This window comes from Stegodyphus dumicola, chromosome 10, assembly GCF_044657685.1.
Source record: "Stegodyphus dumicola isolate Sdum_Otavi_A_Nest chromosome 10, ASM4465768v1".
Classification (NCBI taxonomy): domain Eukaryota; kingdom Metazoa; phylum Arthropoda; class Arachnida; order Araneae; family Eresidae; genus Stegodyphus; species Stegodyphus dumicola.
In genome coordinates, this window is record NC_140777.1 from 42,874,279 (window position 1) to 43,018,457 (window position 144,179).

General features: G+C 33.4%; 1 protein-coding gene across 1 annotated transcript; it reads left to right on the forward strand.

The window, feature by feature from the left end:
• Positions 1-19,806: 19,806 nt before the first annotated feature.
• Positions 19,807-98,655, forward strand: LOC118189277 (uncharacterized). The gene is made up of 5 exons (XM_035359855.2): positions 19,807-19,999; positions 74,226-74,352; positions 82,283-82,431; positions 91,885-92,041; positions 95,846-98,655. The coding sequence occupies exons 1-5, from the start codon at positions 19,954-19,956 to the stop codon at positions 96,051-96,053; spliced, it is 687 nt and encodes a 228-aa protein (XP_035215746.1). The 5' UTR covers positions 19,807-19,953; the 3' UTR covers positions 96,054-98,655.
• The last annotated feature ends 45,524 nt before the right edge of the window (positions 98,656-144,179 follow it).

Genomic DNA, 144,179 nt, shown 5'->3' on the forward strand with positions numbered 1-144,179 from the left:
TAAGATAAGGTGATAAGTTGTATGTGTGTCTGAAAAGTTATAGACTTTGAAATTTAACTAAATTGGAACCATACAAATAATTCTTAAATTAAATTTTTAAATATTTTTGAAGTTATCGATGGGCATCAACATACTTAATGTTCATAAGCATGCTTTGTCGCGAATTAATAATCCAGTTACCTCCAACCTTAGAAGAGCCCACCAGCGGCCGAGCGGTAAAGACGCTGAACACTGGTAGTTCGGTCTGAGGTTCGAATCCCGCGAACGGGCTGGCTGCATGGGCGTTTTCGTGGTTTTCCCCATGTGTAACGTGTATACGAGCCAGTTTCCCTTAGAAAGTCCTCCACGAAAGGCATCCCTCCCTTTAGGCAGATAGCCCTCGTGTGCTTTGCCATAATTAAATACACCAACACCAACCTTAGAAAATCCCAAAACTCATTTTCTTAAGATCTATCTAAATTTTTATTTCGTTTTCGAAATGTGAATACAGTTTTCGTCTCTAAGTCTTCCATATTCTTTCTTCGATTTGCATAACACTTAATATCATTAAGATAATGCAGATTTTTTAGGTTTGCTGAGAATTAAAGAGCAATAATAATTTATTACATCAAAGTTTTTATGAATCGTATAAATCATATAAAAATTATACTAGTTTCAAAATCTGGAAAATCCCCACAGTTTCATGCGATCTGGTGAGTCAGTTAAGGTATAATCTCTAAATCCTTATCATGCTTCCGCATAATACAGATCAGGCATGTAAAACTCGGGGCTCAAGGGTCGCTTTACAAAAGTATTTCCTCAGAACGACGTCTAAAACCTACAAGCTTGTTAAAAGAAATTCAGTGCGATTCAGCTGTCAAGCAAAGATTCACTGAAATGTGTTACTTAACTGCATTTAAAAATATTACCTACATGATTCTCCAAAAGCTGCAAATTTGCAGCATACGTTATTTCCAAGATAAGTAGAACGTGTCAGTGTGAACAACTTTTCTGACGAACGGAAAGAAACAAGTGTCCAGAGAGATACGGGCAAAAGACAGTCAGCCTGTGTTTTGAAAATCACTAGTGCGATCAACATGTCTCAAGATATCCAAAAGCTTATTAAAAGAAATAATTCTCAGGTTTTGGGAAAGAAAGAATAGTTATACATCTTTTAGCAAGATTTTCTTACGTTCCTTCTATTTGTCAAAATACTATAGCATTAGGTAAGATTTTATCATTCACTCATTGAAATACATCATTAAATGTTTAAAAAAAATCTAAAACCTTTCAGATTTTATACTACGCCGAAGGGCAGTTTTTTTTTAACGTTTTGTGTGTTACCTTTATTTATTAAATATCGTGATCTCCACACTTAACCACATAAAATTCAATTCAACAGCAATATCACAAAGTATTTAAAAATTCCAAGAATCCTGTTCTTAAACACCCGTTTCTCATTTATATCTCGGTGAGAGCTGGTAAAAAGAAGAAGGGACTCTACAAATAGAAGGATAATATGTTAATTAGCATAAGATACTTTATAGCTTGAGCCAAAATTTTTAACACAATGTGATAGATAAATTAATAATATGAGAAAAATAAGAGTTACTTAAAAAATCAAGTTTAATATATTGTAATTGATTCAGGAACACTCTAAGTCTATCAAAAATTACATAATCAATTTTGAATATCGTAAGGCATGAACTAAATGAAAGGAAATAAGAAAACTGTCGTGGTAAGATATGCAGAAAAGAGTTGATGGGGATATTAATGATATATTGTCATTGATTAGGGCTTATGGGCTTCATGAATATTGAAGGCCTTCAAGAAGCATCACTATTCATTTTTTGTTGTGAATTTCATGAAGTCCCAAGAGCTCTGGAATAAGCTTTTGCACTTTAAACATACATTTTACAATTTTGCTTTTTATTCAACTTCAAATATCTACGAATAAATTTGTTCGGTAATATATACTATAAAGTCTGAATGAAGACAGAAACTAACTGGTGGTGGCATTGTTGTGACCAATCTCTGTTGTCTGATCTAATCAGAACAAGTCCACGACGTACCAAGGAATACAACACGGAGTCTGACGTTGGCATGGGCCTTGAATACTATATAGGGGACAGAACGACTTTACTCAGTTCTACTCCAGTTTTGAAGGAGAGCATCCACCTTTCTTACCCATCATCAAACCACTTGAGGAGATTTTTCGGCTCGCCGTATATTTTGAATACCCCTTCTCGTACAAACACTGTACATTTATAGACATCCATAGCTTCCAGGATTTGAACTCGAGCGTTTCAGTTCTGTAGTCAGTGTCAGTAAGCACTAGCCTATCTGGGAGAAAGAAAATAACTGGTCATAATTGTCAAGAGAGATGAGAAACACGCCAAGGTAAAACATAAAATTATAAAGTAAAAGTTCCTTTCTCCTGATGATGAAGGACTTGCACCTGTTAACCTTAAAAATTGATAGAATCTTAGTCAAAATATATGCTACATAGAATTCTTTTGCTTTGCCTGATTTTATGTTTCATTCGATATTTGAATACTGGTCTGTTAATAATAAGGTAACGTGTTGATAATTTCTATGAAATGAAAAAGAAGAAAATTTATGATTAGGCATTTCTATAATATTTATAATCACAATAATAATAATAACAATTAGTCAAAATCGAAATTATTGTTGCAAGTAATTTAATATATATATATTAGCTAATTAGATCGTTATTTATGACAAGGTATACATGCGACGTCTGCCTTAGGTGGAATGTTTTGTGAAAGGTTTTCAACTAGGATTTATAATAAAGATAATACCACAAAACAATAACAAGGACTAATAAATTAAAATCCAAATATGTGCGTGGCAAGCAATATAAAACTTTTAGAATAACAACAATTACTGTGAAAAATCTAAATCATTGTAAGGTTTATGTCATCATTAAAAATTTTTTATAACAACTACTCAGTGGATGAAATAATTTTAATTAATTTCTGTAGCATGACTGAATAATAGCAGATTGTAGAAAGCGTAATCTTTCTCTATGTTCCCGCAATTTGCTAATAGGACTTTAGATTGTCTGCTGGCAAACTTGATCCTAGTTTTGCATAGAAATTTGACTAGAGTTACAAATCTACGTAAAATCTGAATATTTTGAGCTGAATTTATTTCCGCGACTGAAAGCGTTTACACGAACAGAGTCCTGCATTTACAGCAGGGCAACGAAAGCAGCTGGAATGATTAGCATACACCGGAAAATGTCCCGCGGAAAAATAAGTTGTTGGCCGGAAAGTCCTGACAGGTATGCATTACTTTGCCAAGAACAGAAATTGAATTTTGAATAGTGATATGCGAAGGCCCTTTTTGTTTCCCTTTGCTGTTTTAAATAGCAACTCGAAAACGTGAACGTCTTACAATAAGGCTACAAATTTTATTAATATGTAGAATTATTGATGGTGGTTATAAAAAGAAAACTATTTGACGTCACGATGCCCAAAACAGAAAATCCTTCTGATTTTTTGGCTACATTTTATTTGATCCTTTAACAAGGCTCATTGAACCAGAATTAAAATTAGCCCGCGTTATGAATATAATGTATTATTCATTTAATTTCATCACGCATTAAATTCTGAGCTTTTAGGACTGCCAGCTTTCGAAAAGGAACAATTATTTGTCTATGTTCGTGTACACAAGGTGCAAAAGGCAACGTTAGTGCCAGAATCATTAAAGAGACGAGCATCATGAAAGCGCGAATAGGAATATTATTTCAATTGTTGCTTTTATAAGCATTTATTTAGAATTCTACAAGCTAATTTATTTTCTAATTCTCGATGACATATTTATTGATCACATTGTTATTTACGTTGTCTCAGAAACTCAATACGAATAATAAGTGTTCCATTAAAACTTTTATAAAAGCTGCATATTTCTAATGCTTTTTAATTAAAATATTATGTAAAAGAAATTTTGTTTTCTCTAAATTAAGATTTTTTTGAGAAACTAAGTATTTACTACTATTTGGTTTGAGAAACTAAGTATTTACTACTATTTGGTTTGAGAAACTAAGTATTTACTACTATTTGGTTTGAGAAACTAAGTATTTTTGAGCACTACGTATAAGAAATTTTCTCTTCCGTTTTCTGTAACAGGAAGATTATCTTCCTTTCATTCGAAAATACAAACCAGAAATTTGAATATTAATTACCCAAAAGTTTTGCTGGACACCTAAAATGCTATAAAAGGTAACTTTCCAAAGTTACACAAAATAAGCTTCTGTATTTTTTTAAACTGACAAAATTTTTATCACAGACTAAGTTTTTTTCTGGATTTAAAATAGAATAGTTTGCTTAATGAAGGAAATCTGTGCATGCACACAGAGATTTAATTATTAACTATTATGCTTTGTATAAATATACATAAATACATATGTAAATGTCCAGTCGGCGTCTACGCTAATAGAAATCTCGAACTCAAATCACATTCTTGACTACTACCAGAAATTTAATAATTAATAAATGATTTATGTGACATTTATTTAATTATGTATTAGTTATTTCTGTTACTGAAATGACAATTATGGAACTATGTATAAGTTATTTCTGCTATTGCAATATCGCTAGAAACACTTTTTCCCCGGAAATGATATAGAAAATGCTAGCTGACATGAAATTATTAATATAAATCCCAGAGCGCTAAATATTTTCGAAATCTGATGATTTAACACGCAATCGCTGTGTGAATATTATACTTTCAGCCGGAATAAATTAACTGTCCTGTCTATAACCTCTAGATCTTCTAATAAATTCACAGCTCTCCATTTTCTACGCGCATCTAAGAAAAGGCTTTTGCCCTGGTACATAAAATCAAACATCCTGTTTAGAATTCTAAATGAACAATCATTAAAAATTTGATTGAAAATAACTTACTTATTAAATATACGCGCGCCTTTGATAAGTTTTAGGACTCACTTCTTACAAGATCGAGAGTTGAAGGAAGCAACGTTCTTAGCTTTCAAGACCCACCCCTTTTAAGTATATACAATGCTTGTCATATTTGTATATCTATTTGATTCCTTGGCAAAAGTCATCTTTTGGAACACAGATCTCTTACGCTTTAAGTCTCTTACCCTTTCCTTACGCTTAAGTCTCTTACATTTTCCTTAATCTCTTCAATTCTATTAAAATAATTATTTTTGAGATAAGACTTGACAAGAATGGAACTCTGTGATGACATATTGTTATGCAATAAAAATAATTATTTAACTGAGGCCTAAGTCTCTAAATTCTGTTCATTATGCCTTTGTAAAACTTAAGTTCGCCTTTGTCTCCTTGTGAATTATTCTTATTGAATCATCGATAAAAACAATCAAATAGTCTTTTATTCTTTGCAAACAAATTATTAATTTAATTTGGACTGTTTATTATTAGTTTAACTGTATTAATTTAACTGTAAAAAATTAAAAATGTAAAAAAAGACACTTAGGGGATTGGCCATGATTAATTTATTAATTATTTATTTTATTACGTTTTAACTGTTTAAGATAATCATTACCATTTCTAGGTGATTGGGAGCCAGTTTCCCTTAGAAAGTCCTCCACAAGGCATCACCCCCCTTAGGCAGATATCCCCGAGGCTTTGCCGTAATCACGTAAACAAACTATGTGATGGGTTTCGTTAGGTAAGGTTATCTGAATATGATAAAGCCACGAGGGCAATCAGATTGAAAGGAGGGATGTCTTCCTGGAAGAGAGGGAAGTTTTTTTATATCCACGTTATACATGGGCAAAATTGAAAACTCTAAACACGCAGCCAGCCCGTTGAGCTGAGATCGAACCCAAACTAGGTCGAACTATCAGTATTAAGGGGTCTGTGTCCGATGGAAGGTCAGAAAAATAGCTGATAAGGTTTTTTTTCTGTTAAGCCTGTCCTCTTGATAAAGAACTTTTAAATCAATCTTTATTTATTATTTTCAACAAAAATTTTTATTGGATTTATTTTGATATTTGAAAACTTTTAGAATTTTATTATAAATGGCTGATTGCTCGTTAACAAGGTATTTATAAAATCTAATTACATTAATTTAAAAAAAACATGTTTTATTTTGTCTTACATATACTGCTGTGGAAAATTATTTCCCCTTGAAAGTCAATTCTTCTTTGGTAGATAAAGGAAAAGCTAATTTTAATTTTTACATTTTGTTCAACTGTAAATATTTTTTACATTTCTGTTTCATTTATATAATTTTGTAATGTATCATGCAGAAAGTTGAACGGAACTTTAATAGCAATTTTCAATGGTTTCTATTCATTAGACCAATTTGATATTTACATTTCAGACTTCTAAATTGGTTGAGTTGCATATTAATTTAATTTAATTTACAATAATATTGAGATAATATTTAATGTTCCTAGGAGCTAATAATTAAATTCTAATATTAAATCTATTGTATATATGTATACATGTAAAGTATTTTTACAAATATTGATGTGAAGAAAAATCGCATTTTATTAGAAAAGATTTTAATACACTTACGAACTAATTGCTTAAGAAGAGCCAAAATATCTTGCATCAACAGATGTATCACATCTGAGTATTATTGCTAATGCGCTTACTTGATCGCGGCTCATTTTGTTTCTCAAATAGGACTTTATTAATCGAAGAGAAGAAAAGTTCTTTCATTCAGAGCAATAGATGTAGGAAAGTTTACTGAGATTTTTAGAAAGTTTCTTACTGTTATAAATTTTCAGCACTACACATGTTTTCCCCACACTCGGCTACTCGTCTTTACTACAGTTCAAAAGCCCTCCGTGATACAAGTTTACTGCAACATACATCCTCCTGGTATTTTTGTTCTAAATGTTGCGTCTGTGTCCTGATGCTTAGAGTTAATTTGAGAGTAGGTACCATCTGGAAAAAGGTACGTGAAACTTTCTAGAAATGTTTTGTTTTTCAGCAACGGTTCATTAATTTCATATATAATATAGTCAAGGAATGTCAAGAAAGACAAAAACTCAAAAGTATTCTCCTGTATCGGTGGGCTTTATTTTGCTTCGCTGAATCTGTCTTTTGGATATTCTAGATGTGGTGATATCAACATACAGATCACTACAAAGCTTTTGCGCTGACACATGTCTGATTGTCTTCACATAATTATTTCTCATTTCACTTGAACAACCCTAATATGTTCAGTATATTTCATTGCTGAGGCTAAATCTATGTCTTCTTTCTGCAAAAGGTTTCTCAAAGTGAGGCTAGCTGAAAAATTGCCCTGACCAGAGCATATAAGACTGCAATATACTCGGATCTTCTAACAGCAAATTCCAGATGGCTATCCATAACAACGGTTTCTCTTCCTTTCCACTGAGCTACACTTTCCAAAGTTTTTACCATTGGTATAATCAGATCCCAAAACAAAATGAATGCATCATGCCTTTCAACCCAACGAGTTGGATTTTCAGACATTTTTTATTTGAATCAGGTAACGTTTTATTGATTGCTGCTGTGAGAGCGCCTTGTGTTTTGGGTGTATTAAGAAAGTTATATACTGCAATTACTGTGCCAACGCAAATTGGAATTACTACTTCATCGCCATCGGAGACAGAGCGATTTAAACTGTGGGCCTTACAGAGTACAAGTATTACAAGTTTAGAAATACAAGGCCAATCGTACATCTTTATAGCAGCCTCACATATTTCTTGCCCCATTATAACATCATCTCCTTATGTAATGCAAATTTATTTTGCATTACATATTTTACAGGCTATAGAATAGGAGCAGCTGCATTTTATTCTGTGCAGTTACGGATGGGAAAAGAACTAAGAAAATCTTACGTACGATGAAAAAGGTACGACGTTCAGTTTCCTCAAAATCCCTGGTACATATAGAAATCTGCTCTACGCCTGAAATATCTGCTGTTTCATCCGCTAAAACTGAGCATTGCCTAGGATAACCACTGACCTGATTTTATTGTAAAAGTCTTACAGTGTAATCTCATCCAAGAATCACCGAGAGATGTTAATCTTCGTTACTACTTGATCTCCTGTATGGTTGCCACAAAACTCCGTAACTTCATTTTGAGCTTCCGGACTAGTATACGTATAATTTTGTTCCCAAATTTCTAAATATTCAATCAGATGAGCCAGTTGAGCAGTCAGATGAACATCAATAAGATAATCCAGATGAACGTCTGTATATCAAAGCAGCCCTAAAGTTGCCTTCATTAGCTTTAGATTCTGATTCTATTGTTACCCATTGGTTCCGAATCTCCATAGCCTTGTATGCCACATAAAATCGCAGTCTCAATTATAGACTTTATTTTCTGACGATTTTCTTCGATTCGTGTTTCGTAGAACAGTCCAACTGAAAATATATTGCTCCAACTTTTCCACTGGCAACATCTAACAAATAATCTGCCTTTAACCTAGCATTTTTGTGGAACAATGTAGCCTCATATTCACTGAATGTTTTAACATCATCTTTATAATTATTAAAAAAATGTTAAGTTTTTTTTTAATCTATGACTCCCAGTACCAGCTACATCAGTTGCGAATGAAACGCAAACTTTACAAAATGCTCTGTCTTGTGAGGAGTTGTAAGCCAGCCGCTTTCAACGGTATAGCCATTTATGCTGACATCTTAAATTATGTTTTCATTGAGGTGCAAATTCGTCATCTGTACTTCGCACCCAAACATTTCTCTGCTTTCATTTCCCCAAAACCACCAGTAACGTATAACCCAATGTCATTAGGCTCTGAAAAAGGAATGGTAGTTTTTTGCAAATATATCATTCTCGAGAAACTTCATGTTGAGAAAACAAGTTGATTTTGGAAAGAGGAAAATGTCTGATTGTGGGTATATCTTTCGGTATCCTCCTTCCATGAAGCTTCATTCTGGAATTCTTTCTTGCTTGGAGCTTAAATAAGAAATCGTTGGTTTCTTTTGTCTTTTTTTATCCTTCATTGGCCTTAGAAAACACGTACGTATTTGTCTCAAATAAATCCAGCAAAATCAATAAATTGATATTATTGAACAGGTCACAAGAAAACACTGTATACTTTATTCCATTAACAAGTAATTAAACATCTGATCGGCTTGAAAGCCGGTTTTCCGGATTAGTTTGAAGCAAATATGCCAAACCTTTCTTTACCAGACGTGCAACAAAAGATGGTTTGAAGACGGAAATTTTAGTATTCTAGTACTGTGTTTGGACGATATCCATACATTTTTTCATATTTTTTTTGTGGCTAGGTTTTTCAATTCCATATAGTTTTTAAATCAGATATTTATACAAAAGTAAATCAATATATTGTAAAAGTGAAAATATATCTCATTTAAATAAAAATAAAATTTTGTTTTATTAATAATGTAATCTGTTTAAAATTTCGGTACACAAGAATCATTATGTGGGATTTCAACTCCCATATCCCTCCTATCGCTACACAACTGATATATCTACATGAGAGACGAAAGATGTAGATTTTTGACTCTTACACAGTTATATGAAGGCGTACACTGAAAAAAAAAGGGGGGGGACAGTTTTATATCTCTCGGTTTTACTGGGCCGATTGACAAAATTCAAATTGCCTTTTTCATGTCTCGAAAGCGCTACTTTAGGATATATATTGGATTTATATATAGCATTGTTCTAACATAGGTATTTTGACACAAAATCGGACTTCTTCTGAAATAAACATACAAAATGTTTTCCATATTTCAATTCTACGACTCAAATTATGCCTAGATATTACATTTCGTAAAATGTGGCGTGAAATTTAGGGAGAAATTCAAAAATTTATCTTGGCACAATTTGTTTAGTTTGCGCCAAGAATAATTCACTTGGTGAACCTCTCAATATGTGGCAAACAATTTTCCTTTCCCTTCCAATATGCTGGATCGAAAAAAAAAGGTACCCGTTCCTATCTTTTTACATTGTGCATGAGCGGAAAAACGTTAGTGCGTTTCTACTGCCAGATAATTTTAGGCAAAGCGTCTAAACCACATTTGATGTTTTATCGCTTTCAACAAATACATGCCAAATTTCAAAACGCGCCAATATATAAATTCACGTATATCTTCGGAAATTTTGGATAAAAAACTGTAATTTTTTGCTGGTATACTTAGAAATATGTCTACTTTAAGATGATGATAAAAATTTTATAGATTATGATTCAAAAAGGTTTTTGAAAAAATTATAAAAATTATTTAAAATACAAATTAAAAGAATAAATCATAAAAAATGGGGGAATTTTATTTGGAATTAACTTAAATGTCGAAATATGAAAGGAAGAATCAAATAAGTTTAATAAAACAAGAGAGATTAATACCAAACTCAATTAACATTGAGGAGATAAAATTTTGAGAGCTAATTTTTTAAAAAGTACTCGTTTTTATAAAACTTGGTAGTTTGGTGTAATTTGAGTCGTAGAATCAAAATAAGGAAAAAACAAATGGTGTGTTATTTCAAAAAAGTTCCATTTTGTACCTAAATACCTGTATTAGAAAAATTCTGTATATAAATCTAATACATATACTAAGTCGCACTTTCGAGACATGAAAAACGAAAGTTGAATTTCGTCAATTGGCCCAGTAGAACGGAATATATAGAACTGTCCCTTCTTTCTTTCTTTTTTTTTTTTTTGTTTTTCGCAGTGTACATATGCGCCTTTCATAGCCAAACGATTAAGTAAGCCATCAAAGAAAGTAAAATTTGAACGTTTATTGATCAGTTGTTAAACGTTAACAATAAAATTTCTGGTTTTAAAATTCTGAATGTAATTAATTAAAACTGTGGGTAAAGTAACACTTTATAATTTATGAAGCTAGGAAATTATTTAAAGCAGATAAGCCAAAAAGAAAACTTTTTAACAAACTGATTTTTTGTAAGAAAACTACATTGAATACCAACAGGTAGAAATACAATCACCATTTTTCACAAAAGTACCACAAGTGCCATTTTTCATTTCAAGAAAGACGTTGTTGAATTACATTTATTGATTTCATTCTTTTCAATGAACATTTCGTTTACATTTTCAACAGGTTACAATGGTTCTCAGAAATCTCTGCTATAATTTTATGTCATTTCTGATAATTGTCATTTCTGATAATCATCATTTCATTTTATGTCATTTCTGCTCCTGACAGTTAGGATTCATAAAAGGATTTGTTTATATATATATATATATATATCTTTGCTCCTGACAGTTTGGATTCATAAAAGGATTTGTTTATATATATATATATATGTAATAATAAAATTCCATAGTCCAGAATACACTTAAAATTCTAACTGTATGTTCTTTTCATTTTTTTAATGGCGACGTTCTCTTATTTGAAAGTACGTGGAATTAAATCCACAGCCCCGTAGTCAAGTTGTTTTTCCCGCCTTTTCTTCACGTACAGTTATAGAATGTTCTGGAAATATTTAACGCGAAATGGATTGGCTGACGAGGCTGACGTCATTTCTAGGAAGCTCCGCCTTTCCAGAGGCTATAAAAAGACTCGCAAAAGGAATATCGGGGCTTTTTCTTTAATGTCACGATGCAGTAAACATCATGCAAAAAGTTATTAGTAATTCTTTTTTATTTACTCTGGATATATGATTTTGTAACTGCTATTTCTCCTGACCAATAATAAATGGATCCTGTTTTTTAAACTTATCGTCTGATAATTTAATCTACGACTACATTTATGATTCTTCAGCAATCTATTTATTCCTGACAAAAGCTGGTACATCACATATATATATTCGCATTATGCAAAATGCATAAGTTTTTTAGTTTGAAGAGATATTTATGGGAAGAGTAAGGATCTAAAGTTTATAATAAATTACAGAAATCCTTATTCTATTTAAACCATTTACAGAAATTACTTCAAGTTAAAAATAAAGAAACACTTTTTCTGTAATAATGTTGCATTCCGAAATTACTACTCGCTTGTTATTTCAAAACTAAGCAGCTCAAAAACTCATTCGCAGAATCCAAGATTACTCATCTTGATTTAGACACTTGAGTTTCAACATAGCCAAGATGATTTCTTTTCAAGTTTTTCATATAGGGGTTATTTTCTCTCGTCTCGAGAATTTTTAAGACTTCAAATATTTTGACGTCATTTTTGTTCTCATTTTATGCAGGCAGTCGCTGAACAAATAATTTTTACTACGAATAATTCCTTTAGTGTTGTCACGTGAAGTTGACAGCATTCAAAACTCGGAATAACAACAAACTAAATGATAAGCAAAATACTTCTTTTTTTCCCCATCTGCGCATAAAAACGTAGCATTTATTTCTCCGGAGTTATATTTCAAATATTTATTCTAAGAAAAAAAATTAAAATGAGCTCGACTTTAATTTCCAGTTTTTCTTGAAAATAAAAGTACCTGCCATGCCAGATAAGACAAGATATTAAATCCCAGTCGTTTCATCGCAGTTCCTTTATTAAATAATTTAAGCGCAGAGAAACCATGAAAGTGAATTGTAGTTGTATTATATCTGAACGAAAATACACATTTTCAAATACAGTTTTTCTGCCGGATATTCCTTAGGGCTTTATTAAGAGCGAAATGTTAGCAGAATGAATCCAGGATATGTGGATCCTGATTAATGAAATATAGGGAAAAAATTGAATTCTTCAGAACAAAAATAAAAATCTCTCATGTTTTGTATTTTTTGCTGTTAAGTTTGAAAGTCAATAACGTTTCATCTTATAACCCTCAAGAATCATTAAAATGTGAACTTGGATTATTTTTCTTTCGAAATTTTGTATTCCCTGCCCGAAGATCAGATTGCAGCAGGAAATTGAATGCTCTATTGTAACCTTAATTTATTACCTTAAATAATAATTTTATGACTTTCAATTTTTATTTCTCTTTCTGTTCTATAGCAAAATACTATACAGGAATACCTCCATGCATGATTAAAAGTTTGGTTTGAGCTAGGGATTTAGCTCTAATCCACTGCAAAAATTTCACAACAAAATGTGAACATAAAGTTTTAGAATATTTTCCAAGTACATGTTGGAATATATTTAGAACAGCAAGAATGTTGCTGCAATACTAACCACTGTTCGAAATAAATATGTTGAAATATATTTGAAACATTGTTTAGCTGCGTTGATTGCCATATGGTAGAGCTGTGTTCGAATCTCACCGACCTCAGCCCTGAGAGAAGACGTTTGTAGTTGTTTATGTCCGTTCTTGCAGGCATGACATCAATTAACCCCATCATGCATCCTGGGCAATGTTCGTAGGGAGAAGGCTAAATGACCGAAGGAATTGTACATTTCCAATTAATGCATTACACGCCTGCTTGTATAACATTATTAATATTTGGAATAATGCATATAAAAGTTATGCTTATATCACACACGCAGCATACTGTAACTTATAATAACTGGATGGAGTTTCTTTTGCTTTACCCCTTATGTGTCCACTGAAGAAGTATTTTAAATCATTGAAGTAATGTTCCCTTGTTTTCACAAATGGCCTATCCATTTTGGTGCAATAGACTCAATTTCGGTTTGATTCGATGTTTGATATGTTAATGAATAATCTCTCTTATTAAGGCTCTGGCAACCACTATTTCATGAAATATATGGACAAGACAACAATAACACTTAATTTTATATAATCATCAATACATGCGAAGAGAAGATGAAGAGTACTTATATAAGCAGGCTTCGGTACTTCGGCAATCAAAATCGTTTTCTTCTGCACGCTAGATAAACAGTCCTAAACAATCTCCATCTCCTATAGAATGAGCAAACGCAAAATGTCGAACAACAAACGTATAATTGTCTAAAAAGTAGTCACAAATTGTAACAGAACCGGATTTCCAATGGAATTTCTCGAATCAGGGAGAAGAAGAGCCCACGGAAGGACTTTCGGAAGAAGACGTTGTGGATAGGAAGCAACTCATTGGACAACGCTCATCATATCCTAATCATAAGTCGAATATAATATCATGAAGACTTTCTAGAAACTGTCCCTTTCAAAAGTCAGTGATTTGGATCACTTCAACACTGTCGGACTAGAACCGTTATCGCTCAATCATTTCGCAAATTTCTATAAAACTGGAACACTTCATCTATGCACGGTAGGGCATTTTCATTCAGTCATTTCATACCGTTCCGTTAGTTACCGAGCTCATTCTTTGGTTTCTCGTGGCTAATATTAATAATTATGCTCGGAGATCACGGCCGGGCCGCTGGTCGCCGTCGTTTGTGAATGGATGGAGGAAGATCCTATAACCATACGGCAGCAATGTCAGGCGGGTGGACTTCTCTCCCTTTTTCTTACCGTTCCGTTACATATTTTCTCCCTCCTCATCCAAATAAAAGATAAAACAAAAACCATTTTTCAACAATCTCCATCCCATTTGATTCCTGCTCTATTGTTAATTAATTAAAAGCCATCTTCTGGCTCAACCACGCCTCACTTGAACATAATTTGTGAAGCTTCATCAATCCAAACTATTTTAACCAATTATAGCTACACAGCAATTAAAATTAGGCGCTACGCATATGCTTCGACATCGCCCAAGTAAAGGCGAGCAGGATATTGTTTTCTCATCTCAGTCTCTAGGGGGTCTCCGAGCATTTTTACACCTAGATAAAACGTCTGTAAAGAAAGTAATAGGTGCATTACAAGTTTGTCTACCTCTTTGTTTCCTTTACAGTTAAAGGACTATTTAAACAGCAAGTGGCACCATGCTCCAAGCCAAACCTTTACTTTTAAAGCTGTCTCATCCCTTTACCCCCTATAAAGAAAGGAGGAGACAACAACAACTATAGCTATCCGATTCCCTAATAACTATCCGACACTTCACACGCAAAGAGACATCTTTAAAAGCGCAGTCCGTACCTCTGGTCTACCCACTACTCCTCAGAAAATATTCTCTCTTTTTGTAACATAAACAGAAAGCGAAAGGATGAAAAAATACACTCATGTCCATAAATTAAGGATAATGCAAAATCAGGCAAAGGAAGAGTTAGAAGCAAAACAAATTTGACTTATTTGTAAAGCTTATTTATTAAACAAAAGGTAAAGAGCAAAAAAAAGATGCTATATGTTTGATATTATTAAAAAAGTTAGCGATTATTTCTCCCTGGAGCAAATTACAAAAAACACCTATTTACAAAAAAACCAATATTACATGGTTGGTATGATTGTTAATACATTGTATGTCTCCCAGACGATGCAATACAGTCCGTAAAACGCCTAGGCATGCTGAGTATCAAATTATCGATCTGATCTTGGGGGATATTACAAAACTCACAAAGCAATGCTCTCCGAAGTTCCGAGGAGGAGGTCGACGGGCTGAAACTCGTCGGCCAAGCATGTCCCACACGTGCTGTACTAGATTCAAGTCCGGTGAGAATGCTGGCCAGTCCATACGGGTGATATCCTCCGACTGAAGGCATTCGCTTACGATGTTTGCAAGGTGAGGACGGGCGTTGTCATCCATAAACACAAACTGTGCGCCCATAGCGCCCCGAAACAAACGTACATGTTGTTCCAGAATGACGTCCCGATAGATTTGGCTTGGCATGGTTCCAATTTGAACATGCAGGTCAGTTCTGGAACCCAGAATAATTCCACCCCAAACGAGCACTCCTGCACCACCGTAACGGTGTCGTTCAGTGACGTTCTCTTGGTGGTAACGGGTTCCTGGAGCTCTCCATATGAAAGTCCGGCGAGAATCAGACTGCAAGCTAAACCTGAACTCGTCGGAAAACATCACACAAGCCCACTGTTGCGGTGTACGCAATGCATGCTCTCTACTCCAGGCTAACCGCAGGCGACCGTGAGTTGCAGTAAGTCGAACGCATCTGACAGTCTACGAGCATATAGACCAATCTGTCCTAAGCGTCTGTACACGGTCTGCCTTGAAATTGTCGTACCAGTGGCTGAAGAGAGCTGACGAGACAGGTCTGAAGCTGTTCTCCGCCCGTTTCTTTTGGCAGTAACTGCCAAATACCGGTCCTCATTCAGCGTTGTAACTCTGGGGCGACCTGTGCTTTAACGTCTACTCACATTACCATCATCTTGGAATCGTTGCCAAAGCCTGTAGATGGCACTCTGGGCAATTCCAAGTTTGTCTGATACTTCCAGTTGGGTACGCCCACATTCCAGACGGCCGATAATTCTACCACGTAAAAAATCATCCAAATGCGTCCTTTGTGTCAGAACTATTCGGTTATTGCACTGAAATGCTTATAAAGCGCCTGCGAACAATTTTACTTCTTTGCCTGTATTCCTTATATATCACTCTCTTACACTCTCGTCATTGTGACGTACCATCGATGTCATCTGGTTACTTCCTGAAATTTGCATATGATTCTTGAAGATGTGTGTAGTGATTTTACAGGTGATATATTTATTTTAGAGTTCGGTTTCCGCGTGACTCCGAATTATCCTTAATTTATGGACATGAGTGTAATATTATATTACACTAAAGAAATAATAGAGGTTCTCGCATAAAGACCAAGTTGTCCAAGGTTTTCTAATTTTTATTTACAACACATCTCATACATAAACATATATTAGACTGAATTATAAACTAAGTATTATTAATCAGGTAACCCGAGTAAAAAAGAATAAAATAAGCATAACAAGCAAAAAAATGTACGTTACATTGAGAATTCTAAAGATTTTAACAAGAAAAAGTTTCGCAAGGCCTAACCGGGAAAATGACATCAGATGATTGAAAATGCACGGTTGCCAGAGATCTCATGATCATTTTTATTTTCAACATCTTGCCTCCCATGAACCCTAGAGGGTACATCAAACTTCTATATAAACAGTATAGATTCATACTACAAAAATGCTTGAGTTCCAGACAAAATAAAAGAAATGTATCTCATCTATAAACAACTGTGAATTTAAATGGAACTTCAAGCTATTTAAATATAACATTATCTAAATTTAAAAAGTATTCATATTTTTTTAGGAGATTGTTCAATGGTCCCTAAGGGCATATCAATACTCTATGAACTTAAACACACTTTAAATTACTAAATTTAGTCAGGGAAGCTACTACGAGTAGAAATGCAAATTTTTAACAATAAAAAACCATAAGAAGATTAACTCATAATACATATTTGATAATTAAGACTGAAGATAAAACTTAAGTTCTGAAGTTCTAAATTGTACAGAAGTTGTATAGAACGTCTAATAACCGATAACTCGGTTTTTGCCTTAAAACTCTAGCTGTATTGTCACTTGCAGATAACAGAAAATTGCATTCACGAGTGTTAATGTATTCAAATTAATTAATATATTCGAATTTTGAATTCGAAATTACTGCTTGGAGCAATACTAGAATTTATCCCCATCAGGAATACTCTTATCTTCTGGAATACTGACTCCAAAAAGTCAAATATTCTTTCGCATTCGAATTTTTTTAGTTCAATCTTCGGTAACTTCCGTTTTTCGGCAATAATTTCTCCAGATGATTTAACAGTTGACATAGTTTTCTTGCTTGATAATAGTCCAATTTTAACACAATTCCGAAAATTTATCACGATAAATTTTAGCAGATTAAAAAATCTCCTTTAATGTTTTTTCATTAATCTTATCTTTTAAACCAGTTGTAAACAGTTCTTTTTGGTATTCTTCTAAATGAGTAAATTTATACTGTAACTGAGACTCCAGAACCGGAATTGATTTCACACCGGGAACTTTTTTAAGTAGCTCAACTTGTATTTTGCTCACACATGTTGTAAATGTTCTTCCCAGCGGTTATCGCTTGGTTTTAAGACGTGTCACATCCATTATCTCCTAATAATTACTACCACTAGTTATCGACTTCGCCCCCCGTTGGACGCCAAAATATTTTATGTTGCGCATCTCGCAGTGCAGGCTACCTTTGAAAAGGTAACACAATAAATAACGTATACCCGACGTTATTTCAGTAACTTCTAAAATGAAGAGATATTATGACACGTAAAAAACTCAATTTAATTACCTTAAAACATGTATTAAACATACAAACATTTTTCTGTCTACATCGGATTATTAAGAAAATTACATCTATTTACTACATGTAAATATTTTAGACGTAAAACTACATATAAATATATCAGACGTAACAGTTCATCATGCGACGTCAGTCTTTCGACTTGTGCAGGTTGTCGAGTGAAATGATGCCATTCGCAGTAGCATTAATAACTGTGATGTTAGCAAGTAAAACCAGCACAGTGGACTATCTTGAAAGAGGAACTATCAGTTATGCTATTTTTAGGACTTGAAAAGATCAACAGGTATTTATTGGAGAGAGACAAATGAAACTAAAAGGATGCCTGTGTGTTGCTTCAGCAAGTTCAAGATTGCACCTACGTGCTAAGAGATACTTGCTGCTATAAATTCATTGCTGGAAGAGAGATAAAATAGAAAGTACATCAAAGGAGATTCTCCAGTAGAGACCAAGCGTTCGTAAAATATTAGCAATAGCATAAAAGAGGTTCTGCAGTAGGGGCTGCGAGATTAGAATTTTCTTGTGAAATCTAGGCGTTGCTAAATTATTAATACCCTGTATTTAACATAGTGGGGATATGGTAACAAAAAAGTGGCATGAAAAAAGTAATGTTAAGAAAGTAAAAAATTACATAATATTACGTAAATACATCAAAAATCTAATTCTTTATTTATATATAAAAATAAAACGTTAGAAATTTTTCAACTCTGCAATTTTTGTATATACCGTATTAGTAGTTCGTGGGAGAATCATTGCTCATCTAAAAAACGTATGAAACGTGTGGTGATAGCGGAATCCAGAGCTATCATCACATGCTCTAGATTTCGAGTACAAGAATGTAAGCAATTTGATTATCACCATATTCATGTTTTATACTTATTTCAAGCTATTCGATCAAAGCATGTGTATTAGTTCTTAGTTACCGTTATGCCCTACGGTTCCAAGTTCCTCTGACTGTTCATGCCTGGAACCGTGAAGACATCATCTGGTCTCAATTTCTAAGTAGAATAACACAAACTGAGAAAAATCTAGTCATTTACACAATCTGTCCATTGATCAAGTCTCCGTAGTTTGCGGAAATTCAGAAACAAAAGCACAAGTAAAACAGAAACATTAAATTAGAAAAGTAAATCACAAACACAAGGCCCTCAAATATTCAGGAACAATCACGACTCGCAAAGCTGAAGTCGAATTTAAGTAATTCTGTCGTAAAGAGAACGAATAGCATTACAGTCAGCGAGAGTTGCCAAAAGATCGAGCTCAAGAACTCTACGCTTAAATACATTAATCACTTTACATCCTGGTTCGAGCCGACGAAAAGAGAAGTGAAACTATAAGCAAAATGAATAACTTAAGTGATTTAATAATATAAAATCCCACAGTACAACCTATAAGACGAAACGTTAGGCTATTTATTACATACATCTAATGTTATTCAAAGTAATAATAAAGAAAAGGTTTTAGAAAGTAAACTTTGGAGAAAGATGATGAATATATAAATACAGGAAAAAATGAAGAAAAGCAAAACTTATTATTCAATTATATGTATTTTCTCCACTACGGTAAGTAGAAATTTCGCAGAGAGAAAGTTCAGTTAATTTATAATACCTCGTTGCAATATGTTAAAGATAATACGTAAGTTGCGGCAGGAGAAACTATTATCTTTAAAAAAATCGGTAAAACATTTATTGCTTTCTTGAACTCTGTTGGTCCTCCTGTATGAATGAATATCTGAGTGTCAAAACTTCATTCTCGTATCAAAACAATTTCCTTCCTGAGTAACCGGAATTTTCTTTTCTGTATCGGTTTAGTAATTAGGTAGTTTCCTCTTACATCCGCTTGGCATTCTGCGGGCAACAACGGACAGCTTAATTCGAGTCACGTGTCCATCGCCATCCAACCAATCAAAGCAATCTGCTGTGTTTATGTCACTACTATATTGTTCTGCAACGCCCTAATTCCAATTTCTACGAGATTCCAATATTTAGCAATATCCAATAATGTGGATTTTTGGTGTGTTATTATGGTGTCACTTCTTCGTATGTGGTAAGTTTAAGACTTAGCAACAAGCGATCATTGTAGTAACATTGTAATGGAAATCTGCATTAGCTATATCCTTTTGCAATCGGAATCTTACCTTGTGTGGCATTTCGTGAAGATTATGATTTTTAAAATGTTATGTAAATATTTACAAACTGATTTTTTAAAACATTATATGAATAATTAAAAATTGATATTTTGTGTGTTTTACGAGAACACATATTACTTAAAATTACTTTTTTTGTATTACACAACGTAAGTGAAAGGCCATGAGAATTCGTAAGATTTCACCATCTGGAATGTGTGTAGGGAATCATGAGTTTTGTTCTTGTAATTTTGTGTAAAAGGAATATTTGAAACTATGTTTCATCTTAAAGGAGAAATGAAGTTCATCTTAAAAGAGAAATGAAGTAGATAGCTAAAGTCTACTTGATGCTTTTAACTTAACTTAGTGATTCATTAATGTATCGAAAAAGCAAAGCATATGTAATGAAACATATACTGCATTTACTGTCGAGCTAATTTGAACTCCTGTTCTTGACAATTATGTACATACATGTACTAAATTGATATAATATGATTTACTTAAAAAAACATTTATTTTATTAAAAGCTTTGTTTTTATGTGATTACCTTTCAAATGATCTTTTTATTTAAATTTTCTATTTCAATTTTATTTTTAAAAATTATTTCTAGTCAAGTAAAAAAGAGTTCTAGCCACTAAAAAAGTCGAGTATTATACAGTTTAAGCACTAAAATTCCTAAATTGTAAGCTATGAACATATAACAGATTTTCTCATTTTTATTTCACAAAAGAGAAATTTATGTATTTTTCCATCATAAATCTTATTTTAATTTTTCTTAGCTATGCGGATTCAGAAAATCAAAATTAAATTGACGAGGAATATGAAAATGTGAAATGATTAGAGTGTAATTGCGTAGTAAATATATATATAAAACTGAAGATAAAGCATTATAGAGGGAAAAAAAAAATGTATTTATCTCCTTTGTTTAGTACTTCAAACAGAACTTGTCCAGGGAAAAGGCTATCCTTTGTTTTATTTTCAGTTATTTTATACGTATTTGAAGTTTTTAATTTTACTACTCCTTTTAGGTTGCGACTTTTATTGAGAAGGAATTGGTTATGACCTTCATAGGGAAGAAATTATAATCTTTCATATAGTCCTAACTTTTTTTAATGCTAATTTTATTAATTATTTATATATATATATATAAGCAAATAACCAAATTTAAGCAAGGTCTATTAAAAATCCTGCGCCTAGGATGCAATGATTTAAAGAAACATGATTATAATTAAAGGAGAATATTCCTATTAAAATTCTTATATTTCAAATTAAATTAAGAATGTTAATAAAGTAAAAGAATAACAATTTGAAGTCTAAGTTCCAGTTTACAAATTCATAAAACGTTTTAGAAAAATATTTACAAGTATTAAATAGCAAATGTTAAATCGGCATGGAAAAATTGTTTTACTAGCAATGGCCAGTAGTAGTCGATATGCATGAAATTGTGACAAAAATTTATAATGGTAAATAAAGCTATACAAAGAAAATTACTTTAAATTTGAAAAGATAATGAAATAATACCGACTCTTCAGAGGGAATTAGCTTATTTCACACTCCTTCCAACCGTTTAGACGTTGTTTCGTCCTTGCTGTGCATATTCAAACAGAAAGAAGAAATGGAATTAAATGCATATATTTGATTCCCCAAATTTAGTATCCTCATATGCATATCAAAAATTCCCTTACACAACGTAAATTAAATTAAAATAATTTGGAATGCAAAAAAATTTATGCAAGTGCAAAAATAGTTTTAGAACAAAACGTAAGTATTGAATCAAACTTAAATGTGAAAATAAAACATTAGAATATGTATATATTGCACAATTAATATTTAATTTTTCTAGAATGAAAGCATAAAAATAAAGAATTAAAAAGAAGTATATAAATAAATTAGAATTCTATTAATTTTTAAATTGACTTTTATTTAGAAGGTCAAACTTTCAGTTGGAGATTAAATTTTTCGAGTTACGACACTTTGAACACAGATTCGAATTTTCTAATAAAAAGAACTTGCAAATTTAATGTTGAAAATGTCGATAAATTTTTTTTGAGAAAAGAAAATGATGATTTAAAAAATATGATGAGAACAAAATTATAATAATTTTTTTGAAAAAATGAATGACGTTAAAAATATGAATAAATTTTTAACAAAAAATTTAAATCTTAAAATATAAAAATATTTTGCAAAACTGCCAATTCAATATTTGTTATTTTTAGCATTGCTTCCTAATCTAACGCTGGCACAGTTAAGTACCATGCGGGATCTAAAAGTGTGGTTTTTGGCATAAATTTCTGAATTTTCAGAGATTTTTGCTACTATGAATACATTCAATTTTACATAGAAATCTGTACTTTCATCAAGCTTTTAATCTCAAACTCATTCCATATTTTCCCGCTATTTCGTATGCTTCATCCAAACATTTGCTTTCACTTAATATATTATTGAATGTATCTTGAGCTGCTAATTTTTTTACACCTCCTTCTTCAAAATCCATATTTTTAACAATAAATAGCTTTTTGGATAGTAAGACTTTATTTTTAACCAGAATAAAATCTTGAACTTTCTTTAAACATTTCCAGTATAAGATTTTGCTATAAATTGTCAGTGATAGATGACATAAATTTAATTAAACCTCGGTTTCTTTCTTCCGATATTTTTACTAAAAGATATATATATATTTTTTTCAGTGTTTGGAATAAGTTCAATAGTGATTTTATCTCATCCAATGCCTTTTATGAATAAATGTACATCGTATCCTGCTAAAGTATGTATTATTACAAGACTGAAATTAGGAATTTGATAATGTAAATTAAAAGCATTATATACTGATTCTTCTATGTTTTCCAGGTAAATGGCATCGATCTATAACTTTCTTTTTATCATCTGAAGCTTCAAGTATGATTTCCTTTTTACATGTATAGCAAACATTTGTACTTTTGTAATGTCTTATATCAAAGTCTGCTATTTTAGTTTAAAGTCTTTATATTTTTTCTTTTCTCATCAATAAAGTCTTCAGTTACTCAGCAAAAACTAAAACTATAGCTTCAGATTTTGATATTTTCTGATATAGGAGTTTGTTAGATCTGATTAACAAGCATTCGCCTTTTTCATTACGGATTCAAAACCGGCGTAGATATGAAATGGTACGTCCAACTGACATTTTATAATTTCAAATTTTACATATGTACCTTTTCAGGCATTTCTATCTTTACAGAACTAATGCATGTACAATCAATTTCCTGTTATTTTCAAGTCTTCGTTTGAATAAAAATATCTTAAACACCTATCACATAGAAACTTTTGATGATTAGGTTTTTGACTTCTTATTAACAAATTAACCGCCAAAACTACAAGTAATGTTTCTTTTCTCATTAAAATAATAACAAATATTAAATTAAGCATTTATAACATAAATTTACATTGAAAATAAAAAAGAATGCTCTTACCTGTGGAAAAAGCGAGAGTTCCGTTCGCGCAACGTCAGCGGAAAAAGACTACGGATGTTTAGTGAGTAGGATTGTACTCGTGTGATGTTTCCTTCGAGTGGAGCGCAGGATTAATTTTTAGCTGTATAACGTTTTATAAATCTACAAATCACTTTACTTGTAATTAATTTAATATTAAAAAAGACATTGTATTTCTTTTACAAATATAGATTATTTCAATTGAAAGATTCAAGCATGAAAAGCTTGATTACAATTATGATGTAAAGCTACATTACATACTTTGCATCTATAAACAGTCTGAGGTATCCGGACATAATCCCGACAGCCGAAATCCCGACAAGCCAGAATCCCGACAGACGGAATCCCGACAAGCCAAAATCCCGACAGGGTCGAAATCCCGACAAACCAAAATCCCGACAGGGTCGAAATCCCGACAAGCCAAAATCCCGACAGGGTCGAAATCCCGATTGTCCAATATCCCGACAGGGTCAAAATACCGACACGGGCGAAATCCCAATAAGGCCTAATGACCCCTTAACATACTTCCACAGCTGCAACTAGTATATGCTTTGATGACTAGCAAATCTGAAGAAAATTACAAAAGATTATTCCAAGATTTAATTGATTTCGCTGAAGAAATTAATATTGAATTGAGGCCATCTAGAATCATTAATGATCTAGAAAAGGCAGCTATAAATGCTCCGCGCACTCAAAATGCTGTCGAGGATTGGCACAGAAGATGGGAGACCTTAATTGGAAGGCCCATGTTGGCGTTTATAACATCATAGAAGGACTTCAAAAAGAACAGGAGCATGTGGAATACCAAGTTGAATGCATTCTTCGAGGAAAACAACAACCAAAACGTAGGAAGGTAGATGATGACAGAGAAAGGAGAATTATGACTGTTGTAGACGATCGTGGTAATCGACCTGTGATGGAATATCTTCGTGCTATCGCTCACAATGTGTCACTGTAAATATGTCGTTTGCATGTGTAAGTGATGTTTTCTTTTTCTTAATAAAAAGAATTTTATAAATCTTCATTTCAAATTTTAGCGGTCATTTCAATTTGTTAAAAATTATTTTAAGTAATGACATAATTTTTATGATTTTTTGATTTAAACTTTTAATTAGTAATATGTAATAGTTAGTTAAAAATTGTATTTTATTAAGCTAAATTGAGTGTTTGTATTTAGATATTAACTTGTCGGGATTTTGGACGGTCGGGATTTCGACCCTGTCGGGATTCTGCACACTCGGGATTCTGACCCTGTCGGGATTCTGGCTTGTCGGGACTTTGACCCTGTCGGGATTTCGACCGTGTCGGGACTTTTGGGTTGTCGGGATTTCGGCCCTGTCGGGGTCCCGACTGTCGGGATTCTGGATTGTCGGGATTTCGGCTGTCGGGATTATGACCCAGACCCACAGTCTGGCTATGGTATTCTTTACAACAAAGTCTTTTGTTATCAACGGACTTTACGATAAAATGTCTACCATCTCCATGCAATGGTTTTTGAATGCTGAATTTACTAGGTCTTCCTGTTGCTGATCTATTTCTGGCTAATTCTACACTCTCAATAGGAGTTTATAAAACGAATAATGCATTCTCTCGTCTGAAATCTAAAAGAGACTTTATATTTTCAGTAGTAGAAATTGTGGTGATATTTAGTAAGTTTAGATGCGGTCTCACCTCATATAATTTATCAGTATTGTCAAATGCAAATTCTGCTTTATATTCCTGTACTGCAAACGTGATATCGATTCTCGTACAACAGCAACAGAAATGTCCTTATCAAAAGGACAATGCATTTTTTCTTGAGGTAAAGAATGATATCCTGTAAGCAATAATATTCCAATAAATCTTCTCATATAGGCTTCAGATGCAATATTTTTTTTTCCACTGAACGTATATATTTATCTGTTCAACGAGAAGAGAGTAAATGTCTAAACCAAACCGAAAATCGAAAATCTCTGCACTAGTTTTACCTTGTATTTTATCTTTCATAATTTCTCTTTTACCTTGTATTTTATCTTTTATAATTTCTCTTCTATCTCTTTCTTCATGTTCTTCCTGAGACATAACTAACGGTTCCTTTTATATCCACTTCAAGATTTCAGTCTTCTGCTCTTTAAACTTTTTAGTATGACTATAACTGTTTTCAGAAGGCTGAAAATTACTTCTTACGTGAATTTCAACTTCCCCAGCAGTATCATTTGGTAAAATCTCATTATCATTATATTATTATATTAATATCATTGCCATTCTTCTTCGTCACTAGCTTCTGCAATTTCTGGGGGAACAACAACAATATCAGTTTCATTCTGGTCATTATTAACATTATCATCATCTGTTTCTTCATCAAAAAAATTTTGAAGGGCTTTTTCTAATGTAAGATACCTCGTTATAGGCATTTTTAAACAACCAGAACATGAACCAGAACATCGAAAGGAATGAGTGAAAAAGGAGATTGACTACCCGTTTCCTGCTGACGTTGCGTCAGCGCAACACCTGTTTTCCCTTCCTCCCCAGCACAAATATAAACATCTGACTCATGTAATGTTCTGATAAACGGTGACCTTGACTAAAAATAGATCACTCATAAAGATGGCGATTCTTTCGTTAAATATTTTCAGCAAAAATACCCGGGCGAAAATTTTGCTTAAATTTTGCTTAAAGTATGAGATTAATTATTATAAACAAAATGATTGTTGAAGGCAAATATTTTTTACAGAAATAATCTTCATAATATTCCCTACACAAAATCATCTGCTGTAAAAAATATCTTAGGTAGTTATATTTATATACGCATTTCTTTTGACCGTTGCGTCAACGCAACACCAGCGGCTAATGGGTTAAACTATTGATATTTTTAATGCAAGAGTATGAGCAATTTGATCATCTTTCATATGAAACAAATTTACATGATTTCTAATGTATTATCAGTTTGAACTGTAAATAAAAGATTTGAAAAATTATTAAAATTCTAATTTATGTATTCCTTTTAATTCTTTATTTGTTTCATATTAGAAAATTAAATTTTGTTTTGTTATCCTCAAGTTGTCTTAGCTTAGAAATTTATTGCGTAATGAAATATATTTACAAGTTTTACCCGATTAAAGAAGCAGCAAGTATTTCAAAATTAATGAATTAGTAACAAATAGCAAATGAATTAAAATCAAATTAATTGCATACATGCAAGTCATATCATTTATAAAACATTTGGTTCGCATTAGTTTCAACAGGAATAATAAAATACTTCACGTGCTATATAACTTTCTAAAATAAAAAGAATAATCTGAAGTTTTCAACTAAACTAATAAAGTACTTTGATATGTTTTGTTAAAATTTTGTTTTATGTTCTGGGTTAGAAGTTACTGAAGTTTTACGCGTTTCTTTTCCTAGATTATGTAAAACAATAATCAATAATCAATACTCTACAAAGTATATATTCGAAAAAACATTATTTTATATGCCTTAATACATAGTATTATATGTATCAATGCCCGAAGAAATTTATTTAGTGAAAATACATGCACCTGTATGTTAGAGAATATTTTTCAGGACAAGATAACAAGTAATACTATCAAGGAATGCTTGCGTATTATCACCACATGTATTATCATACATTTTATACCAAGTGGTCTCAACTTTTATGCAATAGTGCATATTTGACAAAGCTCTATAACAAAACATTCTACACTATCCCCAATTATTTTATAGCGCAAAGGAGCGTCAGCCCAGAAGGGCTCTTAGACTCAGAACGGGCTTTTGAGTTGAATCACTATAAAAGTCTGATTTAGTTTCCAGATTGTTGCCACCAAATATTATCGCCTGTATTTTATTTAAAGAAATTAAATAATGAAGAATTTGCATGCACGTATGCATATTTTTCGTGAAAAAACAATGGTACCTAACCCAGATAAGCACATGACGTAGCAAAGACGTTGCAAACTGGTCCGAGAGGTTGCAAAGTGGTCGTGGTAACTTTAGACGACGTCTTTACAACACAGCAAAAACGCAAAATATTTGCCGTTACATTTTGGCAATTTGTCGACGTAGCTGAAACGTCTTGATTTGACCGCTTTTAGTCGTGGTCGTTTTAGCATTTTTTTCGTAGTTCATCAACGTTACTTTTAGAATGAAAACAGACTAAATCTGCCTATCAAGAATCTGAAGTCCGCATAAGATTTATTTTGCAATGTTTCATTACTTTATTTCATCAAAATATATTAATCTAAAGTAGATTCATCTAATGAAATATAAATTTAATATAAATACTTTTGAATTATTAAATTTAATTAGTATTAAAAATACGTACTAAATTATTGTTTAGATTTTTTTAAAATACTTCAAATAATTTTTTATAAATATTATAGCAAAATATTTAAAATTGAAAATAATCTATATAGTAAGTTATTAAGTTATGCATTTTATATATTTAAAAAAAAACATATTTCCCAAATCAATGCAAATCACATGTTAGCAATTAGTTCACTTTTGAAATATGACTTTATTTATTATTTTTGAAGTAAGGGCGAATTTATTGGAATTAATATGCTGACATAATATGAAACATTTTACCGCATACAGTGCAAAAAGTACAATTTTCGCGAAGATATGACTGTGAGTGAAGATGTATTCACAGATAAAATCACATTACAAATTAATATTGTGTAAGACATGACGAAACAAATCCGTCAATAACAAACGGTAACTAACTATTCATATTTCATATTCTACTCGCAATATCTATTATTTGAGAAAGAGAAAATAGAAAATGTACAAAGTTTACTATACTATACATAAGCTAAGCCTTACTTTTAAAATAAAATTGAAGATATTTTGTATTAAAATTTCAGGTTTCTTAAAACTAAATATGCCAGCGAATCGCTTCGGAAATTCCTCAGGCTGTTATTTCGGTTTACACGAGAATTTGTTTCTTTGTAAAAACAACCATTCAAAGCACCCATGCCACTAATGTCTGCGGCATATTTATGCTGCGAAACGCTGAATTTTCAGGGTATCTAATTTTATACAATTGTATAAAATCAACCTCCTTATTAAATGGAAAAATAGTTCAATGATATCAGAAAAAACCTTGTAAGCATTGATATCTGGAGGAAATATTTTTAATTATAGCTAAAATTTAATATATAGTTCACATTCATTTTTTAGGTTGACAAAGGACAAGAGTATTAGTCTAAATAATATCCAAGACATGTTGTTTGTACTTCCACGTCACAATAACATTTGTTATTGATTTGTAATGCTCTTGATTCGAGCCTACATCTAGATCAAGTTCACGAATTTTATTGTAGCCCCCCAACGGAAAAGTGTTGCGCCTGTCACTGGCTTAGGCTTTGGGCACCTTGCTGGACAGTATGAGTTTTCCCGCTACTTCCGTATTCTGAAACAGAACGTCCTGGGGGACAGATCCCAGGGTCTTCTACCTATTTTCTCACTTTCGACATAATTCTACAATATTTTAATTCTCATAATCGTCATACTGCAAAGACACTGCACATTTTCAAATTTTCATGCTTTCCCGGGGTTATCACAGCTGGCTTCCATATCACCATGCCAACAAGGCGGCATAATATTATTTCAATGAATTAATTAAAAGTACTTCATCCTAAGAACTGATGGGGAAGTAACAAATGATGAAACTGCGTCAAACTTGAAAACTGCACTAACGGTAATTTGAGAGAAAGCGAACAAATGGGTGCAGCTTTTAATTTTCTACAAACTTTTCTGTCACGAATCACAGGCAAGCCTCTAACCGCACCTGCACCAAAATAGCAGATTCGAAGAAGGTTTGAATAACAATTGCAAAGAGAAAACTTACTTGAAAAGAGATAAAATATTTTGTAATCTGGGACAATTAAAAAAACAATAAATATTAGGAATGAGAAGACAAAATGCGCCTATGAAGTAACAAGTAATTGCGTCAGCAATAAATATATAATAAATAGATAAATTATAAATATGCAAATCAATTTTTAGATTTCTGAAAATTGTTTCCTGAGGGCGTGTTATAAACACGCTTGTAACGCTGAATGTTCATTCTTATTTTATTATTTGTCACATAGCAACTGTTTTCCATTTTGAGGAACAAAATTCATTTAGCAAGAAGTTACTTCTTCACGGTAAGATTCGACTTAGAAAGGTATGGCAAAGCCATAGATCTATTTGTAAATCAGTTTCAAAGTAATTCATAAATAAATCAGGGAAAAGTAAGTAAATCAGGGAGCTTAGGACAGGTACAGGTACAAGAGGGGGATACAAAGTATTTACCAATATTGATCCAACTGTTATCCCTGTCTTCTAACTATCTAAGGAGCGTAGAACAGAAGTTCGAGCGCAGTCATAATACCTTCTGCTGCCTAACAGATTCAGATATAGTCATTGAAAGAACAGGCTATGCGATAATTTTCGTTTTCAGACTATGCGGTAATGCTGGAGTAGTTTTGCTTATCGGCTGGAAATGTTATCTTTAGATAATAAAGCTATATAAATTTTAAACAAAAATTGGAAACAAAATATTACAAGAAAAATATTAATTTGTGAATGATACTTTATCAGCTGTAATAATATTGTTACGTTTTTCTTTTCTGACACCAGTTGTTACATTATTTTCTTCATTGACGTTCGTACGGGGTTCGTGTGGATTTGGAGTGAATAACGACGACACTTGATGATGAAGTATCGAAACACACTTTATTTACCAATGCCAATCAGGACAGTTCCAAAACACTTTTACAGTCGTCGAAGATCTACTATAAACACGCTGGAACAATCAGCGACACAGCCTTCACACTGTCAGGCAATAACGCTGGAGACAGCTTTACTGCAAAGCACCACAGTGCAGCTCCCGATTCTGCTCGGTTGTTCTCGGAACTCCACGTACTCTCGAGACTTTCCACGCTACAACTCGCGATGCATTCGACGACACACAGAGCACAGCTCCCGACTCCGGTTCAGTCGTTCCCGGAGCTCAACACACTCTCTCGACGAGGCACGAATCGCGATATACTAAGCGACTCCTTCGGTGATCACGACGACCCAACTGTCAACTCGATCGTCTCCGCACGGACTAACTAGATGAGACACACTATCTCGCACTCTTGATGAGGCACTCTCTAACTATCAACTCGCTAGACGAGACACTCAACTCGATACTAACTAACTCGCACTCCAGACGAGGCCCTCTGACTCGCCCTCTCGACTGCGAACCAGCAGTGTTTATATAGCATTCGGTGTTCCAGAACATTCTGAGCAAAACCGGTAAGATTCGTTCCATAAATTCTTCATCCGTCCTTGGCATATCGCCAATTTCGTCGCCAAATGGGCGATCCATCGCCAAATGTGGTTACCCTGCTTCCCCTTGCCCTTTTATGTCAACCCTAGTAGCAGCAACCGTAGTAATAATAGGTGAAAGGATATTACGTACTTTTTTTGGGCGGAAAGAAGAAAAACGTTTCTGAGAACATTAAATGCATTTTGAGATTCTCTTAGATACGAGAACATGAGCATATGCGGGGTTGTTCTATGCTTTAAAATGCTAATGGATTTTATCAAATTTCGTCAATTTTTAAGTTAAATTTCAATATCAAATACACCGTTCACCTAAAAACGTAAGACGTGGATGAATATTTTTCTTAGTCCTTAAGTAATATTAAACTCAAGTACGCATGGAGAGCAAATTAAAATTGTTTTGATGTAGTTCAAACTAGCAAAATCAATCGCATCGAAATTTTTTATTCGAAATGGTTGTAGCTTGTAGGGTTTATATTTATTTTAACTAACATTTATTTTAAGTTTAAACTATCTTTCCTGTCAAGCCTTACTTTCCCCTGGAACTGCCAATGCCAGAATATGTAAATTTGAGTAGAACGCGCAAGGATTCCAATTATCAGCGGAAGTATTCTGATTTAAATAGAAGGAAACAAGTTCGGTGAGAGAGAGTTATTCTTACTTAGCGAGCGCGGAGGTAGAAATCGAGAATTGAAGAACCCCGCGTTGCGGCCTATGTGCTTGGCGGGAAGTAGTTGCAATTGTTCCAGTGAGCTTCAAGTCTGCTGAATTAGCTGCGGTATTTGTAAAACGCGGTGAGTTAGTTATTTTAGAGAGCCTCGTAGTTAGAATATTGTCTTTACTTTCTTTTCAGGTTCTTATTTTTATTTGACTGCCTAGTGGGCACAGTCTGTAAGCGTCAAGAGGACGCCATTGTAATTTATTACGTTGAATAAAAAGGGACTTAAACCCTTTATAAGACTCTGTGGTTTATACAAGCTTTCACAGTCACCTCTTGGTTGCGTGCTAGTTAGAGGCGCGCAACGTTATATTGGCGCCCGAACACTTATCGAACTGAAATGGCCGAAAACTGGATGGAAGCCGCTGGACAACACCAAGAAATGACAACGCAGTTAGAAGGATTTGGATACCTGGTCCAGACTTTGAGAGCATCAATCAAGCCAAACGTCTATTTCGACGGAAAAAATTCGGTGTCCGTATTTTTAGAAGGTATAGAAAACCACTTTCAGCTCTATCCTGTGCCTGAAAGACAAAAAGTTGCTATTGCCACATCAGCACTAAGAGGACAGGCCGCGCTATGGTGGAAAAATATAGGCAAATTTCTTCTAGGTGAATTTGGAAGCCCGACGTATACTTTTGAAAATTTCAAAAAATCGTTAGTAAAGGCCTTCCCCATAGTGAAAGATCGCGCACGGCTGGAAGCCGAGCTATATAGTTTCTATCAACGGGATACAGCACAATTGACGGACTTTATTTTACGAAAAATCAAACTAACGGATATGTTGTACGGGAAAAAACCCGATGCGGAGATAATTGAAATAATATTACCAAGATTGTTACCCGCTGTTCAAGACTACTTTGAAATTAGAAACCCAACCACATTGCAGGAACTTTTCGAATTGGCGGTGAAATTTCAAAATCGCAGAATAGCGGAAAGAGCGAGAGGGGAAACATATTCTCAAAGTACCAGAAGGAAGGAGGAAACCAGAAATGGAAATCGCTCGTATGGGGGAAAGAACTATCAAGCTAACGCATCGAAACTCGAAGGTCAAGGGCCAAAAAGAAAATTTGAAAATAAGCATCCGCGTGCCCAGAAGACACAGATTGAAAGGAAAGCTTTAAACGACTAGAGGGGCCTGTGAAAGGGAGGGTCCAGACCCCGGAAGTTTTAGAAAAACCCTCAAATAGACATCTAAATACAGTCATCGTAAAAAACTCACAGCTACCAATTATACAAGTCCTGGTTGGCGATGTACCAGTAGAAGCCCTCATCGATACAGGAGCAGAAGGAAATTTCATGAGTGAAAAGTTCTTCAAAAAGAATTTTTATAGGATACGACTCTTTAAAACCAGAAATACGGAAATTATAGCGGCGCAAGGAAAAACATGTCACTGCATCGGGAAAGTATCATTAAACGTACAGGTAAAAGAGGAAAATCTCAAAGTATTAATTTTTGTGGTGAAAGACCTCCAACACTCTCTTATTTTAGGTATGGACTTTTTAAGGGCCGCGAGGGCCAAATTAAATTTTCAAGATAGTTCCGTGGTGCTGGAGATGGACCAGAGGGTGGTGGAACCGGTGGAGACACCTGAATTGGACCTTAGCCATTTGAATGACCAGGAAAGTAAAGCAATACAGCAAGTGGTGAGTAATTTTTCTCATTTGTTTTCAGAAAAACCGGGAAACTGTCAGATTGTGACTCACAAGATTCAATTAAATGCCAAAAAACCTTGTAGGACTAAACCGTATCGCTATGATAAACAAAAAGACTTAATCATCGAAGAACATATTAAGGAGATGTTAAAGAATAAAATAATAACGCCCATAAATAGTGAGTACGCGAGTCCAGTCGTACTATGTAGGAAAAAGAACGAGTTTTCTCCTTCGGATAAAAGGGCTTGGAGGTTTGCTATCGATTATAGAAAACTAAATAGCATAACTAAATTTCCAGTTTACCCTTTGCCGGTTATAGACGAGATCATTAGACAGATCAAATCGACGAGATATATGTCTATTTTGGACTTAACGTCTGGCTACTATCAAATAGCTATGAGACCCGAAGATATACATAAAACCGCGTTTATAACAAAATCGGGCACTTATGCATTTTTACGCATGCCTTTTGGGTTGTGTGGGGCCCCATCAACATTCCAGAGAGCTATGGACATTGTTCTAAAGCCTGTCCTAGGAAAATCAACCTTAATTTATCTAGATGATATAATTATAACGAGTAATACGTTGGAACAACACATTAATGACCTCGAACGAGTTTTTAAATTATTAAAAGAGGCCGGTCTTACAATTAACGCCTCAAAATGCAAGTTCGCAACTAAAGAACTTAAATATCTCGGTTATAAAATTTCGCAAAAGGGTATAGAAACGCAAGATTCAAAAATAAAAGCTATTAAGAATTTCCCACCGCCCAACACCGCCAAGAAACTTTCGTCTTTCCTTGGACTAAGTTCTTACTATCGATCTTTCATAAAAGATTTCGCTAATATTGTTGAACCACTCTTAGTAATCAAAAGAAAAAAGAGTAAATTTACGTGGACAGCTGAAGCTAACACAGCTTTTGAAAGATTAAAAGAAGCGCTTATTAATGCCCCTGTTTTAAAATTCCCTGAGGGGGACGAAAACCTGGAAATTGCGGCAGATGCATCAGACTATGCGGTGGGTGCGGTTCTTATGCAAAATAACCATCCGCTGGCATTTTTTAGTAAAACATTGAATCAAACACAAAGGAATTATACAGCTACAGAAAGAGAAACATTAGCCGTATTAATGGCTGTACACAAATTTCGAGTTTATTTCGGCAAAGCGCCAGTAACAGTCTTTTCGGATCATGCGGCTGTTGGTAGACTTTACTCGGGAAAAAACCTAACGCCCATGTTAATAAGATGGGCTTTAAAACTCCAAGAATATAATATCACAATAAAATATAAACCGGGTAAGGAAAACAATGTAGCTGACGCACTTTCTCGTATAAAACTGGACGATGAAGGTAATGAACTTAAATGCGCTGTGTTGACTTCAAAAATTTTAGATTCTAGAGATACGGTTATTACTGAACTGAAAGCTGATCCTGAATTTGGAAATATCTATGCTTATTTGAAAGACCCCGAAAGCTTTGAGCACACAGATATCGATGCGATAAGAAATAGAGCAAAAAACTATGAAATAATAGATAATTTATTATTCTATACGAAAACAACAAACGAAAATCTTGAGTATAAGCCAGTCATCCCAGCCTCGCTTCGATTAAGCATTTTGAAGGAGTTGCACGAAAAAAAAAAAAAAACAGCGGGCCACCTAGGGGTCAGAAAGACTAGAAAGAAAAGGGTACGCGAGGCGGTATATTTCCCGCAATTATACAAAATAGTAACGGCGTATGTCAGGTCCTGCAATCAATGTCAGTTAATAAATGATATTAATTACAGCCCGGCCGGGTACTTAAATAGCATTCGCGCTACATTTCCGAATGAAATTTTAGGTATAGATCTCCTTGGTCCCTTCCCCCAGAGCGAGTTAAATAAAAATCGTTTTCTTTTAGTAATAGTAGATCATTTTTCAAATTGGATAGAAATTGTTCCACTTAAACGCGCGTCAGCCAAAATAGTCGCAGATGCATTCTTACACAGATACATTTTAAAATACGGTGCACCGATAAAACTCATTAGCGATAACGGAAAACAATTCATTAGTCAAATATTTGAAAACATATGCAATGGACTTGATATACGCCATATCAAAATGGTTCCGTATAGACCACAGGCTAACATAGCAGAAAGAGTTAATAAAAACATTGTAAAAATAATTCGCAGTTACGTTAGCACACATCACAAGCGCTGGGATGGCTACATAAATGAATTAGCTTATGCTTTAAGAACGGCACATCATGATACTACGGGAAAAACTCCAGCAGAATTATTTTTAGGCAGAAAGATAATTACGCCTTTAGATAAATTATTCTTTGTGCAACAAAGAGAGCAGGAATTTAGACAACAAGACGTGCAAAAGTTGATTGAGCAGGCGCTTAAAACTTCGGATACGGCAAGAAATAGACAGAAGTTATATTATGATAGAAAACGCCGTGAAGCAGATTTTAAAGTTGGGGATAAAGTATTGAAACGGAAATTTTCTTTATCAAGTGCCCCAGACAATTTTATGGCAAAGCTAGCTCCAAAGTTTGAAGGCCCCTATGTAATTCAGGAAATCAAAGGAGTAGTCTTATATCTTAAAAACGAGAGAGGGGAAATCTGTAAAGCAAGTCCCGACCAGGTGAAAAAATACTATAATCCAAATGATTTTGAAATCCTTAAAAGTTTCTTGCAGGACTCAAGTCTAAACGAAATAGAAGGGCCAGAGACTGCAACAACTATTCCACCACCCAAGAAACGGAGAACTGAAGAGAGACCTAGCACTTCTACAACCCGGACGTCGGTATCAAAAAGAAAAAAGGATTTTCAAACTCCGGCGTTTAAGAAAAACAAAAATACAGATGAATCGGGTAAAGAAACCGTGGTAAAGACGAAAACACCACCTACAAAAGATGGCAGGAGAAATTACACATCAAGGAGAACGCGCACACGGCCACAGAGTCAGGTGCCAGAAAGGCCGCCGTTCCGGAAACTGAAACGCCAAAAGGAGGCACAAAAATACGACGAACAGAAGAAATTCAAGAAGGACTCCAGACCGGAGGACGTCAAGACCAGCCGTCCCAGGCAGAAACGCAAAGGCCAACAACCAGACGATTACTCCGTCAAGAGGCCAGCATGTAGAGGACGCAAAAGAAAGAGCAACGGGGACGACACTCGGAGATCAATAAGGAGAAGATTCACATCCATGACACCTCTAATTTGGGATCAATTTTGTCAAAAACGGATGACGGAGTTTCAAGCATCGAAAACTCAAAGATAAGTTAAAACCTTCTATAAATTTTTTTTCTGTTTCGTTCCGAAATGTTATGCATAAGTACGAAGTTCTATGTTTTGACGAAAGTCAATATGTCTCGGTTGAGACTTAGTTTTGTTTTACTTTATTTAGCTAAGGCAAAAGTATTATTTTCTTTAAGTGTAAAAGCTAAAAACAAGCATTTTCTGTTGGTCGAAAGACTAAGTCTGTTATGTTAAAGCCAAAATTTGGCCGGAGATAAAAATAACTTCGTATTCTTGTACTAATAAGAATTTTAGTTTCAGTGCCGCCAGTTTGGCGAAGAATGAGTAAAGTAAAAATTTATTTTCTCTTATTCATTTTATGGTAAATTCTAAAAAGCATATGTATTAAACTTTTGTAAATGTATGTAAATACTTGCATGTTATGTAAAAGTAGAATTTAGTCTAGAAGCATAAAATTGTAGATGCTAAAAGTGAATGCTTAAAAGCAATGAAGTCAAAATTTAAGTACTAAACTGTAAAGTCATGCTTTAGAGCGAAAGCCTGCATGTTTAAAGATGCATGAGGGGGAAGTTAGAATGAATGTGTTTTGTAGGGTTCTCCACCTACATTTGAATTTTTAAGACTATTAAAGTAGCTCATTGAGTTGTAGAATGTCGAGTAAGGTGTGTCTATTTGGTTGTTGAATTCTAACAAATCATGGTGGTTAGGGGAAGTGTTGTAAGACTAAAACACGAATATTCCCGTTTGACACCACACACGGTAGAGAGCCAGGGTAAAGTTAAATTAATGCTTGAAAAATTGAATGAATGTGAAGTGAGCAATAACTAGGAAAAACGAATCGTTTAAAAACAAAAATTTATTGTGTCAAGTAAGTGTAAATTATAATGTATGTAGAAAGATACTGATACTTATTCCTTCCAGATGCTGGAAGGAAAGACCAAGATTGATTGATGAAGTCCAGGAAAAGTTGCTGTAAGAAGAAAGCTTTGTAGCGACTAACAGAATTTTAATATATAATTGTTACATAAGATTTTTTTTTTTGTGTAAACGAGGCTTTCGCCAGTTAGTTCAGAATTAGATAAACTTACAACAGGTCGTTTGTAGGACCTGCTTCCAAGTTTTCCAAATTCTGGCAGCGGCAAATGTAGGGTTTATATTTATTTTAACTAACATTTATTTTAAGTTTAAACTATCTTTCCTGTCAAGCCTTACTTTCCCCTGGAACTGCCAATGCCAGAATATATAAATTTGAGTAGAACGCGCAAGGATTCAAATTATCAGCGGAAGTATTCTGATTTAAATAGAAGGAAACAAGTTCGGTGAGAGAGAGTTATTCTTACTTAGCGAGCGCGGAGGTAGAAATCGAGAATTGAAGAACCCCGCGTTGCGGCCTATGTGCTTGGCGGGAAGTAGTTGCAATTGTTCCAGTGAGCTTCAAGTCTGCTGAATTAGCTGCGGTATTTGTAAAACGCGGTGAGTTAGTTATTTTAGAGAGCCTCGTAGTTAGAATATTGTCTTTACTTTCTTTTCAGGTTCTTATTTTTATTTGACTGCCTAGTGGGCACAGTCTGTAAGCGTCAAGAGGACGCCATTGTAATTTATTACATTGAATAAAAAGGGACTTAAACCCTTTATAAGACTCTGTGGTTTATACAAGCTTTCACAGTCACCTCTTGGTTGCGTGCTAGTTAGAGGCGCGCAACGTTATAAGCTTTATGTTTTATTTAAGTTTGAATTTAGGGTAAGCATATCATCATACCATCAATATAATTTTTATGGAACTCTAATAGTTCGATAGAAATTTAAATTTTTGCAAACCGATTGGCTGCGTAGTCATTTCCCTCATTCATAGCGTGAATACCGTGCAGTTTCCCTTAAAAAGTCTTCCATAGAGGTATTCCTTTTTGCCATCTTCTAATCAACTTAAATTTTTACATCTTCTAATAAATTCAGATCTGTAGCGAGATTTCAAATTAAAGTTACAGCCAGATAAGATTTAGATACATGCTAGATATAGATCAGATCACATAGAGATGAGATTCAGATTAAAATTGGCTGCAACTTTAAAGAGCTGAAGAATTTATAAAAGGTGAATGCAAAAGAGTGATGCAAAGCATGCAAAAGAGTTCAAACGATATTCGAAAAAAGAGACTAAGAAGAATGGTGTGAGTATATTTCCATTTTGGTACTCACAAACTTTGTTATTATCATCAATCATCAAACAAAATAAATTGCTTTTAAACATTTTACATAAAGCAGTTTTAAAATACCGGTGTCTTTATTCAAATTACCATCTAACTTATTTATAATTACTTTCGCTTAAATTAGATTGCTTTCACTTTAAATTAAATTACTTTAATTACATTTCTAGTTAAAATGTTAACTCATTTCCTCTTAACTCGGTTTCTAGATGTAATCTTCAAAATATAAACATCAGTAGCCTAATCATAATTTATCTTTTTTCATTTAATATTTTAATTATAACGAGACTAAAAAGCTATTTCAGGAAATAAGTTTAAGACGTAATTAATATAGTTGAATTCGAATCAATAGGAAAGAAAGTAATTACATGTGCAAGAATATTAAATTCGAGTAAAAATAATTCATTTCTTAGCTTCGTCTTTAATTTTATTTTTTCGCTTCAGTATTTCCATTACTTCATAAGAGATACAAAAAATTTAATTCTAAATAAATGACTTAATATTACTTAATTTTCTTTTTTCTTTCCTTTGCTAAAGCAATACTCATTTATTCGAGCACATCCGTTAAATGTGTTTCATATTGCTACCCAGATAAATATATTCTGGAAGCAATGGTTAGAAAATACATCGCAACGAAAGTTAAAAGAAAATATTTCGATTTGAAGAAAAGATAAAATACATACCAGGAGATCATTGACAAATAAATCGAAATATGATGGCACAGATGCATTTTGCTTAGGACATACATAAGATTGGAAAGAAATAGGAAAAATAAAAAAGGTAGGATTTTCATTAGATCGATCAAAGAGTATTAGCTTTTTGCAGAAGAGAAAGTATATACCATCTTTCTTATTTTTATATCAAACTCTTACCTTTATTTGTTCTTAGTAAAAGTAATTTAGTCTTTTTAAACCTCCAAATTCCTTCAAAGAATAACTTCTCGAAATTGATATATATCTGTAAAACTCAAAATTGTTTTATTTAACTAGTATTTACCCTCGGATGCTGTAATACGTTTAAACCTGTGGGAATAATAAAAAAGGGGTTTACTTGGGTAAGTTTTTAAAAGTATCCAAGATCTATCTAAATTGAATATACAGTCAAATAGCTAAGTAATGAATGCGAAATTAACGACTTATTCGACTTTACAAGGTGCATTTTTTTCAACAAAAGATAAGTTAAAAATCTGATTTTAACAAATTATCCAAAAGTAATTAATTTTAAATTCCGAATTTTTTAATGAAGTTTCCATGAAAGATGACTTACAATCATTATTCTACGCCTGAGCCCTATTCAACACAAATAAATATAGAGCATGAGCACATATACATAACGAAAATATCTATTCACTGTAAGTCCTACTAGTAGCCGAAAAGATTAGATCGCTGTACATTGGTAGTTTGACCTGCTTTAAGTTCAAACCCAGGCGAACGGACTGGCTGCATGGTTGTAAGTTTCTCCATGTGTAACCTGAATACAGATATTTCCCCTAAAACGTCCTTCATAAAGCCATCCCCCCCCTAGGCAGATAGTCTATGTGACTTTGCAATAGTCAAACAACCTAAAATAATGAATTCATTATAAATGAAAGTAGAGCTTATCTATTGGGTACACTGGGTCCAAACACTGACATAGAAGAGATGCTTTTTCTGAAGCTTTACAGGTTAAACTAAAGACTTTGAATATGGGATAATTCGAAATCTCAAATGCACAGGTGAAAACATTTAGTCAAATGAATGATAAACGGTTTGGAACTGGAATCTCGAACCATGACTTTCAAACTTCATAGTCGGAGTGTGATGAATTTTGCCAGATACTTATGGAGCGAAGTAACTATGATAACAGATTTTAAAAACTTGAGTTTTTATTAAGATGCGAAATCGAATGCTATTAACCATATGTCACAAGAATTATGGTCAAGTTACACTCAAAAGTTGAGATGACTTTCATTGCGCCAGATTTCAAATTACAGTGGCTCATAATTGTTTTCGAATACTTGTGTTTCCCAGTTTTATTTGAAAACATCAGTTACTAAATGATAGTGTAATAACTTGATTTTTTCACTTTTATTATTGATAATCTTTTTAAAATATGCTGGTTTTGAAAACATTATTCAAAGCATTTTTTCGAAAAAAAAAAAAAAAAAAAAAGTAACTACCAATACAATATTAATTTATCGCTGGTCTATCGCCCCTAGCGCGCCATTACCAGTCCAGTTGAAGTATTACGTAAAGGCGCATGAGACTGGTGAATGCATGGTAGGTATTGTGTCCAAGGGACGGAGACTTGGTGACGAAGTAGAAGAAAGTGACACGTTGTCACCATGAAGAGACAATCAGCAGTGCAGCATACCTGGTCGTCGGTCATAGTGAAAAGAAGAGGAAACGAAGTAGGTTCGGAGAGTGCTGCGAGTCATCATGTTATGTAGCGCTTCAATCAGAAGAGTTCGCATGAAAAGCTTGGCGATTGGTCTCTGGTTGATCCAGGCTCAGTCCTGCAGCAGGAGTACGCAGGTCGTGTAGTTTAATGCTGTTATCACATCTATAGACGCGCGCGCTTACCCGGGACAATTCCGAGAAACGAGATTCTAGTAGTACGGCTTTAAGCGGCAGGCTTCCGAGAAATGTTTCGTCTAGCTAGGAGGAACGTGTCCCGGCTACGAGCAACATTTTAAAACTTTTCCCAAAATGTTCCGGCTGGAGACGTGTTCCTCGAACGTTCAACCAATCAGACGAAAGGTCAGCTTCTGAAGGATCACGGGTAACTTTCAATATGGCGATGGCTCTCACTGTGAAGTGATGGACGGTGGAAATAGAGGCCGATTTAATTATTGCTGTTTTGTTGTAATACAACTGCCTGAGTCATTTTTTAAATGTGTATATATTCATTAAATATATAATCGTGGAAATTTCAGAGTTGACAGTATTTTACGACGTTCTTGCATTTCGGATTTGTTTACAAATTGTTCGTAGCCAAAAGTTCGCCAAATTTGTCGTATTTCGTGCTGATCGTGTATTATAACACTCACCGTTATATAATAGAATTTTATTTCTTAAATTTAAGTTGAATAATTTTTTAAAATCCGTTTGTATATGCGCGGCTTTTCTCCTAATTACTTATCTTTTAAATTGCTAACTGCATAATCAGTGACACATTTTAAACAGCATAAAAGATGCATAAAAAAGAAAAGCATAGCTTATGTAATAATGAGAATACTCATTAAATTTGTCTATTATTTTCATGTTATTAATGGAATACTTTTTGGATTATAAATACATTAGAAACTATACTTTTATTGTAAATGCTACATATTGAAACATTTAAAATTTATGGATTTATTATTATGCATGATGAAAAACATTTGTATATACATTCATTAATATAAATCTTATTCATTGCATTAATACTAATAAATCTATCTTAACAACTTCTAAAACATCGCGTCTCTCTATCTGTATGTAAATATATGACTTATTAGATGTGTATATATATATGTATGTATGAATACAAAAATGAACATTGATAAGAAGTTTATTTGAAGTTACTTTTAATTCAGATAACGATTATGTAATTGGCAGCAACTATAGTTATCAGTTCTTTGCAAATTATTATGGGTATGTAATAATCAGTTGAAAAATAATTGATGAGTATTTGAGTACTAAAGAGTGTACACATTTTGTTATTGGGTTAATTCATAATTATATCATACGTATGATCTACGTAATAAAAACATGACTAATAAATAATAAGAAATGTAACAGCTGTGCATTTATAACATTTGATTACTTAAAACAGCGCACAACTGATTATCACCTTCATGTCTGTTTACATAATGAATTGCACTTTCCAATTAAGTGCACGGGCCTACTAGTGGCCGAAGCGTCGTTGAACACTGCTAGTTCTGTCTCAGGTTAGAATGCCGCGAACGGGCTGGCTACATGACGTTTCCTTGGTTTGCCCCATTTGTAACTGGTATACGAGCCAGTTTTAAAAAATCTTCTACAAAGGGGTCCCTCCTGTTGTAATCCCTCGAGGCTTTGCGGTAATCACATAAAACCAACTGAGCCAACCAGCGGCCGAGCGGTAAAAGTCGCTGAACATTGGTAGTTCGGTCCGAGGTTCGAATCCCGCGAACGGGCTGGCTGCATGGACGCTTTCGTGGTTTTCCCCATGTGTAACGTGTATACGAGCCAGTTTTCCTTAGAAAGTCCTCCCCGAAAGTATCCCTTCCCTTAGGCAGATAGCCCTAGTGTGCTTTGCTGTAATCTCAATAAACCAAACCTTAAAACAAACTCATGATGTGAACACCTAATTTCTAGAGGTGGTATAATTAATGTGTTTTAGGTATAATACCGAGTGTTCTATGGGACAGTAAACAACTCGCACATGTTTGATTGCTCATGTATTCATATACTTTATTTGATCTTCATTTTGCTGAATACTATCTGCTGGCTATGAGGAGGTAAATATCAGCCATATAGATTTTTGTCATTTGAATGGACAAAAAGGTAATTATGAGCCATAAAGTTAGTCAGAAAATGCTTTCACCAGGTCACAAATTTTCCAGTGAGCCATCAAATTTTCATTGAAATGCAGACAACAGAAAATACACATAAGCGATGCGTGATAAATAGACTTATCCAGCACATGTTTTTAAACTATTCTTAGTGTATACAGAATTTGGCTATTACTGATGTAATTGATTACTATAACCAGAAGTGTGTTTATCTGTTACATGAAGTGCCAGAGCGGAGATCAAAGTGATTAACTTGATAGCAATCACCTATTATCTTCCATTACTAACAATAAAGTTTAAAACGAAAAGCGTGTGAGCGATACAAAACAACACGAAGAAGAGAATGTCACTTGAAAGGAAACGTCACTTTCGCCAATCTGAGCGATAACTGATTCTTGTTTGGCTTTCAGCCTGTTTGCAAAGTGAAGATTGTTTTGTATTAGCTGAGAAATGCTTGGCGCCAGAGCGGAATGTTGGCTAATGGCGCATGAGGCGGAATTGGCGTTGAAATGTATTCTGTGAGAAACTTGATTTATGGTACATTCGAAGTTGCGATTCATATGTTACGCTGTAAGGTGGAACCTAGCGCCTGATTGTCGCTATGGAAAATAAATGTATTTAAACTGTGGAATGTGTGTGGAGTTATTTTATTATGATATACAGCTATCGACAGGAAATAGAATAAGTCATTTCAAAGATGGTAACCCTATTTCGCCAAAGGCCGTTTCTCAGAACTGTTGCTACAAACGTTTTGTCCCGGCAACAAACAGCTAATGTGATAACGCTTTAAGGCATACAGTGTATAAGCTGGGTTCCAGGAACTTAGCAATTGGATCTCTCAGGACAGGCGATCTTGTACACTGCACAAAAAAAATGGGACAGTTCGATATCTCCCGTTCTACTGGGCCGATTGACAAAATTCAAATTACGCTTTTCATATCTCGAAAGCGCGACTTAGGATCTATATTAGATTCATATATAGCATTGTTCTAACACAGGTATTTTGACGCAAAATTGGACTTTTTCTGAAATAACATACAAATTATTTTCCATATTTTGGTTCTACGACTCAAATTATGCAGAGATGTCAGATTTTGTGAAATTTGGTGCAAAATTTACCGAGAAATTCAAAAATTTATCTTAGCGCAATTTTTCAGTTTTCGTCAAGAATAATTCACTTGTCGAACTTCTTAATATGTGGCAACCAATTATCGTTTCTCTTCCATTACACCGGAGCCTCGTTTCTACCGTTTTACATTGTGCATGAGCGGAAAAAGGTCACATCGTTTCTACTTCCAAATAATTTTAGTAAAGTGTCTAAACCACATTTTATGTTTTATCGCTTTCAACAAATATGCGAAGTTTCAAAACGCATCAATATATAAATTCACGTATATCTTTGGAAATTTTAAACAAAATACAGTAATCCTTTGCAGGTATGCTTAGAAATACGTCTAAGATTATGGTAAAAAAATTTATAGATTATAATTCAAAAAAGTTTTTGAAAAATTATTTAAAAATACAAATTTTGAAAATAAATCATAAAAGGGGGATGAATTTTATTTGGAATGAACCTAAATTTCGAAATGTGAAAGGAAGAATCAAGTAAGTTAAATAAAAAGGAGAGATTAATAAATATATACCAAACTCAATGAACATTGAGGAGCTAAAATTTTGAGAGCTAATTTTCTAAAAATTACTCGTGCGGTTTTTTCAAAACTTGGTAGTTTGGCGTAATTTTAGTCGTAGAATCGAAATATGAAAAACAAATGGTATGTTATTTCAGAAAAAGCCATTTTGTGTCAAAATACCTATATTAGAACAATGCTATATATAAATCTACTACATACCCTAAGTCGCGCTTTTGAAACATGAAAAAAGTAAGTTGAATTTCGTCAATCGGCCCAATTGAACGGGGGATATAGGAACTGTCCCCCTTTTTTATTTTTATTTTTTTTTTCCGCAGTGTACATCTAAGTCTGGCACTTTTCATCGGTGAGATTCTGAAGTCTTTGTAATTAAATGCATAATAATCAAATACATCTGTGAAATACAGGTGAAAATAAGATGGAAAACCTAGGTGATCGATTTGTGCTTACACCAGGGTACCTGGTTTCAGAGACCCTACCCTTTGTAGAACGTGCAAGTAATTTGGAATGGTGAGAGAAGATGAGAGATGACATACATAAAAGCTGTACAAAAGACTAATAATTATTTTGTTGTTAATTTTAAAAATAGAGTTTAAGAAGTGATCAAAAGACTGTGAGCAATAAATGCGTGAATGAGATAGACACCTAGGAAATCGGCCTAAACTAGAAAAGCTCCCAAGATCTGGGGGTGTTCGAGTCGGCGCAAATTTCTGCAATAGAAGGGGTTAGTGCAAGTTTCTCAGTGCCATGTGAGATTGAATGTATACACAAAATTTTATTTACATAAATAAAGTTGCACAGTTACAAGTAAAACAAAAATATACAAGTTACATATTCTAGACTTTGAGAATAGCAAGCGGTCGATTTAAATTATCAAGATCATTGTAGCTATAGGTACAGATTTTGATTGCAGGACTGTCAATGTTATTTTGCATCTTATGAAAACTCTTAGCAAGTTTATAATAGAAGGATCTTAGTTGGACAATTTTCAGTTCCTCATGAATTCTATTGTCTCTAACATACCATGGGGAGTTAGTTATTTACCGTAGTACTGCATTTTGAGCAGTTTATAGTTTCTTACGATGGGTTTTAAAAGCAAATGCCCATACCGGGCAAACATAGCACAACATGGGACGCAAAATGGACTTGTAAATAAGTAACTTGTTTTCTAGGGATAAAGCGCTATTTCGAGCAATTAAGGGGTAGAGTTTCATTTTACACACTCGAAACTTTTGAATATTATATGTAATATGTGGGGCCTATTTGAGCGTATTGTTGAGGCACCCCAAGGTAAGGGACCTGCTCAGACCAAGGGGTGATAGTGCCATAGAATTTTAGGTGATAGTTGATTTTTTGTTTTTGGTGAGCAGCACAGATTTAGTTTTCTGAACGCTTACTTAAATTTTCCTTTGTTTAAGCCAAGTCTCTAGTGCTTGTATGTGTTCTTGCAAGTGTTGAACTATTGGACGAACAAATGCGCTTTGTGCTAGGATCACAGTGTCATCAGCGTACAGAGCTAATGTTGTGTTTGGTGTTGTAGGGATGTCATTCACATAAATATTGAAAAGGATAGGTCCAAGAAGACTACCTTGTGGGACACCGGCCCTTATGGCGCGGCGGGTGGATCGACAGGTGACAGGTCACGGAGGACGGGGACGCCCGAAGTTTAACAGAGGTTAACAGGCATATGTCCCGCGTCCTCCCCTGGAGTTTATTTAATAATTATAAGTGTGGATACATGGCCATATAGGGGCAACTGTTCAACATCTGGCATTTGAAGTACATTTGAATTAACATACAGGCACGGAAAAAAAAAGAAAAAAAAACACTTAATAGGTTATAACAAAAGAAGAAAATGAAACACCTAAAAATGGTGTTCAATTTTCTTCTGCTCCCTATGCAGTCAGAGATTAGATGGTAGAGCATTAGAGTGCATATGTCAGTGCAAGTAATGCATATAAGCCCTATTACTCTGGTTGATAGATGTCTTGGCCATATGCTGCAATGGTGGTTATTACTTTGCAGATTTTATTTATGGCCGCTCTGTTTTTGGCTAGGAACTTGTGAAATGCTGAGATATTGGCTGGTATCGGGAAGTGGAATTGTTCCGTGAGTGGGCACTGAAAGATATAATGGTCCGGTGACCCCTCACCCCCGCAAACACAGCGATCCGTCTTTGAGATGGTGCGACGGTAGAAGAAATCCGGGAAGGGACCATGACCAGTAATGAAGTTGGTAAGGGGAGCAATTGCCATAATGCGCTCCGTGGTTACTTTTGGCAAGAAGCTATGCGCTCTCCTTCGCGTGTCGCCATTCTCTTTGCCACCACTGGATAGCGGCATTTCGCAGTTGACTTTTGAGTAAAGATGGTGGTGCTGATACTGATATCGGTCTGGCATTTTGGTTCGAAGCAGCCTCCTTAGCGAGTTCATCCGCTGTCTCATTACCCATGTTACCTGCATGGGCTTTAATCCATACTAGGTCAACATGTGCGTGCCGATTATCTTTTAGGATATGCTGCAGTCGTATGATCAGCGGGGAGGCGTGACTATGTTTGTCAAGAGCAAGCAGTGTCGACATACTGTCTGTATAAAGCTGCACATGTGTGATGTTGTTGAGCGCCACGCATTCAATGGCAGCTGTTAAGACAACTACTTCTGCTTGAAAAATGCTATTATTTGGATTGAGGTGCCCTTTCCAAGATGTGAACGACAAAGTGTCTACCATAAGGTAAGATTTAATGATGTTTGTGATATAGCCTGGGAAGAGATATTCAACAAGATCTTAGAAAATATCAACGCCATGACATCCACTTAGCTTGGATAAAGGCACATATGGATGAATATGGAAATGAAGTTGCAGATACTCTCGCCAAGGAGGCCGCTTTTGGAATTGCTGCTGAACAAATTCACATACCTTGGCCGCATTCACATTTGAAATCTGCACTACGTCTCAAAGCAATCAGTAAGTGGCAAGAAGAATGGGATTATAGTACCACTGGTCGTCGTACTTATTACCATCTTTCTTACGTTACACAAGATAGATGCTGTGGAAATTCCCATCTGACAAGTTATATTTCAGGGCATGGCCCTTTTCCTCTTTATTTTGAGAGATTTAAAATAAGCGATTCAAGTTTTTGCAGCTGCGGAGAGTTAGGCTCATCGGAGCATTACCTTGAAAAATGCCCTCTTACAGAAGGCTTACATATTAGATTTCCTTCGCAAAATCGTTAAGCCTTTTGCAAATTTCTAATCAAGTAGAGGCACTTGATTAATAAAATTAACAAAGTTATGGAAAAGGTTAAAGGTCTTGGAATAGACCTGTGCCAGGTTTAGCATTCAAAGGCATAATGTATTGATGCAAAGTACATAATCTTCGTGGAATCTTCGTGGGTTTAATGCTACATTTATAGATTTTAGTGATATTCTTATAACGGACTGATCTAATGAAATGATCATTGTACTGTATTTTATGCACTCCCCATGAAAAACAATATGTTTACTTTGCTTATTAGTTACCACAGTCTTAATGTACCCTTTCAAATAGTCACTCAGTACAAATTCTATCAAATTTTGCGTTTCTGAAATGTAAAAGTAAAATATTTCATAAGAAATTACTGTACCAGTGTAGTGCATTATAGCAAATATGAGAGTACACCATTATTGGTTTTTGTTGTTCCAGAATGCTTACGTTTGTATGAATGATACTTATGGCACATAATGTCTGAATTTGTAAAGCACATTAAGTATGTACTTTTCAATGATTTTCACGACTTGATCCTGTATTTGTATGAGCCTATATTTCCCATTCTGCTCCTAATACGCAAAATATTATATGCATAATAATTACTTGTAAAATATTGACTATGTAGTAAGTACTATGTATGTAAGACTATGTATGTAAGACTATGTAGTAAGTGTATGTGTATTATTTTGTATGGCATATTATATATATATATATATATATATAGCGCATTATTTTTTGAAGGTTTTATGTATGAATAATTTAATATTATTTAATCATATAACTTAATTGATATTTAGTATTTTGCATTTTAACCTTTTGCATTTTAACTGTATACGCACCAACATTATGTTTTAATAATCCTGTTTGATTATATACTGTATCATGCATATGTAGGATATTGTATGATTTATTTACATAGTACGATATCGTAAGTACTGTAATGTATAACCTGTAGTCCCACTAGTCTCTGGATAAGGGTGGACGTGGTGCTATTACCAATTAAACATAACGGTAAAGGGATGGTGCCCACGTCCTCCGTCCCTAAACTAAACTAAACTATAGCCTGGGAAGCCCAGGCTGTGGATTTTGTAAATGAGGGAGTCCAGCCATACTCTGTCAAAAGCCTTCGCTACATCAATGAAGATTCCACCTGTAATTTTGCGTTGGTGCATACCTTCGGAAATAGTCTCAACTACTCTGTAGAGTTGGTTTGTCGTTGACAAGTTTTTCCGAAAGCCAAACTGATAGCGTATGATAATGTTCTTGTCATCAAGATGCCCTGTTATCCTTTTTAACAACACGGCTTCAATTAGCTTCCTTTGTACGTGTAGTAGGTTGATTGGTCTGTAAGAATCTGGACGGTTATCTGGTTTCTGTGGCTTGAGGATGGGTGCAATGAGGGCTGTTTTCCATGGACTTTGGAAATGCTGCATGCGAAGTACTTCGTTGAAAGAATACGAAGAATTTCGTTGAAGAGTTTGATACGAAGAACTTCGTTGAAGAGTTTGGTGAGGACTAGGACCATCTTGGTAGGAAATTGCTTCACCATAGAGTTAGTAATTATGTCTTTGCCTGGACTTTTCCTTGAGTTTGTTGACGCAGCTAAGAACTTCTAGAGGCATAACTGAGCTGATGTTGTCTGTGTGTGGAATTGTTGTGAAAGTGGAGTGGAAACTAGAAACTAGGTTTTCTGTTGTAATGTCAATAATGTTGTTCATGTCAAACTGAGATTACAGATGCTGTGCTAAAAATTCTGCTTTCTCAATTTCAGTGTAGTGTATCCTGTTGGGGCCTTTAAGGGGCGGAATTTTATTGTGGCATTTTTTGTACCTGGACAGGGCTCTCCACAGTGAATTATCATTTGTAGAGTGTGAGTTCAGGTAGTTCGTCCAACTATTTTGTGCTTGGAGCTTTGTAAGAGACTTGACTGCATTGTTAAGATGGTTGAAATGCTGTTTATCTTCTCGACTTCTGGTGCGTTGGAACTGCCTTCTGGCAGTGTTCCTTAATTTGATTAGAGCATCAAGGTCTCTGGATCTGATATATTTTCTGGATTTAATTTCTTTTTGTGCGGGCCCATAAGCAGTTTTAATTTTTTTGGTGAGCTCTTCTACCTAACTGTCAATCTCACTTCCTGTGTGGAATGTAGGTAGTGTGTATTGAATGTTGTTGAGAGCTTTGGCATATGATTGCCAGTCGGTACTAAAGGCTCTGGTATCTGGTGTGGTATAACTACTGATGTTCATAATGGCTCTCACTGGGTTATGATCAAATGAAAGCTCATCAAAAACAATAATACCCCGATAATCATCGGTATTTTTCAGTAAGAAAAAGTTAGAAATGCCAGAGGAACCAGTAGCATGCCGTGTTGGGGTTTTTTGGAGTTTGTTAAGTCATAAATTACGCGTCCAGTTGAGTTTGAATTGTAACAGTTCCATGCACGCTGTCTGGCTTTACAATTTCCACCTATAATGACATGCGACCCATATGCGAGTAGAGTGTTGAGATCTTGACTGATCCTTGACTGATGAGAAATCACGTGAGGGTGGGATATAAGTGGAGATAAAAATGTATGTTGTGGAAGTGTTTGTAATGAGTGCTATAGCTGTGACCTCTATGGCTAAAAGCTGTGGTATTGTTATCACATAGTGCGGGATGCAGCGTTTAACTAGAAGAGCTGTTCCTCCTCGTCTACTATGCCCAGAGACATGTCTTCTGTCAGATCGGTAAACCGTATAAATTGGATAATTTGGTCTGTGTTCCTGTAGGAAAAATAGATCGGGTACGTACTTATTTACAAAGTCCCGAAGCTCATGTATTTTGGGAGCCAGTCAATTGGTATTCCATGTAAAAACATTGACATGATTATACACATTTACATTCATTTTTTTTCATTATTGGATGAACTAAAAATACCTTCAAAAACTTCAAAATGTAAGAACAGCTTATCAATAGCATTGTCAGTGGCCCGTATCTCAGGCATTTTGTCAGCAATTTGTTTCAGAATTTTCATTATTGATAGTCCTTTAAATACATTTGCAAATTCTTTAAAGAATTTCAATATATTACAAAACATACTAAGATTATTCTCAATTTGTGGCTTGCTAGCCTGTTTAGAGATACTTTTAACATTTTTCAACGCATTTTCATACGAGTTTAAGATAACATCATTTTCAGTTTTATCATTATTAGCAGCATTTTGCAGGTGTGGCTTAGAGTTATTATCAGTACTATTTCTATCAATTTAAAAATTTCGTTAGAAGCATGGAATTTCGGGCAACCACGATAATTCGCGGTAGGCCCTTGCTGTAACCAGTTGCAACATTTTACAGTTTCTAGGCTTTTGGCAGAACAATTTAACACGGAAAAATATAAAACACTATATACAATATATACAGATGCATTTGATGCCACTCATTTTACGTAACAAAATTATCGTTCCCCAGTAAATGGGCAGGGAAAGGTCTAAGCAGTTTATCATTGCCTAGAATTCCATACAGGAAGATGTCAGAATAATTTGCAGTCCTGCAGTTTACTTCCCTTATTAAAAAAAATTTCATTCAGCTCATTAAGTAATTCGTGCATACGCGGGATACTAAAATCGCGATGCAGAATGTCCGTGCCAACCACAAAATGAGCATTAATGATAATTCGGAACACTCGGGTTTGTAAAGTTTTCAGAGATGTTCAAGATCGTAAAGCCACTGATGGAAAACAATTCTGCGGTATAATATTTTTGAGCAGGTACAGGTAGAAGTGGGCGACGAACCTTACAGTTTTATTGAATCTACTGAAATATTACTAAAACTATGACCTGCATTGAAGATACTAAAAGAAGAAGAAATCAGCGTAAGATCAACACATTTTTAGGACAAGTTTCGAAGATTTAAATACAACACTTCTTCAAATGCAGGCGTGAAAATGACGGAGAAACATACTTTAACGTTATGACAATAGATAGTAAAAAAATCTCGATTAGCATTAGGATCATTAAATAGAACTGAAAGATTATTTATTATGAATGTTAAATATCTCTAGATAATCTAATTTGCCAAAGGAAGATGTTTCTGCTTCATCCTTTTCACTTCTGCAGCTTAAGAAGAAAGTTTTATTCAAGTTATTGAAGCTAGTCTTACAAATTTATGGAACTTGCACACTTCTTGTTGTATTTGTATCTTCAAGATTTGTTTCTCGGCGCGTTATTTATGTTAATAATGTTTTGATATCCTTTGATGTGTGATTTCAATTTAGGTACGAGATAGTAAGTAAGAAGTGCCTATTCTGATGAACAGGGATGGTAGCTAAGAAGAGTGACACCTTAAATTGCTTAACGGAAATGGAACTGTGTGATGTCGTGCAAATGAAAAAAAACGAATAATACTTTTCCCCTCTTTCAGACATCGCACAACAATTTTGTGAGCAATTAATTTTACTTATGATAGCTTGCCGACTGTCATTCGAAGACACAAGTGATAATTTTTCAGAGACAACTATTGAACATTTGCGATGTTCTCATCTGTTGGGGACTACTTTTGAATTCCTCATCATCATCTTCGCGTCCATCTTGAAACTTGCAGAATTCACGAAAAACACTTGATCATGTCAATGCTTGGTCACCGCATTTTTTATCCAACATTTCAGATGTCTATGATGTTCTTTCTCTGCTTTATGGCGAAACTTTATTTTGTTCTTTGTTGAGGTTTCAAATTCATAACAGAAGTGTTTTACTGGATCAAAGTAAATGATTAACTGAAAGAAAAGTTTTGTTCATAAGTAGATGATATTTTAGAATAAGAAAATTGAGATATGGTAAAGAATTTAGTTAATTATCGTCTGACAGGTTTGCTACAATTTGTTAAAATTATTAGTTCCAAAAACTTTATTGACGCATTTCGCATGATATTAGAAACATATTAATTGAAATATTGCTGAACTGCTCATTATTATCAACTGATTAAATTACAGTCCAATCCGGTTAATTGGACCACCGGATAATCGGACCAGCCACGTTTTAGGACCAAATCCTAAAGAACGGAAACAGATCCTATGTAAATAAGCCCAATATTATTCGCTTATTTTGACCAAAAGTGCGTTTAATCGGACCAAAAAACGTGAGAGCGAATAAGGAAAAGCAGAAGCCAAAAGTCGGCCGCGTACAGCGGATGTACAGATGGTCTGCGACATATGGGAGGATCTGTAGTTGCAGCTCCCCAGAAAAATGCTTTATCAAAGGTCATGAATTCCTTAAAGTGCATGACAAAAGCAAAACCGGTGGGAGGTAAACACGCGCACCATTTTCTTTGACCTGCGCCTCCGAGTTTTGAGGAAATAAACAAAAGAGTCTCCGGCTCCACCTGAAAGGAATTCCCGCCTGTCAATCATGATTAAAGTTTACACGAGAAAGCTATCATTTCACCCCCTTTTTGGGATGATTTTAGTGCCAAAGTTTTGAATGGCGAGAATTTTATCTCCCTCTTGACCTCAACATCTTGAACCCGAAACACCAAGGTTTCTTCAGACCACTTTAGTCAGTGAACTGTGCGCGTGTCTTGTCTCCCCTGCCAAAATGCCACAACGGGACTTGACGTTAGGTGAAAAAATTGGTTTCCTGGATATGATCAAGCAACACCACCAAACACTAGTCAGCGTCGGTTGGTGGAAATAACCGGATTGGCAAAGACTACAATTTCACGCTTGATAAAACAAGAGAATGAGCTACGAGAAGAATGGGCACAATGTGAAGGACGAGGAGGGACTTCCAAAAAACGGAAGCGTGAAGGAAAGGACCCAGATGTCGATGAGGCCCTCAATGAATGGTTTGCCATTGTTACTGGACGATCTGTGCGAGTAAGAGGCCCAATGATAAAATGCAAAGCAGAAGAACTCGCTAAAAAATAGGGCCACGATGACTTTAAAGCTACGGACGGTTGGTTGTCTCGATGGAAATCTAGACATAAAATTCAAAAAAGCACATTGCGAGAAAGAAAGCGCTGATAGTACAAATGCTGAAGAATGGAAATCAACAAAACTGCTCGAGCTTCTTGAAAATTTTTCAGTAGATGACATCTACAATGCTAATGAGACTGGGCTGTATTATCGTGATACACCGGATAGCTCGTTAAGTTACAAACATGTTGCACTCTCTGACTCCAAAAAAGCGATGGATCGCGTAACTTTCTTGTGCTGCTCAAACATGTCAGGAACGGATAAGAGGAAGCTGTTGGTTAAAGGAAAAAGCTCTAAGCCTTGCTGCTTTAAAGGACTTAAAATGGAGAGTATACAAGTTGTGTATCGTGCGAACAGAAATGCGTGGATGATCTCAGCACTTTTTAAAGAATGGCTGAAGGATTGAAACAGAGAGCTACAACGCCAGTCGAGAAAAGTGCTGCTTCTTCTGACAATTGTGCAGCACATCCTCATTTAGATTGCTTGATGAACGTCCAACTGGAATTTCTACCTTCCAGGACCACAGTTTTGGTCCAACCAATGGACATGGGCATCATAAGAAATTTGAAGACCCTTTATCGTGCAAGGTTGGTTAATTACATCCTTGAAGAAATTGAAGAAAGTTCGCTGACCTCATCGTCAAAAGCCAGCGAAATCAGTGCAAAGGTCAACATCTTACAAGCAGTTACATTTGTGGCCGACAGCTGGCGAAAGGTATGCTGTGAGACAATTCAGAACTGTTTTTCTCACTGTGGCTTTAAGCACTTGGTTTTGGAGATGGATGTGGACATGCTCATTAAAAGTGAAAATGATGATTTACTCGTACATGTGGAACTTCAACAGGTACAAAATTGAGAAGAATTTTTATCCATTGACAATGAGCTTCAATGCTACGATGAAAATGAAAATTAAGACGCTGCAATCGTTGCTCGAGTTGCAGCAAATTACAAGACAACATCGGAAGACCAAGAAAGTGATGATGATGATGCCGCTAATAAGTTGGTGCAAGTGACAACACAGGATGCGAGGAAATGCATTGAAACTTTGCGTCGGTATTTCATGCAGGAGGGAAATGAAGGCAGTCCCATTGCTGCGTTAGATGTTTGTGGCGGTTTCGTTTACGTGCAATCCGTCAAGAGAATGCATCAGATCACATTGGATAAGTTCTTCAAATGTTGACTATAACTTGGTGAGAAATTGTTTTTATTGTGCTTCGCATGTTGAGTATCGTGGAGATTGTTTCTTAGAATTTGATTCTAAATTAATTTTCTAAATGAAAAAAAGTTCGACTGTATTTCTTGTTTGCACATGTATGTTCACCATACGTGTGTACCGCACCATAAAGTTCATAATTACATTTTAGTACATGATTTACATGTACATTTACTGTTTGCTACATATAGCACGTTCTGTTTTACAACATTGGACATGTTCGTGTAATCGGACCAGCCGGTTATTAGGACCAAAACGATCACTTCCCGAGGTGGTCCGATTAACAGGAATCGACTTTATTAGCTTTTATACCAATAGAGTAAACAAAACAAATGTTTTATGTACCTACAACATATTATGTACTTTTGCTACGAAATTAATTTATTGCGAATGTTTCATTGAATTCTATTTATCATTTATCTTAATGCATTATTAAATTTATATTTAACTAAGTTTATCAAATACTTTAATTAATTCAAATAATATCGGCAAAAAACTACTTTTTTCAATATAATAAGTATTGCTAATGTAATATATATCATCCTACTACTACTTTAGTTTTAAAATGAAATAGATTTGCAAAGATATACATAAAGAAAGAATTATTCTTAATTTTCTGCTTAAACTTACTGACAAGGTAATATCATTAATCAAAGAAGAATGAACAGGCTTTCATTAGAATTCATGACACATAATTAAAATGAAGAAGATGATATTTTAATAATAAAATTAAATAGCTGTATTAATTACTGCTTTTGATAGATGTTACATACTAAAATTTTCTTAATAGATTACATAAAATAGTTTCACGTAAAGTTCTATCATAGTAGTTATTGAACTGTTACTGTTCAAATTTTATTTTCATGTCTCGAATTTCTTTTGCGTAAATTGAATTAAATGAAACTATTATTGAATTCCTTTCTTTGCAAAAAAACTCTAAATTTCGATAGTAATTAGGTATGACAAACAATACAGTGCTCATAATTTTTATGCGAAAATATCATTCCTAGGTTGCCAGTGATATTATTATTTATTAAATAAAGAAGCAGGATTTATTCATTATAAAACAAACAGTACTAAAAAGGATGCAGTTATGAATTTAAATGCTTCAGAATTATAAGATAAATATTCACGTGAGGTAATTTGAATATTTCGCCAAAAGTGCAAATAATTCTATGTTTGTCGATACATCTATATGCAGCTTATAGGAACTCTAATTCAAAGGGTTTCTAGAAGACTGTAGTTCGATTATTATTATAGTTCTAATTAATTAATACATTCGAATAGCGTTTGGATTAATTTTCTGTCTAAAGCATTTAACAGAGTATGTAATAATACAAAGGATTTGCTTTCAAACATTAATTGTCAGGTTGAATTACGTGGAAATTCGATTATGCACATTAATACACATGAAGATGTTTAAATTGGTTGAGAGGAATTTGTGGATCAGGAGATTATGAGCAATCAGTGGCTGCAATATTAGCATATAATTCGCAAATTTATAGTGGTTAAGATGATATGAACGGGATTAGAAGCAATTGGCCAATTCATAATGTATCAAAGAAAAGTAATGAGAAGAAAAATGTTTGATTTATAATGAAATGATGTAAATTTCAACACGAATTAAAAAGAAAAAAAAAAAAAAAAAAAAAAAAAAAAAAAAAAAAAAAAGATCATAAATTTATACGAAATGATTATGTCATTTTATTAAATAATATCTATATTAATTATAAATATGATAAATTAACCAAATACTTAATATCTTAGATTTGTATTTGTAAATAAAAACAGAAATCAAATACACTTTTACCTATACATGCATGAAATCACGGATTTCTCACAAACTGTGAATAATAATTTTAGGAATTTGTGTGGAATGATACATAAAATCATGTAACATAAACGTAAGGAAAACTACTGAAAATAACTGCATATGATATAAAACTATTGCAGAAAACAAAAATGTTTATAATATGTTACTAGGAGAGTTCAGAAAAAGAAAGAGAGAAAATAAATCAAAGAATCTAAGGTTTATGAATTTGATATGGAATATGATCTTTCCTGACTCGTACACTCATATCACAACAAGGTTTCATGCTGGTTATAACGTTGTTAATCGTAGTTTGAAGAATTAAGTTCCACCCCTCTGGCAATGCAGTCTTTCGGACACTTAACGTGTTCAGGATATTTCTTTAAAACTGTACTTAAAAGTTAGTTCCGTAAGTCCATTTTGCTAACAACGATATTCTCTCATTGCCTTCACTTCCAAAGAATTCGTTAAAGACGTTTGCTGGATGTGGAGGAATATTATTGTCCATAAATAAAAAGTGAGATCCCACTGAAAAGTCTTACATAACATTTAAAATGACCTCAAACCGATATCTCTGGCCGGTCACCGATCCTATTAACATCATGTAGGGTTGTACGTCCATCAATCGTTATGCCTCCCCTTATTATCATACCTGCATTACCAAAATAGTGAAATTCCATAATGTTCGTGGGAACATTTCCTATTGTTGACACTCTACAGACGTAAACAAGTTTAGAAACAGATGTTAAACTAAACGTCGACTCTCAGTAAAGAGAGCATGGAACCATTGCTGTGAAATATGTACCCTTGGCTTTCTGGCATAAAGGCTTTCTCCATTAAGTCTTCTTTACGCAGTTTGCTGAGCAACAACTGCTTTAGTGGAGGCTGCAAGCTCTTAACCTAATTGCTGAACTGTAGACTTACTGTTACGTCGGGCAGTTATTGTCAGATTTCGAGCTTGGGAAGAAGCAACTGTAATTTGTTTACGACCTTCTCCAGACCGGTTTAGTGGCACTTGCCCACAAATGAAAAAGCAGGGTCGTTTGAGCTGAAGAAATATTCATTGCTGGATGTGTAAGAGCAGTTTGAATAGTTTAAGTGCAGCTGCGCACAAAACCACATCTTCTTGATTATCCTTCAATAACTTGGAACTACGACTTGGATTATTAATTTGCCTTACAAATTTTAAGCTACTGGACTGAACAAATATAGATTTTTAACACTGTTTATATGATATAAGTATTAATGTGTGAAGAAGGATAAATACTTTTAAAATATTTCTAAAATACTTACAGATATGTTCTGTAACTTTCAAACTTTTCATTTTCCGTTTTATCCACCATGAATCCTTGTTTCACATTTATATTTCTTCCCGCTGTCACTTCAGAATTTTCATTAAAGCGAAAATGACGATACCGAGAGATTTGCGAGTTGTTTGCTTTTAGATGTTTCAATAAAGGTGAAATTCATTTCATTTTAAGTAATTGATTTAAAGAGGACTTGTTAAAAAATAATAATACACAAGAAAAGTGTAATCGTTTTATATCAAAAGCAACGGGAAGAGCATACCAAAGCAAAAATGAATATAGCGTCCTTAAACCTGGTGCCATTCCACATGCTGTTTGATAAACTCTTTAAAAATATTCTCCTAGCCGTAAAAAGCGTTCTGCTATTAGAATTTACTATTTATAGAGATCTTAGGTTTTCAAAAGGAAGCGTGAGAAATCCTGCAAGGCTGTCTCCGGGATTTCAACTGCAGATCTTCCGATTATTACACTGACTTGATTTCCAATTACACGGCGAAGGTACGGGATAAAGAGGAAGCAAATGCCTTATGCATTTATAGTTACATAATCATTCGTATTCATGTTAAAAGCTGAATTAAAATAAAAACCGGGTCCTTAGTCTTCATTTTAATATTAGCCTTGTAAATAATTGAACTAATATTGTCTTAACCTAGGAAGTAACTAGGATGTAACATTTTAAGGCATGCAATTTGAATTCCGTTAACTGAAACCGAATTTACGTAAGATGCTGTATTTTAATAAATTACACATCACTTTTTGTGTCACAAATGCAATTTAGCAAAACGTTGGGAACAGCTTGAGTTGTTTTGTCTTCAACCCAAATTTTCAAGGGGCAGAAGGCAGAACGTTGGACATAAACAGCATGCAAATACTGGTATATAGGCACTCAAACATTTGAGAAAGATTTGTACGCTGTCATCGTTCTGTCACTATTCTAAGAGGTAAAATCACGTATTGGCGGAAAAAAATATGACAATTTTTCTCCAAATAATATACAGCCTAACTTAGCTGTGCACGAATTTCATGCATTCCCAGACCATTTCAAAAGACATAATTTTTCAAAGACTATTTCAAAAGACATAATTTTTGGTCAGGTGATAACGTGCTAGAGGTCGTGGCAGCTCATAGGAACAATATTTCGAATGAAGACTTCTTCCACTTCTGTGAAAAAGCGGGAACACTAGTCGCAAGACTTCTAATAAGAAAGTGATAAACCGTAATTACACCTATGCTTAAACAAAAAATTTAAATTGTTTTAAACTTTTCCGCTAGATTATATATTTGTTTCGTAAGAGTTAAATTTCAGCGCAAATAAAAGCTACGCAAAAAATTGAATTTTTAATCAATTAATTTTAGCTTTTAGAATACGCAAATTACAACATACGAAGAATACAAAGGTTGTTTGCACACTTTTTGAACGATTTTGATAAAGAATTAAAAAAAATAGGTTAAAAAGTCGGCAAATAGCTTATTACTCGTATTTGAAATGATAAATATAGTCTGCTACTTTTATTCTTTTAAAATGATTCATTAAAATAAGCTGTTGATTTAAGGACATTTTGAAGGCAAGCTCTCACATTTTCATTACAAATTCCGTTTCGATTGTGGCAACGGAATTTGGCTAAAAACACTGTAATTTAGTTGGACATTTCGTTGGCTCTCTTTCCTCTTTAGTGTTATGCTCTCACGTATGAAAGAAGGTTACAAGACATATCTGGTAACGTTTCGTCGCCCACCGTTTCGGCGCTATATTTTTCTTCAATAAGTCCTGCTTCCCCTTCTGCATATAACAGCTTATTTTCCTGCCTGTGAACTACTTTGCTAAAAATAGTTAAACACTTTTCATTCCTCAAGTCTTATAGTATTCTGCAAACATGACTCGAAATTTAATTAATGACTTTGGTGATGTTTTAAGATTTCACATCTTCGATGTCCTGTTCTTCTATGAGAAACTCGCAAATGTCATTATATGAGTGGTATTACACCTAGTACAACCTAGTATTAAAAATATTTAGCAGGAGATAAATTTAAATGCATTATATGACCGTTGATGAAGCATGGATTTACCTAAATGACTGAAAAAAAAAGGGTCTATTTTGTGGACGAAATTCCATTTCTTATTCTAGTGACTTTCCAAGAATGAAACTTCACAAAGACAAAGCAACACGGTACTACTTGGAAAAATACCACTGCATTTTCCTTGAACAAAGGATGATGATAAGAGTACTGCATATGTACGTTTTCCATGTATTCGTGCTAAGTCTCTTGTCCTGATTTCACCTATGAACTGTTATCTCAAAAAGAGGTCGCTCAAAAAGGACTCTTTCTAAGCGGATATCCACCACGATTGAGGCTCTGGAAAGTAATGGAAATCAGTAATCCTGAAAACTTTACAAAAAGCCGTTCAGTCATAAAAATCAGAAAAAATTCTGTCAGACCGGACATTTAAAAAAAACACTATTCTTTGCATTTCAAACATTAATTAAAAGGCCCGGAGTCGTTCTAAAAATGTGTAATTATACCACGTATATCTTTAGAAATCTTTAAACTGAAATTTTGTTTCTTCTTCTTCCTTCTATAATTAAATGAAACTCTGTTCTATAAATATATGTATGGTATGGTAGAAACAAATGATTAAATAATTTTTGCAGGAGTAAAAGTGAAATGAAAATTACAACCCAATCGCACTCAATGCGTCAAACTAAAAATAAATGCTTGGAAAAAATGATATTTCTAACTATGTGAATGTATGTAAATTTTCCTATATTTGCTTAAAAACGTTTTTGTCAAGATTTGTATTTTGTAAAACTTCTTGTACGTTAAGACTGAATAAAAATATCACGAATTAAAAGCAAATATTTTCGTCATGGTGACAGAATCGATATTGAATATCAATTATTGTTTAGATAAAAGTCAATATTTTTTTTCCCGATGAGTCAATATTTTTTGCCATTCACTTTCATATTTGAGAGTTCTTGAGTCTTTAAGAAATTAAGATAGGAAGAAGATTTATTTCTGGGTTTAAAATAGAAGGAATAGAAATAGATGGAAAGAAGGATATTTAAGCAAAGTTTAGTTTTCCTAACTTCTCTTTGAAAAAATTTAGTTTTAAATAATTCACTTGCAAGTCAGAGAGTTTGGATTTAATTCACAATCATATCTAAATTCAAATCGTTGATTTATATTATGCGTAATAATAAATATATGAAGATTCCCAGCCGTTTAATTAATGTTTGAAATATAATTTTTTTAAATGTCCGCTCAGACAGAATGTTTTCTGGACAGACGTTTCTGACATAATTTTTTCTGATAAATATAGTCGAATTCAATACTTAAAAATGCTCCCAATTTTTATGCTTTTTATTTCTTCTTTCAAACATAAAACGAATGATTTTAATCAATTACAGACAAGCGTTTTATCATACAATAATCTGGAATAAATGAAGAAATATAGTGAATACCATTTTCGTAACTTGTGAGGATTATTATTGTTACTAATGGTTATTTCAGCCTTTTCTATCCTATCTGATTTCCCTCGCGTTTTCTCGCAGGATGTAAATGAGTTAGGGTTAACGTGATTATACACTGCTGGCCGCCCAAACTGCAATATCAAGAAAGACAAGAGATATCACAACAAAATTTATTTAGTAGATATGTTGACCAAGTATCAAATGATTAAATTTATAGACTTCTGTCAAGTGTGGTTCCATCCAGAGTCAGTAGCCAGAGTAGCCGCCATTGTTGGAGATCACCGCTGCTCGGCATTGATTCAAAGAGACTTTGGATGTGTTCTTGGGGTACAGCAGACCAAGCAGCCTCCACACGTTGCCAAAGTTGATCTGGTGTGGCAGCTTGGGATGTAATCTGGGTCAATCGTTCAGCAACCATGGACCACATGTTTTCCATCGGGGGAAGATCCGGAAAGCGATCCGGCCAGGGAAGCAATTCAATCTGGCGGTTGACGAAGAACCCTTGGACAATGCGTGCCACGTGTTGTCGAGTATTATCCTGTTGAAATATGGCTGTGGGCAAGCCTTGAAGACAAGGAAGGACAACTGGCTCCAACACGTCGGACATGTAGCGTCGGCTGTTTAAAGTACCGGCAATGCGTATTAGAGGAGTGCGAGAGTGATATCCAATACCGTCCCATACCATAGTACCCGGTGCAGGACCAGTGTGGCGGTGCATAAAGCAGCTGTTCAGCATCCTCTCTCCAAATTCGAAAGAGTAGTATCCGACTCCAAAGGAGTGATATCCCACCTCCCTCTAATGCCAAAATGGCACCAACCTCAAAGGAGCGACATTTTGCTCTAGTAAAAAGCGGTTCCTTCTCACACACAAAAAGGAGTGACCCTTTCTTCGTTCGCTCTTCTCGATAGCGAGGTATAGCCTGATTATTCGGATGAAACCACACACATTACAAGGAGTTATAATACTCTACTCATTCCTTGATGGTGCGATTTTTATATACTTATTTTACTACAATTATTTTATTTGCAAACTGAAAATTGGTATTTGCTGTTTGTAAAGTTTACGGCTGAGGTAAAGTTTTAGATTTCTGGTTAATATTATTTCTTGAAAAAATGTTTTACACTACTTTTTAACATGCTATTGTGATTTTAAATATCTGACATATACATCTGTTTAGATCTGCTACCTATGTATTTACAAAAACATTTACTGCTGATGAAGAAGATTATGAATCAAAGTGGACCAACACTGAAATGAAAAGCACAGTTGAAAGATAAATCATATCTTCATTGTTTGGACACATAGTGTTTCTTTCCAAATCTAACGAAATGTATATTTAGAAAAATTACATCCACATTAAAATATTGGAAATTCGGTGTCATGCTACACTATCTCACAGTACTTCTGATATGAAATTACTTTGAATACATAGAATATATTTTATTTTACAGAAACATGGGTTTTGCCTTTATCTATGAGTAGTAAGTAAAAAAAAAATCTGATGTGTACACCACATGACTTCCTTGTATTGGAGTATTAAATTGGAATATTAAATTATACGCATTTTTCTTGCATTTCATTTAAACTTATTGGATTGAATTAAATCTACTTCGCCGACAGCGCATAAACCACAATAGAATAAATGCATTCTTTAAAATTCACTCTAGTAATTGTTTACCATAGCGACAATCTGGCGCTAGGTTCACTTAACAGTATTAATAATTATACAACAGTTAACTTATATAATAATTTTATAACGGAAACTAAGTTAAATGATATATAATCCAATAATTATATAACAGTTAACTTATATATTTCGTTTATATTATAACTCATAATGCGCAAAATTTATATCATTTAAAGAATAAAATAATCTAATCGTTGCCACATGTCCTATTCAAATACTATAATAAAGCTAGAATGTTGTATAAAAGAAATTAAGCATACAAAACAAAAACGAAACAGTTTTTCACAGATGATTGAGTAATTCTTATTTAATTAATTCAGTTCTCACTTCACGAGAAGGCAAAAATACATAAAAACTCAAAATATCTATATTAAAAATTACGAAGTAAATCTTAAACGATTATTTCCTCGAAAAAATTCCAGAAAGCATTAAGCATGATTTAAATAATAAATGAAGGCGTTGTCTTTGTTGTTGCGAAGCTAAGTTTCTCTAGATTGGCAACAAATCCACTAGTCTCCTGTTTCAAATGTAAACATCAATGGCCGCCATTAAAAAAGGCTTAGTGGCACACAAACAACTTTAAAATTGCTGATAATTCTAAAAATATTGGACACAGATTTACTAAAGGCATAAAAACTTTAACCGGAAGACAAGAACAACATAATTTAATCATTTTTTAAAGCAAAAAATGTACAATTTACAAAGATATAAGAGTAAAGAAACTGAGATCACTGAGCCGGGTAACAAAGTGGATATATATATAACTATATTTATATACGTTTGTTGCGGCCGATTGCAACCAAAATACGAGTGGCTAATTAGATTTAACTTCCTAAAATGTTACTTATAAGTGAATATTTTAGTACACTTTAGGAATTGATGTTACTGGTAGTTTGTCTACTTGAGCATAATATGCATAAAAATCGAATAATAAATTTTAATATACATTGAAATAAGAAAATAATGTGACTTTACTTTCTCTTACATGAAAATTATTCAGCTTTATTTGCAATGTATGAGATTAAGAAAATAAGTAACCATAAAATACTCTCATGCTATTGTTCTTAACTTCCTATATTGCATAAAATGTTGAGAAAGAAATGTTTCTCTTTCTTATTACATTAAAATTAATTAACCTATTACGCTGTTGTGTACATAATTATTTGATCGCGTTTTAAAAATTCCAGGTGAATTATTATTATTTTTTTTTTTTTTGATTTAAGAAAATCTTAATTTTATTTAATTCTGAATTATTATTTTAATGCTTTAATTTTGGGGAAAAACAGATGCTTCTAAGAATATTATTTATTTTCCTTTTATTTGCAATTTTTGTCCAAGCTTTGAATCATTGTGAAAGAAGCTGGGAAGGAAGGCGATTTTGCTAAGTCATGATTTTCGCGGGTTGTTTCGTCATTTAGAATGTTTTAGAAGAAATTTCTTTTGTGCAATTGACCTTTAGGACAGGAAGTACGTGACAGGAGGTGTCAGAGGTTGCCACTTGACCTTTGTTATAAGTCATCTGGTATTGGCGATCGGGGTACGGTCGTTGGCTAAGTGAAGAGGGGCGAGCATGTGTGATCACCTTTATTTCTGTCATTTAGGGGTTGAAACGTAGAATTTTGTCCAAATTAAGGGGGCGATAAATGAAGCCATTGTGGGAGCCCGTATTTGTGAAGGAGACGAAGAAAATTCGAGTTTGAATCATCTTTTTGACTTCGAACTTGCTCTTGGGTTGAGCGTTAGAAAGGAGGAGATGTAATTCGTCCTGAGATGTGCTTCCGGGGGGGGCGAGCGGAAAATATGCTCCCCGGCCGCATTTTGGCTAAGAGGAGAGATTGAAGAGTGGGCGAGTTTTCTGAAATATCTAAAAATACTTGGGTGTTCGTCGTCAGGTGAGAAGTTGGTTTTAATTTGCGCGACGTTTTGTTCGCATAGTTTCGCTGGTGCTGCCTTGCCGTGAGTAGCAAAGGCGGGGAGCTGCCAAGATGTTCTCGGGTGCTTTCGACATAAAACGAAAAAGAAGATGGAACTATGATTTTAACATCCGGAAAAATTGAGGATTTTCTCAAGTATCTTAAAAATAGGGAAGTTTGCTCCAGCGTTTTGTTAATTCCTAACCTTTATCGGCCAAGTTCCCCACGTCAGTGTCAGATTCTATCCTCGACAGCCGGTCAGCGAATTTTGAAGGCTCTTCTTTAGTTCTTTTTCCAGTGGCAATTTTTCTTCGATGTTGAGCGTGCGGATGTGTTACTGAAAAAAGATGCAAAAATCGTTCTTCAATATTTCGGTCGGTGTTCCTGTAAAAATATAGTTTGTTTTTGTGTAATTAGACTAGTATAGATGTTGAATTTCAGAGAATGTGTTTTTTTTTTTCAACATCATAGGAGGCACTGCAGTAGTTCTGGTTAAAGTTAAATTAAATGGGTCATAAAGTGAATTCTGAGACTAATTTCATTAAGTTAATTGAAAAGAAAATGAAATTTGTAAATCCTTAATTTGAATGTGTAAATGACATAAATTGAAGAGTTCACATGTGTAACTAAAGTAAGGTATTGAGTATTCATTACCTAGAATGTGAAATTTAATTTTAATTGTTGAGGAATTTGAATAAATTGTATTTTAATCTGGAACCTATCTCTTATGTTTTCTTTATATCTATTTATGTGTTTACTTATACGTATATTGAATTTTACCTCTAGTTTATCCGATCCTCTCACGGTACGGTCCCGGATGCATTTACACAACTCAATGCAAATAATTTCACTTGTACGATCACGAAAAATGTTGAAATTAGCTAGCTGTTATAGCTAAGCTATAAGCTATAACTATAGAGAGTTTATTTAGAGGTTGATATTTAGTTAGTTACGGCTTCACCAGTATCTGTTTCTGTATCGGTGTTTATAGATTTAGATGCTGATATGGAAACAGAACAATGCCAAATTATGAATAAAGCTTAAAATCTTCAGTTTAGCTTATAACGCTTTTTACTTTTGAAAAGTTATATGCATACAAATTCCTGTACCCTAATCATTACAGGTGAATAAATGTTTACATATATTTTTAGACTAAACTTATTTTTGTATATGCTAATTCTAATTCCAAGTCTCATATGCAAAGAATAAAGTAAATTTTAAAGTTAAATAATATGGATGAATCTAAAAATTAAAAAAAAAAATCTATTAAAATGTACTATAAGTTGAAAACGATACGACTTCACCAGAGAATTCAGTAAAGTATACGATTTTTATTTCTTGCTCACATCCTGCAGTTCTACCAAACGATTTGCTCATTTATGTTATAAAAAATCAAAACTGTAGTATGAATTTCTTTACCTCTGTTCCGCCTATTTGAATTAAAAATGCATGCAAAACTGAATTTAAATAGTTAAAATCGATAGTGTTGTGTAAATTGTACAAAAATAAAAAAAAATTTTAAGAAGTGTTTACAAAAAGTACCATCCATGCATATAGATTTTATTGTGTTAGCAGTATGTAATAAATAAAACTACGTTACAGCATTACACTCTAAAGCAAATTTGCAGATACCTTAAAAAACGTGAAAAGTAAAACTACTTATTAAATCCTCCAATTATTTACACATAAATCTAACTATAAGACTATAATTTATAATGCTTAAACTATTTATATTAAGAAATAACTGCATATATGTTACGGTACGGTCATATGTTAGCGAATTTACTTTTGGCAGAGGTGGTGCATCCATTGTTACGACTATCCTCGCTTGAAATGGCGAGCTTCAGAAACATGTTCGGGGACTCAACAGGGGGGCCTTATGTCTCACAACTCACTCCCTTCTCCGTTGTGATAATTGCAGGTGGCGAAACATATTCTGTTACCAAGAGAGTAAACCTGCGTTGTTTAACGCGAAATGGAGCAAAAGCTGCTGTCACTCTGCAAATCCCACTCTGAGAGATTTAGAGTGAAGGTGTCTCCAGACTCGAATCCGACCATTGTGGTTGCAGACAAAAGCGTGTCAGTAAAGACAATGTCATTCCATTCTGCCGTCCACATCCTTCTTTCATCGCACCATTGGCGGCGGAAACGTCTGTGGTTCTGCGTCAAGGATAGACGAAGCAATGGACGTTTTGCGGACAGACCAGTCTGCTGTAAACGGTTTCGAATGGTACGCGCAGACACTGGATGATGTGGTACAGACCGAATGTGCTGTGCTATGGTACGTGACGTGATGTGATGGAGCGATTCGTCATTGCCATGCGCACAATGTTCCTGTCATTACGTGAAGTGCTGCACTGAGGTGGATGCGATCGAACATATCGGTCCGTCGTACCCTCCTGCATCCAACTGTCGCATATCCTTATTACAGTTGTTCGTTGGACGAAACCGAACAAACATGTCCAACGACTAGCGATTTCCCTGAAAGATAATTCACACTCTCGGTAGGCCACTAACCTTCTTCTGTGAAAATCGGATACTTGATCACATGATGATTGCTGTTTACTACGAGGCATAAGTGATCGTTTTTTTTTTTGAAAAAAACAACAAGAAAAACACAACTGCCGAACTTGAAATTGTCGAAAACTCCAAGCCTTAAATAGCGCTTTGAAGTGGCGCCACAGGTGCGCTGAAATTCTAATCATTTGCATATCTCATCTCCGCTAATGCATGTTGTAAATTTTATGTTATTTTCATGCTTCCTTCAAGGTGGCCAGCAGTGTATTTAAAATGAAGAAACGAAAAGGTTAATTCACTGTTTTCGCTATTAATTGCACGCGTTATTGCTTCTACCAACTGCTCTGGAATTTTAAATCTCGGCTTCGCATTCTTGTTATCGAAGTTAATACCACGCCGGTGAAGGTTCTTGAGTCACCTTTTGCTGGTTTAAATTAATTTGTGTAGTCTTTAACTACTAGTTTACCTTTCACTTTAGTTTGTTACATTATCTTTAAGATCCTCACCACAAATGCTGGTGAAATTGCAAGTACGTAAATCCGTGTGGTCTTTAAATAACTGAGTTCAATAAAAAATTTTTTTTCACCCTTTCCCTGCTGTATTGATCTTCTAGTTTCAGCGATAAGTCGTCACCCTAACTTTCACATAGGTCGTAACTATGTATGCTTTCCAAGAGGTACAAGCTTTATAAAGCATATGTTAATTAAAAAGTTATTATGATTTAAGTCTTTATCATAACTTTTCCTTCCCGCATCCTTCAACAGAATGCAAATTAGCTTTGTATGTATTTAAGCTAAGGGTTTTCGATTAGAAATTGAGGCAACCGTTTTTTGTTATTAGTATTTTCGTTAACTCTGCATAAAAATTATGTTCCGGCTTTAAAATTCTATCTAGCCGATGTTTTAAATTCGCGCTGGTAAAATATCTGAGCCAGTTTATTCTAGTTAATGTGCAGTTTTGGACTATGTTATCAATTCTTGAATGTAATTGTTTAAGTTAAATATGCACAAGTGTTGGAAGTTTTGTCTTAGTTCAAGTTGTGCCTATTCTATTACATTAACATTATATAAAAAAGGATTATTTCAGTCTTTTGGGGTATTTTGTGAGTTGTTTTGTGAGTTGTAACATAGCGATAACTCGCTGTCTGTCTAGTAAGGTCTGAAGGACTTCAGCTTTCAGTTACAATATAAACCCTACAGTTTAATGATATAATACCCATTTGCAACAAAGTTAATAATTTATTTCTCAGTTTTAAGGCACATAAGTACAGATCCCTGTCCTTAACATACAAGTTTATTCTTAACCTGCTGTAAACGAGGCCTATGCGGAATTGGTGCGGAATTAATGATCATTACAATGCTATAGGTCACTAAGAAAATAGAATTCTTCTAAAAATAATAAATTGTATTAAAAATTCGATACCAAAATCCATTTTCATTCAATGATGCTTTTAGAAATATTTTTAATACAAGATTACAATTGTATTAAAAATATTTCTAAAAGCATCATTGAATGAAAATGGATTTTGGTATCGAATTTTTAATACAATTTATTATTTTTAGAAGAATTCTATTTTCTTAGTGACCTATAGCATTGTAATGATCATTAATTTATAAGGTATTTCTCCCACTTCCCTAGCCTGCCTTTGTGGTGTAACGGTAGCACGCTGGGCCGATATTCCAGAGGTCCATGTTTCGATTCCCGGCGAAGGCGGTTGCATATTTTTCATCTTTTCTGCTTCCAATTAACCTAATTCATTTTCTAGTGTATGCTGTCTATTCGTGTGGACGAGAGAAGTTGTCATGATAGATATAATTGACTATGAAAAATTAAAATGATGACATATAAAATAGCGTTACAAACGAGCAGTTTATCGCTAAAAGTAAATTTTCTTTTTGGTACCAATTAACTATAAACACTGAATGTAGCTTATGTTGACTTACAGTAAACCAAATTTTTACTACGATATTTTTTCCTAAGTTACAAAGAATGCCAAAAGCAGTTCACTCAATAATTTGAAAAACATTCGTTCTCGTAAAAAAGGCATATCGTTTCCAATGCTTCGAAGTACCTTTTTTTTTTATTTAAGTCACATGACAGATAACAATCATATGAACAAAAAACTCCTGTCTTAAATCAGTGTATAGTATTTGAGATACCGAATAACAGATTTCTAAATAAAGTTGTCTGTTCACGAATTTACCGTTTCAGGGGTCAGAGAAAAAGGAAACCTCTGTTCCTGAATACTAGTAGGAATTTATATAAAATTTATGTAATACAGAAAAGTCACATCAATTTAATAAATTGCAGATATATTCATAATATACGAGAAAATGTATAACTCTTTAGAAAAACAGAGAAATGGATTATTTTGCATGCGGCATTTGAAATCTATATGAAAATATAGATTTCTGAAATATAAAAACTGTTACGACATGAAACAAAGCCCATTTTTTGCTAGAGCATTAGCATGATTTTTTTTTAATCTTCATTGCGATTTCAAGATTACCAGAGTTTGCTTAGAGTTGTTTAGAGCTTTAAGTCTGACAGTTGTTTTTGAGGCATATTCTCATGAAATAATCTCAAAACTCTGGATTAGAAACAGATGGTTACCATTTTTAGAAATGACGGGGAATTGACATTTCTGCTGTAAAGATTTTTGATATGGAAGTTCGAGATCTTTGTAGAATGTATAGCTTAATTTAAGTATTTGGTTCTCTTTAATTATCTGATGTGGAAACTTACTTTGATAGTTAATATTTTGGCTATGGATTTCAAAATGTTTACTCAAGGCCTGCAACAACATTTTTAGTCATGTTATGATACAAGAAGGATGAAAAGTTTGTTTAGTGAAATATCATTGAACCAAATGGCCAACGTAATTTGAAAATCCATTATGCATCTTCGCCTTCATGTGATTTATTTGTTTCAGTGTGGAAACACATTAGGTATATAAAATGTTAATTCGTCAGATGTGATTTAGTTATTAGATATATGACTTTATAATGCTACGGGAAAAAAAAAAAAAAAAAAAAAAACTCATGAAAATATTCTTTTTTCCTTTTATTTTTCAATGTCTATGTGATGACACTTTTTTTTTTCGGAATATGGGCGCATATACAAGAATATTTTAAAAAGGGAACAGGTGCTTTCCCAGAAGTCTTTTTAATGGAACCTGGCTTCTTCTACTCTGGAATATAGTACTCAGAAAACTCCCATGCAGTGGTGGGAAAAAACCATGAAAACTCCATTGCAGTCAGCCCGTTCGTTCGTGAGACCTAAAGCTAGATGTTCTGCGACTTCGCCGCTCGGTTGTTCATGGGCGACGATAGTTTGTTTTGCCAATTAGTTTCTTCTCGTAGGGAAGGAGTATTAAATATCTCATCGATTTCTATTTTGGTAAAGCTTTGTAAAGTATTGGAAGTCATCGTTTTCTGTCATCAAGTCTTTGACGAATTCTTGAAGAAGGCATGTGAATCTGACGGAATATTCTGCTTATATTCTGGTTTGTACTCATGACTCATGTTTAACAGAAGACACAAAACGGCAAGTAAGGAAAGCATAGGGAGATTAAAAGAATTTATTAAATTAGATTATCTGAATGTCTCCAAAAAATAAGAAGGGGAATATATGCCTTCTCGGAGAGCTTCCTGAGGGGAACTGACTGGTGTTCAGGTTACACAAAGGGAAAAACAAGAAAACAGCCAGACAGTCCATTTGCTTGGCTTCGAACCCAGTTTGAACTACCAATAATCTGCAGTCTTAGCCACTCAGCTCCGCCCTCACTACCACCTTATGTATATTAATTTTTTTATGGTGCCTATATTTAATTTTTAAACAGAATTCTAGAATTTTTGCTACAATAATAACGCTTTATAGTACCAAAATATAAGTTACTGTTATTGATGCAAATAGCTAATAATTCTCCCAGATATTCAAAAGTAGTTATAAAAAGTATTTCAAAGCGAAAGCTAAGGTAATAAACAAATTTTAACTTAAAATATTTCCGAATATTTTGAATGGAGCTACATGAAAGAAATGAATCCGACTACTATCATTTTTATACTTGCCGTCTTTGTTTCTTTTCCCCTCAGTTCTGCAGTGAATAATTTAATAAGTTAAATGATCAGCCGCAAGCTTAATTCGGTCTTACTCTAGCGGCTCGCATGTCAGATGCAATCTACTACGCAATTTAATGCTGATCGTGGCAGAGCACCGCGAACCTTGTAAATATTCATGCTTAAGGTAGGTGGGTGGATAAGTAGAAGCGGAAAGAGACACCTACCTGACTGTACCATTTGATTCATGATTGAAGGAGAAGTTGCGGATGATTCCAGCTTATTTGTATACGGAAAGAGAAACTGACCAGTTTATAGTAAATATTCCAGTCATAGTGGTTAGTTTTTCAGTTCCTACAGTCAGTTTTTATTTTATGTTTTTTAATTCCTACAGCCACGTTCAAATTTATATGCTTTTATTTTGAACACTATTGTATTTTTTATTAAATATTATAATTATTGTAGCGTAATTATATTTAACTAAGACAAACAAATAAATGTATCAAGAAAGATGGAATTCATTAATGACAGAAATATCTTTAACATGATCATTTAAAAATGAGTGGATTTGTAGATAAAGTTATGTTACATTACGTTACACTGCCGCTGACATACCATGTACCATGCATTCATCTTGGCAAGTGTTATTGTTTTTGAAAAACATAAGGGTTTTAATTTATCTTCCGCTAGTTTAATCAATACGTAATTGCTTAGTAAACTAAGCAATTTAAAAGCAATAAACGTCTTAACATCTTAAATCTTATTTCATTTCTTAAGGGTATATAGGTAGATATATTACTGCAATGAATAAAGTATAATTCTAATGCCATATATTACTTGCCTGGTAGTTAATTGTCTTGGTTTACAGATATACTATGACGAACATAGCATAACTCTTTTTTTGCAGTACTATTTTATTATTCTTATAGCAGACATTTTATGTGTTATATTCATTGAGTGCAATATTATATAAAAACGTGATAACAATGGAGCTTTGTCCACCAGGGTGTGTCCGAGCGGTAAAGTCCTGTCGAATGGGCTGGCTGCAGGGACATTTTTGTGTTTCTTCATGCGTAAGGTGGATACCAGCTATTTTCTCTTAAAAAGACTTAAAAAGACCAAGAGATATTTTCTTTTAGAAGGTCCTCGAAGGAGGCATCCTTCCTCTTCGGCAAATATTCCTCATTTGCAATCAATTATTAAATAAATCAAACCAAATAAGTGATGTAGTATGTGGTCTATTGTTTTTAATTACGTATTTAATGGCTTATTAGGATACGATAATCGAATCGTAAACCGTCACAAAAATTTTCAGTCTTACAGTTAATAATTAATGCTAAAAAAGTGAACCTTGTTAGGAAATTTTGAAGTTTAAGATTCTGAATAACATGTAGAGTACCACGAAAGAAATTCTTCTACGTTTCTTACGGAGGCGAGGCAGAGATCCTTAATAAACGTGATGACAATTTTTGCCATGTTGGGGCGACATGTGTAATGTAATTTATGATTAATGATTCACAAAAACGGCCCTCTGAAGGACAATTTCTGCTTTTGTTTTGAAAAATTGACAGGAATTTAAATTGAATGGAATTAAAATCTATTAAGTTATTAAAATAATTAATGGAATCATTTTCATTTATATTGTAAGGTATTTCTTCCAACTTCCTAGCGTGCCTTCATAGTGTAGTGGTTCTATACGCTGGGCCGGTATGCCAGAGGTACGTGGTTCGATTCTCGGCGAAGGCTTTGCTAATTTTTCATCTTTCCTGATTCCAAAAAATACCTGATGTTTCTACAATGTGTCTTTAATAATTTGAATTCCCATTCATACTTAAAAATAAAGTTTTAGTGGCGCATATAAGAACTAAAAATAATAGTACATCATTTCCAAAAATACTTTCAAGAGTAATCTTAAGGAAAGTGTATAAGTTCAACATTGCAAAGTTTAAGGCTGCTAAGAAAAGGAATCTAGGCTAAATTGAAGAGAAGTTTTAATATTTTTTACCGGTAAACTATAATTTCATCCTACTACAAGTATCTACACTGATAATTTAGTTGCATGTGAATATCTGAAAAATGTTGTTACACTAATTCAAATATGAGTACATAATTTTTATAATTTGCTAATCATTCCTTTAAGAACACAGGAGGCTTCACTCAGTGTTGCTTTTGTTTTTTTTAGCTTCCTTTTTTAATACCTCAACTTTTATTTTAAAGTCTTATTACTTTTTGATACAGGTATTAAGGCTGAACGAGATATCTGCTTGGAAAATCCGATAATATTATGCCAAGGAGATGATTCCCTTCTCAGATTTTTATTCCTAGAAAGATTTCCAACTGAAAGGGAAATTAAGGAAATGTGTCCGTATGTATTTTCTTTTTATTTCTGCGTCAGTCGTTATTTTAAGCATTAAAAATGTAGAAGTTGCTTCTTATAATTAAAACTAATAATCGATTGATTGAAAAAAATAACGCTTCAAGAATTAGTTAACGGCTATGGCAGCAGGATCGATTATCACGAAAGCTCCAAAATTTATCTTCTCTAATTTGTCTTCCTTATGGGTAACTATTATGCTTGTTTCTTTCTAGGATTTAGAAATTTGCTGCGCCTTTTCATGGTTTTATTCTTTCATTTTACCTAACAGTCGGTCAGTTGTCCTTTTCAGCCATATATTAATTCATCACACGAAATATCTAAAAGTTTTATCTGTTCTCCAGTGGTTTCACAATGGCTCATCAATTTCAATCGATTGCAAATATTTGCGAATATTTAAATACCTTTTATTCTATTGTACATATGTTATGCTATAGTTTGTGCATTGACTTACATACTTCTTTTTATTGATTTTTATTTTAAAATTTGATAATAATTATTTATTTATTTTTGTAAATATTTTAAATAGTATTTTGTAAATATTGTGAACATTTGTGGATAATTAAAACTTTTGTTTTTGTACTTTTGTTTATGCGTAATGTTGTATTGTTGTTTATTTTTTTACTTAATTCTTTTTTTATTTATTTATTGCTTTTAGAAAAATAATTTTAAGATTTATTGGGTGTTTAATAGAATTCTTGTCCACATGTTTTGTATTTAAGTGTTTATTTATTGTATCGAATTTATTGCAGAGAATTCTTAATTTTTTATTTCTTAGTGTTGATCTAAATTCTGAACTTTGAAGTGTGCATAAAAATAGCCTAAGTAGAGTTCAAGATACGAACATATTCGTCTTTCATGTGCCTTAACGACAAATTTTGTCCCCAAGTTGGCGACATTTAGCGAATTTTTAGAAATTTGGGAAAATATGTTTTTAAAGTCCTACGCCCAATTCTTCCATATACTTCCAGAGTACCTACTTCAGTATATAAATATCAGCTCGAGAGCTAGGGAATTCAATTGCGAATCAGATGGGAGATTTAGAGGTTTGTTAGACTGCGATTTAGAATTTATGAGTGATTTTGAGCATTAACTGTATTTCACGTGCGCTAAGGAGCTCTATTCAAGCTCTAGGTGAGTTATTTACAGCTATTTACTTTGCTGTATAAGCTTGCTGTATTTACTGTGCCTTTTTTAATAGTAAATTGTCAATTTCTTCCTGTTCGGAATATTCATTATAATAGAATAGAAAGAGAGCATAACTCGTAACAAATGTTATAAAGAACTAAACGAATAAAATGAAGGTTGCGTAAAATTTCTTTATCAACATATTGATTATATTATAAAATAATTTTCGTTATGAAAATATATAAAGAGAAAAATGCAGTTTATGAGGTTAAAAAAGTACTGTTATGCTTTTGTATTAAAAATTACAGCCTGAAACACTTGACATATGTTTTTTTAATGAGTCAACTTTTTTGTACGTACGTTTATCTGACTATTTATTAAATGTATAATTTATTCAAACATGTAAGTTTGTTTTCATTGAAGTAATTTGACTCCTTGAATAACAAAAGCACCTGCATTCTATAATTTGTATTTCTATTCTGATCGGTTGCTTTTTCTATCATTAGTTAGCCTATGTTTATAAGGTTTAAAGATTCAGTTACGCAATAAACGTTCCCTAATTCTTAGCAATCCAATTGTGATAAATGCTTTTGGAGTGTGGTTTGTGTGTTTGGCCTCCAAATTTTGTACATACGAAAATCTATTATTATAACATTTTTACACTGTGCGCTGCGTAGAGTCATTAGGTTACGTTGCGTTAGGTATTAGTCATAGGGTTCTTTTTTGAAGCAGGACATGTGAAAAATATGCAATACCGTCGCCGGGACTCAAACCAGGACCTCACGAATCGTGCCGTTATGCCATGAAGGTGGATAGAGAAAATGAATGCTTATCCATGTTGTGTTCTCCTATACGTTTTTCCTTTGTGGCCGTTCAAGAAAAGCCATAATGCGAACTTGGGTTTGCCAGGAGGATGGGCCGCGCCATACCTACCTACCTATTCTTTATACTCCCCATTTAATATACTCCCCACTTGGGATTAGGGGCACGTTAATGCTGTGCATTCTTGCTCGCGTCTTCCGTCAATGGAATGGAATGGAATGGGGATCATGTAGCGAGGCTTGGAAGCTCATTTGGAAATTTCTCGTAGAAACGTTTCCTCTTCCACTCCCACAAAAACCGTTTTATAACATTTTTACAAACAGAAGATTTAACGATATCATTAATAACAGAGTAATGCATTATATGTACGACAGTCATTTTATGTAGGGGTATTTTTGTAATAATGTACTCTAATTTAAAATATGTCAACATATATTAAATAACGCTTTTAGTGACATACCATGTCTTTAGGTTTAAGTTTATTTAGCAGCAACAAAACATACGAGGAGGAGGATCTGCTTGGGATACATTCGTGGAGAATGTTCTAAGGAAAACTAGCTAGTATACAAGTTACACATGGAGAAATCACCAAAACGCTTATACCGCTAACCCTTTCGTCGGAATTCGAACCCCTGACCGAAATACTACTGTTCAACGACTTTATTGCTCAGTCGCTGGTGGGCGACACACCGAATGTTAAATATAAACCATATATATTAATTAAATTTTACGTTTTGAATCACATATTTAGTAGGTTTCATAACCGTGCCAAACCATGAATGCGACAAATAGTCAAAATATCGTGCTAAATTTTAAATATGTAACTCCAAATCATAAATGTGCCAAATTGTGAAAATATACTGCTAAATGGTGGCAATTCATGAACGCGGCAAAAATCGTAAGAATACAGTGATTAATTATAAACGTGTGGTGACAAAATCAACAATAGTGAAAGTGTCATTTCCGTGTTCAAAAAGATATGTGGTCTACACATCGCGGTATTGGACAGAATTTCGAATTTGTGGTCACATAGTGCATAACTATACTGTACAGAGACTAAAGTTGGTCAAGTCAAAATCTTACGGAAATGTAGTACTCTTGAAGTGAAAGCATTCTACACTTCAAGTGATTTCCAGTTTTAAACTTTCGAAGACGTGGCATGGGTACTTACGTATTAGCTACTAAAGTGGTCACCAAATTTTAGGATGTGTCAACTCTGCCAACCGTTCTCATAACCATTCTTCCGGCCACCATGCTCATAACAATCCTTCAATCAAGCAACGCCGCCATTTTCATACGCGTTCTTTTTTGCTGTAGTGCAACTTTTAATGGTTGTTATAAACACATAATGATAGTTCCTCCCCCCTAGTTTTAAAATGTGAGCATGTCGAATTCGGCAGCAATGGAAGAAACTGGCGTAAAGTTTCTGCGACAATACAGAATTCTGCTAAATATTTTATAAAGGAAACAACTAGGAAATGCCCTTCCTCTCGATAGTCCCTATAGCCGGGGATTGCAAGAAGAGTTTTCGCAGTTTTCTGATTTTTTTTTAAACGAAAGCAGATCTCTGTGTATTTCGGGAGAAGAGAAGCGCGAAAACATTACGGAAAGATTTGAAAAAAAATGAAAGTGTTTTATTTTTAATGTTTTACGTAATCTTTATTTAATAATTGAAATTTGCATTTTAAATTGCAAAAGTATGTTTTCTTTTCATATGTTGGTAATGTTTACCGATTTACGATAAGTATCAATAGTTTAGGAATCTTTTAAAAAGAAGAAAGGTTCGGAAAACACCAGCTTGCACCCGATAACTAATTTTTACCTTTTCATTTGTAAAAAACCTCCAAATTTTGAGCAAATGGTGATGTTAATACGTAAGTACCATAACGTGTTTATTTCTTATTTACCGGAGAGAAAACAGATTCTAAAATTCACAATTAACTAGTTTCTCCTCTCGTAGAGAAGGCCTCGCTAGCACTTCCTTTCGCTACCTGTGTTTGATTGTATCAAGATGTTTTCAAGCTTTTAATTTTCATAGAAAATGTAGTAGTAAGTGCTTTCAAGAAACGACTGGAGTAATTAGTTTCGAGTATCTTTATCTCGCAGTAAAGAAGCATTATTTCGATGAGAACTGATGTGTTAAGCAACTGTAGGATCGTGTTTTCTTTGGTAACATAAACTCTACTAGATCTTACTAAGGAACCTGGCGACTCCTCTCACAGGCGTAAATGATACCAGCGCAGAAGAAGGATAAAAATAACCCTATATTATTATTCAAACTCTGAACAAAAAGGCACATACTTCGGCATACAATAACTCTGACAACTTATGGTGGAACTTAAGAATCGTTACTCAGTAAATTCAAAGCTAAAGAGTAGTGCTGGACTAACACTTTAAGTTAAGGCTGACTAGGTTGACTCAACTACCTAAACTCCAGGATTCACACGTTCAAATACTCTCTTAATAAATTTGCCTCCTGGCGAGAAAATGCGAAGTTAAGCTACGAGTTCAGAAAAGATAAGAAAATTTGAATAATTGGTTAATTGAATTAAGGGAAACCCTACACAACCAGCACGTGATTTGCATTTCTTTCGCCATGCACCGATGTACGGGATCCAGTCCTCTTTTAAGCTAAAAAAAATTTTATGTGTGTGAAAATTAATCGGTGAGGTTATTACAAAATCATCTCTTCAGTTATATTTACTTATTCACGATTTGATGATATTAGTATTTATACTGATGAATCAAGATAGGGACATGACTGTATAATATTCAGTGTTTCGAGTCTATATTGAGTAGCTTTCAAGGAATTTTAAGGTGCTGATGGTAATTGTGTTTTCTTTTTGGCATCCGTTTACATGCCCATAATGACTAATTTTAAGTAGCTACTAGAAAATACAAAATCGCATGTGAAACGTAATTATTTCTCTAACTGGCACTATGCAGTGCAAAGAGAAGGTACAGCTAGTATTCTGTTTTCTAGCTGTTGGTTAAGAAAGATAATTCTCATCATTCTTTAGTTTTAGGTATTGCATCAACACAACGCAGTATACTGTATTTCTACGTAAAAATAATTTTTTATAGGCACTCCCGTTTTAACATCTTCCTTCTAACATTTGCTGCAATCACATGTTTCATGTAATATCTACGATAAATATATATCTTTATTCTGATCATAGTCTTTGGCCTAATGATAATTTTAAACATTCATGTGATCATTTTAAATTAATGTTGCGAAAAATAAGCACTATCTTAGCAAAAATATGTTTAGGAAGTAAAATGTTGCTGTAAACTGCTGTTTTAAATTTACAAACTGTCATCTCACTTTAATGCGCATTTTACAAAATTCATTATAAGTAAACAACGCAAATGAAACCACGTAACGATACTGAAAAGAAGGTGTGAACTAATTTTATTCTAAAATTTATTATGGCCAATGTAGTTTCTTTGTTCCAAATTTTTAAAATGTTTTACGTAATCATAATTAACCATGCGTTTTACATATGCATAAATAGATTCCTTAAACCAATCTCCCGATTGCTAATGAGCTATTGAATGAAATATTTTATAAATTTACTTAGAACTTTAACTTCTGGCTTGGTAGAAAGTTCATTGTGTTAGCACGTGTAGGTTTCTATTGTAACTGAAAGCTTTTAGACTTATAGCGAGTTATCGTTCAGTCTGGAACAAGTAACGAATAACCGAAGAAGGTTAAAATAACACTTTTATTTAGTCTTAAATTGAATAGAAAGGGCACAACTTGGGTTACAGATGAAATCCCTCTACTTGTGGGTGTTTAAATTAACATAAGCAAAGCTGAATTCAATTGTATATTATAAATTATGTGGTTTTAGACTACACATAAAATAGAGTATTTAAGTTGGCTCAGATAACAACCGGCTAGTATTTTAAAGCATTAGCTAGCAAGACGATAAAGTACAATTTTAAGAAGAGCTGGCAAGAGTAAATAACAGTAAGACTCGGTTGCCAGAAACTCTAACTCAAAAGTTCAAAACCTTCAGCTAAGCCCACACGAACCTAATTTGCATTCTGGTGAGAAATACGGAAAGAAGAAGTTGTAGTTAAGACTTAAATTTTAATAATTTGTTAATTAATTTAAAATGCCTTAAGGATGCACTATATTTGGGAACAAAAAGTTATCTTGGGTTGCAGTATATTATGTGCAAAATTTTTATTTAAATTTTCTGTATTTTACAAATGTATGATTCGACAATCTTTGCAATCCATCCAAATTCACGAAACTAATGGCCGTAAGCTATTTAAGGATATTTGTATATTTGGTGATTGCTTTTAAGTATAAATCAATTATTACAAACAGAAATTAAGCTATTAAGCCAATATAACATTATTTAAGTGGAATGATATATTAAAATATAAAGTAGGCTATAAATCTGCAGTTAAAATTATAAAATTATCACCCGGTCTAACTTAGCTTAAAGACAAAGTAATTTAGCACAGGGATTTTAATTTATTAGATACAATGCAGAAAAATAGCTAACATAAAAAGAAATGCGATCAATAATGTTCATCCACATTTTGGTTTACAGCCAAAACGCCACCCGAGACAGTAGGCTCAAAATGAGCCACTATCCTTGGAACAGCGGCGAATATAGTAAAAATATTCTCTTTTAATCTCAATTTAATTGTTTTCAAATCGTATTTTTGCCTTTACTGACTTGATCTCGAAAAACATCGGTGCATGTTTGAATTAATTCACTGCAGGAGTAAAAACAATAAATTACTGTTGAGAAAAGGACGCGTGTGATATTAAATCGCCTTTGTATGGTACACGAAATAGAGAGGACAAAAATACAAGAAAATAAAAATAAAACATTACCCTCATATATTTTTTCAATTTCACTTATTCATTTTACCCAGTAGAAAAGCTAGTTTATTTTCTTGTATTTTAATTATAATTCTATTTTTATTTTTTTTTCGTTGCTTTCTAGAATCAAGATAAGTTCTCATTTTACTATTATTTGATTGAAAAGATTGAAAATTATATCTTTCTTTTTTCTTATATAACAGATGAATTTATTCTATAATTCTGCTTTCCTGTCTTGTATTACTTTAATTTTTCAATGGTCCAGCAACTTTAATTTAGTTCAATACTTTTGTAAGATTAATATCGGCTTTTTTCATCCGGGAAATTCATTCCAATGCGTTCTTTTAATGGGTAGGGGGAAACAAGCGAAGGAACAAGGTCACCTCCTTGATTCCTTTCAGATTAAATTTAAATAATACAAGAAATGTATATAGCTTGAATTATTAGAAATACTCAGAAAATAAATATATGATCTATGACTATTTTTTTCATCCGGCTAACTAATAAAAGTATTTTCATCGGAGTACTACTGTAGCATGTGGGTTTGGAAGTATGAAAAACTATCTGAATTTGGTATTAAAAACTAAAAATTAACTTGAGTGTTCAAGGCAATACAGCAAATGAAATGTTGCACTAGAATTTAAGATAGTATGATACTAAATCTTCTTTGTAAAATTGCGAAATTTAATGGCTTTATGCTTACATATAAATTAGTATTATCTCTGATGAATGAATTCGCAAGAGATCAGAGATATTCTGATGAATCTCTCTCATCAGATGCATCAGATGCATCAGATCTATCTCATCAGATGATCAGATGCATCAAAGATATTCTGATGAATATCTCTGATGAATGAATTCTGAAGAATGATTCGCAAGACTTCCTTGAATTGCACAATGGTTGGAGATGTATTGTGAGGAATGTACATTTTCATGATTGTGATATATCCAATTACAGAGCTGATTGATGTATGTGTGTAGGTGTAAGCTCACATGCCATATAAGAACTGCTGCCATCCTCAGTGGCATTATTGCATTATGACTTTAACAATATTACCCTAGCACTACCATGTTTTATTATATTATATTATCGTAATGAAATTAATTATTTTTGATTCTCAATAGATCAGCTGTTGTGTATATAAATTGTCTAAAAGAATACAAAGAAAATTGTGGATCATTAGAAGGAACTGCACTTCCTTCGGCAGAAACATTTGTCAAAATGCAAAATGTCATTAGTGAGATTTGTAATGAAAATTCCCTTTTATACGAAGGTAAGTTAAGAAGCATTTTAGTTAAATTTATATGTAAGTACTTATAACGTCCAGCCACACTTAATATGGGTAGATGGATGTACAGGTGCACTTGTTCCAACCTATACCTGCAAATACTTGTACATATGTATGATACTTAAATCCAATTATCTACGTATATTATATGTATATCTAAATCATTATTGATACACATATTACATCCATCACTTTTATCTAAAATAAGATTTAGGATTTAAATAAGTACAAACTATTCTTTGGTGATATGAAGACTTTTTTGAAATAATTTTTGTCTATTTAATACATTCTGAATTGCACGCCGAATACGAGTGCTTGGAAAAGCAATCAGGTAGAGTATATTCACTTTTCAAAATACAGAACTGTTTTTAAATAACAGACAGGGTCAAAAGCCGATGCAAAAGGGAGAAACTGCATAAGGCTAATGCCATATAGTAATGAACACATATAAAAATAGAAGTGCATGATACTCTAGTCAGGTATTTTAGAATAGACACTTCGAGGACATTTCTTCGTCCAAGTCATGATTAATAACTACTGCGGAAAAAATTCTAATCAGCTAATAATCTAATGCATTATAATCCCCTAATTCTCTTTATGATGTGCTAATCTCGCATGTTACGATCTTAAATGATGTGACGGTCGCTACGACCTTAATTCCCTATTTTAAAATAACAGACTATAGTTTTCAGCATGCATAGTGTTTTGACGAAGCCTGATTGTTGCCTTTATTTGTTAAACATTGTTATGACAGCAAAGATACACTTGTCGTAATTTACGGTAACTACTCTGGCTATAGTGATAATACTTCAGCAGAAAATTAGATCTAAAATTAACACACGCATCGTGAAAATGACTATCACATTTTTTTTTCATAAGCAACAACAATATTATGTTCATTTAAGCGAGCAGTGAAGCCTTCCGTTTACAGAACACAGCACAAACAGCACATTATTAAGAAATATTAGCTATTAATAGAAGATGGACCTGGAGATAATACAAGAATGATTCGCAAGACTTCCTTGAATTGCACAATGGTTGGAGATGTATTGTGAGGAATGTACATTTTCATGATTGTGATATATCCAATTACAGAGCTGATTGATGTATGTGTGTAGGTGTAAGCTCACATGCCATATAAGAACTGCTGCCATCCTCAGTGGCATTATTGCATTATGACTTTAACAATATCACCCTAGCACTACCATGTTTTAGGTTCATCACAAGTGATTTCTCAACACAAATATTTAATATTGTTTGCATGATTTAATAATATAGATAATTAAGTTTGACGAGGGATTACGTATTAAGTGAAACAGCGATAACTCTGAGTTATTAGACATCCCTTACCATTAAGTTTTTGAAGCTCAAATTTTATTTTTACATGAATTTCTCCCTGATTCTTAAAATAGTATACATCAAATTTTACTGCACAAGAGTGGTTTCTTTCGAAGATATATATATATATATATATGTGTGTGTGTGTGCGCATTTAGACTTAAAGATTCTAAAGCTAAAAGTAAATTAGAGGTTAAGGTTATTCCTCACCGATATTAATATAAGAAATCGTGTATAAGAGGTTTAACACAATGAAGACAAAATGATGAAATTTGTACGCAGTCTGGGGGTTTACAGGGGTGCAAAATTATACAAAACATCTGCCAGCCCTGGCAGCTAAAACGACCCTAATGCAGGGAGTCGAACTGGACTTGGATGACAGAAACGGGGAATTCATTCCATGCTGCTTCAAATCTATACCAGACTTCATTGACCGTATTAGCTGGTGAGGGGTGGCTAGCCAGTCTCTCAGCAACCCATTACCAGATGGTTTCAAGGGGTGACAGATCTGAAAACCGTGCAGGCCAAGGCAGCAATCGAATGAAGGTCGGAACACGATGTGCAACATGTGGTCTTGCATTATCTTGAAGAAAGATGGCGTTTGGCAGGCCTAGACGATAGCACACAACCACTAGACGTAAGATGTCAGAAATGTACCAATCTGCGTTTCAATTACCATCGATTCGAATTACAGATGTGCGTGTCGTGTACCCAAAGGCTTCCCAAACCATCTCACCAGGTGCAGGATTTTATGGCAACATCGAATGCAAGCAGGGCGAAGTGCGTTCTTCTCGGAGCCTCCATACAGGCCATCAGAATTCAGCACACAGCACTAAGATTCGTTTGAAAAGACGACATTGTGCCACTCCTGTTGATTTGTTAGTTCTAAGCACTGGCCCCCAGCCCACCTAGCAGGTGAAACCTACCATATGGCTATGAGGGGACAGGCCAAGCCACAAAGGCATAACAACAACAACAACAACAACAACAAAAAAAAAAAAAAAAAAAAACGTAAGTAGATACATATATTCTAAGCACTCTCAGTGAATTAGTATATAAATGCGTCCTTTCCATTTCTGTCTCTTTTCTGAAGTTTAAAATCTTTATAAGTTTTACTTTCAATTAGTTATTATTATTCAAATCTTCTTTATATTATCAAAATTCATCTTAAATTTATAAGTTACCTCAATTATTTCTGTTTTCAGTATGATTTTCTGCTTTGTTATATCTCGATACCAATAGTCTTCTTATTCTCATTCACCGTTTGCATAATATCTCTTGCAAATTTTGTAAACAATTTATAATTACTAAATAAATCCTCAAACTTCGCAAATTTATATTTTGCTCTCACACTTCCAGTCAGGCAACAGTCCTCGACGAAATGCTTTGAATCGCCGAATTTATTACAAACTTTACATATATCATTTCCCTGGAGGTGGAACCATTTTAAGTAAGCAGGGAACTTTCCATGTGCAGTAAGAATTTGATTAAAATCTGCATCTCCTAAAATTCCCATTTTTTTTGCTAATGTTTAAACAGTTTAGATAATTTTTGTTTCTTTCAGAGAGATCCCATAAATTTTTCCAGTCTCTAATAAGCTTGTCATGTATTACAGTACATGTCTTCTTTTTCGAATCTTGAATAAAAACCTTTTCGGTCCCAACCCCCAGGGAGGCTTCTTTCGCTAGAGCATCCGCTCTCTCATTCCCGTAATGATGTGCCACTCCTGTATCCAGCTTCGTCGTTCGGGGCACCAAAGTCGCCGTCTTCCTCTATGCTGCATTGTCAAGGGAAGCCGAAGTAATGGCCGCCGTGCTGATAGTAAACGCTACTGCAAACGTCGGCGTACCTTACAAGCGGATACTAAGCGTGCTGGAAACATGCGCATTTCCTGACTAATGGTTGTACGGTTTCCCTTCATGTGGTTGTACGGTTTTACAGGGCTGACCTCACAATATATCTCTCCTCTCGGTCATTAGTCATGGGAGGGTGTCGGTATATTACATGCTGTTCAGTATGAACCTCAGTAACCCATTGATTCCATATTCGCAGGACAGTGTTTGGATGTTGACCAATGCGACGGGCGATGTCACAGAACGGTAATACACACTCTCGATATGCAGCGATAATGCCTCTATCGAATTCCGACACTTGCTGGTAAGCATTTCGTATTCTTATTCGAGGTATAACACGACATTCTGAGCAACGCACTTTCCGAATGAGAACACAACTTTTATTATTAAAACTTTTCCTGCTTATAAATATATAGTATCTTTACTTCAGACGTCGTTTCTCCTTTTTGCGTCGTTTAAATGCGCTGAGATTCTAATCGTTTGGATATCCCAACCTCTTTTTCCTTTCATGTGATTTTACGTTCGTCAGATCATTCCTTCCTGGTATTGCAATTTTAATGCCAGCAGCGTACTATATACCAATTTTTGTTATATATTTTAGCATTTTCTATTTTCTTTTAATGCTTATCAACAATTTTAGTTTTTTGCATTTCGAGAATACGGAATTCATTCTAATAACTAGTTTTTTTTTCGATATTCGTTAATATTTGATTTATAACATATGTTTTAATTTTTATATTAGCAACTGTTTTCTTTACATTACTTTTTTGCTTCACTGTATAATTTTTAGTAACTCCTCTTCGATGTTACCTTAGCAATTCATATCTCACATGTTTTAAGAAAACAGTTTGTTTTCTATTAATTTATCGTTATTATATCCACATATGCAGTTATGATAAATTATGCTGCAAAAATTTCGTATCTGCTGTATAACAAAAGAGTTTAGTGAACAGGCTTTTAGTCATATGTCTATTTGTTTCTTATTATATTACGGTATTTATAAATGACAATTATTTTATTTCTTATTATAAGAAATAAATTTACAATAATGTAAGTAGCTCTGTTGAAATCTTTGCACTGAAAAGATGACTTCCCACTAACAACATGCTTCCAATGGCGCACCAGCGGAGGAACGGTAAAAGCCGCTGAACACTGGTAGTTCGACTCCCGGCGAACGGGCTAGCTGCATGGGCGTTTTCGTGGTTTTTGCCATTTGTAACGTGGATACGAGCCAGTTTCCCTTAAAAAGACCTCCACGAGGCATCCCTCTCTTTCCGTGTAGTGCCCAAGGGCGGAGCAAGTAATAAGAAAAAAAAACTTGCCTCCAAGCTATAATACTTTAATATTTTGTTATTATATTATCTTAATATAATAACAAATTATCTTAATTATTAAGTAGAAAGATCTAAAAAGAAGAGGTCAAAATATTAAATAATGGATAAAATACAATCGTTGCTAACCATAACGATGACTTTTAACAGCCAAAATTTTCATTGCTACGACTGACAGACAATGTCCTCAACATAGGATAGTGTATTAATTTCACATCCATTTTGGTTACCAATCTTTATACTATACTTTTCTGTATGACGAAAAGAGTCATTACGGTTGTGAACTAATTCTATTTGAAATACACGACGAAGCTTTAAATTTTAGTATTTCCTTACAATCATACCTGACTGATTACAGATGCTGGTTACTGTATCGTTGGGCACAGTTTCCAATTCCAGACAAAGAAGACTTGGATGCTTATAAGTATACAGTATTTTTCTGGCATAAAGGCTCTTCAAATTCACAACATACTGAATGTCCTCTCTAGAGGCTTGTTGCAAGGAGTGAGGGTTGTGACATCTTTGGGGCCGTCTCCCGGGAGGACTGTCCTTCAAAATCGGTATGGAACTGGCCAAAGTCGCTCTATCACCTCTAAGGGCCCATGCCAATGAGAGACAAAATTTCGCGTTTTTCTTCGTGATCTCTCACACAAGTGAGATAAGTCACAAAAACAGTAAATTGTTTTATTTACAAATAACTGCTTTAGACATACACATCACTTAACAAAATTTCAGGGCATTGAGTGCTTAACTTTTATAAAGAAAAAGATGAAAATGTGTGCAGATCATTGAAAACAAAGTTATGGCTTCCGAACCTTGTAATGGAAGTTTAAGGAAACTTAACTTTCCGCTAGAGGATCATTCGTTAGATGTTTTGTTAACGTATTTCTAAACTTCTATCCATTAATATATATGACTAGTTTGCTTAAATAAGATACATTATACATTGTAAAGACGTAAATATTCTGCAGCGCTTTTAATCTACAAAACATGTGTATTCAAATAAAGTTAACGTAATTCAGGATTATGAGAGTAAGATTAAGCTATCTATTGCAGCAACAGTTTTCTCTTGGGAATCGAGGAAGAAAACAACAAATTCTAGAATATGTCATCCTCAAATGTCTCGCAATATTTTCCCTCAAAATAAAAGTCGAGGCCAATCAATGGCCAAGTGGATGAAACAGCTGCATATCGAAAGTTTCTTTAGATTTCCATTCTCTGCAAGAAAAAATAGATTGCAGGGTGAATTTTGAGGCTTTTATCTTGCGCAACTTAAATACGAAAGAATATTTAAGTTACGAAAGACATAAAGGCTGTCTGGTATAAGATTCCTTTTGTGAATTCCGTCATAATGACAGACGTCTTAGGGTAGATCTAACCTTTATGTACTTATCCATAACCAGCCATAAATTTGATTGCGTTAGTCTGTGAAATTAATAGAAAAATATAACAAACTGCCTTTGCTTTCATTAATAAAAGTTTTGTTATGCATACTGTATGGAACTCATTGAAAATCCATTTTTGATTTCCCATGCAGTTAAAAAAATACCAAACAAATAACACTTTCATAAACTTAATAGTATGGCAAATACACTACAAAAAAGAGATTTGTTATACTGAAATGATTAAGGTACACTGCGGGTAAAAAAAAATGGGAGAGTTTCTATATCTCCCGTTCTATTGAGTCGATTGACGAAATTCAAATTCAAATTGCGTTCTTCATATCTCGAAAGAGCGACTTAGGATATATATTAGGTGTTTTATAGCATTTTTCTAATTTAAATATTTTGACGCAAAATCGGACTTTTTCTGAAAAGACATGCCAGTTTTCTTTCTATATTTCGATTATATGACTCAGATTATACCTGAATATTAAATTTATGGAGAAATAAAAAATTTTATCTTCGCGTAATATTTTTCAGTTTGCGCCGAGAATTTTTCATTCGACGAACTTCTTAATTTATAGCAACCTATTTTCTTTTCCGTTTTTTTCATTGTATCTGAGAGGGAAAAAAGTCATCGCTCATTATTTCCAAATAATTTTAAAAAAGTACGTAAACCACATTTGGCGTTATTTTTCTTTATAATGTATATGCCAAATTTCAAAACGCGCCAATATGTTAATTCACGTATATCTTACGAAATTTTGAAAAAAAAAAAAAAAAAAAAAAAAAAAAAAAAAATCTGAAATGTTTCAGATTTTAAATTACGTCTAAAGGGGCGTTTTTAAACATTTTGTGTGTTACCTTTCTTTATTAAATATCATGTTAATCGCACTTAAACCATAAGATCCAGTGCAACAGCAATATCGCAAAATAGTTTTAAAACGAGCATATCTTTAGAATTTCCGATACAGAGACTCACGCGCTGGAGATAAAAATGTTTTTTCTGCACAACGTTGCCATTGCTCGCTTTGAAATCCTTGAGTTTGTTAATCAAAAATTCGTCAAAGTTTTAAAAAATAGGAAATCGATCATAAAACAAATTTCAAATTTCAAATTTGGTCTTCCACATGCTCATATTCGTTGGAGGATTACGTTATTCAAAATTCGATGACTCTATGTACCGTTGTTTTATCACAATACGAGAAATATACATACATTTATGCAGATTTTTCATTATTTAATTTCTTCAAATATAATGCAGGACTCTAACATTTTGTGGCAACAGTTTGAAAAGTGAACCGACATTTATGAGTCCGACGCAAAATGCCAAAACGAAACTAATAGTCCTTCGGGATTCAAATCCCTTTGGACTAAAAAAAAAAACTTTTGCAGGTATGCTTAGAAATACATCTAGTTTAAGATGATGGTAAAATTCTTATATGTTATAATTCAATATTTTGTTTGGGAAATTTATAAAAATTATTTAAAAATAAATCATAAATATGGGCGAATTTTATTTGGAATGAACTTAAATTTCGAAATACGAACGGAAGAATCAAATAAGTCTAATAAAAAAGAGATATTAATAAATACATACCAAATTCAATTAACATGTATGACCTGACATTTTGAGAGCTAATTTTCTTAAAACTACTCGTGAGATTTTTACAAAACTTGGCACTTTGGCGTAATTTGATTCGTATAATGGAAATATGGAAAAAAATTGGCATGTCATTTCAGAAAACGTCCGATTTTGTATCAAAATCCCTACATTACAACAATACTATATATAAATCTAATGCATATCCTAAGTCGCACTTTCGAGACATGAAAAACGCAATTTGATATCGTCAATCGGCTCAGTAGAACGGAAGATATAAAACTGTCACTTTTTTTTTGGCGCAGTGTACATTAGTTCAAGCCCACCAGCGGCCGAGTGGTAAAGTCGTTGAACACTGGTAGTTCGGTCCGAGGTTCGAATCCCGCGAACGGGCTGCCTGCATGGGCGTTTTCGTGGTTTTCCCCATGTGTAACGTGTATACGAGCCAGTTTCCCTAAGAAAGTCCTCCACGAAAGGCATCCCTCCCCTTAGGCAGATAGCCCTAGTGTGCTTTGCCGTATTCTCAATACACACACATACACATTAGTTCAAAGAAACGAATTATTATTACACAGTTGGTCTCCGCTTTAAGATATTTCTGCGTTATAAAATATTTAAATAATTACTTTCAGTTGGGAAAAGATGTTTTAAGAGGAATTTCATGTTTATTATAAAAGATAGTAAGCGAAAAATATCATCCCGCCTTTAGTTATGCATTGATTGAAAAATAATGTGATTTCAATTACGAAAGAGCATAATTCATATTTAGAAACAACAATATTTGTTAACACATTTTGTAGGACTTTTCTTTCGGAGCATCTGCAAACGCTTAAAATTCTTCCCAAGTAAAAAAAAAAAAAAAAAATGAAACATTTCTCTTTACACTAGAGGAAATTTCATAGGAACTTTGCATTTTTGTAAAGAAAGAAAAAGCTATTAACAAAAATTCAAAAAAAAAAATTTTGAAAAAGGTTTAAGTGATAAAAACGCATTAAAATTATTAATTTTTTTACCATTTTATAATTTTTTTCTAACTATTAACATGATATTTGGTATGATTATTAGCATAATTATCAGCATTGCTCTTCATATTAAATATCTGCAAAAGTACACAATTTAATTCTTAATCATTGCACATATATTAACTGAATACATCTTAAAAAGTAAACATATGAATAATTCTTTGTATTTGAAGAGCATTAAACTTACTTAATGCAAAAACGGAGTTAAAAATGTGTTACGGTATCATATAAAATGGTAAAATATTTTATAACCGAAAAGGATGCATCTTTCCCATTTATCCATGTTGTTGCACTAAAAACAACTGCTGAGGAAAGTGAGCAGTTTAAAGGCATTAAACACACACTTGAATAATTTAAATTGAAATGTAATGATATATTTATTTAATATAACTTTAATTTACAAAATTATTCGTCATTAATTTTAATGGGTATTTACAACAGTTTTTTGTAGTTAATGAAAGAATTTTACAATGCCATGTATTCTGTACTTCGGTATAGAATCGTATTTTCGTTTTTGTTTAGTATCTATGGTAATATCTGTTTACATTATCTCAAACAATTTTCTATTGTATGTACATCCATTAATTTTGCATTCAAACTACTTAATTTTCAACAAATCGGTAAGTCTTTGCTGAAAGTCTTTTTTTTTTTTTTGCTATTAAATTATTTTTTAAAATTTTTTATTTATGCGCATACTTTATTATATTTTCCATTAAGGCCTTTGCAGAAATGAAATGTTTGATAGAAGGAACTGTAGTTACATTCTCCTCCCCCCACACTTAATATTTCCTTTCTCTTATAAGTAGACAAACATCCAGGCAGCATTCTGCTACCGCATGCTTTGGCACAACAATACTATTGTTATGAGAAAACCACTTTTGTTAGCTACAGATCCTGTTCTTTTCGCAGCTTACGTCACTAATGGGGACTGTCTGGTTGCTTTGAATGATAAGCTATCCACTTGTGAAGACAAAGCTCGATCGGTATTTGTTGCTTACGAGGAATTCCAATCTAAAGCAGTGAGAGAGAGAGACGATCCTTACAAAGGAAACAATGGACTTTGTGTGTAAGCATTTGCGAAGATCCATAATCTCTGTGCATTATAAAGTAACATATTAGTATGTACATCGAATCTTTTATTTATCTCAGATACAATTGGTTACCTGAGTTAGACGGGGTTTATTAATATTGTGCTCATTAAATAATATTACTGGCTGTGTAATTATATGATAATGGTTTGGCAGACCGGAAGATAACGAGCTAATTCCATTTATGAAAACTCTAGGTGAATGAAACGATATGATTAGATTCTTAATTATCTAGCGAATCAAATAAATATTATTCTGCTTGCATATGAGTTTTTTTTATTGATTGAAAATATTTCTTTAATTAACGTAATATGTTTGTTTTCAATCTTCGCTTGAACAAGTAATAAAAGAGTTATTTCAATTAATTAAATTATCTGAAAAATGTTACTATATCCTGATTTTCTTAAAGCTGTTTCAATTAATGTTAATAAATGTGTAATATCTTAAATCTTTTCATGGCATTTATTAAAACTAATGTTTATAATTGAAAAAAAAATAGATATAGAATAAAATTTTATCTCTTAAAGCTGATTCATAGACACTTATTGTCGTATTTTATATAAAGAATTTAATCAATTTAATCCACCTCAGAGTAATCTTATGTAATAAAAATATAATGTGGTCAACACAAGACCTCCAGCTAATTGCTTGCTTTAAATACCAACAAGCATTAAGTAAAGTATCACATTCGGTTGATCGCTTGTAAACGATATTTAATTTTTTGTTCTAACAAACAAAAATGTTTATAATATTAAATTTTGAATTATATTTCATTTGGCATAGTTGATCGCGCATGATAAGTCTTTTTGTTTTTCTAAATTTATATCAATATTATCAAATGTTTGTCCTTTTATTTTTTTTCATTAAAAACTGTATTTTATTTAAGTCAATAATATATAATTTAATTGGCTTTTAGGTAAAGAAATTTAAATGTTTATAATATATTTAAAAATAGATACTTTGATTCAAGTTCTTCTCTGTCATTTGTATGGTGTCAACAAATTTAAATTAATTTCGATCTACACATATATCCCTGTGATACCCTTGAAAATATGTAAATACATTTATTAAATAACAAATACCGTATGTTATTATAAAATTATTTATATCACCTATCAAATAATCAATTTTAAAGTATTGATATGAATATATGGCTTATTTGACACAAAATGCAGTTCAAATAACAATTTTGACTATTTTCAAAGGTATTTTATCTCGGGTTTGCACGATAAGAATAACTGAGTAGGAGTAAATCTTTTCTAATATTTTTTAATCCAAATATAAATAAAACGAAGCTAAAAGTAAATATATGTGTAATGAATGATACGCTCTTCTCTAGAAAATAGCTGTATTTAAATTAGTCTTTTCCAAGAAACCTGCTAACAGCGGCAAGTAATTTGCCATTTCCGGTTGTCTAATTCTGCCCGAAAAATAGCCAGCATTTCTTTTAATTATAGAAACCTTGTAGTAATAGGCTAATAATATCCATGTACTAATGAAGCAATAATAATTACAGTACGTAATAATTACAATAATGAAATTGATTTCAGAAATATATTACGCAATACATATATATTATATGTTGTAGGATTCCTGTGAAAAGTATTTTGTTTCCTTTTTGTTCTGCCAAATATTAACTCAGAGGGGCTATTAATCTCAATAATCAAATTTATGCTCGTTTAACTTTTGTCTCGAATCATATTTTAATTAAAAGGATGCATGTAATATTTTTAAGTATTACTTTTTAAAAAATACACAGAAACATTACATGCAGTTTTAAAAAATAATATAACAAATATCTAAAAATAATATGGCGAATATAGAAAAACATAAGGCGACACTTAACATCGTATTGGTAGTTGTAAAGATTTGTTGCTTTTAAATATTTTGTGATTTTGTTGTGGAATTTTAAAAGGCAATGGGCGAATAAAGTGATGTCTTATAAACAAAGCTAAAATTAGAAATACAAAATTTTATCATCTAATTAAGAAAACTGAGCATTGATGTCATAAATTGAGAACAGAATGAAAAAAATATGTTGCAATACTTTATCGGAATTCTAATGAAGACATACAGATGGAGAACAAAATAATACGAACATCTGGGGAAATAATGGAAAATATTTATAATAGGGGGTTGGACCACACTTTGTCTGAAGTACAGATAGAATGCGCTGTGGGACTGCATAAAGGTCATGGACAATATTTACAGGAATATTAAGCCATTTCTCCTGCAGAGCGGTCTCTAATTCCGAAAGTCCGGATGGAGGTGGAAATCAGGAACGAAGTTTGGACTCCCAAGTATGCCCCATAAATGTTCAATAATATTCAAGTCCGGAGACTGAGGGAGCCAAGCGAGATGCTCAGTTGCATCATCATGCTCTTTGAACCATTCTTGAATATACCTAGCAGTGTGGATAGGGGCATTGTCTTCTTGAAAAAGCGGTCGCTCCCCAGGGAATACAGTCTGGACAAAAAGATGGACATGTTCCCTTAAAATGCTTACATAGTGATTGGATGTGATCCTTCCATGCAGAATAACAAGTGGCCCAAGACCACGCCAAGATATCGCATCCCATACCATAATGGCGCCACCCCCATGCTTCACAGTCGGCAAGAGGCAGTCAGGATCAAACGCTTCTATGGGCGTTCTGCAGACATAAACGCGTCCGGTCATCTGAAATAGGGTGAACGACGATTCATTTGACCATATTACCTGTTGACACTGCTGTGGGAGCCAGCGTTTGGGATCTCTGCACCACTGGCGTCGCTTAAAAGCATTAGTTGTTATCACCAAAGGTTTACGAATTGCCACTCTGCCATAAATGTTCGCAGCATGAAGTTCCCTTTTGACAGTTTTTGTTGAAACGGGGTCCTGGAGATGACTGTTCATTTCGGATGTTATCTCGGATAACGATTGTTTGTCTTTTGGGCTAGTATGCGCTTCAAGAACCGTCTATCCCTATCAGCCAGTTTTGAATTTCGACCACTATTGTGCTTTGAAGAGGTCGTCTTACCCTCTTTCGTGTAAGCTGTAATAACAGCTGTTACCGTACTCCTTGCACGCTCCACAAGGTTTGTTATTTCCGTAAACGATGCTCCACTTAAACGCGCTCCAACTATAATTCCTGTTTCGAACTCTGACAGGCCTGACATTTTAACTTCTCACAGTCAGTTCGATCGAAGCATGCAACGCAGGTGACTGCTGTTGAGAGACTGATACCTTCCTCTTCACACTCACTAAGTGGCAGACTTCTGTTGAAGGTGACGTGACTGTACTGCAGGTGTGAAATACGTCATGCCTTTCCACAGGCGTTCGCATTATTTTGTCCTCCATCTGTAAGCCTCTTTAAAAAATTTTGTTGTTGTTAAGTCACTGATTTGTGAAACTTCAATACTATGTACGATCAGAGGATGTATTACGATCGACGCGATATTTTGAAATTAAAGCATGAGGACGGATATGTGAACACCTATAGTTATAATTTTTCATTGTATGAGAATATAGAATAATAAAACATGAATATTTATTTATTACGCGTGATTCCAAAAACAGCCTGATAGAATGTGAGGTCAGGGAAACCATAATAAAACTTCAAATTAAAAATTTGGGCGTCTTTAAATCATAATGACAGGAAAGCGCCATTTTCATTCATAATTACGAATCTCTCAATCAGATGCATTTCGAATTATATGTAATGTACTACTATAAACAATACTTGAATACGCATATTAAATAGACTTAATTTCTGTGTGTGATCCTAATACTTTTTTATTTTATAGGACAAAATTCTACACTATTTATTGTTTGTCTCTACATGTTCAAGCGAATTGTAGTCAAGAGGCGCATGATGGGTTTAAAGAGCTGACTCGTCGTTTGGATCCTACACAAACCTTTTGCAGTTTCCTGGATATCTATGATCTTCAAACAAGATTTGCCCAGTTTTTACAACAAAGAAAGGATAATGAAACAGTTTTACAAGTTACGTAAATGTTTAAGCTCACGCTGAAAAAAGAAAAGAAATGGATAAAAATACTGATATTATCTAGACTCTGTTTCAGCAGTATTGTATGATAAAACTCTCTGGGTGGATTTGAATTCTGGATCCTTTAAAAATAATATCAAACCAATCGTCATTTCCTTTCATAAATGCGAATCTCACAACCAATTATACTTCGATTTAAGGCTAACATGCTACCATATAAGAAATGCAATAAGCATATAGATTCTGTATGTCATTCAACACAATTTTTGTTTTACTGAACAAGGTATTTTACACTATTTATTCTCATTTATTATCACGAAGAGCTTGAATTCGATCTAAATATCTCAAATGGAATTTATTTAACAGTGGAAGTTTTATTCAGTTTATTAGCAAATTGTTTTCCATTTGCTTATCACATCCATTCTTTACTGCAAACCTTTTTTATCCTTTAGTAATTACTAAATTACAAAACTTCGGAAAATGGGGGGTTTTTAGAAATAATTTTGTTAATGTATCAGATATTTGCTCTACGTTTAGGTTAGATTACCGATCATTACAGAGAACTTGAAATCCTTAAAAAATAATAACCCTTAATGTCTGAGGCTGATAACGTTTGATAAATTCTTTCGAAGAGAAATTATCTCAATTTTATTTTACACAGGGGGCAAATGGAGTAAATATACAAGCATTCCATAGATGTAGCTCATATGGTGGCCTGAAACGAAATGGACAGAAAATCTTCGAATTCTAAATCGAATAAGTGAAGAATAAAGGAAGATAAATATGAATCATTGTCAAGGAATTATCGCATACAAATGAACGTCAGAACGGGTTGATTATCATATTAGACGTTCAGCAATATTAGCTTTAGGTTATTGATTAGAATTTACCCTAAACTTACTTCATCATTAACTAATGATGAATTCTGCAGAGAGATTAAGATATTCTACCATCAGTTCTAAGTTGGTTAATACAAGTTTGCATATCTATGATACTTTGTGAAGATTGCAGTTCTTTCAGGTCCATCGTTGGGAAAAAATATTAATATTAGAGCAGAAGCAATTAGTTTGACGAATGAAGCAAAAATGTACCTTTCTTGTGTCAGAGCATTGATGATTGCCATTTGAGAGTTTAGACACAGTGTGGTTTGTCTCTAAACTCTCAAATTCTGAATTCATTCAACATATTCATCTGTTGATAGGAAGTGGGTTTAATTGATCCCATTGCTATTTGCAATGGGATCAGTTAGGTATCTAGGTAGGTTATTAACTCTAAATCGTTGGTGTCATTATCATCAACACCTGACTGTTGTAAAACAGTTATGATATACATAAAAGGATGCAATGAGGATATAGTATTAGGTTGATGTTATTCTGCATTCGGTTTGTTCCCTTAATTTGTAGTTAAGTGTACGACATTTCCTGACATCTCAACGAAAACCTGTACTCAGCTATGTGTTCATGGATTTCTGTGGTCGGCTTAGTGCTAGATACCTTGTCCATTGAGTACCTGAGGAATATAACTGGTCATCAGAGTAAATGCCTCTAATGCAACATCCTGGAACTGGGATTTTTTTATCTGAGTCAATACAATATATTTGTTAACTGGAGACTGCCAAACTACGGGTGGTTTGTTAAAAGCTTCATTTGCTATAGAGGCAGCATTAATATATTAACGCATTTTATATTATCCGTAAGTCAGTTTCTTAACATACAATCAAAAAAAAAAAAAAAAAAAAAAGGTATAATTTCACAATCTACACAACAATGTCACCATATATTTCATCACATTTATAAAATTGATTTAAGGAGAAGTATTTTTTTTGCATTAGACAAATTTAATCAAACCTGAAAAATAAAAGTAATTAACTAACAATGGAAATGAATAAAATTTAATAATCGGAAATTTATTCTTTGCATTAAAGATATTTTTCCTGCACTCAAATTTAATAAGAACGCGATCTTGATTTTTTATTCTTTGCTTTAGGGAAAAAATACGTGTTCCATATTTATAAAGATAAAATTAATTTTTTTCGCTATTTTTTCTTAATACGGTTCAAGTCCCAGAGGGCAGATAAAAGTAGATACAGTAGTCTCAGTTTTTCAAGAGGCACTTAAAATTTCCTTTATCAATATGTTGCACAAAAGGATCACTTAAAGAACAGGATATTATTAGAAGATGTTGTGAGCATCGCAGTTTAATGGCTTTAATATTCCTTTATTTTACAGAGCACAATGAATGGGGTTAATGAGGAAAGAATGCTCAAACAGAAATTCTGAAACCCACGTTATTTAATGTGTTATCAGATTTTTTTCTGAACTAAATTAACTTTTTATTAATTAATTTCTACCATAAAACTAAGTGAAACTGGGAGTAAATTTAATTTAATTAGGTTTATTTGTGCTTGCCTGCATAGCTTAATTTTGCCTTCGTTTGAGTTATATTGTGATTCCGATTGAGATAATATGTTAAACAGTGAATATAAATTTACTAGAGGTATACTGATTCGTAGAGAATGAATTATTTTAAATATTATACAAAACGGAGACCATTGCTTTTGTATCAGCCACAAAAAAGAAAACCTTAATAAATACATGTTTATTATTACGTATTGTGTGGTTATAGAATTATCTTTAATTTATTACATACAAATTTGTATTCATCTTGAAGGCAAAATTAAAGACCAGTTAGGGTTCATTCATATATCACCAATACAGTGCATTTAGTTTAAATACATATGTAAATTAAAACTAATTTGGATTACATAGGTACCTTCTATGAGTATTTGTCACTGGTGAACTTCAAGCTGAGAGTCACTGTGAGTTAATCTATAAATCCCTAGTGTAGAATGCTCAAACAGAAATTCTGAAACCCACGTTATTTAATGTGTTATCAGATTTTTTCTGAACTAAATTAACTTTTTATTAATTAATTTCTAGTTCATAAATTTAGATATTTAAATTAAATGTAAACCAAAGTACACCAGTCCATCCATTATGTCAGGGTCATTAGTGCTTGCTTTGTGTCGCTTGAAGTGAGTCAATGGACTGCAAGTAACAGGAAATGAAGTAAATTAAAAGATATTTAAAAATTAAATTAAAATCTCGGAACGCACTGCGACCTAACTGTCCTTCTATATTTTGTGTACCAGTATACGAAGTAATTATGGAAAATGAACTGGCGGATGGACTGGTGAAACAGACAGCTAACAATGTACTACATTACGAAATACCAACTCTCCTAGATTAACTTACTAAAATTTTAGGGTACATTGTAGAGTCATTAGGTTATTTTGAAGCAAGAATGAAGGAAAAATGAGGAATGCCGTCGCCGCGACTCGAAAGTGGACCGCTCAAATACGCGCCGAGTTTCACGATCCATTACACCACGAAAATATGCAGAAAAGAGGGAGAAAATATAGCGTGTGTGTCATTCTTTAATCCTCCAAAGTAAATCTGACATGGATTCAATTAATCGGTGGAGGTTCAATTAATCGGTGGACTTCAGAATTCAAACAGACAGTATTGACAACCGTCTGATTATTAACTTCTTATAATGCAATGAGAACACCGCATGTAAATTTGACCATTGTTAGCAATGATTTTTGACACATCAGTGTGAGTATTACATACAAGAGCATATGCTTGAACGGTTACAAGAGTAAAAGCTTTTATAGGACACAAGATGTTTCTGTTCTTCCTATGGGTAGTTAAAAATGTACGAAACAATTGCTTGTCCAGGTCTCAATAGTTTCCTCATCTGCCCCACTTCCGGCATAGAGACACTGACCAATATTGTGCGCATGATAGGAATCTTTATCATTTCATGTCTGGCAGCAACCATCAAGTTTCATAAGATCTATTTCCATGAACAAGAAGCGCGAGCCGATAACATTAACCATAACAGGACTGTTTGCCGTAAGTTGTTTCTCTTATTATCTTATCTCTTATTATACGTTGCAATAACTTATCAGCCATTTTGTGCCGCTTATAATCTTCTTTAGATACGTGGAATCAGTGAAGAATCATAATCCACCATGTTTTAGTTAGGACACCACTGCAGGGAATTAGGAGTTTTGAAGTAGGAAGCACGAAAATTGAGCAATGCCCTCGCCGTGACTCGAACTTGGACCTTTCAAATCCGAGCCAAGTGCGCTACCGTTACATCACGAAGGCACGCAGAAGAAGAGAGAAAATACCTTATACCTTGAACAACAGCATTATTTTTATGTTTTTGTCATATATGTTATGAATTTACCTTTTTCCGATTGTTCAAAGCAGTGCACATGTCACATTTTGAATAATCAGGAATCCAGTAAGCATCTCAAACTCACGTTGTTAATATTTTATTATGCTATATGTAGACGAATATACTACATGCATGCTACTAAAAGTGCAAACGTCCATTACTACCATCAAATTCCATAGAACTAACTACTATTATCAAAGTCCATAGAAATCATCCGATGTTAACATTAAAACTCAATACGAATAACTTGGTAGAAGGAAGCCAACTCGGACGGTAGTTTGCGGTTTAATAGATTGAGCGTAAAGAAGTTATTGCAGTTATGCATTATATAAGCTGATCAGCTTCAGCTAAAATATTCAGAATTAAAGGAAGATTAGATTCGGTTAGATAATTTGAAGATTACAGACCCCACAAGGACCTTCAAGTAGGATTAAGAGAAGCCGTCTCGTATTCAAGCAACACATAGGGAAAATCTCGGAAACTAACCAGTCGGTTCGCCAAGGTTAGAACCTGGGCAAACTACTAGTACTGAGTCGCCATCATTCGCCATTGGTGGGGCCAAAATGAAAACAATAAATAAGACAATCGCTTACAATAATATTCTACATTATTGTAAGCGACTTGTAGAAAATATGAACTAGCTAAGTTTCTTGGTTTCATTCTTTCTAAATTAATTTAAAATTTCGAATTTTTAACATTTTTGTGTTACAGATTAGTGTATACATTTGCCCATATTTTACCTCAAATAATTTTTTTACGTTTTTAGCCAATAGTGCTTACATTTCTAATCTAAAGTTTCTAAACAGATGATGATAAATAAATTTGCATCTTTCGAATTTATTAACATTTGTTACTTTTTTTTAGTTCATTCTTAATTTCAGTATCTAAAGATACCATTTTTATTTCTGCACCTTTCTCCTGAATTGTAATAATTTACTGAAAGATAATTTTATTTAACTTCTTAATTAAAATATCACAAGTTATATTTTCTGTAATTTTGCATACTCGAAAAATTATGCAATTTTTTTCACATTAATTTAACAATTTCATATTTTAAACTAATTAACTGTCGTATTCATTGTGTTTTTTTTTAAATCTCATTTACAAAGAGATTAAATTATAAAACTTCACGTTTTCCTCACCAACTTCATTTGTTTTTATGAATTTAAGAGACTGAATTACGAAAAGAAAATTTATATGCAAACTAATGAAATTTACCTTAAGACTGCTCATAATTTATGAAGGTTAGCTAGATTTGATTTCTGGTTTTAATATTTCACCTGATTATGTGGATTTAAATTTTCGCAATGGACGTGAAATGGTGTGGAAGAGTAATTTTTGCGTCATCAGAGTCAGAAGTAAAGAACTTTAGTTTTTGCAATGTGCAGCATATTTCAAAGACTGGTAAAAATAAGAAGCAGTCATTTTCGCAGGGTCCTCGCCAGCGGCCTAGCGGTAAAGTCGCTGAGTACTGGTAGTACGATCCGAGGTTCGAGTCACGCCGAAAGGGCCGGCTGCATGGACGTTTCCTTCCCGAGTGCGAGTCACTTTGCCTTAAGAAACCTCGACAAAGGCATCCTTTCAGTTAGGTAAATAGCCCTCGTGTGCTTTGCCAAGAATAAACATTTTTGTAACATTTACAGTTTCCAACCACTCGATTTTTAAGTTCTAGGGACGTTAATTTGGTAAGACTATAAAATCAGTAGAGCTTAGATAATCCGTCATGATAAAAATATAAAGAAGAAGAAATTTGGGCATGGAAATAAATATAAATTTCATACTCTGATTTCTGACAGCCGAAATTCTTACCAGCATACTTATGACCATCAACTCAGGTTGTGAGCTTAAAGTTTCAAGGGTTCCTTGTAACCTGAAAATACACATAAATTTCTGTAATGAACATTTATGTTCCTCAAACCTTTATTTACTCGAGTATTTCCCCCTTGTTTACTATTCTATCATATGAAAATCGAGAGGGAAAAATTAAAAGAATAATATATTTTCGAAGGACACAGTGCAGAAAGAAATTAACAAATAAAAAGTATCCATAGATAAATTACCGTTAGCTATCATAATAGTACTTAGTTGAAGAAAACTTAAATTACAATGTAATAATATTAATATTAAAAGTGTCGAATAAGATAAATTTATTTCTACTTCCTTGTACTTTGAAATTTCTCTGCTTTTAGTATTCACGTCTACTTTCTAGTCTCAAATCATTCAGGTCTTCTAGAACTGCTGTATCTAACCTATTCTGCAACTTGCAAGTCATCGCTGTCATTATCGTTGTCATCATCTTCGCTACGTTTATTATTTTCCCACGTGAAGTGATCCTCAGAAGCAACAAAAGCATGAGAATTAAAACGTAAACCACAATTATATAGATCCGTGACAAAGTTACTATCAGCTGCTCAGACAGTAACTTTGTCATGGATCTGTATTATTGTCAACATCTTTCTTAAATAAAAGGACACATGCATACATTCGATATCCTATAAAATAAAAGTATCTTCATCTGCTTTAAATGTGATCTGTATTAGTTATTTACATTTTAATAATGACATTCCTTTTCCAGGTGAGTGTAGAACCTGATACCAGGGTTTCAGAAATGACTTATGTTATCCTATACTGTCAAAAGCAATAGAAAGCAGAGTGTGCAGTTATTCGTCATTGACTAACTGGCACCATAACGTAACTGTGATAAAACATAGTGTTTCGTTTCGTTAGCTACAGAGGTTGTTTACATATTTTAGAACGATTTCAGAGCTGTTTAATTAATGTTTAAAATAAAAAAATACTTTTAAATGTACGACCTGATTTCCTATCATTTTTCTGCACTATACATCTGCTGCATCGTGATTTTCATGATACCAGGAGACATAAAATTTTCAGTATTGTTTTCCATTTCTTTTCTACTAGTTTTCAAAGTCTATCAGTCGTGGTGCTTTCGCGCTTAGAAAGAGCTCATTTTAGAGACCAAACGCACTATAGTACATCGGTGAAACATCAGGGGACTTTGCAGGAATGCTTTGAAAATATATGCATGGAATACCTCCATCGGTCTTAATTTTGCAGAGGAATGAAATGTTACTTTTCGAAATATGATTTGTTTCTTTGTCTTAAGTTTAACTCTTTGAAAGGCATTGGGGTAAAGAAATGGAATTTCTACTGTGAATATCTGACATAAATATTTCTTTGATCGTACGCATTTCCCCCCACTGTTTTTAATTTTAATTTCCCTTCGCAAGGGAATCCTGCCACAAACATAAACCTCTTACTGAAACTTTCTTTGCTTCTATGGCATAAGCTTTGCTTCTTTTAGGTAATAAATAGGCTTTTTGGGCTACAGTCATTTAGATAAGCCCGTGCTTCAACAGAAGACACAATGTATTGCAATTTGCCTCCGCTCAATAATTTCCGTCCAAAGTTTTAAAAATTGTTCTGCGTTGAATCAAATTGTTCCTCAGCGAAAGCTGATGAACATTGTTTTCTAGCATTTTTAAGTTGTAAATTTAGATTTATTATTTTAATTATTGTTGCTAAAAATGTATTTAAAGACTGCAATGATTTCTGCGTGAGCAAATTTTCTCTTGTTTCCAACGATTTAACTTACACAATAATCAGTTTCTTACTAGAAACATAATAATAAGTTTTTTGGGTATTTGTCAAGAGCCTTCTTTCCACGTAGAAGTGATGAATGGAAGTTTACTCCTTTCCGATTAATAATTTTGCCTTCTCTGCACCTTGAAGTTTTAAAAACCTTCATTTTCAGACCTTTTTGAACTAAGTTATAGAAATGTTTCTCTAAGAAAAAACATATTCTTCAATCCATAGCTTGTTTACGTGCCATATTTTGAAATAAGAATAAATATAAAAGTAGAAGACTATATATACATCATATTTAAGCTGTTGTAGAACGTTTTACTCAAAAATATTTGCTTTTTTTAATTCTTTGTCAAGATCGTTCTAAAATGTGTAAACACCTTTTTTAATTAATAATGTTTGGATAACAATAGTAATAACTATAACCAGGCGCAAGAACTATAACAATGCGCGAGAAGCTCCCGCGTGTGGTTTGTAACATTTCTAACTCATTGTTCTAAACTTATTGTTCTAGCCCGCCACAGATGTTTGTCCAGATGATAATATATTTAAGGCTTGCTTTTGAAAAATGCTCGTGAAAAGCCTAGGTAATTTGCTACCTTGGATCTATCACCTACACTCTATCTATTTCAAACTTCTGTTGTATATTCATATAATATTGAGCTATATTAAAGCATGTTTGCTAGAGCTTGTAACCGTTTTATACAGGGTGATTCTAAATTGTTTTTACAAATTAAGAGGGTTGATAGTACCAATCCAGGCGAGCAATAATTACCATGAAACATAGGGTCGCATTCCACTCCGATAGACAGAAGAGAAGAAAGTAGAGACGTATCGAGGAAGAACAAGGAGACTATCTGTCTCCTAAGGCTATCACGAATTAACTGTATACAAATTTGAGAAGAAGTAGCATTTTATTCTTAGTTAGTACCGGAGAAAGCCAATCAGAGTAAACGGTGTTCTTGAAAAAGACACATTATCGCTTTAAGTATTACCTTGATAACATCGTCCGAAACTTTTGTGAATGCTATGGCGAAGTACACAAACGAGGGATTGGCAGATATTCACCTCACATACGGTGAAGCAAAAGGCAAGGGAGGCGAAGCAGGAAGATTGTAGGAACAGCGATTTCCAACTCGTCGGATTCCAAGTCATGTAACTTTTTTCAGTGTTAATCGAAGACTGCGAGAAACCTATCCCTTTGCCATCTCAAATGGCAATGCAGGACGTTGGCGAAATGCACGAAGGCCAGAAATGGAAGAGCGAGTTTTGACTAGATTTGAAGCAGTTCTTTCCACAAGTACGAGAGCGGTGCATACGAAATGGATATTTCTCAGCTAATGGTGTGGCGCATTTTACACGAAGAACGCACGCACTCCTACCACATGCAAAAAGTATTAACTTTGGACATCTCTGCATAGCAAACATTGTGCAGTGGATGCTTCTAATGAGAAATAACGATCCACTATGTCATGCATTAATATTATTTAGTGATGAGGCAACATTCAGCAGAGAAGGCATTTTCAACGTGCACAATCAGCACGTTTGGCCTGACAGCAATCCCCACTTCACTATCCCTCATAAATACCAGCAGAAATTTCCGTAAATATCTGGGCAAATATTCTAGGTGATTACCTGGTAGGACTTTACATCATGCCAGACCGTTTGATCGCACAACATATCGTACATTCTTTGAACAAGTACGTCACAGTTTATTGCAGACTGTTGCGCTCCCCATCCCCCATCCCTGTGGTTTATGCACGAGAGCCCCAGCACATTTTTCTATCACGGTACGTAGCCTTTTGAATGCCACATATTCTGTACCATGAATCGCATGTGGAGGACCTGTGGCTTGGCCTCCTAGCTTCCTGGACCTCAACCTACTGGAATTTTTCTTCTGGGGGCAGATTAAATCTTTAGTATAAGAGACACCTGTGGAGTCAGCTGAAGATCTCATGGCGAGAATCGTTGTTGCTGCGGACAAAATTAACACGGTACCAGGAATCTTCAGGAGGGTGCGTCAGTCGTTCCTTCGCCGATGTCAACTGTGCAATGACATGCGTGGCCGGCATTTTGAGCACTTTCTATGAGTTTTTCTCTAAACAGTAAATGTGATTTCGCAACTTTTGGTTTCGTTCGTTCGCTTTCCCAACACAGCTGTAAGTTCAGTTTGGAATTATAATATTGCTCTTTTCTACCTCTAAGTGTAAAATGCGACCCTATATTCTATGGCAATTATTCATCGTATGGATGGATACTATCACCCCTCTAAATTTGTAAAAAGAGTTCAGAATCACCCTGTACATATATCTGATATTACAAGCATTTTCATGATAGAAAAGGGTAACCAGGCAAAACAGTAGAATAAAGCTGGGCTAATGCTTTTCCGCTTCATTTTGTAATGTTAAATATTAAATCTATACGCATATACCCTTGTATGCATTAATACTCATTTACGCATGAATCGTTGTTTGAATTTACGCAGAAAATATTTACTAAACAAGACGGAATATGTGCTAATATAATTTATTTCTTTTATCCTAATTTGAAATATATATATATATATATATATATATGTGTGTGTGTGTGTGTATGATATTTGAGAACTTTCCACTGAATGGCTATTAATAAAAATCTTTTAAAATTATTAGTTTTAGATTACCTATATTTTTTGATTTTTTTTTGTGTTAGAAATTAGAGTTTGAATTACTTAATAAATTATAAAATTTTAATAAATAAGCAATAAGCAGAAATTCAAAAGCAGTCATTACTCTTTAAACTCATTTGTGCACAGGTAAAGTAGTTCTAATTGTTTATCTTCAGTGAAATCAGTGAAAAGCTCTTTCGAAGAAAACGCAATCTTCATTTTTCAAATTACGAAAATATTCTTATATTGTATTCTGCTAAAAAATTCTGCCTTTCATTTACTTTCGTTTTTAGCTGACAGGTACACAATTAATGCAACTATGTGTTGTTGAAGTCCAGTGAGAGAAATAATCTTGGAAAAGACATAACTAAAATAAAAGTGTCTCTTAATTCACTTTCACCCCACGTGACAGCTACGAAATCATAAAACCAATAACTGCAAGGTGAGAAAATGCAAATATTAGGATTAAAGTTTTCTTCTCTTAAGGAATTTCATTTCATTTCATTCTGAGACAGTTTTAATAATATTCCTTACTAGACATTCACAATTGAACGTCAATCTCTCTATTATTTACTTTCAGATATCCAAGTTTATTATTTTAAGAACATTCTGGAATGCTGCCTGACGCTCTGGATATCAAATTGTCTGCAAATTATAATTTATTAGTTTTGTGATTGACACCAGATTGGAAAATGGTGCAAAGTTTTGTACCCATCTGTCAGCTGCATTATGAGTTACACTGACGGAACATTTTGCTAGTGATTTAAATATATATTTATGAATATTATAGCTATATATATATATATCTGAGCTATATATATATATATATATATATAGCTCAGATTTTTTAATGACAGTTAAAGGCGTCTGATTCCATCTGGCATTCTACAACACTTCCTAAAATGTCACTAATGTTAATAAAATTAAATAACTTACAATTTATTAAGCTTCATTTCACAATTCGTAAGGATTATTAGAGGACGATCAATAATTTTATGAATTGTTCACAAAGATACAAATTAGAAAGTTTAGAATAAAAGCTCGGACTTTCTGGATTAAACCCAAAGAGATTTATTAGCTCTAATACTCATTTCTGAGTAATTTCAATAACTATAATATTAAGCTTAAAAGTATGTTCTTAAAAGGAAGTAAACCTATAGTTGTATAAGCAGATTTAATGAAGAGTATTTATTAAGAAACTGAAACTAGACTTTAAGCCCAAATAGTTTGAGCAATAAAAGTTCAAATTGTTTGAGCAATATTTGTATATATGCGCATGGCAAGCACTGTATTTATACAGTGCAAAATAATTGGAAGCTTTGTCTCAAATACATGAATATTACAGAAGTTGCAAGCAGATAACGAGCAGAAGTAGTCAAATCTTATCCATTCCTGGCGTAGAGAAGTCCCAAATGTCCTCAAATAATTTTGATTACTGGATATGTTAGAGATAGACTTTAAAAATTTCCGAATAAGTACTAAATAGATAAGCGTATAGATTTAATTTTTAGATCATTGTTGTTATTAAATTACTTGATTTCTAACTAGGAGATATTTTTCAATTTTCAACACAATAACAATGATTTTTAGTTTGAATTAATCACATTTTCTGGTTTTGTTCCGCATTTATATTTCGGCTATATTCGAGAAGTATGTAAGTTTAGCTAGCATTTAAAAAAGTTGCTAGTGGACACTGGGTTACTGTGATATAGAAATTATTGCCTGGAGTGCGCAAATTTACGCAACTGGACTATAGGATTTTATTTATTTTCGATAATAGCCATTTTATTTTATGAGCCTTTCCTGAATTGTCTTATTCCCCTCGAATTTCCTCGTCAGGATGTAAATGTGAGTGAACCAGAGTATTTAAACTGTTGAAACAAAACGTTTAGACGGAGTGTGATTTAGCTATGTGAGCACACGTTGTTAGTTTCTACCAAGTGGTGGTTGGTTGGTGTTGTGTCCTTTGAGAAGTCAAATGGATATCCATACGTGAAAAGCACTGCTTTTGCCAGTTTCACTACCATTTCACTATACAACTCTAACTGGAAAGGAAATTCATCCGAGCTTTGCAGAGCTGCAAGTATTGCCGGACAGCTGAAGACGTATTCTGGAGAAAGCTCCGTTTCGGGGCAGTTTCTACAAGTTCTACATGATCTGGTACCATCTTCATTAATTTTTATTCCTCCAAAATGACGAGTTCTTAGTCTAATAATGGTCGTTCTAATTTCTCTGTTTGCATCAATCTCAAATATCTGATGGTCTTTCTTAATAGATTTCTCTTTGAGTTTATATCTGGCAGTGACATTATAAGGTATTTCTCCCACTTCCCTAGCGTGCCTTCGTGATGTAACGGTAGCACGCTGGGCCGGTATTCCAGAGGTCCGTGGTTCGATATCCGGCAAAGGCGGTTGTTATTTTTCATCTTGCCTGCTTTAAAAAAAAATCCTAATATCTCTACAACATTAGCATCTTCACGAGTGACGGGGATTGAGTTATTGTGATTTCTTGCCTTTTTAACAAGCTCACCTGCTGCCTCGTTTGCATCGATTCACCCATGTGCAGCTATCCATTGCATAATGCCTTTCTTTCCAACTGGTTGATTGTTTCTAGGTAATGGTGTACATCCTGAGGGAGTCTTCAATGTCTTTGTATTATTGCCTTTAGGGCAGCCTTAGAATTACAGTAAATTACACATATCCTAGATTTATCACTATCATTCAAATCGATGTAAATTCTCAGAACTTCCTGGATTGCTCTTAATTCACATGTGAAGTTGGAAGCGATAATGCCTGCTCCATGGCTTTGGACTATAGTTGCTCCATTTGGTATTGTGATGTGAATACCGGCTCCAACTGTTGAATAGTCTCATCTGATGAAACATCTATGTAAATATTTCCCAAATCAGCTCCCATCTGATAACCTTAACAGCCGCTACTCCTTCTTGCCGCCGAATTATTATCCTGACGGTGTAGCTTTCCTAAGCCAACTTCTTACCTTAAATTGAATTGTATAGTCTCGCAGTAATCTTTATCTTTAAATTTATGTTACGTTATCTTTTAAAATTTCATCGCAAGTGGTCAGTGTTTTCATAAGCACGTAAGTCCATGTCATCAGTTTAATATATCGTTCAATAAAAGGGTCTCTTACTCCTTTTGCCTGGTTGTGCTCATCTTCAAGCCTGTGCGAGAATTGGCAAGAATCAATGTTTAGGTAGATCTAGTTACATTTACGATAGCTAAGAAAACTACATCTTATAGATTTTCACAGACTCCGCAAGTTTTCATACTATACTATTCAATTGCTGCAGTATCTATGAGCGAATCAAAAAGGGCAATAAATGCATAATTTATAAACTCCGTTAAAGCTATGTTTTAATGTTAGCTATTGCCTTTTATTAAAGTTCGAATGCGTTTGAATTAAATATAGGCATCTAGTACTGAATTTGCAAATACAATTCTAATCATTGTGAGTCGCAGAAGAGATTTAAGCTGGAGCTTAGTTTTGTTAAAATGAGTAAAGTAGTTGATTCTAATAATTATACAGTTACTAATTCAGAAGTCAAACAACAAAAATCAGCGTTATATTTTCAAAATTTTCACAGAAATCCAACTTTGCCTTCGGCCTTTAAAGAAATTATGTTTTAGTTCTGGTTTCGTCAACAGATGGCGCCACTTGCTTATTCTTGTCCAGGGCTTTCTTATCTAATCATTATTTCCTATCTTGTTTGCGGTTTTGCATCTGAGGATGGTGGTTCGGTAAAACCATCGAAACTAGTCCTGTGAAAATTTTGAAAATATAACGCTGATTTTTGTTGTTTGACTTCTGAATTAGTATTTGTTCGGCGTGTTATTGTGTCTTAATTATACAGTTGTTTCATTTTATGTATCTTTCCTTCACATTCAAAATAGTTGGCTCCGTCACTGGAAGAATGGATATGATTACTAAACACTGGCAGTTAAGTCTAGGTTAAAATTCCAGCCAATGTGCTAATCGTAGGAACATTTTCGTGTTTTGCTCTACGTTTAGCGTAAACTCTAGCCAGGTTACCTTAAAATGTCTTGCATGAAGGCATCCCTTCCTTTAAGCAGATGATATTAGTGTTCTTAGTAGTAATCCGATAATCCATCAAAGCTAGTAAAGTTTCTTGATAAAACAAGTTCTGAATGGAAATAAAACTAGTTCTGTACATTGGCAATAAACTAACAGTAATAACAAAGCTTAGCTAATATTTAACAAATAAGCAAAAAAATAAAGTGTAGGTATAATCATTATTGTTGTGTTCGGTTTATGCAGAAAACCCAGTTTTTGTAAAAGGTACGAAACTTCAACATATGCGATTCACTAGTAAGAAAATATTTCAAGAGATAGTTATTTTAATAGCTTTATTTGTCATATAGTAATCCTTAAACCAGATTATAAAAAATTAGTTATTGTAATTTTTACCCATGCTTTCAAGAATATAATTAGACTTTCTGTGTTTATTATTAATTAAGAATTTGCTTTAATTATGGTAAGTAAATTAGTGAAATGTTTTTGCTGCCATTAGCAAACTCCCGGATCACAGAAGCATAATGATCTAGTAAATAGATATGTGAAATTGATAAATATTTCACTAAATAAATTAAGACTGAGTCTGCTTCCCTTAATTGGTAAATAATTTATTTGACAAACAGAGATTAGATTTGATTTAGATCGGTCATTAATGCGTTAGCAAGTATTCGATAAATACGTATGGGCAAATATGTACGGAAAGAATAAATTTAGACCAATTGCCAAGACTTTCAAGACTCAGGTCAATAAGCATAGCTGTTTGATAAATAGCGGATGTTAATGTAATACAGACTTAATTATTTTATTTGAAACTAAATCTGGAGTTGATTTAAAGTTACCTAACTTGTCTCGAAATGTGTTGCAGCGTACTTCATTTTAATTTTTAAATGTTAAAAGTTAAAAATAATAAAATAAATTTAAGTGTTACGTTTCACATATGCACATTTTACATATGCTTCACGTTTCAGTTTATATTAACCTTTTAATATTGGCTGTTTAAGAAAATGTATGAAACAAGATATAATCCAAATATTCTGACTAATCGTCACTGAAGCTGACTTCCGTTGTGAAGAACGAATTGAATTCTAAGCTGCTTTCTCTTTACGAAACATTTATTGAAAAATAACTGAAAGAATTGTTCTTTATTAATATGTTTAATTAATATGCCTGAATATGTCGTTAGTGAAAATAAGTTTTATTGACAATTGAATATGCCTTCTATTTCATCTTCTTAAGGCAAGATACTAGAGCAGTTGTTGAAAGTGCATTTTGAAGGATGGGGAATTCGATCTAAAGTCTTGAAGTGCTTATGCTTTTCCTAAAAGTACAATAAGTATTTAATTAACTTCATTTTCAAGAAACTGGGAATTAATTTTGCTTAATTTTCATCTTCCTCCTGAATTTAAAATCTGCACCTGTTACTCAAAAATTTCAATGAACGTTGATGTATCTTTTATGTTCATCATTTTTAAACCGCATTTAATAAAATCATTATTATTATTTTATATTTTATCAAATGCCTGGTCCTTGACCACCAGGTCATTAGGTACCGACGTTTCTAATACTTGTTTACAATACTGTCCGTACTCTTTAAGTGCAGAGCACACGTCCAAATGAGCAGCGTCCATGACTTGCCCAGAACCACACAAAGCACATAAAGGCGAGGCAGTCAGATTAAAACGAAACAAATGAGCACCAAGGCAGTCAAGTCCAGTCAATAGTCTAAACTCAGCCACAGCAGTAGCACGAGGAGAGTTCGAGACACAACAAAAGTCGGCTTTTTACAGCGCCCTCTACGACTTTTTTCATTAGCACTAACAGCAGCATTACGAAAGGAATTTTTATAAATTTTATTAATTTCATGTTTGGCAGAGTGAAAAGACAGATCTCTGGAAGGCCTTTGGAGAATATCCATACCTTATTTTGCCAAAAGGTTCGCCATCTCATTTCCCTATAGGAACAATGTAATGGTACCCACTGGAAAGCAACCTTTGTCTGAATTCTGCTCAACAGCTCCCTGCAGCTCTGGACGGACACGAGCACTTTGTTCTTCTAGGTTATTTGCTAAGGTCTGAAGAGCAGAACCTGAGTCCGATTAAATTACAGTCCTATTAAGAGGAAAGAGACGGGCAGAAAGCTGTCAAAGGGCTAAATGAATGACCTCGACTTCACCGTCAAAATGTAATGAGAACCAACATGTAGAAAAAAGGAAAACAGATCACAGAAGCTGCGAGAAGCAGCGCCCCCGGTGAAATCCAAAAGTGAACCATCAGTGTAAATATGAAGCCACTCACCAGGAGGGAGCACGTATTAATGGTTTCCAAAGCGATGGCACGAAGAGCAGTTGCACATTGGTCGTTTTTCTTCACTTTCAAAGTCAAGTCCAAACTGACATCGAGAAGCATAAACTCCAGTGAATTTATATGAGTTAACAGTTCATAGGCCTTGTCATTAATGGTGTTACATTGAGCGTTCTCCTGGACGAATTGAATGAAGCTCTTCTGAGTATTTAGATTACGTACTCTGTTACAATCGTAATCACGCTAAAAAGAAATATTTGGAAGTTTAGTAAGTCTATTATAAATGATAGCTGCATTCTTCCGAACCAGGTTAGTCAGTGGCTGTAGGTCGAAAAAAAAATGCATTGCAAGTACGGGAGTAGTTTAACATCTCCAGTGATCATGCGTAAAGCCTGGGTTTTGGAAAATATCAGGCATACATACCCAAGGCTCTATCCGAGGCAGAGACCAGCACTTCATTGCAATAATTTAAAACCGGCTGGACATAAGTCTTATAAGTAGTGATAAGGTTAGCTCTGCCAAATCCACATTTAGCACTAGCTAGTCTCTTAAAAAAGAGGGGAGTCTCTTCCTGGCTTTTGAGATATGTATTCGACATGATTAGTCCATTTCAATTTGTTATCAAAGATGCAACCCAGATAAATTGAAACATCGTAATGCTGCAAGGCAGACCCTCTATAAACAAGATCAGAAATCAAAGGCTGTTTATTTAATGCAAAATACTGATTAGTAGTCTTCTCCAAATTCATAGTCATATTATTATCCAAACTCCAGGTTCTCGAGAGATTTGTTGAGGACCGTATTTAGCTTGAATTGATCACCTTTAGTTGTATAGCACTAAATAGCAAGATCGTTCGCAAAAACGGACAGCGTTAGTCAATCCATCAGAAGTCAAGATACTCGATAGCTCATCAATAAAGATATTAAATAAAATAGGGCTGATCACCGTGCCCTATGGTAAACCAGTTTCACTTTTTCTGAGGTTGGACACAGAATCACCAAAACGAGTGGCGCAGAAACGTTGTGAAAGAAAACTCCTAACCCAAGAAAGCATATTACTGCACACAAACAGGTTTTTGTCATTTCTTGATACATTTGATTCGCCAAACTTCATCAAAAGCAGCCTCAAATTCCACAAACACAGGCAAAACAGGGCATCTCTAGTCGAGAGCGTTCTTTATGGAGTCTAATGAAAACATGCGGATTGCTTACAGCACCTATTAACTTTTATAATTTCTCAGCCTTTTAAGCTTACATCCTCAAATATTAACGCAGTGTATATAATATTTTAGAAATGTTTCTTATATTTCAGTTGTCAGGTAAATCACAAGGAATTATTGCACCCCTTGTTTGTGCTGTTGTGGTGTAAACTTTCAATATACCTAACTGGAAATTAGAAGATCCCAGATTTAAATGTCAATGAGGACAAAATAGTTGTTAGTTTACTTTCCTCACTCCGAAATGCCCAACAAATTTTTCAAAGGTCCCCAAATTAGGTAATAGCATGGATTCACTTAAATTTGGTAGACTGATTCTCGTATCTCTTTTTGTCGCCTCTTAAATGAGGAAGAATGTAAGGAAGAATCGCATTATCTCACTGTAATCTTCCCTTTCTCTCTAATGTAAGTGGTTAGCATGTCCAACTAGCAGCTGGAAGATGTCTGGTTTGACTGCCGATGAAGGAACAGATGATGTTTTAATTTTGTTGCTTCAGTGTTTATGGTGGTTCTGAACAAAAATGTGTTCGACAGTAATTCGCCACCACATTAATTTCGTCGAATAGATCTCGTGCCTGTTCCTAGTCACCCATTAAGTGGACGATAATATAAGGAATTAATGCATTCCCGTATACATGCTTTTGAGGTATTAGCAATTAGCATATGCAGATACTACACTTTGATATTAGAGAAAAGGACGAGAAGCGATAGCAGTGAAAGATCCATGGTTCGAATTTCGGAAAGGATAGATGTGAATATTCTTGTTCCTTGCACCATAAAAAAATAGTCACGGCCGTCTAGAGAGCTCCTGGTCTTTCTCTCTTAGCCTTCAGATTACAGAAATTTAAGAAATTACAATTAATTCTTACATGTATGCTGTAGTTAATATGGTCAGCGCTTTATGCCACAAACATTCATAAAGATACATACACTGAACCGGTTAGTCCAATGTCCCAAGTACGGCTCCATACTAGGCTACGGTTAATATTTTGGTTAATAATAATAAGCAGCTTATTTTATATTTAAAAAAGTTATTTTAATTTCTGAATCTCAGGTGCATAACAGCAGAAAATCGCGAAGAACTTTAGCAATGAAGTTAAAAATTCTTTTCATAAGTATTTGAAAAATATGCTTTAAAAAATTATACCTTTGCAGACTCGGTTTATTTCTTCAAAAGAGGAAAAAATGTCTCAAATCCAGCTTAATATAACTTTACACATCAATGGGCTGAGAATGCACGGGCCACAATCTCCTGAAATATTTCTTATTTTCTTGAAGCTGATTTTTTCCTGAATGTTTCAGAACAATATTTTACGCAACGTTTCATCACCAAGTATATAAACTATTCAAATGCGAAAATCATTCACGCTTTTCAGCAGCTTTATCTCTCGTTAGAGAAGCAAAATCCTGCTGGAATCACAAACCGTAGTTCATCAATCATAATAGAGAATATTTTTCCTCTTCATTTTTTTGCGGATTCGGTGAATTGGAGACGTGTCATCATTGAAGAACGTGACTTAAAAAGTTAATTTTCTTTCCACCCACCCCTTTCTTTTGCAACATCAAAAACCATACATCCCTGGTTCTTCATTTTTTCTTACCCTTTCATACTTTCAGAATATAACTCCCCTCTTACAACTATTTTTTTCCTTCCTTTCTTTAACTTTCATTCGCTTTATAATCTAAAATGTTGAAGGTTTTCTTTTTAAAAAAACAAGGTAGAAATCTTTCTATTTTATTATATGAAACTCAACTGATCACGGAAAATGAGAGTAGAGAAACAAGCTACGAAAAAGCAATTTGAAAAATAAATTTGATTTTTTTTTGTTTTGTTTGAAGAAAACAATATTTGAAAGAGAGGTTAAAAAAATTCGGAAGAAGAAAACATAAGGATATCAGGTTAAGTTTGGTCTGTTCTTAGAGTGAACTATTTCATTTCCAAATAGGTTTTCCACAAAACGCAATTCATTTTTTGATTTAGGAATTTGAAAATAAACGAACAAACAAACAAACTATGTGATGAAATGAAACGACATTAATGGGATAGAATTCTGACGTGACCGTCAGAAGTGAAACTGCAAAAATATATCATATTTAAGAAAATATTATCGCTGTTTCTATTGTATAATGTTTTTCGAGTAAAATCTTTGCTTTCCTTTTGCTAGTAAGAAATTATTTATTTAAATGCATTGGGGAAGTTTAAGTACTTCAAATATGTCTTTTTAATCATTTTACTTAAAAATGTTTCAAACTACATTCTTTCGGCAAAGTAAGTAAAATATATAGATGATAATTATAAGCGCTTCTGCTCTTTAAATTACAATTTGTGTTCTCTAGCGATTTAAAGACAAATAAATTAACTCTAAAATGTAAGATGTTTTAGAGTTAATGTATTCTAGAAGTACGTAATTTTGATGTATTTGCATAATATTGTTACAATTGTCTACCAGTATTTAATGTCTTTTTGATTAGATTATTGCTTTTTTTTATTGTCGTAGTACAATGTATTATTTTACTTATTTATTTGCTGCTTTTGGGGGTGAGAGTTTTAGGACTTATTTTGTGTGACAGCGAATTTAAGGTCTATGTTTTGTATTTAAACTTTTATTTGTTATGTTGTATTGTAGTGCTTTCACCTCTGAGTTTCACAACTTTTAGATTGTACAAACTAGAACGAAAATAGAACGAAAGGTATGTCCAAATACGCTGCTTATGGGCTGCTTAAAGATGATTTATGTTGCCAAATAGGTGACGTTGGGCTATCTCTCGCCATATTGGCACTTTCTGGAAGGTTCATAAAATATATTTTCGAAATCGTATGACTGACATTTTCTCGAAGCCTTCTCCAGGTCAAATACGTAACTGATAAACTAATAAAGCTTTCTAATTCGTGTCAACGAAATATGCGACATACATTGGGTGTGTCAATGAGGATGTAGAAAATCTGGTAATATTTGCATGGTGTAACCATATGAAGAATCAACCAGACAGTGAAAATTAACAAATCATCTGTAACATGTCAGAGATTCTTCTCACTGAGAATTTGCCGTCCCTACAGGATAGCGTCTACGAGTGCTTTACAAGTATTAGCAGGCCTACCATCATAGACGTAATCGTGCAAATCGAGGCAGCTATTGTACGTATAAGTGGACTTTAACATACTACTACTAATATGTGGCAACACAAAGTTATATAGCAACGAACGTCATGGCACCAAGCCTCCATGTAACTCTGGGGTCTTCGTTATTAACTTTACTTTAAACTGCGTTCCTCTAATGTGCACTCTATCAAATCTTTTTACAGATGACTTTAAAACGGACAAAAGAAGAGGCTATGGTTTTGGGGCTTATATGATGACAGACAAGTATACTGCTGGAAAACGAACTTTAGAGATTGTACAGCAGATCAACTTTAGAGATTGTACTTTATGTCAAGAGGTTTCATACTATTTTCTGCTTTTAGTTTCACTATAATTATAAATCGGACAAACAGAAATTCCGGTAGTTAAAAATATTATTCTCTCTGTGTCTAGAAAGATTAGACTACTGCTTTGCCATACTGTGATCATCGGCAATGAAACCACAGACGAATCACAAAATAAGTTTCAGTTTTGTTTCATACAGCATGCTATTACTAGCGCTCTACAGGGAGAAACACATATTTCATTGACTTCTATAAAAGTGACAAGAAAGGTAAAGTTCAAGCCTCACTCTCGGAGAACTTATTCTCTGTTACAGACATATTCTACGATTCCGTTTCGATACGAACTTATTCTATGATTCGAACAAATTTATTTTCAAAGTTTCAATCAGTTAAAAAAGTATATAATTCAGAATCTGCTCATTCCTCACAGGCCATAGCCCTTTCGCATCGTATGTATACCTGTTCAACATTAAAGATAAAGCTCTGTGCCGAGGCAATGCACCCGACGACCAAAAACATCATGTTTTTTTAACTGTCGATATACGGTATCTACTCATCTGCGTTTTCCAGCTACTGAGTGTTGGGAAGCGTGGATGGAGAATATTAACAAAAACTTATTCTTATCACTGATCGATACAGAATTACTGCACATAGCTGCGAATGACGTTTACATGCACCTAGTTAAACATGATTCTGTACTTAAAATATCCTTTGTTTTTTTAATGCAAACTTATAATTGACCTCTTATCTACACATATATTCATTATTGATATTGCACATTTACGTAAATTAAGTTTTATTTTGTTGGTACAATATTTTTTTGTTAGTTTTTCCCATGCTACATATTCTTACAGTATATAGTTTACTTGTTATCTGTAGCAACTATTCCTCCGACATGTGTTTCACTCATGGTTGTGTAGCCAGGTCTATGTGTATTTGAACTATTTTTTCCTTTCCCGTGATCATCTTCAATCTTCCAATTTTACTATTTCTTATGTTGCATTCCTGACTGGACGGTTCTGGATTTGGATTTTTTTCTCTATTTCAGTGATTAATCGGTTTACTTCCTTAGTTTGCAGGAAAACGTCCCTTCCTAGCTGGGAAGGGAAGTTTGCAGGATTCACTGCTACTATACGTACCCATATGCTAATAAATACGACTTTGAAAGCTAGACCGAGGTTTGTTAATCAACTGTGAAAGTTAGCTGTTAAAAGATTAGTTGAATTACGTTTTAGAATGAATGCCCGTGTGCTTTCTGAAGGATTTGGGAGATTTACAGTATCTTTCGCTAGCTAAAGAGGAATTGCTTAATATCCGTGTTCTTTTATTCTATTTATGAATATTTATTGTGTTGTGTTTCTTAAATTCTTTTATAATAACTTTCCAATTTATTTTTCTGATTCCTGCTTGTTTAAAGAGACATCAACGAATCCGTAGCTCAAGGCAATACATTAGACATTCAAAGGCAAAACTTGGCGTGATTTTTGCAATGTTATTATGCGTATTTTCTATATGAGTCAGATACCAGCAGATACTATCTAAATCAGATACTTCGTTAACGAGAAAGATGTGGATTTGTTAAACATATAGTAATATGTTTAACAAATCCACTATAACAATATTCTAATCACTCCTACCGTCAGTGGTATTAATTAGAAACCGTTTATAATCGATGTAGTTATTGTAGGTACCAAGCTAAAGAATAATAGTTAACATATTATTTCGCTGCTTAACCAGATTGGAAACATCTATTACTAATGCTAACTGATACGAATGATTGCAAAATTATTAATTAAATATATTATCATTAACGAAAATTATAATACATAGGTAGAAGTTTTCTACGTCAGTGAAATTCATATAACATGTTATGCACTTCACAAAGTATAAATTAAGAGATTCTGAAAACTATACATTAGAAACGTTCTCCACGAATTGAATGCAGTGTGAAATATTCCGGAAACAATAAGAGTTTGTATTTTCGCTGTTATGCGGGTATTGTGTGAAACAGTCTGCTAGGTAATGTCTTCCATAGAGATCACAGAAGCCCTGGATGAGACAATTGTTTAACGGCTAGAGCTAGACGTGTTAGATGGCTGTATGTTTGAAGCACAGTAGATCAAGAGGTAATGTTACCTGCTGTTAACAAAGAAGAAACTACAACCCTTATCTTGAATACAATTATGATGCTAAATGCATTCATGACGTCATATGTGGTGTAAAGACCCGTTCTTCACAATGCCTTAAAACTCGTAGCAAGAGAATATATGATTTATTGCAAATTTCGATTATCTCATGAAAGATCGACGCACCTTATCAAGGAATTTTGCGCTATCAAGTCACCTGCTCTTGGTTTCGCAAAGTTTATCTCACCGAGTTGGCGGATAGAGTTTGATTTTTACAGTCTACGATAGATGTTATTATGTGATTATTAATATTATTTTTTCTATGTATAATTATTTACACTAAAAAATAAAAATATGTCTTTTTAGATAATTCGGTTAAATTAAGAAATTACGTATCAATGATATAACTATGAATGCAATTATTATAAAATATATTCCGGGAATTTATCAAGAATTTGTAAATTATGTACATGTATTTTATTTTCAGGCATAATATCAGGAATGCCAAACTGACTATAAGTGGACAATAGTGCATGTAAGCAAGTAAAGAAAGCCATTTTCATATTTAGTGAGGTATTTGAAAAGTAAGAAAAATAAAATCTTATCTAAACTGTATTTTATTAAAAATAAAAGGTAAATAGTATACACTATACAGATAACTAAATTCTTTCCCAGACACTCGGTATCTTCTCTCTGCGACCAGGTTTCCAATGACAAAAGACATGTTGCTTGCACTAACGATTTTCAAAGTAAAGGCCTGTTAAGCTGGATCTCGTTGGGGACTTATTTCTTTTTCTAACTGAGACACGTTCTTCACTCTCATCTGTGACATGGAAATCATGTACGCAAATTTGCTGCTTTCTGTAAACTGCGCAGGCAAGTAGTTATAAAATGTATAGTTACCCGCTCATTGAATTTCTGCATCAGAGCGATATAAATTGTCTTTTAATTGCATTTGTAAAAGGGCCGGTACTTCCAAAATGTCGGTTGATAAAGAAACAAAAAAGAGAGAGATCTAATCCTCGATGCATCTGATATCGCTGAACCTCTCTCGAAATCTGGCTTCAAATACTGAAGCTTTCTGGCATGCCATTTGGATAAAACAGGCTTTCCTGAATGTGCTTTGTACAGGGTGATGAGCGAATAAGCCCTGATTTCAAAATTAAATATCTCTACAACAAAGATCGATAGAATTATGCGGTAAACTGTATGTTTATTAGCAAAACTGTAAAAATGGTGTACAAAAGTTTAGAAATGGTGTACAGAAGTTTAGAATTTAGTTACGAAAATCGTTAACAGATGGCGCTCTAATCGCAATGACCTTGACCTATCAATAGCCTTTAAAATGGGCTTTGAATTCAAAAGTGATAAGTACGACTGTTGGCTAGTGAAAAAAGGCTAGCGTAGAAAGTGAAATTATGTATTCCATTGAACAGCGTGTTTTTTTTTTTTTTTTTTTTTTTTTTTTTTGGTTCTGGAATTTCACCAATTAGAACACAGTCCTACGGCAACACGTCGCAGTTTTCAAAACCGATTCAATTTTCCAATTGGTCCCGATGAGAAAACCATTCGCATGCTTTTCGCGAAATTTGAACGGACTGGCAGCGTAGCTGATGATCGAAAGGGAAATGTTGGGCCTAGGCAAACTGTAGTCACTCCTGAAAATTCAGCCAAAGTTTCTGGAATTGTTCAGCAAAATCCTAGGAAAAGCATCCGACGGATGTCATCAGAGACAGGTTTGAAGTACACGAGCACGCAAAAAATATTAAAAAATAGCCTATGGCTGTTTCTATACAAAATCCAAAGTCATCAGGCCATACCCATGAAAGCTGTGCAACAAAGGGTTGACTTTGCGAATCAGATTCTAACAATGGTCGACAACGACAGATTTGATGTGAGCTGCATCTGGTTCACAGATGAGGCACATTTTCATTTGAATGGAATCGTTAATAAATAAAACTGGAGATTTTCGGGTACCAAAAATCCTCATTTGTGTGAAGAGAAAGCACTGCATTCGACTAAAGTTACAGCATGGGCTGCGGTATGCACCAGAGACATTATCGGATAATTTTTCGTACGAGAAACGATAACTACTGAAAGTTACGTTACAATTTTGGAACAATTTGTCAGCACTCAACTAGCGTTGAAGGATCGACCAGGTATCGACTGGTTGATGCAAGATGGGGCTCGACCACATCGAACAGATAAAGTTTTTCACTTTCTTCATGAATACTTTGGAAATAGAGTAATTGCGTTAGATTATCCGCAATTTACTGATACAGGAATAGCTTGGTCTCCATATTCTCCCGATCTGAGTCCTTGTGACTTCTTTCTGTGGGGCGCATTGAAACACACTGTCTATCGAAACAATCCCGCTACTCTAGATGAGCTTGAATCGTTGATTGGTATTGCATGTGATTCCATTTCCGTTGAGACATTGCCAGACGTGATGTCCAATTACATTTTTCGTTTACGCCACCTCATTGTTCCGAACGGTGAACATTTTGAAAAAATTGTATTTTAATTGCAAAGGCTGCTTTACTTTATTGTTTCTTTCACTCCTTTCAGAAAGTTTTCAGCGCAGAGCGCCATCTGTTAACGATTTTCGTAACTAAATTTTCTAAACTTTCGTACACCATTTTTACAGTTTTGCTAATGAACGTACAGTTTACCGCATAATTCTATCGATCTTTGTTGTAGAGATACATAATTTTGAAATCAAGACTTATTCGCTGATCACCCTGTATCTATGTAAGTTGTAAATTGAGTCAAACTCAATTTTTAACTGTTTCTCTTACAGTAGTAATTGTCATTCGGAAATTTGAATGTGATCTTCCATGTTTTAGAGCAGCCTCGATTTAATTTTGTAGATGTCGATTTTATTTTGTAGATGTACTAGAAAAACAGCTGCTGGGATACATAAGATGAGAGAATGGTGAAGAAAAGCTTTCAGCCATGACCGTTTATTTAAACATATAATTTTATTTTCGTAATAGTGCAATTATTGACACGCATAAACAGATTCACACAGTATTATTTATGGATGCTCTATTCACATTAAATGAATGGAGCTGTCAAACTTGATACGATTCTCCAGTTTTCTCATGGTCACATGTTCTTAAACAAAAGGCAAAGCAGAAAGCAAATTACTTGGCTGGTAGCAAGCAGGAAAAAAAGAGCTACGAAACAACAACAGTGGTATTTATAGACTGTATTTCTTTGTTTAAATTTTGGATTTGTGATTTGATACGAGCTGTTTCAATACAGGAGAACTCAATAAGCAATGAAAAGACGTAGTCCAGAGAAATTATTAAAGCATTTGCTATTTTTAGAGCAGAAAGGAAAGCTATCAAAATTGAAATGGAGAATAAAAACGACTACTTGAAAATTAAATTTAATGATTTCAAGTTACATATTTTTTATCTTATACACACACTGTTACTAATACCACATATATGCATGTAATGTTTGCAGTAGATCGGCATTGGAAATGATGAAGCTTATGAATTTGGTCACATCAGAGCCTGGGTGTGGCTGTTGCGGAGTGGGAAGGCATCCGAATTGAAGACACAAAATAATTTAAATTTTAAAACTCCATAAAACTTTATTCACTTTAAATGACAGCTCATTATTCTTTCAGATTCTCCAAAAACTATATATCTAATAATGATTTAAATTAAATTAAGGTTAAAGTTAAGCTTTCGAAGTTATAACTATTCCAACAAAAGAAAGAAGAAACGAGCAGCGCAAGGTCTTATTGTAGCAATGGCAGGGAGCAGTCTCATGAAAAATGTCGCGAACTCTTCATTTACAGCAGCGGTTGCGTAACATGGCAGAATGTTCTCGAAAGTACTGGTCTAGGGGGAAGATCCCGAAATTGCGGAAAGTTAATTAAAGATCCTGTTCGCGTAGAGCAAAGCCATCATATATTTTTTAATATTTTACATGCATATATGTTACTGATACCACATATATGCATGCATATGTATGCATATATGTAGTACCAGTAAGTTCTGCAGCCATCAGAGGGCGAAACTCATCGCTTGTGTATCTGCAGACAGAGCGAGGCAGAGACGAGGCGATGTTCAGACCACGCGAAGGTGGTGATAATGGACTTTAGTCTGATCGCGGGCTCGAGTAGGCACTGACTGACTGTTTAAACATAAAAAGTAATGCAAAATTGTTCTTGTGTCCAACTAGGCACACTTATATCCCAAATTAATCTGTAGCTTTTTACGTAATTATTAAATGTTTCTCTGGTGTGAAAAAACAGATTCCTCATTATTTACTGAGTGACATCATCTTTAACTTTCCCCTCGTATATGTATTACTAAGAATAAACATAACTACTTTGTTCAAAATTGTTTATTGGCTTAATTCACATTTCATTATGTAGAACAGAAATAGGCATATGTAAACTAACTAGAATTACACAATTTTGATAGTTTCTCTAATCTAAGATTTCCTAGCTATCAATTAATTTTGTTAACACTTTAACTTTTTTTTTTACATTTTCTTCTAGCTGCTGAATCTAACTTAGAATGCAATTGAAATAAATTCTATTACTCGTAATTTAGATTAAAGATATCTTTGGAAACATTTAGGAAATGGAATTATCAAAACGGTATGATTTTCAAACTAAGCATTTTTGATTTAATTCTTGAAAAGTTTATAGAATTTGCATTGATAAATGCTAAAAACATCATCCTAAAAACATCGTGAGAGAAAGGAAAGCAGGAAGAAAACATCACGGTTAAAAACATCCTATTTTGAAAATAAAGTAAAATAAAGCATTTATAAATCATAGTATGGAGATAATATTGCAGACATGTGTTTTATCTGATTTTAAATGTTTAATTGCATATTTTCACTAATAATAGAACATTAAAAAATAGATTACTACTAATTCAGCTTTATTAGTCAAATAATGAAATTTAATAGTTAACTACATTAGTTTAAAATTTTTTTACCTGTTATACGTAATATTCATTTTATACTTCTTACCAGCTTTTGAAAGCTTAAGTTTTCTTATTCCTTTATCAATAAAAATTTATTAGCTAATTTAAAAACAAATATAGAGGAAAAGTATTTTTCATTGCTTCTTGAGCTCATAAATTGTTATGCGAACATGAATTTAAAAACCTTTAAAGTCTGAAAACACATGTGTTATATCCTATAATCATGCGATGATTTAGAGATGCTTTATTTTTTACCAAGAAAAATTTTAATATAATATTTAATTATGCGAAATTTTTAAACCGTTTTATTTTCTTTATTGTATTTTTTAATATGTTAAAAATCTGAGACCATCATTACATTGTAGTGAGAGCCATTATATTTATCTGTTTCGAAACGTTATCTTAGAACGTTGAAGGCGCTTTATATACGTAAATGTTTTGTTCTTTAAACCCACATTTTTTTTTCAAATGAGGTCAATGCTTAAAGACACATAAGGTATTTTCTCACTGCTTTCATGGAAGTTACACCAATGTTTTCATGGAAGTCATGCCTTCGTGGTGTAACGGTTAACACACTCTACGCGTTTTCGAGATGTCCAGGGATCAAATCCCGGCGAGGGCACTGCTCATTTTCCCTGTCTCTTGTTTTAAAATAACCTAATAACTCTAAAGTGCAGCCCAAACTAAAAGGAGATGAATGATGATTCTTCACCACGAGGATTTGACGACTGGGTCCCTTAACACAGAGTCGCCCTTTAAAAGGGGGAGTATATAATATTTTCTTCTCTTTCCAGTATGCCTTCGTGGTGTGACGGTTAGGACACTTGGCGCGTATTCGAAATGTCCAGGATTCAAGTCCTGGCGAGAGCACTAGTCATTTTTGTGTCTACTGTTTCAAAATAACCTAATGATTTTACAGGCATTGATCTCAAAATTATTAAGGGAAACGTATCGTAAATTGAATTTAATCGGCTACAGATCGTGTGTCGTATTTACTTTGCCTTATAATGCAAAACGGAAAAGAATTTTTCGTTTTGCACTTTTTTCAGTGGATTCTATGAGTAAGTCATATTTAATTTTTTGAAATAATTAAATGATTGAAAGCATCGGTTTATAAATTATTACGGAAAATTGGTTCAAATTGAATTTAATTGGATAAAGATCAAATATCATGTTCTCTTTGCCTTATAAGGAAAAACTGAGAATTTGATTTTATCAGCCAATCACATTACCTTTCGCAAATAGTCGAATTTAATTAATCGTTTGTTTCTCCTTTTGCTAAAATTGACAAATATTGAGATATCTTGATAAATATTGAGAAGATTATATTTGAAAAATATGATAATAGAGCCAAAATGTTTATTTAAAGTGATAGAAATCAAATGATGGATTACAATAAAAAGCCTCGTAGAAATTTCTTTTTATTCATATCTTAAAAAAAATATCAAATTGATGATGTTGTTTTGTTTTGGAGACGAATTTTTACTGTAGCTTACAATATGTGGAACTTACTTACTTCAGGATGTTAATATATGAACAATACTAGGATACTAGATACTAATGATGAACGAAGAATCGAAAAATTAAAAACGATGGACAACGATCGCCTTTTGAAATTACGTGACAAATTAAACCTTCATGATATGTATTCGAGAAATTAAATGGTTAATTATTCCAAAAGCATCAAACACTTCTGAAATGGGACAAGACTTTTCTTAAACAGCTACTACAGATTGTATTCTAAACGTACTTAAAATATAAAATTACCATAGGCGAGCACATAGGTACCACAAGGCGAGCTGCATTAAACGGATCAAAGAAACTCATATTGTTCAATCGCGGTAGTCGCATATACTACCATATATTATTATTTTTAGTTAAATACCTTCATAGAATGTTATTACATGAAGATGAATGTTATAAAATTCTAGTGTTATCAAAATGTCAAAAATATTACCAAAATACCAATATTCCATATCAAATTAAAAATTGGCGGTGCTTTAAAAGTGAGTTTTATTTAATAGTACAGTTGCCGTACTCTTCTAGCATTTGAAATCCACTATTCAAAGTCAAATAATAAGAAAGTCAAAAAAGGGAAAAGGGCATAAGCGAATTGGCAGACTGAGATGCGTCAAATATTTTCCATCTGCATATATTTTAATTACTTCATTCAAATTTCAAATTTATAATATAATACCATCGAGCAAAAATGTGACGTCCAGTTCACTATATCCGGAGCACAAAATGACTGCAGCTTAATTAATTGTGTTAGGGAACTTCGATTTCTCTTTTAAAAATGCAATTACAAGTAAAATTCTATTCGAAACAAAATCTTAATTTCAAAGCTAATATTAATGGCTTGATTCGAGGAACAGATGTTGTTACTGAAAGAGCGATCAGTCGCGGAGATTATTTTTTCCCTTTTCTTCTCTGAAACTTTTGTAAGCGATTTCAATTTCAGAGCTTATTATTTTCGACTTAATTGAATGTTGTATAAAAGATCGCATTAAAGGAGATCCTGTCTGCCTGGAGCGCTGGCGTTTAACTCTCATTTATGATTTAAATACCTGCATGGATGAAGATAGTTTACATGTAATGGATTGATTACCGAAAAGAAGATCCTGATGGATTTTAGAGCTATTTTTCAGAGCTTCGCTAGCATACGTAGGATTTTTTAAAGTCAAGAGACAGGAACTATATTGAGCAAGACAAAGGACTGAACGCAATTTTCTTTTCCAGAAACTTGCATTTGAACTTTTGAAGGTTTTAAATTACAGCTTTTTTCGTTCGTTATATAGACTGGGTTTTTATTTAAGTACATTTATGAATTCATTTGCTACCTCGCTTTCATTATGAAATTATATGTAGTTGAAATCATGCTTTCACCAGCTGTAATTAAATGTGACTGCATTTCAGATTAGCTTATGGATATATTCACTTAAAATGCTAACATTTCAGTCAAAGGATTGTTCTATGCCCAAAGAAATAAATACTGTTAACATGTACTGGCAATCATTAAAGGGAATTTCGAGGAAAGAAATTTTAAAGTTTCATTTAATAAAAAAATCATAGATTTTAGTAAAAGACATTGTATGTTTTCCTCTAATCATGATAAAAGTTATTTTGTATAAAACTTGTGCGTAAACTATTTAAAAGACTACGTAATACTTAAAATGTGGTGTATATTAATTATTTTATTAATTAACAATGCAATGTGTGTAGTAATTTGTATGCTACGAAGACAAAAAATAAGTGTTTTAAAAATCAAAATCTTTAGTAGTAAATTAAAAGCAAAGCTTAAAATAAATTATATTTCATTAATTCTTGACTACACATTATTTATTTGTGTAAACGGTATCTATAAATGCATCTAACCATTCATATGACAAGAGCATTTGTTCTACATGTTATGCTCAGAAAGTAGATCCAGCAATTGATTTGATGATTGATATGAGGAGGAACATTTAAAAAAAAGGAATTTAAATTGAAAAACTATGAGTAAACAAAACGAAACAATAAGCTTCATATAAAATATAAGAAGTAACACTATGTTATTTTCAAAAAAGGTATTATTTAAAATTAAACAAAAAATACCCTGAGAAGTAAAACGTCGGAATCTGTAAAAGGAAAGTATTGTGCAAACGTCGGAATCTGTAAAAGGAAAGTATTGTGCAGTAATAAAGCAGAATAAGGACTCAGTATGTTTATTTGAAAAAATTGTGAGCTGAGCAATAAAAAAAAGTTATCCTACACTTTATGTTTAGTCTGTAGTTTATGTTAACTGTACAGTTTATGCTTAATTATCTGTGACAATAAGACTTCCCTATGTCTTTTTGACATCATATATTGTTTTCCGTAGCACTGTTAAGCAAGACGGTGTAATCTGAAAAACTGAAAATGCTAGCCTGTATTAGTTAATATATAGTGCATAATCAAACTCAGCGTTCCTTCACTCTCTGTTTTATGGGAAGATAATTTCAGCATTGATCGTGGCTGCTAAATAGGAAACATGCGTAAGGTGCATGAAAGGTGCTTTGTTTGCGATTCAAGCTTAAAATAATTGTATGCTGCTTACTAAATTGCTAACAGTTAATCTTTAGGCTTTGCTAAGATTAGTTTTTCTCTTAACATTTTGTGATTTGCAGAAGGACGTTTTCTTGAAGGTAGTTCATCTTCTATATCTTTAATGTTTTATTTTTTTCAATAGTACACTAAATAATACAATAATAGTACAGTGAATGATACAATAATAATACACTAAATGACATACTAATAAATATACATTAAATAATACACTAATAATGATACACGAAATAATAAGCTAATACAGCGCTAAATAATGCAATAATAAAACTCTAAATAATACAATAATGAAAACAATATAACTATGATTACATTAAATAATATAATTATGATACGCTGAATCTTTTGATGTTGAAATCTGTACCCTGAATTTTAACTTAGTATTTGTTCTTGCAGTTCTATAAAAATCACACCATTATAATGGAGAAAATGCTAAAAAGTCTCTCTATATGTGACGAAATTTTTTTAAGAAAGTTGTAGCTGTGTTAGCTGTCGCTGAAATTTAGCTTCACTGTCGTGAAAACTTACCTGCAAAGAAACAACTTCTACAGGCAAGAACTAGTTCAAGATGTGCGGTTAAAATTCAGCCGTCTGAAACACTCTCAAATAAATTAGCATTTAAAAGTTTAAATAGGAAGTATAGCTCGATAAAGAATATCGCAGTCTAAGAGACCCGCCAGGGAAATATATGTACTTATAAAAGAATTCTTTTACTGACATTTCTAAGTAACAGAGTAAGGGTGCATGTTCAACAATAACAAGGAACATCATAAAAATAAATAGAATAAAATCTAAAAGCTTTCAGATTTTGTATTATGCCCAAATGGACGTTGTTTGCATTTACAGTCATATACACGTGTCGAGAGAATTTGGGCTAATGCCCCATTGTGCTAGCATATCTTAAGAATTATGCTTTATTCCCTACAGGGTTGCCAATGCTCGTTTTGAAATTATTGAGGTTTTAATCAATAATTCGTTAAAGTTTTACAAAATAGGAAATAGACAATAAAACAGATTCCAAATTTTCACTTCAGGTTTCCAGGTGCCCATGTTCGGGTGGAGGACTATGCTATTCAAAATTTGATGACTCTAGGTTCGGTTGATTTTTCACAGCGCGAGATACATACATTCATGTAGATTCTTCATTATTTAATTCCTTTAAATATAATACAGGGCAATAACATTTGGTGGCAACAATTTAAAAAGTGATTCGGACATTTAAATGACTCGACACAAAATGCCATTTTCAGACTATTAGCGCTTCTGGGCTAATAAAGAAAATCCCATTTATTAGAACATAGAAATCCTATTTATTTGGAACATAATTTTGATGAACTTTTTCTTATGAAGGAAAAAAAGCTATATTAATATAAATTTATGTTGTACCTGCAGTTAAAGTTGCAAAGAAGAAAAATTATGTTGTCTTTACCGACGCTGACTGATTTGCATATCATTTCGCTCCTATGAAAAAGTTTAGTTCCAGAAAAAAATATTTACATTTCATGTTCCGCTAGTAAAACTAAATCATACGTTGCCAATAAAATTAAACTGAATGTACATTTTTCTATATTTCTTAAACGGAGAATTAAAACAAAGATATTTATTTGAATATATTACCTCCTGAAAATCTATCCTTTTACATTTACATATTTTTAATAACTATGTATGGCATCTGAAGTATAATAGTTAGGAATTATGTAATGAATTTGTAATATGGAGAACAGTAGTAAAATTATAATGTTCATAAGATGATCCCTTTTTTTCTTACTATTTTCTCTGTGCAGTTTTAATTGAACTCTGGTTTTCTACAAAAAGAGGGAAGTTAAATCTTTTATTTATTTATTTATTTATTTTTTGCGATTTGAGAAATTTTTAAACTCTTAAAAGTTCTTAAATTTGTTTTAAATGTACATTTCTTGATTGTCGTTCAGCCTCTAATAATAATTATTAATGAAATGCGGATTAAAATTTAGTTGAATACTTCTTTTAATCCAATTAAATGTATGTAAAGCTCAGATTTCTTTTTTGGTTTGATTACTTAGTCTGGAAGGCATTTTTAGAGTCAGTTTATTAATAGAAATTAGGTTAGTTCGCCTTTGAATCATGAAAGAGAAAAAATGCAATTTTAATAACGTATTTCCTCAATAAGAAAGAAATATTGTCGAATAATTTCAACTTGAAAAGGAATTATAAATGGTAGTATTTATATAATTATTTATACATTAAGTTGCGTTTGCTTTTAAAGCACTGAAGCTTTTCGTTTTCATTGTATTGCAACTTTTTGAGATAAAATGGCATAAGAATACTTTTATAAAATATTTAACCTTTTCCAGACGGCGCGCCTTTGTTTACGACGTTCCCTCGGGATGGATGGAAGTCAAAATGAGTAGTCCTATAGAATTTTGCTTCCGCCATGTCTAACTTTAGAAAAACAATTCATAAAACAGTTTGCGTCCTACTGTCATAATTGTTGGTGCCATTTGAGAATATTACTTAAGCTATCATGTATGTTAAGATTATAGTTTAATAATATTTCTCTTTACCTTACATGAAAATATATGAAAAAACTTGCTTACTTTGTGAAATAATTTCCGGAAGCGCTATTCAAACTATTCCGTAGTTTGAATTGATAAAGCACATTAATAGAATTTTGAATTAATAAAAGAAAGACTGTTTACAAGAAGTAACAAAATCTTTCACGTGGCAAGGACAGGCAGACAGTCAGTGAGCTCAGTCTCTGACAAAATGTCCATATGAGAATCACTAGAAACATCGCTCTGTAACTCTTCAGAAAATGAGTCATCACTGTCATTCATATCACTAATTGGCTCATATATGATTCTTCTAGTAAATAACGCTTGCTTGCCATAACAGAAATGAAGGCTTTCCAAATAAAACAATGCAAAGCGTAATAGAACCTCACATAGTAACCCTAAAAGATCCTAGATAGTAGTAAAAAAGAATAAAAAAGGATTTGAAGGGATACTAGAATTTATATCACATGGCCAGTTAATGAGATGACCTCTGCTTGTTCATATTACGCTCTCCCCGCAACAGCTGACACCAACGTTCTATAGAATGTGATAAAATTGAAGGTCAGGACCCTAAAACTATACTAAATTCAAAAGCAATGAACACAAGACGTCATCTAATGATCTTTAAAATGTTCCAGGACACTGCCACAAATGTGTGACGGCCGAGGGTAAGCGAGAAAATGCTCTGGCCCGTCAACGTGTCTGCGGGGATATTCAGTGCGTTTCTTGCTGGCACGTATGCGTGACAGACGGCGCGAAAGGATTAAGAAAGTCAACCTTTTTGTAAAATACTTGCAAATGAAAAATTAAACCATAGGATTATGCTTACTGCGTATGTTAAACTAGCAAATTTTAAATAACTATATATTATTAAACTTACAGAAAATTAATGCAATGATTGTTTTGTGATAAGTAATAATCGATAACTTGCTGATGTTCTGTATCCCTCAAAATAATCTATGCTCACTTTTGTGTTTCCTAAACAACGTTGAATGAAAATTTTTGAAGAATAATAATCATTAAACGTTTAGTATTCAAATGTAATGGAAGTCTTAAATTGTTAAAATGAAATCAAACTGCAGATACTGCAAAGTTCCAGAATTGTGAAGTGTTTTGGGAAAATAAATTTCATCAAACTTTCATTGGTTTTGTGTGTATTTAATCCGATACGAACCTGTAAAAATATTATAAAACGTGGCATATGTGTCACTGATAGATAAAAACATATGTGTGGGATTATGACTGCTAATCTTAATTTATGTCGCAAAGTATAGGAAAATTTCAGCATAGGAAACAACGTGATGTTTGTGAATAACGCAAAATGTACAATAATTGTTTTTCAAAACTTTAAATTCTTCATGTTTAAGAAAAATAAATGGGTCAAATGATAATAAAGATAATAATAGTAACGACACGTTCAACGACAACGAAGGACAGTAATAAAATAACAAAGCATGTCAATATCCTAATTTTTATTTAAATTAAAATTGTTTAAATATCTAACATTACTAATTTAAACTATAAAAACGGATTTTATGCAGCGATAGATAATCCTTTTTAACAGTACTATAGCAAAAGAAATAGAAACGCAGTTACTGCAAAATTCTACTCTAAACAAATCGTGATTCTAACAACATTTAACTCTTTCTAGCATGTGATTTAAGACTAAACATAAGAATTATATTGAATCTACATTTCACTTTCAGGCTATAAAACTTACAGAAAAGTTCACGTACATTAACTTTGGAAGGAATTAAAGGTATTCCTTTCAAAGGGTTCTTATGATAGAACAGTAAGCTTCTATCACACCGATAAATGGGAAATGCAACAGGGAATTTTCAACGCGTTCCTAGCAGTGTATTCTCCCAGAAATATTATGAAAGGTAAATTTCTATTGACAAGGTTTTACTTCCATAAGGAAAAATTGTTTTTCAACGAGTGTTGCACACATGTCAATCAACCAGAACGAATGAAGTAAAGTTCACGAGGACTAAATAGACATTGTAATTTATAACAATCTCTCATGTGTATTCTTGGGATGTAAGAGGTTAGAAGATTCCATTATAGCATGGGAAAAGCCTGTTTCGAATCGTGACTAAGGTGCATTTGATTTTTCATGTTCTTTAGTTTCGAGAGCACCTAATAATCTTTACAAACTATTTAAAATTCCTTGAAATAAAAACTCCCGAAAATGTTGTGCTCCTCGGAAGTGTTGCGAGATTTTGATTTTCTCACAGCAAGTTTACGGTAACTCGACAGGACTGTCACTGATTCAAGAAATTGCACTCTTTTTATTCCCTAATGAATTCTCACTCAAATTTTTGCCAGCTCAGTAACTAAACTTTGAATTCAGGTAATTGATTCTTCGTCATCAAAGCCGAATTTCTTTATAGATATTCACTGTTTTCCTTAGTTCCCTTAAGGGGAGTGAAATAAATGTAAACAAATAAAATTACTCCTATAATATTCCACTGGCATAACATTTAACACATCGATCGATGAATTCAGTTCTAAGAAAAATAAGATGAATTTTTCAAGTATTTCTTTCTCTATATTTCTCTGTTTTCCGCAACTCTGATACATTTATTCTAATAGGTTACATGGCTATTGGTATACATGAATTAATTCCGATTGCAAAATTCCGTCTTCCTGTTGTTAGGCCAATTAAAAATCACTTTTGTAAGGTACATGGGTACAAACAAATCACAATTATTTCCGTTGAGCCAATAGAAGAAAGGAGTTTCGGACGTATTATAAACCACGAAATAAAAACCACGTACTTAGGCAGATTATATTTCAATGATAAAAATATTGTCTGCAATCAAGCTTAGTAAATAAAGTAAAAAGGCTAAGAAAGCAGGAATATAAACGCAAGACAGCAGTAACGTCATTACTAGTCATTATAGCGGTATTCAGGGTAGTAAATCTAGTTTTCGAGTTAAATTTATTTTATATTATATGAGCGGTCGCATTAAAATGATGTATCGCTAAAGTGTTATTCAATTAACCGCTATTAGCAGAGTTTTAAGGCCAGTTCCTGTATTTGTTGTGTGTGTGTGTTTACGGAATTCATTATGAAAACCTTCGATAAATGTATGCAATTTATTAAACAAATGTTTAAGTTTCTGTGCTGCTAAATCTTTAGATGAAGTACTGCATAGCACTAGATGTTGTACTTTTTATGCTAAAAGAAAATGCAAATATTATTTATTGCAGAAATTAGTTTTACCTCTTCTAATCAAATATCCCTATTTGCCCAAAGTATGATTATCGTGCTCCAGTAAATTAAGATTAATTAAAAAATTATGTTAATGCTTATTTATTCTAGTATCTAGAAATAATTTGACATTTTTTTGTCCTTCATTTCCTTTATAATTTTCTTGACAAGAAATTGCATATTATAACAGTAATACGCTCTATATACGTATAATCTATGTAACTCTGTATAATGAAAAATCATCGAACACTTCTGGAAAAAATTCTTCACGTGTGCAGTTAAGGAATCAACAGTCATTTTTTTGTCGATTCCCATATTACACCGAAGATTAAATATGCGCCGGAAAGATTGGCTTCAAGCATATCATTCGCATGGTCGCAATGACTTAACAATTTTTCTAGATATATGAAACAATATTTAAAATTTAAAGCATACGGCGACTACCGGCTATATAATGTATATGAGTTTATTTCATATACTTACCAGCAACAATACACACTGGCTGATTATTAGATTTTGGCATCAGAAGTTTTATTATTTTTATTATAAAGTTAAGGAGAAATTATGTAAGTAGAGCCAAATGATGGTATGAACGTAAACGAAAGAATTTATTCATCCTTTTAACAGTCTGACTTCAGGGAAAGTTTACTTTTAGCATATAGACTACTCCGCAGACAAATAATTGTTAGCAATCGGCTTTTGCTTTACTAATACTGAAAACAGCAATTTAGTTAAATAAGTTTTTAAATAGCTCCTCCAATATGTCTACAGACTTTTAGAGTACTTTTGCATAGATTTTGTGAAACAAAGTATTTATGTAAAGTATGAATAAAGTATGACAAATGCATAATAATGTTTTGACTTATATAATGCAGAGGGAGGAAAATAAAGCATAATATACAGGTAATTAATTCTCCACCTACACATTAAGTAGTTGGAGAAAAGGAACTGTTATAAATTTGTATCATTTTCTGTTATTTTTCCTAGAAATTCCAATTAGATGTGCATATAAAAAGTAAAAAGTGAAGGTGTTCCGCTCAAAAGTATTATTTAAAAATTCAATAAACATTGATAAAGACATTTTCTCGAGGACATGGAGTGTTATGTTTAGAGGTGATTTATCAGGGTTATATCTTGATATACTACAGTGCTGTCCCCTAAATTGTAAATGTTGTAGTCACAAGAATATATATATTCTTATCCTCGATTTGATTAATATCAACCAGTTATTTTAACTCAGAAAGTGTTTAAACATGAAATTGGAAAAGCCTAAACTGATGAGAACGCGGCATTAGATTTGAGGAAAACATATTATACGTTTTTCCTTGGTAGATGGATTGGATTGTTGTTGCTTTTCCTTGGCTACACTGCTCAACTAATTTCTTCTTAGAACGACCTATAAGAAAGTATCCTTCTCCTTAGGCAGATAGTCGTCAAGTGCTTTATCATAATTAAATAAACAAAACCAAGCCTAATCAAACCGCTCAACTAATATTGTCCTTTTAGGTTTACGCCTGAGGTTTTGAAAAGTCAAAGTCGCTTAATTGTCTGTAAGGTCTTCGATATCGTCGTAATGGCATCTTCAGTTGCTTCTTTACGGAATTACAATGGCAGCAACAAAAAAAGTTAAATTTTCCGCCTCTGTTGCAGGTTTTATACTTTGTGAATTGCGCACTGGAAATGCGCGCTATGATCGCAATTCCTGTTCATTTGCCTTGAAACTTTGATCATTTTCATGTTCGATCAAGATTTTTTGTTTGCATACCAAATTTCGTCACGATCGCAAAAGTCCTTCTTGGTGCTTCGATTATTTTGCATATACATATATAAATATAAAATTGAAGCGTTTCCACTCGTCGATTCGTAGTCGTGGTAGGTTAATAGAATGTAACAGAGAGCTGACTATAGAAGATTAAACTATTAAACTAATAACGTTTTAGTCATGGCCCTGAAAAACTGCTGCGTAGAGATGACTGGAGGAAAATTCACATCAGACATGATGGTTAAAACGCCCTTCTTATTTTAAGCAGGAACAATGCTTCAGAAAATACAGTTTACGTTTGCTTAATTGGTACAGCAATTATGGTACTAAATACGCCTCGGAATAATGCAATTTACATTTTAGTTAACAGAAAATGAAGCTTACCGAAGAGACACGACTTTCCTAGGCAAAGCAAGCAGCAAACTAGTAATGCGCAATAATTGAAGTAGTATTCATAAGCTCGGACAATTTGAAGAAGGGGTGTATTCAGTTAAAGTTAAGAATTTAAGAAACCGTTCAAATTAAGTTCAATTTGGTGATGAATTTACATCATATCTTGATATCTCAACAAACGCACACGCACACACAAATATATATAAACTCAAAAATCATTAGTCAGAGCTACTTAAAAAGATTTCAAAATTTAAGTTTAAAATTTACAGACGATCTGCGCTCTTGCTGCAGCTTCGAAAAATTGAATATCAGACAAAGAGGTAAAATGCGCAGTAATAATATACTTCTACATTGATAAACACATAAGCGCAAAATAAGGTATTTTAAAGAATCTTTTAAACCAAAGCTGAAATAAAAGTAAATTAATACAAAATAAAAGGAATTAACACTTTGAACATTCTATGGTCCTTGTCGAAGAGCAACCAAAAGAATTTTCCACAGTGTCACGTTAATAAATTACATCTGAATGAAAAAATAAAACTATTTAAAAATACATTTAAAAGATTAACTAAAAATATTACAAGTAAATTAAATGAGACTACATCAAAACAAGATAAAAAGTTATTAAGATAATAAATTATTTTTAATTAGTGATAAAATTTGGTATTATTTGAATTCCTTCATTTAGATATAATCTGATACGAAATGATTCGAAATTACTTACACAACGTACAAAAAGTCTAAAACAGAAAAATGTCTTTTTAATAAAATGAATATTAATAAATTTAGAATCTAGAAATTAGGAGCATGGAAAACAAAACGATACATGGCACAAGCCACTAAGAAAAACAAAAATATAGAGTCCAAACCCACAGAAAAGGCAAAATCGCTCAAACCCTGCAAATGTGAAATTGTTAAAATTCAGAAATAATTTATTTTTCAATCCAGACTGAGGAGAAAAATAAACACAAGGGAACAAAAGATAAACAAATACAATATATTGCAATATTTAATAATAACTTTTAATCCGATTTCAGAAAACCCGTTTGTTTTTAAATATGTATATATATATATATATATATATTTAGAACATATTAAGTATTTATTTGTGCGAGGATGTACCACTTTGGGGTAATCGCATATGTTTCGGGTACGGGGTGTAAATATTATATATGTTTTTTCTATTTTCTACATTTAATTTACATTTTCATTTTACGTTTTATTTTAATTTTATTTTTTATTTTTAATTGCTCAAAGAGTAATGTAGAGAGTAATGTGATTAAATTCTCTAGGATTACTCGAGTTTTAATTTTTGAGACTATTACCCCTTGAGAAGTCGGTCTGCAGTATGGAAATGGGAAAAATCTAAAATGTAGTACTAAATTTTAATACGACTGGTAAGTTCACTTTTAAGAAATTAAACTTTTTTCAAAAATAATATTGAATCATCTTAATTTTTCCTTCATGTTTTTAAAATTTAATAGTTTTTTATTTAATATAATTTTATAATTTTACTAGGGTGGTTTAATCTAAAGATGTAATATGTAATATGTTTATATATATAACATAAAATATGTAAATCAAAATTATTATTTAAATTAGCAATAGCCACCAGGTCTTCATTTTAATTTGGGTGCTTTCATTTTCTGTTCTAAAAATAGCAATTGCATAATATAACATTATTTGGATTACGTCATTTCTAGATGAATCCTATCATATGTCTTTTACATAACAGTAATTACGTAGCTAATTCGGAAATTAAAATTTCCAAAACTGAAGCCTATTTTTTAATCGAAGTTCTCAAACTGAATAACAACATGCTTTGTTTCTGCAACCTGCCGTAGCTAGATTGTTGCTTGCTTTCCGTCTCTTATTTTAATCACTGTCCAAAATGTAAATGTTACATTTTGGAACGGGCAAGATTAATGTGCCAAATTATTTGTGACTACAAAATGTTTACCTACAATAAAAGAAATAATAATTAAATCTACTGCAACTGCGCCTTTTTGCATCTATTCGACTTAAGTTTATCCCTCATTACAAATCTATTTTGTGCTTCAGCATCTATCTGCGTTATTCCCAAATCATCACGCAGATATGCCGCATATGTTAGATAAGTAACGTGTGATGCAAATACGTATTTTCATTACAAGCCGTTTAATTTCCGTTTGTAATTGACATATAAATCCTGCACAGTCTCTGATGCGTTCTGCATCTTTTAGTAATAGTCTAGATTTAAAGATGTTCAGCACGAGACATTTGGAAGAATAAATAAAACATATACTATCCAAAAATACCTTTCCAAATTCTTACAGTTCATTATCTAAATCACACAGCGGTGCTCTCAGACAGAGGAAAATTTTAGCACTTGTATCACACATTATATAGCCATTCGTTATGCTTAGTAAAAAATTTCCAGTATCACGATTTCCGATAGAATATATACGTATATAATATCTTTTCCTACTGATTTACGTAGCGAATGAAGCAATCTAGAGAACTCCTACGTTATCCTTGCAAAGGAAAGTTAAAATAATGGTTATCGGAATCAAGGAGAATTATTTATACCCATCGTGCAATCTAAACGAGCCACGAAGAAGAGAATTTGAGGGTGAAGGATAAAAAAAATAGGCACAAAACTGCAATAAAACATTCATTTCTTCGCCTGATATTTCTACACGAATTTCTTCCAATATCAGTTCAAACATAACTTAAGTGAAGAAGGTGGGCGAGGAACGCAATAGTGTGTCTGCAGCGAATCACATAAAAATAGCGGAACAGCGTGGAAATAAAATACAAGGCGTGACATTCCGCAGTTCGGAAATGTAGGGCGGCCAGGGGGTGAGATTTATTACTAATTGGGGGTTGGTTCGAAACATACTAGGCCGACCGCCCATTTCTCGTGTCAAGTTTACACGTTCTCCGAATGATTTAGAACTTCCGTGCATGGGAAAGATGGAGGAGGACGCCGCCTTCCTTTCTTCGAGGGCGCCGTTTTGTTTTAGTTATTTCCCTTTTAAGTCTCTTTGTCAGAATTAGGAAAGAATCCGGAATATAAGGTAAAGGATTATGCACAGCATTTGCTAGAATACCATGCTGATGTACACGAGACAAAAAGAAAATGGTTTACTTCTGCACCTTCAAGGCGTCTTTAGTTAGCTGGGTGTGAATTCTTAACTTTTAGACCCTGATCTCTTTTTGGTTTAACACTGCAATTACTGATGTTTACACTTATACATCATTATTTGAAACTAACCAGTTATTTATAATTTTAGCCCTTACTTCTTTCCTTTTCCTCACCAGAATGTAAATGAGGCTAGATAGTATTTAAGTTGAGGTTTTGGAATTGCAAGACACAGCGTGTTTCTGGCCCGCACGTGCACGCTACATTTAATTCCGGCCAGCTCTGGTAAGTTATGATTCTTCGGCTTTGTGTTATATCACTTCCAACATTTGAATTTAATACGCGGTTAGAGTTACTGAGCCAACTTAGAGTAGATTTTTAATTGTGTAGTCATTGCCTACAGTTCCACGCTTAACTTGAGTTTGACTATTTCTGTTTAGTTACATCACCATGACCTGTGACTAATTTTATTAGCACAAGAACGGGCATTAGTAGTGTAAGTTCTGTTTAAATAAAAATATTTATTTAAACATATCTCTGACTATGTAGTTATTTTCAATTGTAATAGCATTTCAGCAGTCATTTCAAACATTTCAGCATTCGACAATGCGTTTCATGTCTGTTAGAGGGTTTTGGAATAATTCATATTTTACCACATCAAAAAATTCCTCACTCTGTGAATCCTCTTTGTTAATAATATTCATTCACTCTATTTGTAAGATTGCCTAGATTTATTCAAGACGGGTGAAGACAATTATGAGAAACGGGTGAAGAATACACACATACAGCCAAAATCTTGCGCAGGAATAAAACTTTAATTCTTATCAAAATATTTATAACTGAGCGACCTTTGCTTTACTGTGTTCAACAGTGGCGGAGCAGTAAAAGCGCTGAACACTGGTGGTTTGAGCCATGTTCAAATCCCGCCTAAGGAGCTCACTTCATCTCAATTTTTAGGGTGTCTTTCCGATGTCTAAGGTGAATGCGAGTCAGTTACCCTTAAAATATCTTTCCCGAAGGCATACCCTTCCTTTCCCAGATAATTTGCATGTGTTTTGGCTTAATGCAAATAATCCAACCCAAAAATTATTCTGCTTTGTTGTCCGAATCTAAGTCATTTCGTTTGAATCATGGCTATAGGCATATACATGAAAATACAATAATTCATTTTGCGTTCTTGGATGTGGATCTGAATGCATTCTTCTTGAAGGAAAATAGTTTTTTCTAATGTATAAGATATCCCCCCCTTTAACTTATTTCTTAGAGTTTATCATTACGCATCATTATTTCTTAGAGTTTATCATTACTGAACCACAGAACGATTCGCTTAAAAAAAGACAAATTTAAAGATTATGGATATAATAGATACCTATATAATATGTTTTCCTACTGATTTACGCAGCGAAGTATTGCTGATTTACGTATGTTTTCCTACTGATTACATTTTCGCCTATAAAGCAAATATATATAAGTAATATAGAGGCGAACGTTATACATACAGTTCTTGGAAACGCATAGAACGTTTCTAAAAATTGATGCATATGTATGGTTACATTTGATCTAACTTTAAAATGGATGTTATTCTCTTTCACCTATTAGCTATGAAAGCTCAACTGGTTAAATACATCTTCGAAAATCATACCAATGATGATTTAAGTAAACTAGAACACTCTTGTCATGCAGTCTGCTGATAGAAATATAAGCCATGTTCAGATGTTACGATTGATTAATAAGGCTTCGGCTCATAATTTATCCAGCGGAGGTAGTTGCATCATATAAGATTAGGATTAGAATCATTCAGCTTACAGCGGAGTATGCGAAGAATATCTCTCCAAGAGGAGGAATACTTTCGTGAAGGACTTTTCAAAGGAAACTGGCTTTGTTGAAATACTGCAGCCAGTCATCGGGGCTTGAACTCAGATTGAACTATGCATGTTCAGTACTTTTACCACTCAGCCACTGGTGGACCGCTTAATAATCATATGTTTCATAAGCACTCAGATCGAAATTTCTTTAATCTGCGTTTAGAATAAAAGGGATTTTGGAACAGAGAGCGAAAGTATAAAAATGAAGGCATTTTACAGATAGAAGTCTTAAATAAAGCAGAACAATTCTCAAAATGAGAGGAACTTTATTATTTTCTTTCCCCCCCCCCGCCCCAAAAAAGAAAGAGATACTATCGCTTTCAAAACCCTAGCTGGTGCTTTTGGTCTTCTAAATTCTAAAAAATTAACGAAAACATTAATAACACCATATTTATTTATATGGTCCTTCAAAAACTCATTCCATTGTATAAATATCAATTGGGTCATCCATTTAATAATGATACAGCTTTTTAACTGACTGTTCGTAATGACTATTAAATCAAAGAGGCACAGAATAAACGATATGTATCAACTAGTAATTGAAACAGTTAATAATTTTACCTTGTTCTAATGTTAGTGCAAGTTTTCAAAAGTGCAGTTCGATTTTAACAGCTATTTTTTATAAGAAAGGAACACACTAAGAAAATTTTATTTTTTGGGGTCAATTAAATAATTTAATAGGAATATTAATGTAGTATATGAAGTTAAGACAATAAGCTAGCCTAAAAGGTGGTGTCTGAAAATCTCTTAATAAAAACTGGAGCTTAGAAGACGATCCTCTTCCTCGAACATCTGTAGAGCTCGTCGAGGACGTCTTGGAAACCCTATCGTAATGAAATCCTATCTTACCTGTTAAGAACTAAAAAGGATGAAGTAGAGTATATTCTGAATTAAAAAAGAACGTTGTTATTATCAGAGGTGCTATTATTCGCGAACCTCATTTTTTCACTTTTGAAATAAAGGGTGTTGCCATCAAATGCTTTTACCGTGAATTATTTTTTAAGAAATAATACAAATATAAAAATGTTTGGCAACGCTTCAAGATACTATTGACAGTTCTAAAAATATGATGTTCTTAAATATTTTATGCTTTTAATGTTGAAAATTTTATAGCGTAAGTACGAAGAAAGTTATGTTTAATAAATATAATCAAAAAGATAAAAGGTTTATAATAAAAAGACGAAGAAAGTTGTGTAATTAATCTTACTACGAAAAACTTGATACGATGAACTGAGGAAAGAACGAAAATAATATTGGCAATACTTTAACACTCGAATGGGAATTCTAAACATAAGCTGCTTTAAAATATTTTGTGATTCTGCTATTGAATTTTATGCGGCGTAAAGGCGAAGAATGCAATATTTAAAAATAAAGTTAAAAAGGCAAGAAAAGTTCTGTTAGCAGGACTGGCGCAAACAGTAGATTGGTAAGCTGCGAGGTTAACGAGAGTAAGAAAAGCCTTAATAAACCTTCTATTGCAACATTAAAATTTGAATTCTTTTTTCTTTTCTTTTCGTTTTTATTTTTTATCTTGATTTTGAGAAATAAAAAAGTTAAAAGTTTTGTTTATGGTATGACCCAATATTATAATAATTTATATTCCTCAAATCCTTTCGAAAAATAATAGAAGGAAGAAAAACCATTATCCCTACAGTACTTAATCAAGCGAATGTAGAAAGAATTTTAATCTCAGTCATTACTTAAGAATGCATTTAAATTACTGAATGCCTTGGCTAAGAAATTGAATCAAAACACTCGATCAACCTTTCTAAAGTTTCGTTTCATTCTACAAAAGCAAAAATTGGCAATTTTACGGTTATATTAAAATTTTCTTTGAAGGACATTACTGAACATAGCGATTAATTCGCAAAATGGGTAAATTTCCGTCGTGTTAGCACAGAAAATATGATATGAATTATGGAAAACAATTTTAAAGTAAGAATTATTTGAATCGCGTGCCATTTATCGCACACGAAAGAGGAGAAATCTTCATGCATTGCTTTAACCAATACTGCATAAAGCTCTTTGAGTGATTACCATATTCAACATTTTCCTTGCCTCTCGCTAAAAATAAAAATTCATTTCATTACAATTTCATAGGAAAATTCCCCTCCGTATTTCAACTTCGGCAGGGAACTGCCATTCTTCAATTACTCTCCGAGAAGATAATTTTTATTATTATTTTTTTTCTTTGCCAAAAACTCCGTCACGCGAAAAAGTCCGGCTGTTGTAATTAACTGAGAACAGCCTCTCATTACCTTTTAGCCGGATATACCTCTAAATTATCTTTCGCATTCTCTACAACCTCTCGATCACTGAACAGAAACTAATCAAGCAACTGCACGGACATGAATTACGATTAGAGAAAGGCAGAGAAATTAGAAACTCATTTCGATAAGCGGGAAAAACAGGACGAAAAAATTTTCCTCCTTCCAGCAAAGGCATCATTTTAAATAACTGACGGTATTGTACAAAACTAAAAATCTCTCGGTTTTTAAAAGGAACCTGAAAAAGATTAAACGTAGATTTAAAAAATGTCGGAGTTAATCTGTTTTTTGAGAAGCAATATAACAAATGG

What these genes read in the sequence shown, in the direction of transcription:
- LOC118189277 (XM_035359855.2), top strand. Translation starts at nt 19,954, where the DNA reads ATGTGGATTTTTGGTGTGTTATTATGGTGTCACTTCTTCGTATGTG. An exon ending in GTGTCACTTCTTCGTATGTG is followed by an intron (nt 20,000 to 74,225) that starts GTAAGTTTAAGA and finishes TTTTTGATACAG; the next exon opens with GTATTAAGGCTGAACGAGAT. An exon ending in AAATTCCCTTTTATACGAAG is followed by an intron (nt 82,432 to 91,884) that starts GTAAGTTAAGAA and finishes TTCTTTTCGCAG; the next exon opens with CTTACGTCACTAATGGGGAC.